The 144,179-nt window shown below is 44.0% G+C and overlaps 1 protein-coding gene and 3 long non-coding RNA genes across 6 annotated transcripts; 1 reads left to right on the top strand and 3 right to left on the bottom strand.

Annotated features, from left to right (window-relative positions):
* Positions 1–7,532: 7,532 nt before the first annotated feature.
* LOC112988529 (uncharacterized) lies at positions 7,533–11,006 on the bottom strand. Its single transcript, XR_003260560.2, has 2 exons — positions 10,666–11,006; positions 7,533–9,624 (listed from the first exon to the last, which is right to left on the bottom strand). It is a non-coding gene; the product is annotated as an uncharacterized LOC112988529 (long non-coding RNA).
* Positions 11,007–17,062: 6,056 nt separating this feature from the next.
* Positions 17,063–20,634, top strand: EN1 (engrailed homeobox 1). The gene is made up of 2 exons (XM_064514645.1): positions 17,063–18,303; positions 19,808–20,634. Exons 1-2 carry the CDS (start codon positions 17,694–17,696, stop codon positions 20,122–20,124), a joined length of 927 nt encoding a protein of 308 aa, XP_064370715.1. The 5' UTR covers positions 17,063–17,693; the 3' UTR covers positions 20,125–20,634.
* Positions 20,635–32,615: 11,981 nt separating this feature from the next.
* Positions 32,616–120,357, bottom strand: LOC112981479 (uncharacterized). Of its 3 annotated transcripts, none has more exons than XR_010389928.1 (3): positions 120,291–120,357; positions 115,199–115,281; positions 32,616–33,083 (listed from the first exon to the last, which is right to left on the bottom strand). It is a non-coding gene; the product is annotated as an uncharacterized LOC112981479 (long non-coding RNA). The 3 variants fall into 3 exon arrangements; XR_010389929.1 differs by lacking the exon at positions 32,616–33,083 and adding an exon at positions 37,464–37,854; XR_003258721.2 differs by lacking the exon at positions 32,616–33,083 and adding an exon at positions 103,203–106,352.
* Positions 40,115–44,367, bottom strand: LOC135328837 (uncharacterized). Its single transcript, XR_010389930.1, has 2 exons — positions 43,891–44,367; positions 40,115–43,301 (listed from the first exon to the last, which is right to left on the bottom strand). It is a non-coding gene; the product is annotated as an uncharacterized LOC135328837 (long non-coding RNA).
* Positions 120,358–144,179: the final 23,822 nt, after the last annotated feature.

The following is a 144,179-nucleotide window of genomic DNA, read 5'->3' as shown; positions in this document are numbered from 1 at the left end:
GGAAATGTCTCCTTATTGCTTATGGTTGCGCTATGCCCTGGAGCATGCGGGTCTGTAACCTGCCTTCCAGTTTGTTGGGAACACTGTCCCGCTGCCTCTGCCCGGGGAGGCTCTCGCTGCCTCCTTGTCTGCCTCCTTGGGAAGCAAGTAAAGCTTCTGCTTCGGCAAGAGCCCCAAGCACTGAGTTTTCTAGCCCAACTGAGCCCTGCAAAGGAAGAGGCTCACTTAATCCCTGGGCCTTGCTGGTCACCTTGGTCCCCAGGTGGCTGGTGGTCTCTGCCCCTGCCATGGGAAAAGCCCTTGTGCTCCCAGCACCGAGCTGCACTCACCCCACTATTCCCAAAAGCCTTTAATGCTGTAGGACTACGCAGGGAGACACGGCGGAGGGTAACTTCCCGGGCAGTGGGCCTGGGCGTACAGGACTAAGTGATTTCTCACGATCAGGAAATCGGTAGCATATAGGGATAAATGAAACCAGCCCTGCGCTCCCCTGGTCAGAGCTGCCATTCAGCATTGTAGCATCCCCACCTTGTGGTACGACGCCGGACTGCCTTCTCCCGGCAGCGATCGCCGCACGCCTGGTGTCTGCTCGCCAGAGGTGTGGGGATGCTCAGACAGCTTGCTTTGATGTGGGCTCGGCTCAGGTCCTGACTAGCTCTTCATTGCAACCAGATACATAGACATGTGCTCCGCCTCGTCTTCACGACAGATGCTAACAGGTAGGAAAAATGCCCTGGTTAGATAAAGGAAGACTTGCTTTCTTTCTGATGAAATTAACACTTTCCTTCTGAAAAGTTGAAATCTGCACTTCTGATACCTGAATGTAAGTTTTCTGAAGATTCAAATTATCATTAAAGGATTCCCAGAGGCATTACATAGCTGACCAGTAAACATTTGCTAAAATGTTCTCCTTTTTTCTTGTTTTTGTGAGAAAGCATCTTGGAGGTGATCTGTGAGGTTTGCTGAAAATGTATTTTGCATACAAAAAAGATATAGCCATTTGTGGCTCCTCTGCTGGTGCTGCAGGTAGTCCCTTCAGAAAAAAACGTATTTCCAAACCCTCAGCTCAGTGAGATAATCCACCATCCCATGATGAAGTGATAGTGTAAGATTCCCTTTGGGGGGAACAGGTCAGAGACAAGCAGATACTCTTCTCAAAGACCTGGACATTGTTCAGCCATCGGAAGCATCTGCTGGAGGACAGCTCAAGGCCGACTTCACTGCTCGAGGGCCCTGCAAGCTCCCAGCGACTCCCCACAGGCAGCCATGGGCCCGGAAAAGGCCCGGTGCCTCCCAGCAGCGGAGGTGGGACCCTGGCAGGGGGGAAACGACATGCGGACAGGACCTGGGTACTTCGTGTCCTTTCCACTGTGCTGAGATGAAATGGCTGCAGCCCTCATTCTTTGAGGAAAGGTGGCTTAATGTTTTTTCTCGTTAAGCAAAAGTGAAAGTGTTGGTGTATTTCTGGATCCGCTGGCTCTAGCAGAGCCAGGCAGATGTCCAGCACACGGATGTGTTGGGGCTCGCAGGGCTGCATTTCCTCCAGTGCTGTCCAGCACCCCCTGAGTAACGGGAACTGCTAGTAGAAACATAAAGCTGCCAGTGAGCTTGGCTAGCCCACAGCCTCTTTCTCTCTTGCTCTTCTTCCTTGCCTAAAACTGTGAAGTTTAACCAAGAACCAAGGCTGTTCTCATCCACTGGATGGAGGAGATCATGGCCAGAAGCTGCAGGAGGCCACCTCCTCCTTGCTGTTTCCTTCCGTGGCCCTGCAGCAGACCCCGTAATGCGATGACGGTCCGCGGGGTCTCTCTTAAAAAGTTTCTCCCTGGCTTTGTAACCTGCTGATTAGCTAATGTGAAACAGAGCCCTGGAAAAGGTGGGGAGTGCGAAGAGCGAAGCAGACGGTGGGTGTGGACCGGCTAAGTCGCTGGCGTGCCAGCCTGGAGGCACCGTGTGTGCCCGCGGGCGGGCAGAGGAGTCGCGGGGCTGCAGATCACGAAGGGTTAGGTCGTCCCACCCGCCTCGGCCGCTCAGCGCGTCCGTCCGGGGCTAGCTGACACAGCGCTGCGTTACGAGCCCGGCCTTCAAAGCATTCCTGTCTTTGCTGTTGAATGCACCAAATGTCTCACACAGCTGTTTAGTAGGTTTGCGAGCCTTGTTAAGTGCCGGGTTTATCACAGCTTTCCCGAGGAATGCGTGCAGCCAACAAGTAGCTGAAAGATACTATCTGCTTCGGCCAGCTGAGGACTTCAGGCTCTTGCGATCGGAGGAGGCCATGTGCAGACTAACCAGGACTATATAAACTAGTTTATTTAGCCAGGCAAACACTGGGCAGTTAGACATTTTTAATTGACCTTGATTGTTTTGGGGGTTATGTTCTGCCGGGAGGAAAGGTGGAGGGAGAAATTCTCAGTGTCACCACCCTCGCGGTGGTGGAAAAGCATGAAGTATCACCTGGGAAGCCATTCAGATGGTCACAGCCTTTCAAACACGAAGCCTTTAATCGGTGTATTTACGCTTGTATCACCATGAAGAAATATCCATCACCTGAGGCCTTGTCCACCAGCTGGCAGAGCCCTCCGTGTAGACGTACCGTTGCAGCTATGTGGATGTAACACCCCTGTCTGACAGGGAGTTTATCTCAGTGCAGCACGCTTCCTTGCCATAACGTAAGCCAGCAAAACTCCTCTTCAGTGGCCGTAGCTGCAGCTGTACTAGGACTTTTTTCCTGTCTGAGCAATACACCATTCCCACCCTCCTGGCATAAGGTGAGAGGTCTGCAGACCTCTGTGCTGCCAACTGGCCAGAGAATCGTACACTAACACAGGCGCCTTCCCTGTGGACTAAACCTCGCCCAAGCCAAGTTTTCTCCATAGCATTAAGGAGCACTAAACCTTCTTGGAAGTTTGCTTTAAACATCTCTCAAAGCCATACTGGATAATGTGAAGGTGAGACACACCATGGCCGCAATAACCTCACAAGGAGTGTGGAGAGACGGCCAAAGTGCTTGAGTACTGCCGAGCACCGAGTTACTAAGTAAACGGGCTTAAGAGCCTGCCTCTCTCGTTTGCTCATTTGGCTGATTGATGTGACCATAAGCTCCTGTCTGCAGGCTCTATGGGCTCTTTCTAACCACGGTTTGTCCATGACACGCTGTTAATAACATTAATTATTGTCTCTCCAGTCTCCAGGGAGAAGAGTGCTCCCGGAGTGATGGCTGGTGGGGCGGAGTGGCCAGCAGGGACCAGCACCTCAGGTGAGCCGCAGCAGGTGGGGAGAAGCAGAGGGCAACAGGGAGGCAAAAAATTCAGGAGAGACATGCCAGGGTGGTTTTGCCCCTCCACGTGCCTCTGGTGGGCTGTGCGTGAAGGCAGGCGAGCAGCAGCTGGACACATCGGAGAGGAGGGAGGCGAGAGCAGAGCCACCTGGGACCTGCTCTCAGGACATGGGTGCCTGGCCGGGACGAGGAGGGTGGGAGCTGCCCCTGGCTCCCCTCCAAGGGGCACGGCCTCCTGGGGCCACTATGCCCACCCCAGACAAGCGGGAAGCCAAGCTGGTGGGGCGTCGAGGTGAGCTGCCGGGAACAGGGCAGCAGCTGTGCTTCTCCAACCGGTTCCCGTCAAACGGTGTTGGGACTGCATCATGGTCTCCCTGCATGGTGGAAATGATGGGGAAACCAAGCCGTGATTTTAAATCTTTCATTGGAGGATGATAAAATTACAATATGATACGGAAGCATGGAAAAGTGAGAACTATAAACTACAAAATTCTACAAAACAGACAAACGCAACAATAAACAAACCAACTCTACTTTGAAAGTGGTACTACATAACATGAAGCTCAGGCTGTACAGCACACTGCCATTTTGAGTGCTGTTGTGAGAGGTTTCAGATTTGAAATTTGTACTCAGTGATACAGATTTGCATAAACTGAAACTAATAGTCTTTAAAATATAATTTGAAGAACTGAGTGGAAATCCAAACTGAGACGATACTGATCATTTGGAGATAGAAGCCAGAGATATTTGGGCCTGTCCTGGTGTGGCATCACAGACATCAAACATTTCTTGTGAGGTCAGAATTCATTTTTTTTTCGTTGGTGTCTGGTGGCTTGAAGTCCTACCTTTGGTCACCTTAAATGAAAGAGTTGGGTTTTTTTTTAATATATGGAGCAAAATAAGAAGAATGACAATAATTAAAGCTGATGGAATAACTCATACTTTTAGCTTGATCCTAAGCCTAGCTATAGGTATAGCAATGTTCAGCCTTTCTTTTGGTGGTTCTCAGAGAGCAATATTCCTGACCAAAAAGGGAAGTATGTTCACAGTCTGCTCTGCCAGTAATGTTCCACCCAGCCCCTGTCTCTGAAGTCCATGGACCAAATTTCTCCTTGGTGTAAAAGCTACAGCAAGAATCAGTTTGATTTGATGAGTCAAAAGTTTACACAACATCAGCCTGGGATGACAGTTTCATTTCAACAAAAACAGATTCCTTTGGACATCTATTAAACTGGGCTGACTGGTATTCCCATTCCCATGTATATACACACATACCAGACAATAATCTCCTTAACAACCCACAGATGAATTCCTTAGCTTATGAATCTGCCAGAAAACACATAATTTTCCCCATCAAGGAATGTTGCTTGGCACATCTTTAGTATATCACTTACTCAGCCCTCAATCAACCTAAATGATTCACCTAGCAAGATCTCCTAGGCGAGGCTTTACGTGATTGAACAGTTCACCCTCGCTGAAAAAGTACACGCCACTGAGTGCCCTTATCTCAACAATAAAAGTTATTAATAAGCAGGAATTACTTCAGTAAGAGCCATGGGGCTGGCTGCAGTCCGTGCAAATTCAGCTGTCCTGCTTGGGGCTCCATCGATAAAAACAGCTCAGCGTAGTGGGAACAGAGCGGAGGCTCACGGGCTCAATCCCAACCCGCACGTCCTGTTTTATGTTGTGTTTTACAGTTTATCGCTCTTCATGTTAAGATTTATTAGTATTGTCTTGCTGTTCAGCGGTCGCGACTCGTAAAGCATGTGCGGTATGGGAGCACTGCTGTTGTCCCATGGCTGTGGTGGGGAGGCCGGTCCCGCCGCCGGCACTTCCCGCGTACCGAGCCTCAGCCCGGGGCGGCAGGCAAGCCGCGGGGCCGCAGTCTCCTGTCGGCACACACGGTCTCCAGGAGGTGGTGGGACAGACCTCCTCACCCGCGGCTGTCATCGTCTCCGCGGCCGCCGTTACAGAAGCTGTGTTATGGGCTTAGCTACTCCTTGCACGGAGATGCCGGCGATTAGCTCGAGGACGTTGAGGGCAGCAAGCTGTCTGATCTGGCACAGCCAGCCATTGTCCTGGCCACCTGGGAAGTCATTTTTCATTGGAAATAGTTGCCCTCATCCAGATCTGGATGAATTATGCAAGATTCTTTGGACCACAGACAGACGAAATGGGGTTATAGCGCCATGTGATCTCAGCTAGATTTCCCATCGCCGCGTCCTGGTTTTGTGCACAGAAATGGTAACTTGCCTCCTTTCCTGCTCCAAAACATTTGTTTGGATGTTCTGAGACTTTCTCAAGTTTGTGGACCCCCGCCATAGGGTGTTGCATGGCTTTAGATAAGAAATCTCCATAAAACTGTAAGCAATGTGTCTTCTGCAGTATATCTTTCTTCTTAGTCAACAGCGAAGCAGTCACATTATGTTGCCTTACATTGCGGCCCACCTGTTGCAAGGAAGATGCCAAGAAAATTATACACCAGTGGGAAAGTGTAGATTACATATATGGCTTGGTCCCAGCAAGAGTCTGTGTGGATACAGGATACACATTAAAAATCACGTCAGTGTAGCTCTCTGTGTGCAATATGAAGGGAATCCCTGGCTAGACGGACAAGAAATCTGCCAGCTTAGCTCACACAGCGGTAGCTGCTGTCTTTCCATCGAAAGGCAAGAGGATTAGGTGGGTGTTGGGCAGATGGATCCTGCCACCCTCAGTGCATAGCGTGGCCCCGCTAACATCCCTGGGGCATCCGAGGCTTGCGATACCACCGTGGTTGCTTTGCCAGCACCTGCAAAGCTCCCTCCTCCGTGGACCGGCCGGGAGCGAGGTGCTGTGTGGCAGGACCGGGGGTGCTCCGTGTGCGGGGTGGTGTGGGCTTGCTGGGGGGAAGGGACCCTTGCAGAAAAGCAATGAAGCTGCCTGCCTAAATACGCAGTTTACAGAGGACTCCAGAAATAATCCACTGCCGCCAAGTGGTTTTAATGCCCTCTCTTTACTACTAATTAACCAATACTGAAAAGATTTGGAAGAACCCAGCAGTGCCTTGTTCTCCGTGGTCAGAGAGGGCTCTGCCTCCGCGACACCACCTGTGCAGCCAGCGTGGGGACGGTGGGACCTTCGCGGTCATGGGCTCCCACCCCTCCTCTTTGCTTCGCGCCATCCCCTTTCTGAAAATCATCGCCTTTCAGACAGTTCGTGGGGTTTGTCCCTCCCATGTCAGCTGACAAGTTGCTGGAGGAACTCTTCACTCCTACCGTACTGGTACTGAGACTCGTACCCCAGCCTGAGATATATCTGAGAGGAGATTCCTATAAAGTTGAAAATCCACATATAAAAATAGCATTAAGGGTGCAAACAGCAAGCATCTTATCAGACAGCTTTCCTATAAAAAAAGCCGGGAGGCGAAGCATGCTCAGACATGGAGCAGCTCAGCTGTGATAGCTGGCAAGAGCCACAAGATGTCTCTGGAAACCAGCATTTGAAAAAAAAAGGCATTAATAACCCGAGGAAAGGGGCTGGGCCATTTACACCACGGTGAGAAGTGACCCTGGCGTGCGCATTCGTGCGAGCCTGGGTTCGCAGCACAGGGCTGCCCCCCTCCCCAAAACCACCTCTCCATCGCCCTTTGCCCCAGGCGAGGGGCGACCATGAGGTCGCACCCATGGTGTTTCCTCACGACACGGAGGAGAACTGTGGATCAGTGAACTGGCGGATTAAAAACACTATGGACTTTTGAAGGTGCTGGAAGAACAGGGAAATGCGCACTCTGAAAAGCAGATTAAAGGATGTGAGTCAAGCCTGAGAGTCCTGAAGGAGACAGGCTGCACCTCCTGGGAGGCTCTTTGCAGGCACGGAGGACCCTGAAGAGAGCAGCGTAGGCCTGGGTTTATACCCTCAAACCGTGCCTGGGTTTACAGGCTCAAAATATGCCAACTCCTACGGGATTTCGCTGGCTGTGCCGTCACCTGCAGGGGTTCACGCGTGCGGAAAGTCCTGACGTGGCACACCCAGACGGACGGCATGGGAATGAGCTCGCTGTCCTGACACAGGGAGAAACCCTGCCGAACGTGACTCAGAGCTCAGCGAGACGCCGGCAGGTCCTGATCTCGCGGCCCTGCCACTCACTCGGGAGCTGCTTTCCGTTTCGCCAGCTCCGCGTGCTCTCCACGTAAACAACCCGGGAATTGCAGGGTGGAAAAGGCCCATGTAAGTCTAACGCTGTTATTAAGAAATAGGCAAAGCACTAATCCGGCACAGTAACTAGTGACTCACAAAGTTTAATGGGAGAAAACAAAGCTATCTTTCAATGGACCACATACAGAGACAGCAGTTACTGTAAATTAGAAAACCTCTTTAACATCCAGCTAAAAACGTGTACCAAATAAAACCCATTGCCCACCAGGCTCAACGATCCTAAGTATCATTTGTTCCAGGATTTGTTTTCCTTCTTACAAATCACAAGGCAGTCATTTAAATTAATAATAACCAAAGTTATGGGGATAATGGGATTTTTAATGAGATGTTTCTGGCTGTGGGGTGCCTTTACAGAAACTCATCCACCTCAATATAAACGCTAGTGTTTAGCAATAAGGCGATACGGTGAAAACCCCATTAGTCTAAATCCACTGGGACAGGAGGACCAAACTTTGTTCTTGCAGTGTGTTTAGGAAAACTCCCCTGGGACTAAACTATTGTTACATCGCCGTGTTTGAGGCACATACAATTTGAACGGCATGAAAAACGATGAAAAAAAAAAGAAAAATAATGTAGTCGGTATCTACTGACGTGATTGCAGGAAGAACGGCTATTGCGGTACAGGCAGACCCGCGGAGTCCGACCTGCTGACGGTCCTCCTTGCAGTTTCCGAAGACCAACAGAAGCCAGCAGATTTCGGCACAGCACAACTGCTTGCAGACAGAGGCAAGAGGGTGCTGGCTCCCCACATTGCACGTGGGTGATGGGGTCAGACCCGCTGTGGCACCCAGGCAGCTCCGCACGGGCATCCGCGAGGCGAGGACGGCTTGGAGGCAGACCCCAGCTGCACGTCAGCCCTCCGGCGCCGACGGCGTCTTCAGCGCCTGCGTCGTGAGGGTGCCGGCAGCTGCAGACCGATGCTGGGGAAGGCGGATAAGACCCCAATATTTTTTCCGTTGGGAATATGAATGTGGTAACTTTTACAGCGCTGCTTTTTAGCGAACCAGACAAAACACAAATGAAGATGATGCAGGGGTAGTTTTGCCCTTGGTTACACACAAGGGGAGCATGGAGAGAAGTTCTTACTAGCACGATTGAGTAGTAATCAGATGATTCGGCACTCTCATTATTACAGAAAGTTGCAAAAGATATCAAGATTTAGTAGGGCATTTCTTGATGACTTTCGACTCTACTTCTACCTCCTGGTTTTCCTAAGATAGTCACTCTTTTTGGTCAGAAAGTACTGATTTCCCTCCAAAATACACTATAATTCAGAAGCAAAGATCTACTCCTGGAACACTACCTATCCAAGGATGTCTTTGCCCCAAAGGGCTGAAATCCCACAGCAAATCTGATTTTCTGCATGAAAAAGGCTGTGGTCCTTCATTCAGGACCTCTGTCTCTCAGGTTGCCTGGGCTGAGGCCTCAGGCAGCCCAGGGATGTTGTGCATCTGGTTAGGAGGAGCCACTCCACACCATAACCACCCTTCCCACCGCCAAGGCTTTCTGCAAAATGACAGAAAACCGCGAATGCAAAATCTCCTGAGTGAAAAGGAATTAGTAAAACCCCATATTCATGAAATATTGAGAGCTAATTATATGTGCTTCGGAAACCTCTGGGGGAAGGGAGATGGAGGCCTTTCATTAGACGGGAACTGGAACTTTTTCATCATCTGTCTAGCTCAGGAATGCGGGGCTGCTGTCTGGAGAGGGCTGTGGGATTTGGCTGCAGGGCTGGGTGTGCAGGTAAAGTGCCATGCTGTAGAATATCCCTGTTGTACTGTGGCATGTCTTGGAAATGGCTCTCAGCCCTGGCAGGTCGCGTTGGGGTGCTGGATGTGAATACGCCTCAGCCTGCCTGTGGGACCTCTTCACTCTGCAAAGCACCAGAAGGAACCATTGCTTCCAAATCATTGCACGTCTTCTTCACCCTGCGCCCCAAAGGGGTCCAAAGCCCTGACCCCTCGCTTCAAAACGGACCGCGGTTTCTCCTGGAAGGGACGGAGCCCAGTCGCTTCCTGGATGTCCGTGGGAAGTGCGGTTTCCTCGCTTTTGTTAGCTCGTTGGAGATCTCCTCTCTCCTCCCGCGACCAGAACGGCTCCATTTCCAGCTGTTGCCACATCGCCCAAATTTAAGCCCAAGATCAGAACTGGAGAGCGAAAAAAAAAGGGGGGGGGGGGAGTTTTCAGGGCGGGCCCAGAGGTGAAGGCACAAAGGGAGCCCTGCCCGCGGCACGGCCACGCGTGCCGGTCCCCCCGCAGCCCGGCAGCAGCAGCCGCCGCCAGCCCCGCTCCGGCTCCGGCTCCGGCTCCGGCGCCGCCTCCCCGGGCGCGACCGCCCCGGCGCAGCGCAGCGCAGCGCGGCGGCGATGCCCGGGCGCTCCGCGGTTCTTCCGCGCGGCGCCGCGCCCGCCCGGCCTCCCGCCGCCCTCCGCGCCCGCGGAGCTGCCGCCGCGCCGCCGCCGGCCCTCGCCACGTAAACCTGCGTTAAACCCGCTTCCCCTCGTGCCACCGCTTCTTACGCCCCCAGCGCGCTTCCTATCACCTTTTGTTAGAATTACGGAGCCGGAAACTTAATTTACGCTGGGCTTTGAAGACGAATAAATACAGGCAGGCCGGTGGCCCCGTGATACGCCTATTTAGTCCCGCGATCCATAGACTATTATGAATTGTTGTGTTTTTCAGGCTGCTTCTGCTGTTTCAAATACCTTCTCAGCTACTCTCCCTGGCTGGGGAAAAAAAACCAAAACACCACCCTTCTTAAGCAAGGGGCGAAGAGCAAGAGACCATAGCAGTTGCGCTTGGCTTTATTTGCTTTTGCTAGTATTATTATTATTATTTTCGAAATTTGGGGAGAGCGAGGTTTTCAATTGCTGAAATAATTGCCTGGGAGAGAGGTTTCTTAATCTGTTCATACATTATTGACTTGGGCTCCAATATTTGGCTTGCTGCTTTTTATCGTACGAAGATCACGTACGAGAGTCTTTTGCATAACAATTTTTAAAGAGGACACATCCTTATATCAAAAGTGGACGTGACTTGAATTTTGCTGGCGTTTGTCCCTAAAATGACCCAATTCCGGTTACTGCCACTGGGCAGCAGTAACATTGCATTATTTCTACAGGCAATAGACTTATTTTGCTTTACTCTCTGCCCCCTTCCCTGTCCCCCCCCCCAAAGCCAACACATACTTTTAAAGCTGATTATTTTGTCTCGCTGCGCTGTAGCCCTGCACACACTGTTTTCTCTCCCTGGGAACGGATGAGCAGAGAGGAGCAGGACCGGCTCGTAGGAGCAACATGGCTAATTAACGCCGAAAGTTCCCACCCGGCGCGGAAATAGCGCCTTCAACGAAATTTCGCTGCGAGCCGCCGCAGAGCGACAGCAGCGCCGTCCCCGCTGCTCCGGGCGCCTCCCCGGGCGCCGCCTGCCCCGACGGGGGCCAGGAGAGCCCCCTCCGCCCCGCTTTCCCAAACCGAAGTCGTGCCGCTTCCCGGCCCCGCGGTCAGGTTAATTCCCGAACAAAGGAGGGCACCAGCACAAAGGGCTGCCCCCCCCCCGCCCCCGGCCCCCGCCCCGGCCCCGGCCCCGCTGCCTGCCGCCCGGCCCGGGCCAGGCCGCGCCGCCCGGCCGCCCCCCCGGGGCCGCCCCCCCGGGGCCGCTCCCCCGGGCCGCTCCGCAGCCAGCTGGGGCGGCCGAGGGCGAAGCTCCGCGGCCCCGGCGGCGACAGCGACGGGTCGCAGCTCTCCCGCTCGCTCCCCCCTGCCGGCACCGCGGCTGCTGCTCGGGCCGCGCGGTGCGGAATAAAGCGCGGATCCTCCCCTGCCTCCCTCCGCCGGCACCTGCCCGGCCAGGCTCCCCCGGCCCCCCCGGGCCAGCAGCCCCCTGCGCGCAGGCGGATGCCCCGCCGCGCACGCGGGCCCACGCGCGCCGGCACACGCGCGGCCACCGCGGAAACCCCGACGAAACCCGCGGGTGCGCAGACGCGCAGCGCGTCCGCCTCCTGCTCGGCGCGCGGATCCGCCCTCGCCCGCGTACGGCGGGGCACGTCGGCGCAGCGCCGGGCACACGCGTGGGCCCGGCCCCACGTCCTGCGTGGGCACGTGGCCCGCAGGGGGGGAGGCTCGGCGGCCACGGCGCACCCCGCACCGCGGCCCTGCGCCCGGCCGTGCGCGCTGCCTGCGCGCCGCGCAGAGCCCCGGCCGTGCGCGCAGGGCCGGGGGAGGCATCGCTTCTGGCGAAATTAGCCGCACTCCTGCCCTTGGCTTCACCCCCCCTTTTTCCCCTCGCAGACACAGAAGCAGAAGGAGACATAGGTAGGGAGAGCGGAGGAAATTGAAAACATATTTAAAAATGTAAATGGGCTCGAGCCAGGCTGACACTGTCTAAAGGGCAAAACGAGGCGCACGCCCGGAGCAGCCTGGCGAAGCCGAGACTGATGCAGTTTGCAGCCAAACTTTCCGCCCGTGCTCGCAGGGCGTTTGGTGGGGGGACAGGAGCAGCTGACCCGAAGTGGGGTGAAGCAGCGCTCGGAAACATCCCCCGTAACCTAAACCAGATTGCCAGGGAGGCAGATGGGGCTGCAAAAAGCCGTTTGGACTGCTCGCCTGTCGAGAGGATGTCGCTGCCCTGCTCGGGTGCAGTCCTTCCCCGGCAGCTGCAGAGACACATCTCCGGGAGCTGGTACTTTTTAAGGCAGCCGATCCAGGTGACTTGTGCTGTTTGCAGCGAGGTAGGGTGGGCTGCAGATGCGGGGGGAGGCGGGGGGGGGGCTTGGGAAAGAGATGGGGAGGGGGGCTGCAGCCAGGCCATTGGAAACCAGCGAGTTCCTTTTCTCGTCTTTCTTTTCTTTTCTTTTCTTTTCTTTTCTTTTCTTTTCTTTTTTTTTCTTTTCTTTTCTTTTCTCTTCTCTTCTCTTCTCTTCTCTTCTCTTCTCTTCTTTTCTTTTCTTTTCTTTTCTTTTCTTTTCTTTTCTTTTCTTTTCTTTTCTTTTCTTTTCTTTTCTCTTCTCTTCTTTTCTCTTCTCTTCTCTTCTCTTCTTTTCTCTTCTTTTCTCTTCTTTTCTCTTCTTTTCTTCTTTTCTTTTCTTTTCTCTTCTTTTCTCTTCTTTTCTTTTCTTTTCTTTTCTTCTTTCTTTTCTCCCCTTTCTTTTCTTCTCTTTTCTCCTTCTTTTTCTTTTCTTTTCTTTTACCTTCTTTACTTTTCTTTTACCTTCTTTACTTTTCTTTTTCTCTTCGTTTATTTTCCTTTAATTTATTTTCTCTTTCCTTTTTCCTTATTTTTCTTTTTCCCATTTTTCTTTTTCCCTATTATTCTTTTTCTTTTTTCTCTTTTCTTGTTCCTTTTCCTTCTCCTTTTTTCTCTTTATCTTTCTACCTTCTTTCTTTCAATTTTTTCGTTTTCTCTTTCCTTTTCCCATTTTGTTTTCCTTTTTCTTTTTGTTTTCCTTTTTCGTTTTCCTTTCCTTCTTTTCCCTCTCCCTTTCTTTTTCTCTTTTTTCCCCCTCTTCTTTTGTTAAAAAAAGAAACGAACCAATAAAACTGCTAAGAATAACAAGGATAGTTTTCGCTCGCCTCCCCAGAAACTTCCACGGGATATTTTCGTCTCCGATCCCTTGTGGGGAGGTTGGGAGGGGGGAGGGAAGAGAAAACGAAATAAATAAAATTAAATCTCCCCCTTTCGCTGAAGTTCCCTGTGACTCGGGCTGTGCTGCCGGGGGGGGTCGGGGGGGGTCCTGGCTGGGGACTGACTCTCAGCCGTGCCCGGGCGCAGCGCGGCGCTTGCGGGGCGCGGGGCGGCCGCGGGTGCGGACTTGCGCGGCGCCGGGCGCGCACCGGCCGCGCAGGCTCTCCCGCAGCCCGGCCTCCCGCTAAATAGCACCGAGCCCTTCCGCCCTGCCCGCTCCCCTCGCTCGGACGCGGAGAGATTTTGCATTCCCGAGACAGAAACCTGTGCCCCGAAAAAGTTTCGAGCCGGGCTGTTTCCGATACCTATTTACCAACGAATTACACCGCTATTATTGCTTTCAATGAAGACTGAATCCCCAAGCGATAATTGAATTAGTCTATTGAAGAGACTGTCAGGTACAATGACGTGGTATATCCCGCGCATTTCCCAGGGTCTATAGGCTTTGGGGACCCGGAATGTATAGTCTGACCTTACAGCTCATAATAATAATGCTGCACTTGTAGCAGAAATCTATTCGCATTCACTTTTAACAAAACCGCTGGTCAGCCAGTCCCTGTAGGAAGGATGAAATCTATTGTATTAGAACAACTCATTTATGTCCTTCAGCAAAGGCCCCAATGAGATCTGATCTAGACCTAGAAATAGGATTACCACAGCGTATATTAACCACGTTTCTATACTTCCTCCTTCCTATAAGGGCGCCGAGAAAAAAAAAATGCAAAGGATTTCTGATCCGATTTCAATTTTAATTTCAGCCTAAAATCCTCCTCCCTTCGGTGGCCTTCTCCAAAAAAGAAAACGGAAAAAGGAGATAAAGCAGAACTGGCAAAGCGGTGCCGGCCGATCCCTCCCGGCATTGTGCGGCGGGACAAAGCGGCCGCGCTGCCCGCGCCCCGACGGCCGGGCGGGTCCGGCCCGTCCTCCCCAGCCCCTCGGCCGCAGGCAGGGCTTTTCTCCCCCCGTGGTTTGATTTCTTCTCCTTCCCCACGGCAGGGTCGCGGACCGCATCCCCAGCACCTCCTGCGCGCAGACCGGCGGAAGACGCGCGCCTGGCAGAGCAGCGACCCAGCCGCCCCGGACCGCGGGCGCGTCCGCGGGGCAGGGAGCCTCGGCGGGTCCCGGCCGGCAGAGCCTCGTCCCGGGGCACCTCGGGGCCTGCGGAAGGCTCCGGCCGCGCCGGCGGGCGCCGGCGGCTCCGCGGGGCTGGCGCGGCCCCGACGGCAGCGGGGCGCGGGGCTCCGCGGGGCCCCGACGGGCGCCTCGACACCTCGCCGGCCTCCAGCGGCACCCGCAAGTTGCGGAGGGAACTTTTTCCTACCACGGGATTTATTGTTTTTTTAAAAGCTTCAGTCCTTAAGACACGATGTAGACATATTACCCCGATTACTGTAACTATCTGCAAGCCGGAGTGTAATATTTATCTATCTATTTAGATAGGGACGGTCGTGGTGGAAAAATATCCAGCCTGAAAATATACTTCGTCTTTTCCTTTAACCCCTCCTCATTCATCCAGCCGATCCCCCACCCCCTCCATACACAAACCTACTCAATTTATAGAGAAGCCTTTAAAATCCAGAACAGTTTCCAGAAGCAGGGAGGACTCCAGACGAAATACCCCCCCCCCCCCGTACACACACACGTACACAACACGCACATACACACACACACTTCGCCCTCCCCCCCGCCGCGCTCAAGAAGGCAAATTAAATAGTTAAAGGCTTCGATTTCTCTCTCTCTCCCTTTTGTTACCCAATTTTGGAACATTTAAGGATGGGTGTGTGTATTGTATTCAATAATAAAAGCTATAGGGCCGCCAGGACATTTATCATCCTATTACTGTAACAAATCCGGGCTCCCAATACATGAAAGGTAAAATGAATTACCGACGTTAAGCCGTCAATAAAGTCATTTCTGTAAATGGTGTCTCCGAAGGACTGCAGCATTATTCAACTAGCTTTATCAGCAGCTGGGAAATTACGTGAAGAAGCTCGCAGCGTGTAATATGGCCCTGCTTACTTTGATTAAGCGTCTTGCCAGGGAATAGTGACAGTGCTTTTGACCAGGTTTTATTCGCCGTCCTGTGATGAACGCCAAGCTGATCAGGCGGAATGAAGAGTAATTAAAACCTATAAATTATCTTTTGCAGCCCTTCTCAAGGCGTCTCTTGCAGGAGAGATAAGGCAGCGAGCCCCCATTTACAGCTCTGAAAGGGACCGCGGCTCACAAAGGCTACGTGGCTAAATGGGATATTGATAGTGTCCTAATTAGAATTTAATTAAGTACCCACGCTCGCTTTTGGGATAAAGATTTCAATTTTGCTAACTTAAATATAAATAAACCCAATTTCGGTGCAAGTAAATGATATGATATTGTGAATGCGGGGAGGGGGGGGGGTTAACATTCATTTAATTGCGGATGAAGCTCTTGATTCCGGGGCTGATTGTGTTACGCCAGCTATTATTTTAGGAGATTATTGTGTGGCTGGAGGTAACAATTTGGTAACGTTTCCCCAGTACAGAAAACAACCGAGTGTGCCTCGGAGGGGTGTGTGTGTGTGTGCGTGCGTGTGTGTGTGCGTGCGTGTGTGTGTGCGTGCGTGTGTGTGTGCACAGCCGGCACCCGCGGTGCAGCCGCCTCCTGCCCGGCACCAGGGCAGGAATAAAACTCCGCCGAGATCCCGGCGAGGACCGGGCTGTTGCAGACGGTCTCTAAATTGCAAGTCCCCCACCAAACGGGTGGATTTTTATTATTGTTGTGGTGGTGGCGGCTCTCGGCGTGCAGGCACGCGTGGGGAGCGAGCAGGGCCGCGCGGGGAAAGGCGCGGTGCCCGGTCACGGCTGCGCGGGGCAGGTGCGGGGCTGCGCGGGGGCCGCGCCGCCTCGTCGGGCGCGGATCGCCCCGGCACGAAGCGAGGGGCAGGCAGCGCCCCTCACCGTGCCCACGGCCCCCCGGCCTCCCCTGCGCTAGTTACGCTCCCCGTTCGCCGAGCGGACCGACCCCAGCGCGCAACGCGTGTAAAAGCGTCCCGGGCCGCGGGGAAAAAGAGGCAGAAAACTTCGCATCGGCTCCTCCGCTGCGGGCCCATCCCCAGGGCGCTTGAGCAAACGCAAAAGCTGAGCTGAAGTTTTTCGTCTATTAATTTTTAGGAAGCTGCAGCGGAGCTGGGAAAGTGCCTCGTTCTCCTCTTCCCTTGAAATATTTAAATTTCACTTCTGCCTCAGCACACGGCCTGCGGTGCTCGCTGTCTGCTGGGAGAAAACAAGGCGGGGGGGGAAACAAGAAAACCCCCAACTGAACCAAAACAAACAAACAAACAGACGATCCGAAAAAAAAAAAAAAGAAGACAAGGAAGCACGATACGAATTCATCTGTAAACTGGCGCCTGATCTGCTTCACACTGCGAAAAAAATAAAACAAACCAGCACAGCAATTGCAGCTCTCAGCCCAACTCACCCTCGCAGTAGCTCCTGCGATACATGTATATATTTTTTTCGTTTTTATTCTTCCACCAAAGTTTCAATTCCGGGCACACCCCCCACGCCTCACACACACCCCCGGCCCGGCCCGGCCCGGCCCGGCCGCAGGACACCGTCTGCGGGCAGAGAGCGCGGCTTGTTCGGCTGCTTTTTGGAGGCGGGGGACGGAAGGAAACCGGCCGGTGGCCCGACCGGGGCCGGCCTGCGCGGGCGCGGGGAGCGGCGCGGTGATTCGCGCGGGGGGAGGGAGCGGGCCGGGGTGCGCGGTGCCGCGCGGTGCTGCGCGGTGCGGGACGCTGCGATGCGGGGCGGTGCGCGGGGGGCGCGGGGGGCGCGGGGCGGCGGCGCGCTCCCACCGCCCGCCCCGGCCCCACGCGTTATTTATCCGCGCAGCTCCGCGGCCGCCCATTGGCCGGCGTCAGGGGTGTCAGCGGCGGCGGCGGCGCGCCATTGGCTGCCCCCACGTGCGGAGCAGCCTCACGTGCTTCCGGTGCGAGTGAAAAAAGTGTGGCTGCGGGATTTTTTAGGGAGAGTTTGTTGCAAAGCGCGGAGCTGTCAGAGATTTGCTTAAAAAAAAAAATTAAAAAAAAAATTGACGCGGGCGCCGGGCGAGCTGGCGAGTCCGGGCTCTGCCGAGCCCGAGCCGGGGGCAGAGCGGAGCATGACACTTGGGGGAGCCCAGACCTGCGGCATCCGCGGGGAGATGGGTAGATTTTAAAGGGGTTTTTTTCGGGGGGAGGGTTTTTGGGGGGCCGCGCTGCTGTTGCATACATTTTTTTTTTCGCGGTGGTGGTGGAAATATAAGCCGATCGGGAGAAGGGGGAAGGAAGCCCTCGAGCGTCTCCCCATTATTTTTTTTTTTTTTTGGATCCATCCGTGCGAGGGGGAAAAAATCTCAGCTCCAACCCAACAAGTGGATTTTATTCTTTTTTTTTGCCTTTTTTTTTCCTCCCCCTTTTCCGCCCCACCACCCACCGGCAAAGTGGGGTGGGCATAAAGCGGGGCGCGGGGCGGGGGGGGGGGGCCGGCAGCGAGCTCCGTGGCGGGGGCCGAGCATGGAAGAGCAGCCGGAGGGGCAGAGCCAGCGCGACTCGGCGAGCAGCAGCGGCAGCGATGGCGAGAGCGTGCCCGTGTCGCCCAGCCCCGCGCCCGCCTCCCCCGCGGCGCCCCGCGCCCTGGCCCTGCCCCGCCACCACCGCCGCCCGCACCCGCCGCCGCCGCCGCCGCCGCACCGCACCACCAACTTCTTCATCGACGACATCCTGAGGCCCGACTTCGGCTGCAAGAAGGAGCCGCCCGCGGCGGCCGGCAGCCGCGACGCCGACCGGGGGCAGAGCTCCGCGAGGGACAACGTCAACCCGCTGCTGGCGCCGCCGCCGCCCGACCCGCCCTCCCTCCTCTGCCCGGACTCGAACTGCGGCCCCGACGGCCCCGACGGCGCCGCCGCGCCGCCCGCCGCCCGCGCCAGCCCCGCCGCCGCCGCCGCCAAGGCCCCCGCCGACGGGGGCGACGCTCACCCGGGCAAGTACGGCGATCACGGCGGCCCCGCCATCCTCCTCATGGGCTCCGCCGCCGGCGGGCCCGGCATCAAGCCCGACTCGCAGCAGCCGCTGGTGTGGCCGGCCTGGGTCTACTGCACTAGGTACTCAGACAGACCCTCCTCGGGTAAGGAAGCGCCGCGCCGCCGCGGCCCCCCCTCGCGCCCGGGGGCTCCCACCCCCCCCCCCCCCCCCGCCCCGGGCCCCTCGCGCGGGCCTCCGGCCGCCCAGCGCCTCGCCGCCGGTGGGAGGGGGGTCCCGGGTCACACGGGGCGAGAGGAGCCCCCCCTCCCGATTTGAATGCCAGGCCGGGCCCCCGTGCGGCCCCCCGACTCCATTCAAACGGGGAGACATGCGGGGGGGACCCTGCCCCTGCCCCCCCCCCCCCGCCTTGCTCCGCGCCGGAGCAGTGCGGGAACGGGCAGCGGGTTTGCTTCCCGCTCGCCCCCCCCTTTTTTTTGCCCTTGCCGGGGGTCGCGCAGGGGCTGGGGGAGCCCCGAGGCCCGTGTCGATGGGCTGCTGGAAGAGCGGGGGGGTTGTCGGAGGGCGAAGCGAAGGGCTGGGCCGGGCAGGCGCCTAGGCCGCGCGGAGCCGCCGCGCCGGGGCCCGCGGCCCGGGGGGGTCTCGCCGCGGCGGCGGCCCCGGACGAGCCGCCCGCCAGCTCCGGGGCCGCCCGCACTGCCGCTGCTCCCCGCGAGTGACCCCGGCTGCCCTTTATTTAGCACCGTTACTATTTTTAATTCCAATTTAAAAAAAAAAAGGGGGGGGGGAGGCGGCTCCCCGGAGCACAGGCCAGCAGCGGGGGACGCGGTCGCGGCCGGGCTCGGGGCCGGGGCCGGTGCCGGTGCCGGGGGGGCCCGGGCGCTGCGGGGCCGCCGGTCAGCGCGGCGCTCGCCGCCTCCCCCGCCGCTATTGACACGTCCGGCTGCTGGAGGCTCGGAAAAGCCGCTTTGATTGACGGAGGGGCTGATTGAGTGATCGAGCTGTCAGCGCGCTGCCCCGCGCCCGCCGCGGCCCTGCGTACCGGGCCGGGGCCGCCGGCGCTTCGCCCTGGCGCCGGGGTCTCTGCTCCTTTTCTCCCTTTATTTTTCCGTGTTTTCCCGCGGCTCCGGGCCGCCCCCAGCCCCCAGCCCCCAGCCCCCAGCCCCCAGCCCCGGGCAGCAGGCAGCGGCCGGGCCGCGCCGCTCTTTGTTGCGCCGCCGCTGCCTCCGCGGCCCTTCCCGGCCCCGGGCCCGGCGCGGTGCGGTGCGGTGCGGTGCGGCGCGGTGCGGTGCGGCGGGCAGGGGCGCGGCAGCCGGGGCCGCCCCCCGCGGGCCCCCGGAGGCGCGGCAGAGGGGCTCCGGGCCTGCTGGCGGCGCGGAGGCCTGGCGGGGCGGCCGCGGGGACGCGGCGCCCGGAGCCCCGCAGGCGCGTTGGCGGCCGCCTTTCCCGGAGGCTGCGGCGCGCTCTGCTCCGCGGCCGCCTGTGCGCGCAGCGGGCGCGGGGGCTGGCGGAGGCCGGCGGGAAGGGCCGGCGCGGAGCCCCGCGGAGGAGCGGCGCGGGGGGCGCAGGCTGCGCGGCCCCGACGGGCCCGGCGGCGGTGCGCGGCGGTGCGCGGCCCTGCCCAGCGGCTGTGTGTGCCCTGCCCGCAGGCCCGCGCACCAGGAAGCTGAAGAAGAAGAAGAGCGAGAAGGAGGACAAGCGGCCGCGCACGGCCTTCACGGCGGAGCAGCTGCAGCGGCTCAAGGCCGAGTTCCAGGCGAACCGGTACATCACGGAGCAGCGGCGGCAGAGCCTGGCGCAGGAGCTCAGCCTCAACGAGTCCCAGATCAAGATCTGGTTCCAGAACAAGCGCGCCAAGATCAAGAAGGCCACGGGCATCAAGAACGGGCTGGCGCTGCACCTCATGGCCCAGGGACTCTACAACCACTCCACCACCACGGTGCAGGACAAAGAGGAGAGCGAGTAGGCGGCGCGGCGCCCCGCGGAGCCCTGCGCGCCGGCGGGGACGCGCACAGGTGCTATTTAACGCCAGATCTATTGTCTATCCATAGTATAAGGACTCCACTTAAAAAAATGATAATAATATGAACACTTACAAAAAAAATTATCTCTATATAGCCAAACAGCATATGACCTTGTATATATTTAATTTCAGGTAAGAAATATGTGTAGCGATCTCTATTTGCTGGACAGTTTCTCCCTTCTCTCTTCCCCTCTCTTTTGTTCGTTCGTTCGTTTTGTTTCCTTTCCTTTCTTTTTCGATGTCCGTTGCTCTTGCTTTACAGTAAATGTCCGACTTTCTTGATCTTTCGTTTGATTTTATTTTTTTTGTGTGAATTTCTGTCTCTTTTTTTTTCCCGAGGAAAAAAAAAAATCTGATCCACAGACTGCGAGACTGAACCCGCCGCTACAAGCCAAAGATTTTATTATGTTCAGAAATCTGTAGTCTGAAATAAAGTGTAGACTGTGTTCAGGATCCGGGCTGACTGTAATTCTTTATTTTAGTGTATACATGTTTGTGTATATATATATAGACAAATATTTTATATATTTTATATATATATATATACACACAATACGCTGTTTATGTGCTGCCATTTCAGTGGCTTGATGAGTCTTTCTTTTCGATGGATCAGTACAGCAATTTTTAAACCGATCGCCCCGTTTTAAATCCGGTCTGATCCCTCTGATTTTTTTTCTTTTTTTTTTCTTTTTTGGCTTTTGTTAAAAAACAAAATTCTCTTTGGCTTTTTCAGTCGCCGTTTCTCGCCTCCCGCGTCTCCCTTTTTTAAGAAGAAATAAAACCCACCTCGTGATAACAGTAATAATATATCCTGCAGGAAAACGCCTGAAACCGTCCGGCCGTTCGGAGCTCCGGGCCGCCTTGAAAAGGGATTTGCGTGACGGCTCCTCGCCTCGCTCCGCCGCCCGCTGCTGCGCGGCATCGCCCCGGCTCGGGCTCGCCGCCCCCGCCGCCGCCCCCGCCGCCGCCCCCGCTGGCGCTTCGCCCCTGCCCCGGCTCGGTTCGGCCCCCCCCGGCCTCCGAGGCGGCTCTGCGGCGGCCGCGGGCCCCGCGCAGCCCCGACGGGACGGGAAGGGGCGCAGGCGCCGCCCGGCCTGGCGGCGGCAGGGGGCGGCGGGGGCCCCCCCGGCTCGGGCAGCCCAGAGGCCGCGGCAGACGGCACGGGGCTTTCCGACGGCTCCGCTTTGCGCTTCTGCTCCTTCCCGACACGGAAACCCCTCCGCGGCCGAGAGCGCAGAAGCGGCCACGGGGGAGACCCGGAGCCGGGGACCCCCCTCCCCTCCCCCCAACCCCCCCCCCCCCGCCCGTGAAACACGGCTCCGAGCAACGGCGAGGCCACGTCCGAGGGCGGCGGGGCCCCTGGGGCAGCCGGGCCCCATCGCGGCGTCTGCGGTTTCGGCTTTTTCGTGGTTGTTCTTTCACTCTTCCCGGCGAGCGCTGCGGCCCGGCCTGAGCTGCCGCCCCCCTGGGGGGCCGGACCCCGCCTGCCCCCCTCCCGGCCCCCTTCCCTGCCCCCCTCCCGGCCCCGCTCCTCTCTGCAGGCCGCGGAGCCGGGAGCGGCTGGCGGGGCTCCGTACGCGTTGCGCAGCGCCATCTAAAGCTCTCCCATTTCTCTTTCTCTCTCCCTTTTTCAACGGACTCATAAACTTAAATCCGGCACCGAGGAAAAGACACCGGCCTCCAGCGTCCGCGCCGCGCGCAGCCGCCGCCCCGTCCCGTCCCGTCCCGTCCGGGCCCCGTCGGGGGGCGGCGCGGCGCTGCCCGGCCCGCGGCTCCGGCCCCGGCGCAGCCAGGTAACGGCGCCGCCACCTGCGGCCGTCGGGGGGGACGTGCAGAGACTGCACCCCCCCGCCCCCCCCCCCCCCCCCGCCAAGCCGCCTCTCCGAGCTAAGATCACTTCTCTGCCCTCCTCGTATACCCCCGCCACGCACTTCCCTGCGGCCGTCTAGGAGAAAATGTGCTTTTTTTCCCCTAAAAACTCGTGTAGTGACGCTGCCCGCAGAGCGCGGCCTGCGGAGGGCACACGGCGGCGGCCGCTCGGGTTCCCCCGACGGCAGAGCCGGCTGCGCCCGCTCCCCTCTGCCGCCTCTGCGGCGGCTCCCTTACTTAAACAGACCATTTTTTTTGCCCCGTGTAATTAGGTTTTTAGGGTTTCCCTCCGAGCTTGGCTGAGCGGGGCATACGGGGGGGCACCAGCACGGGCCACCGCGGCCCCCCGAGGGGGCCGAGCCCGGGGGTGCCCGCACCGGGGGGGGGGGGCGTGAGCCGGCCTCGGGGCCGTCGGCGGGCGGCAGCCCCGGTGCCAACGGGCTCTGCCAGGCCGGTTTGGGGGCCGGGCAGGGGCCGCCGTGTCCTCCCCGTCGGGCAGGGGCGGCGGGGGGAGGCGGGGCCCCCGGCTGCCGAGCAAACTGCCAGGCTCGCCCACCCCCCCCCCGGGCAGGGGGGCGCGCTGGGGGCCGGACGGGGCGGAAGGGGCACCCTGGCCCCGGGCCGGGGGGGCTGCGAGCCCCAGCTTGAAGGCAAGGTGCTCTCCTCCCTCCCTCCCTGCCAGCCCCCCCCCCCCCCTCGGCCCCGGCGGCGGCAGGGCGCCTGTGCGTGTGTGAATTGCAGCTCGCACCCGCCGACGGGCCCCCCCGGGCCTCCTCCTTCCTCCGGCGGCAGGAAGCGCGGCGGCTCCCTGCTCCCTGCTCCCCGCCGCGGAGCCGAGCCCGGCCCGCCCCGACGGCCCCGCGGGGGCGGCGCTGCCGCTCTGCGGGGGGAGCCCGCGCGTGGTGCCCCGCCGCCCCCCCGGGCCGGGCGCGGGTCGCGCTGCCGCCCGTCGGGGAGCTTGTTGCTTTGTGCCGCCCGTCGAGGAATCAAAGCGGACGCGGCTGGGACGCGTAGCCCGGCGGGTCAGAGGTCAGATTTCAGCACCCCGATTACAATGATTTCTAGTGACGGTTCTCCCGAGGGCTCCGACGGCCGGGGGTGCGGGGGGCCTCGGGTCGGCTCTGCCCCGGGTCCCGGCGCAGCGTCCGCCCCGACGGAGCGCACCGACACCCGACTCGCGGCCGCGGCAGCCGCTCCCCGAGGAGGAGGGGGGATGTGCGAGACCCCCCCGACCCCCCCGGGCGAAGTTGAACCCCCCGGGTGCCGAGGCCGCGCCGCAACAAAGCGAATCCCCCGCGTTTCACGGGGAATCCTAGCAAGCACCGCACCTCGCCCGCCCCGTCGGGTAAAGTCCGAGGCAGCGCCAACAAGTGCCCAAGCGGAGGCGGGAGCTCCGCTCGCCCGGCCGGCGCTGCTGGCGGGGTGCTCGGGGTCAGGGGGGGTCTGGGGGGGCTGCCGGGACCCCCGCGCTCGCCCGCCCCGGGTTTCTCCTGCCCGCTGCGGTCGGGAAGGGCTTTCGCCGAGTTTGGGGCTGTTGCACAGCAGATAAACTCAGGGCAACAGGCAGAGCAAAACGCGACTCGGATCATCCGCGAAACGGTTTCCGATTAGATGTGAAACCGTCCCGAAAGAGCTTTGCCAAATGGCAGGGGGCTGAAATTTGGAGAAAAGGTTGTAAATTCCGGGTTTAAAAAATCCGCGGCTCTCCCGCCGCGGGGGAGCCGCGGTGTCGGGCCGGCTGCCGGCAGCAGCGCGCAAGGTGCATCTCCGTGTCCTGCATCCAGCGCCGCGGAGCAGGCTGAGAGCGGGTATGTAAACGGGCTCGCGGAGCTCTTTCTTCCGGCTGAATAAGCCGGCGACCGGGCTTTGCTGGCAGTAGCAGCCATTTGCTCCGAGCTGTGATCTGTACTGCACCGGGTGAGCCACCCTTGCATGGAAAAAAGCAGTTTCGTTTGTTCGTGCTCGGTCGCTTTGCCGGCGCGGCGGGACCGCGGCTGCGGAGCCCAGCTTGGGCGGCGGCGGGAGGCGGTGCGCGGGGCGGCGGGGCCGGCGCCGGGGCAGGGCCAGGCGGAGGGCACGGAGGGTGCTCCGTGTCTTCTGTTTAATTTCATTTATTTTACTTTATTCTACTTTATTCTACTTGGTTTTATTATTTTCTTTTAATTTATTTCTCGTTCTCCGCTGGGCTCTTCGGAGCCGCGGGGCTTCGGTAGGAGCTGGGTGACTCCCCCGGGGAGCGGGCGGCCCTGCAGGGGGGACCCCCGGGTTTCGGGGGGGCGGGCAGCACCCGGGGGTGCGGGGCTCGGGGCAGCCCCGGTGCCGCCCCCCTGCTGCCTGACCCACGCGCGGCGCGGGCACCCGTGGGGCTCCGGCGCGGCCGCCTCCCGGCCCGGGGAAGGGGCTGCGCGGGGGCGGTGCGGGGCTCCCTCACCCTCCAGCCCCGGCGTTTCCCGGCTCGAGGGGGCGAGTTGTTTCCCGAGAAAGCACCGCAGGGCCCCAGTTGTGAAAAGACAAGACAGCATGGAAAATAACTGATAGTAACTTTAAGATCAGCCCTATTTTTTTTTGCCGGAGAACAATGCGTCCCTTATCTCCCTCCGAATAAATAAATCATAATTGCTTGACAGTTACCCATTACAATAAACTTGACCAGATCTTCCAACAATTAGTTACGCGTTCTCTCTGCTCTGGTAGAAGTCTTGTTAAATGTGATTAATGTTAAAATAAGCTACCCTCGGACGTACTTTGAAAGATCTTTATTGGGAAAGAACAAGTATTTAAGCCTCTTAAGGAGACGAATCCATAATGAAAGAGGATGGCTGTTAAAGATAAGACTAGAGATAAAACTGGACTTTTAACGAAAATACTGATGGGATGAAGCCTCTTTAACGGGGCAGTGGTGCTTTTCTGAAGCCCAGGGCAGCTTTTCTTATTTGAACGCGTGCCTTTTTGGCTGCAGGAGCTGGGCACTGACTCCAGCAGCAGTTTCGCCCGCAGGACTGTCAGCCGGGGCCTTGCCCTGTGCAGCTTTAGCTGCCTGAAACGCTGCGTGTGAGCCCCGCACCGCCCCGCACCGCAGCTACCGCGGTGCTGCCTCTGCTCCGGGGCGTCTTTCGGCAGCGCCGGGCGCCCCAGCCGCGGAGGTGGCTCCCACCAGGCCAGGCTGGATACAAGCGTGCTCTTCCCCTCAACTCTTAGGAGACAACAGGCAGCGCTTTGGATAGGAAAGAGAGGCTGGATATGAGGTTGCTCCTGCTTCATTAGCTGAGAGGGAGAACAGGAGACTTGGAGCCTCCTGAATGCAGCTTCCCACCCGTGGGAAGGGGCCGGGGCTGCCCCCAAGGGCACCAGGCAGGGGAATTGCCGAGCGCTGGTCACTGTGGTGGTCACGGGCATCAAAGCAAGCTGGCCCAAGACGTGGTATTGCAAGGTGAAAGCAGAGCAGGAAAAGACTCAGGCACTGGCATGTCAACAGACCCAAGAGCTGACCGCAGGAGCTAGCCGTCTGCCTAGGAACCAGGGCAGTCCTCACCACACTTGGAGACCTTTAATTGGGTTGAAAAAGCGGTCGGTGCTTTTCCTTTTTTTTTTTTTTCTCTTGTCCTCTAGCAGAGGGCTGGATTTTTCCTTGGACGTTCCCCTTCTGCCTGTGTCTAGGTTAATGACCTGGCCGTGCCCATGTGATGCCTCCTGGGTTGGAAGCTCTGGTCCTCTCCCAGGCGACACCACCAGGACCTGCCCCCAGGTGCCTCCCCGCAGGTGCTGTGAACCGGGATCAGCCCCCTGGGGTGGGCAGGACCATTTCTGGCCACGTCCGTGCCGAGCAGGGCACCGAGAGCATCGCCTGAGCAAGGCGATGCTTCTGGGCCCTCTCCAAATCAACACACCGGGAAACTCACCACGTTTCCCAGTTAGTCCCATGCCACGGTGGTGGATATGTTAGTGCAGCCCGGGTGCGGGTGCTGACAGCAGTGGGTGGTCTCCCTGCCCTGTGCTGCCAGGAGCGCTGGTGAGGCTCCGTGGTTGTGGGGAAGGGAGGTTTGGGGCTCTGTAGTGGAGGTTCACAGCTTGGAGCAAGAAGGGAGCTGAATGTTAGAGCGGCAGCCTAGAGATTTAACATGCAGCCTTTTACTTCTGTAGGTTTTTTGACATGAAGAGTCATATATTTAAAGTGGATTTCTGGATTAATTTAAGGTTATTTGGGGCTCTCTCCCTTAAGTGAAAACACACGAGAGCCACGCTTTCTTGTGGAAATGAGCATAAATATGGATCCATTTCTGCAGTGGTTTGACATGCAGCTGAGTTTACCCCAGAACATGTCTATTATAGGATGCATCATATAAATATATAGAGTCACATTTTAGATACTGATCATGTCCTCCATAGATAATAGTATCAGTTTGGGGTTATTACAGGTTGTGTGATGTAGCTGTTTCACATTTCACTTTTTAAAATATGTTCCACTCACTTGCAGACCACACAAGCTCCATCAGGGACACCTGGTATCTATTACATTGTTTCAGCCCGTGGAACAAAGCTAATCTGATATGACTGGAGAAGCTGGGAGTTTTGCCATCGATTTCAGTGGCAGCAGGATAGGACTCCGAGGGCTGAACTGTAAAAACATTGCTGCATGTGATTTTATTCACATAGAGCCTGCCAGGAGTGAAAGCCCAGCACCCAGAGGTCGGGAGCCGCGCTGTGCGGAGGTGCGTGCACGCGAGGTTGCGAGCGGAGACAGAACATACACGCGCGCGGATTTGCCAACTTTCGCCCGAGGTTTAATTTAAAAAAGAGTATCAGCATTGCCTGAGCTACAGTAGATTAATGGGCCGTATATCACTGCAGATAGGATGGAGCAGCCTCTTGGCAAAGGTAGCAGGCACGTACTGGTGCCGGCTGGAGGTAAAGCATTCCCCAGTGCCTGGCGCGCTGTGTCCCTCCGACTGCACAGGTGAGCGTGCAGCTGAAGCCAGCAGTGCCGAGCACGTAACCGCTCCACCTGAGGCTATTTCTGAGCCCGGTGTAAATCCCGGGCTAGTGTAAACTGGCTTAGGTGCAACGCCGTGGCATCGCAGGGGAAGCGCCAGGGCTTGCAGCGGGTGCCAGCTTCCCAGGACTCTTGCATCACAGCTAGAAGCTTTTTCCTCAAAGGAGTGAAAGCCAGGGTGCTGTCGAAAGCTTCAGAAACCTGCTGGTCCCCTTTAGCTCGCCAGCTCTTGACCCAGGGTGCTGCCCTCACACCTCTCACTGAATTGGTTTTGAAACCAGTGGCCTAAATACTTCCAATATGATTGGAAGTGATTTGGCTCTGTTGGTTTGGGTGCTGTGCAACAAGGCAAACACAGGCAGCACAGGCTCCCTTGCACATATGCTGGTGTACACCAGCAAATCCAGATACAGCTCTGCGTGAACAGGCGAACGCAGCACCAGGCCCGTCCTTCTGCCTTTCAGGAAGGCTTATAGTGCTGCCGTGGATTTTGGTATTTAGATACGCATTGCTCAGTCACTGAGTTGCGTTACCCTGAGCTTGAGAAGTTGGGTGAAGGCTTTATTTAAAATTGCTGGAGATTGTCACACTTCAGGCTCTTCTTTACATCCAATAAATAATTAAAGATGATTTATGAAAACATGTACATGACTGAACATGAATGACATCACTGTTGTTATTGCCACATATTAGGGGCCAAATCCTCTTTGTGTTTTTTTTTAAGACTCCTTTATTTAAGGTTCCTCCTACTCCAGCACATCCACCCTTACAGCAGCCGAGCTCCTCAGGATCTGACCTTTCATTTCTGTGCGTCTGGCAACGCCGTCCTTGAAATCAGTAGGAATTTTGTATGTACGGAGCTAAAAGTAAATCAGGGCTTTGGAGTCTGGCTCCAAGCAATTCCAAAGAGCGTTAGACATTTACTCAGTTTGGATGGAGGGCACTTGCAACGAGGGTTCAAGTGCTAAAAATAAACACAGCTAATCCCCATCGAGGAGGATGGAGTCAGAGACAACTCCTAGAGACCGCTGGCCCAACCCTTGGCATCAAGCAGGGTAGAGGTTGCCCTAATCCAGCCATAGACTTCTCTGTCCTTATCTTATCCATCTCCAGTGGCGGTGCTGTAGTCATCTCCGTAGGCGGCTATTGTGCCGCCAGGAAGGCCGTGGTCAACTGCATCACTGCGATTCTTCCTGCAAGGATTCTTCCATTTTGTGCAAGCCCCAAGGAAATGGTCACCTGTGCAATGAGTCTCCTGGTCGCTTAGATTAAAAATTAAAATGATTGCTTTTGAATGTCAGTGGTCGTTTGAACCAGTAAATCTTTATGATCTAGATAAATCACAGAATTCACTTTGTACTAATTTTTGTCAGTGTTAAAGCATGCATTGAATGGCAAGTATTTTTAGAAAGACTTCTGGTAAACCAAGACCAAGAGTGCTGCAATAGACGACTGTACCAAGTCTGTCACAAGCACTTCCTCTGAGCAGTATTTTGGGTAGGGGATTATCCAATTCATCCTGTCTGAGCTTATATAAGAGCAGTGAACTAATTATACATTCACATAATTTATTGTTTGCCACAGAGTTACTGAAATTATGTGGATATTTTAAAAAGCCCTAGAAGGCAGGAGGCTATAATGCCAGAGATCAGAGCTGCACCAGTTTTCACAAATCCACAGGTCCCTGGAGTGCAAAGCCATCGCCGGAGCCAGCCCTAACGCAAAACAACTCGGGCTCCCGCGTTGCTGGCGCTGCGCAACAAAAGGCGACAAAGTGAGTTGGGTTTTGTCCGGTCCAGCCGGCCCTCGCCGCCGCGCTGCCGGGCTCGCACGGGCGCAGGACGGGACCCTGCACGTGCCTGCGTTTTCTTTACCACCCCCCTTCCCTGCCTTCTCATTTTAAATGTGCGCGGAAAGAAAAGTCACCCAGCAGCTTTCAGGATCGGGCCCCAAACTGCGTCTCGCGGTGCCTGCTTGACGTATTGCACACCCGCAGCCGTAAACGTGTCCAGGTCACGTTAGTGTTACTGAGATCAGCGTGTTTGTAACAGCATCGAAAGGAACAGTACGTGATGAAAGCCCAAACCCTCGGGGCCCAATCCTGGCCCCGCTGAGCTCCACAGGAGCTGCTGCATAGGCGCCAGTGGGAGCAAGCTCTTGTACTATACGTGCAGAAGCATTAAACTTAAAAGCAGGCTGTTAAAAAGGCTGCTTTGTTTCTTGCTTGTACCGATAGCTTCTCATGTAAAGTTCTATATATTCTTTTACAATAAATACATGAAACAGTTAATCCAGTGTCACATTGTTTAGTAATATTTTACTTGCAAATGACCATCATTTCTTCTCTGCTCTGTTTGTTCTTCTGAATGTCTGTTTTATATTCTGGAAATGGAAGAGCTATTCTTTTAATGCCCATTTCTTTCTGATGATAATCGCTCTCTCTGGCAAATGCTGTGACTTGTAGCTAGTCTATATTTTCGATCAGTAAATATTGAACCACAATGGCAAGGAGGCTCTGAGCTATGATATGGCTAAAGCAAACAAATAAAAACCAGCCCACTTTTTTTTGTTATATTTCTATTATTTCCTGGATGGGCATACCCTTCTCTGAGGTGGTGCTAAATTACCGGTTATCTGGTCCCAGAGGGGTCAGAAGCCGGGATTTTGTGCTAACAGCCGGAGCGCGGAGGCGAGGGGCCGCGTGGGTTAGCAGAGAGCATCCAGCCCCGGCCGTGCCTTGTCCCGGTCCCGGTGGCTCCCCCGTCCGGCGTCCCCGTCCCCGCGACAGCAGCCCCCGCGTGCGGGTGGCCTTATCCCAACCCAGACGGTGCTGAGCACCCTGCACCTGGGCACCCGCGTGGCTCGCGCTGGGCTGGGCACCAGGGAAAGGGTTTCACCAGGGGTTATGGGGCTAGGAGGAAGGGAGAGGTCTGGGGACCGGATTTGGTCCCCGCTCGGTGCTGCTGCCATCCCTTTCCCTTGGCAATGCCCAGTCCAGCAGCGGCAACCCCCGGGAGGCAAAACGCCGGGGCCCTAAGTGAGCGTTTGCAGGGAGATTTGGGGTAAGTCACCGTGGACTTTTGTCTGCAGGAGGACCGACGGGTTTGGCCTACGGTCTCTTACAGTGCCGAGTTAATCAACATGCGGGAAATTCCCCCACCCCGCAAAGGGCCCTATTGTACCTCCGTGAGGCAGAAATCGCTGCTAAATCACCAGGTGCTCTGCTAAAAAGCCGAGGGCAGGATATGTACCAAGGCAATTGCAAGTGAGTTAGCAGGATCTTCCCAAGGATGTGTCAGAAAACCCCACAAAAAGGCAACCTGGATAATTCGGTGGGCTCCGATGGGGGGAGCGCTGGATCCTTTGGTCGTTGCCGTCAGTAGGAGTTTCACCGTCGAGGGAAGCCGCCCAGCGGGAGGGGAGCTGGGCTCTACAGTAGCGTTTTAAATTATAATGAAAGGTCACTTAAATTATATGGTCACTCAAAAACCGCTCTCCAGAAACCTGAGTAATGCTCAGTTACGCTGGGCACTTGCCTGCGAGTGTCAATTAGGATCTTCAGATGCAGTCACTTTTTAAAAAGCCAGTTGGCCTCAGCGGCTTGCTGTAGTAGCTGCTGCAGCCTAGGTGTTAAAATGAAGCATTTGTTTTTGAAATGACCTATAAAGCCTGTCAGCGTTTGCGATCCAGCTCGAGCGCGGCTGTGCGCAGCCGCCGGTCTGAGGGCCGGGCGGAGAGTTGGCCACCCTGGGAGGCATCCAAGTTTTCAGGGAGCTGAAACCATCACCGTGCGCTATAGGAATACTCGCGTTTGGCACCATGAAGTATTGATAGAGACACCACCCTATAAATAATCCATTCCACCCCCAGTGGTATGCGATCCTGGAAATAATACACTTCATTATGAATGAAAGGTATGGAAGAATCGGGCAGGAAGGCAGCGCAGACCTGGTGCTGAAGCACGAGCGCAGCCGAACGGCTCACCTGCCAGCGCGGGCACAGCTCGCCTCCTAAATGACCTGGCTGTGCTTTCCTCGTCTGTTATAATAGCCACGAGAAGCAACCAACAGTCTAAATAAAGCATTAATTCCCAGCCTTGTAACTTACGGATCCATTATGCCTTTATACCATTTACTAATATTTATCTAGATGAACGAAATGTTACAGAAAATGCGAAGGTGGTAAACACGCTGCCTGCTGAATTATTCTGTGTGTGCTGAGAAAGTAGCTCATGGCAGAATTGAATTATTTAATATTATTTTCCTGTGTCGTGTAGACGAAGTGTAAGCTTCGTTTTTGGATTATGATTTGTATTATGAAATGCTTATCAAGTGTTTTCCAAAGATTAGTTTAGTTTTAATTAAATAAACCTTTCTCAGGAGAAAGCTCCCAACTACTCTTCGTACCCAGAGGCTACCGTACTTGTTGTTTTTAATTATTTTTCACTGTTACCCAAACTGCTTTGGGTACTCCTGCCCAATTAAATCAAAGACATGGGCTTCTTATACACACTATGTTTAATATTTAATTTTAATTAAATTAATTAAATTGTTTATTTAATTTTATATGCATTATTGTGCATAGAACAATACAAAATTTATGATAGGAAGAATTTGTGGAAGCTTTCAAACAAGCTAATTACTGAGGTAAAAAGAGACTTCTCCTCTGTTCCTAGGGAATAGGCATTCGACCCCAAGGAGATAACAAGTAGAGAAGTTGTTTGGAGAAAATAATAAGTGGTTGCACAGCATTAAGAACTATTTGTTTTACCTTACTTTATCTTGTAACCATTCCTCGATCATATTACAATAGATTCAATGGCAGCCCTCTCCCGCAGTCGTCGCGGGCAGGTAATCTAGTATTTATCAGGGTAAATAAACCTAAAGCTGCAATATAGATGTGCTGGGAATGTTAAAAATCGACAACTCACATGCCACAGATGCGCATTTTTGGGGACACCCTGGGTCTTTCTTCTAGCAGCAGATCCCTTTCTTACGCAGGTCACCTCTGCGTGTGCCTGCTGTTTGCTAAAGGGAGTAACAAATAAACCAAAATCTATTTTTTTTTTACTAGATCTGTTTTTTTCCGGCAGATTATTTATTGTGTGATATCTTTCTTTTTTTCTGTATTTTCTTTTTTTTTCCATCCCCAATGCCTGGCACTGTATTTTTGTTCCTGCCGTATTCTGGCGCGTGGTCAGTGCGCTGGCTGGAGCAGGTCTGTGAAGGGGACGCAAGCAGGGGCTGGGGGGGCCGCGCGGCCCCACGCGCAGACCCACGGGGCTTGCTCGGACGGCGAGCGGCGTGGGGCCGCAGGCTGCGTTTTAGGCATGCAAAGAGCTGCATCCCGATGCGCCTTTTCCCTCTCTGCGTTTAAGGGGTAGAAGCTCATAGCGAAAATACAACACGCCACTTTTCCGAGGAGTGTGACAATTAAAACAAATGTAAATAAATGTATTCGCGGGGATTATTCATATAATAATTAACAACTCTTCACCCCCAAGAGCGGAACAGCTGAAAAACAATCTCTCTTGAATGTTAGAGATATTCATAGAGGAATAGTTTTATTTCAGCAGATTAAATAGTATCATAAAAGTAGCTGATGATGCAGTAAATTAAAAATCAGGCTGGGGTCGGCTTTACAGCAGGTTTTCTTAGTCTAATACAATTACCCATTAGTGGCTAAACATTAGTTTTAAATCAGTGGCAGTTGTCACAAAGAATTTGCTCTTAAAATTATTACTAAGAGAATTTAAGAAGAGAGCAGCGTTGCCAGATACACAAAGCCTGGAGAGATCTGAAAGCTGAAACACGCCCCGTAAAGCCTCATCTAGGCGGACGTTTTTCCCTGCGAGACAAATCCACTTGAATTCACGGAGACGCGGCGTCACCCCGGAGCGTTTAGAAATAAGGAAGAGAAATGCATCAGGAACCAGGGCAGGGCGAAGCCTCGTGCGGCGACACGTCGGCCCGGGCGGCTGGTCTGCCCAGGGTGCTCCGCGATCCCCCGGCTTTGCATACGATCAAGCGTCCTCAGCGGCGATCTGGAGGCAACGTTAGCCGATTACTTTCTTAAGCTGCTCTGTGCGATACATGGGAGAGTTTGAAATCTTGGCATGCTGATGGGAAAAGGTCCGGTGCCGGGGATATTGGCGGGGGCGGCTCGGTGGGGTCCCCCTGCCCTTGGCCACGGCGGGAGGCAGCGCGGCGGGTACTGGGGGCACTGGGCAGACTGGGGGTGCTGAAGTCTCTGGGGGCAGAGAAGCTCAGAAACAAGGTTCCCCACATAAATCAGGGCAGGCAATCGCGAGGAAGAAGTAGCTACATGATTTACCGAGTAAATTACTGGCTTCACTAGATTTCATTATCTTCACCAAGCTGTTCTTTATATTATAGTGCATTTATATTTTATTCGGAGATCTTTTGGGGAAGGAGAGCAGGCACGCACAGTTTTACCATTTTCTCCGATACATACAGGGTTCCTTGAGTTATTTATAAGGCAAATGATGACTTTTCCAAGCAGGGCAAGATTATTTTCCCTAGTTAGATATATGTTTTAGTAAATGTGTTAAAGGTGCCTTAACATATGTACGTGCTATCCGATGAGCTTACTGCCACAGCGGCTATTTACCCGTGGTGACATGCTGCTCTAGCATTGATGGGTGCAGGACTCCTATGGGAACAACGTCCCGGGACACCCTGCTCCCGGGCGCCCCAGCTTCCCCAGCTGGCACCAGCCAGCCCGGCGGGTACTTGGGATGTACCTGCTTTTGTAGAAGAATCTATCTTACTCATTTTTTAAAAGCAAATAAACTTTAAAACTGACTTAGAGTAGCACTTTTGGACTTAAAAATACCATCAAGGCTTCCCTTTCTGGCTCTGTACCTATCCATCTAGCAGATCATCTCCATCATAGACATTGCAGAGCATTTCATGGTGTATTTATCATCACAGCTGTTTGATGAGGTAGGGGAATTTAATTGTTCCCATTTTATAACTGTTGAGCCGAGGAATAGAGAGCTAAATGATTTGCCCAAAGTTGTACAAGGAGTCTGTGGCAGAGAAAGGAGCTGCCCTGGGGCTTCCCTGCAAGACATTATTAAGGCTCAACTTCAAAGACGGGACATTTTGATACATAAAACAACCGCGACTGCTCTAAGATGGAGTTTTGCCACTGCCTCAGCTTCAGGCCAGGGTAACGTGTGGTGGGTGAGTGTGAGTTTATTAGTCCTGGGAAAGTGGGAAAGCATCCAGGAAAGAAGTAGGGACTGATGTTAGTCTGAAACCTGGGGAAAGTGGTTGCTGCGAGGCCGTCAGAGCCTCCTGATGAACTCATTTCTGGGCTACGCAAATACTGTGGCTAGGAATATATCACATGGCGATCACTTACACGTGTGTGCACACGCATGCAGACGCGTGTGAACAAGCACACACGCTCTGTGTTTCTACGCGTATGCTGGTTCGTGTATTTAATCTATTTAACCATTTGGGGCACGTTCTTTCTATCCCCTGCAACAGATAACACTTGGCCCTATGGGCAGAAGTCTTGCACGCTGGGTTTAAGTCTAGAAGTAATTTTGTTTTGTTCACAGTGGAGTTACTAAGCTCTTGCAATAGGGGTTCGCAGAGAAGCGCTGCTGACAGCCTGCAGAGCAACGCGAAAGGTAGCGGCTGCGTTAGTGCTCACCTCTATCAGCGGTGACACTGAGCCAGAGCAGGTGGTGTCAGCACAGCTGACCGAGAAAAACCCAAACCTAGCAAAACAAACAAAGCGTCTGCATCAGCAGGCAACTTTTGTTTTTGGAGCCGTGCGCTGGAGGAATCGTGATCCCAAGCAAATTCCAAACTGGCTGAGACTCTCGTCTCCTTTCACTAATATTTATTTTATGACACATTATAACTACTGTGTGTTACTGTTGCTGTGAACCCTTGGGAAATAAAACTGGAAACTGTGCTGTGGTGAAAGCCAAGAGGCCACAACTTTATTAAACACAAACCCAATGTAGAAGGCGTGTGCCTCCGGTTGCAGGGCCTCCCTGTCCGAGGACGGGCTGAAACGCCTGCAGACCCCAAGCAGGGGCAGCGTCCTCCGCCACCGCCTCCTGCTCCTTGCAGGGATCGCCGGGGCCGCTCCGGAGGGTCGGGCTCTGCACCTGCGCTTGGCCGGCGAAAACAGCTAAAATGTCAACGTGCCAATATTAGCTCCTTGCAGGGAACTGCACCCGGACCAGCGAGAGAGCAGGGATTATTGCAGATATTGTTCTGAGGAAAGCTGCAGAGTGCATGAAAAATGAAAGGAAAATAACATTCGCCTTAAAAAAAATCTCTGGCAGTGTTGATCAGCTAAATGTTTCATTCTCAACTATTTGCCTGGCTCTTGTTCCGGGCGGCATTTCTGCTCTGGTATCACAGGGCTGTCGGGGTTCATGACGCTTGGGTGTGTGCCTCTTTGCAGACACAAATTCCCGTAAAGTGGATGCAAACAGAGAATGTTGTCTTTGAAAGAAGTGTGTACAGAGTGGGAAAATAGCCCTCATTTTGGATAAAGTAGTACAACCCAAACCCAATCAGCTCGAATAGTCTGAGTGCCAATCTCATTAAAATACTCTTCTCCTTTCCTTTTGGATCAAAACCTGCTATGATCCTTTCCTGAACAGTACTCGTTAATCTGCTGGGACCATGTTCATTTTCCATCTTGTTCTTCTACCAGCATTTTTAGGGACTGAATAATTGCTCTCTGGAAACAATTATAAACCTGGTTAACCCTTCCCTTTCCCATCTTCTCTTCCAAGTGTGTTGCCATGTCCTGATTTTAAGGGACAAATTAGTTTGGTTCCTCATTGCCTACCTAGCTGAGGGGACTGAGAGCTTTTATGGTAAAAAGAGAGAAGGGCAAGTTAATGCCTCTTTCAACTTTGTTGAAGCCAGTGGGTTTCTATGGGCTAATGACAAATTTTGGCTCCAAGTGTTTTGATAACAAACATATGTTGGTTAATAACATGTCCAATACAAACGCAGATCACACTGAATTACAAGGCATTAAAATGGAAAAATATATCCCTACGTAGGTCATTTAGCACTTTCTCGATGGAAGTGCTTGTTTAAAGCACCCAAATGTTCTTTCTCGTAATGCAGATGTCAAAAGCAAAGTTTTCAATCTGGGACTCACTCAAATCTCACCACTCCTTACGGTGACAAAGCTGTAGGTAGATATTGAGTATTGGAGGTTTTCTGGGCAGTGTTTCCTGGGGTGAAGGAAGAGGGTGGTGTCTAGAGGCTGGGGGCATACACTGAGTGTGGGAGTGATGGACATCAAAGTGACATTGGGATGGGGAAACCGGAGAGAGGAGCATGAGGCAAAACTAAGGAGCCTGCAGGGACTGGGTGGTTGCATAGGTGCGTTTTTACTGGTACTAGTTTCTAGGCTGGGTACTTGACAACTCTGTGCCGATATAGCATTAATCTACTTTTTTTTCAATCTACTTCATAACACAGTAGAGTTATGTAACTTCTCTAACACAATGGATGCTCCCTTCATAACCACTTATGGGGAAGGCTTATCTGTTCAAGAGTCTTGATTAGAAGAGGATGAGTCATAAAATTCCATTTTGAGTAAAATACATGCCCAGAAGCAGAGGATCTAAACTCCATCACTCCTTTCTTTAATTTTAACTTTAATATAGTCATATTTCTTTCATAGTTACGAGAGATCAGTCATGTGAAAGATGATTTGGTACCTGGAATCTTTGCCTGACCCGATGCTAATAATATTTTGCTAAGCGGTAACACCGTTATTCCTTTTCCTTCGCTATGGCAAAGGCATGCATTGTTTTTAAATGTGTGGCGTTAAATGTCCAAAGTGAGGAAGTATTCGCCAAAAAGCACTCTAATGTTTCTGGCTATTCAGGAGCCAGATCTTAGAAGCCAATACCCAGATCCAGTAAAGGGGGTGAGGAGTCTCAATACTAACGGACTACTGCGGGACGCTCTGGGGGTCCTGCTGTCCTAGGGCATCAAAGGGTGTTATAAAGCTGTTACTTTAGTTCTCCAATTAGCAGAATCTTGCATTGACAGTATGTTCTTTTGATACTTCGATTAAAATTTATGAAGTTCAGTAATCATCTGTTCTTGCCGCTCGTTGGAGATCCCTAATCCCTCTTCTGCAATTTTGCCCTTCTCAAAGTTTTCTGTGGTATTCAGATTATCTCTGTCTGACGAAGTGGGAGGACAGAGGGCTTGTGGAGGATGTCCAGCTCCTAATTGGACTGATGGTAGCATTAAGGGCTCTGGGAACAATACGCTGTGTTTAGGAAGGAGGCCAAGAGCGGCTGCCTTGCCCTTCACCGTAGTGTCAGCAAAGCCGTGAATAGCTGAACGGTTCAGAGCAGTTAACAACCTGGCTAATCAAGGCTGTTTGCACACAGTGACAGTTGAGCGTCTCTTACTGTGGTGATTTTTCCAATTACTGTCCTGATAAGATCATTCATGATTTTCACTTTCTTTCTGAAAGTGGAATAAGTTCTTGAGGATCAAATACAATCTTTACTAGAATTTCAGACCATATACCTTGCTAGAGGTCAGGAAATACTTGGGATGCTGAGGCTACTCTATGAATGAGATCCATATTATCCCTACCTTATCTGAGCCCTGTGTAAGCAACCTGATGGACCCACTGCTTGCCAGTGATTTCTTAAGTGAGGGCAAGATGCCATCTTCTTCTTTCAGAGAAGCAGTTCCTAAAGTCTTTGTAGAGAAACCACCTTTTCTCACCTCCTTGAATATTCTCAGCTTGAAGGAAGACTTTTGAGAAGACTGCTGCAAAATAAATTGGATTACTTTTGGTTCTGCTCCTTTTCTTATTTATACTGATATGTTAATGTGGTGGCTAGGCAGTAGGTCAACTTGATCGGTGAAACTGAGCTGTTCTTCTGTGCGGAACCCTTCTTCTGTCAACGTGACGTTTTTGGCCAGAACTGCAGAGGACAGTTCTGAGATCTAAACATCACACTGGCCACCTGACCCTTAGCTACTGCCACAATGAACACGATCAGCTAATGCCAGTGAAACGAGATGTTGGATATACAGATATGGGTTTGAGAAATGCTTGAGGGAGTTGCCAGTGAGGGTAGATCCAGGAGAGGTTGGCCAACTTTGCAGCTCAACTGAGGACTTTTACCTGTTCTCTCTTCTCGCTTAGGTGGGACTCTCCAGGGTGCCCTGACGGGGGCTGTGGTTGGCAGCAGCTGGCTGTTCTTATTATTTGTGCATGGCTAGTAGGTTGCACCCTTTCCTTTTGCCTAGAGAACTTGTCATTAATCAGACCTTGTCTTGACTACTCCTACCTTTGTCCTCTTGAAAACTGGTATTTCGTATGGGGATCAGTCTAAACTATTCAGGGTTTGTGAAGAGTCTGTGCTATGCTGGCCTATGTATTAAACAGTGTTCTCATGCAAAAAATATCTGTGCTGGCTGGTGGTGGCGGAGTTTTAAAAGCTGCAGGATGGTGGTGAGTGCTCCAGATTTTAGCTATGAGAGAGATCAGGTGTTTCAGCTTGTAGCTGAGGTAATCTGATGTACTCGGGCAAACCTCTTTAATGAGGTACAGTTGGGCAACAGGAAATCTTAACAGAACAATTCTTAACCAGGAAATGCTGGCACGAGAATTAATTTTCCCTTAGATCTGTCAGCAGCCGCCTTCAGTTGTCTGAATCTCCCCGTTCACTATGGCTTTATTACGGCTGGTCTGAGCATGGCTCAAAGAACTGTGGGACACCGGGGCGGAAGGTCTGGCCCTGCAGAAAGCGGCTGTTTGAAACCTTTGAGGAGGAGTATGTAGGGTTACGAATATCCGTGGGTACTGCCCTCAGGCTGCCTGTTAAAGGACAAACATTTTCAAAATTGGCTGCCTGAAGTCAGACTTTGAACTATTAATTATAGTTAACTATTTTATGGACTTTGTAATGACTTTTGCCTGTACGTACTGACCTTATAGAAAATGGTCTCCAATGATACATATCTTCAGAGCTGCTGAGAGTTAGTGCTCATCCTTTTTTACTTTCTTGTGTATCATTTAACTGCAACACTGCCTGATGTTATTTTTCCTTAGCCTTTATAAACAGTTATTTCAGTAGCTTTCATTTCACTTGGTCCCATGTTTGCATCATTTTCCACCATTTTTGCTAGAAGAATGAACCATCCTCCCCCCAAACTCTCTAAAGTCAGTGTATCTCGTCTAGCATAGCCTGAATTCTCTTGTACCTGGGAAATAAAGACAAATAGTATCAGTTCTTGTATATTCGTTTATGCCCCATCAAGCTAATGTCAAAGATAGGTTAAGCCTTGACCTTCTTGTTCACTTTCTGTTTTTCAGATTTCGTTTAGATTTCTTGTTTGCATAAATCCAATTATTTTACGCTTGTGAAAGAAAACAGTGGGTAGTGCTGTCAGAGTCTCACCAGTGTATTGTGAAAGAGGTCTGCATGGATCATCTTTTGGACGCAGAGAGTATTTCAGACTGTGACAGTTCAGACTTTGGCTTCTCTGCAAGATTTAGAAGATCCCAGATGTTGGTTCTGGATGCATAATAACTTATTCATAACTGCTTTATATGTCACTATTCTTCCTCATAAATATACTAATAAAACTCATTATAGAAATCAAAGCCAGCTAATACAATATATCTGACAGACAGCTGTCTCTGGTTGCATGAATTGTAATTACGTGAAGCAATATGGTCTTATTGTACCAGGATATCTTTGCTCTGAATAAAATTCTATTACTGGTGTGTAATCTTTTGACCCAGACCAGATAGGAACTTGCCCAAACACGGTCAATAAGGTATTATTATTGAGCTATGTTCACTTTGCAGAATTACAATTAGGTAAGTGGTGCTGGAAGTTGTGTCTTAAAGCAGCAGTGGCCAAAGCGATGTTGAGGGCTGAGGGGAGCCAGAAGCATTTGTCATCCAAACTGGTTTTACCACTCTAGTCTGCTTTCAGGCTATAACTTAATGCCATACACTGATTTAGATGTAGCACTTGTCAGCCAGGAATAAGACTATAAGACACAGACACTCTCGGACTTGACCCATACTTTATTGTGAATACGTGATTGAACTCTGAGCTGACAGACAGACAGAGACAGCCATTAGTATGGGAAAGAGAATTTGTTCTGCCATGTACTATTTCAAAATATCTTAAACTATACTCTGTAGTTAAAGGTTAGGACTCTCTTAGCAAGTTTCTCAAAAGTGTTTAAGGAACTGAATGATTTTTCTAAACTTGTTTTTCCCCTTTGCTTCTGTACTTTGCTAATAAAAATGAAAGCAACTATTTTTGAAACATCTCTTGGGAGTCTCTCTTCTTGACTATCTTTATTTCGAGGGATTTCACTCCTTACATCTCCAATATTCATATTAGTCAGAACAAACTGATACTGAATGCTGAAGCCACAATCCTATCATGGGTCTCCCTTTCCTTTAAATCTGAGACAAGTTAAGGCATTTGCATGACAGAGATGGAATACTGGGTCTCTACTTCGGCTCAACTACAAGGGCAACAACTAGATCAGGGCAAACTATCAGCGGATAGTTGCATTTCTTTCCCTTAAAATGCTGTGAGCCCTCTCCAAGAAGCTGTAGTTACCATTGAGCAGTGCAGACACGAAAGACCTAGAAGAAGAGTTTGTGTCCTGAAGAAATTCGGAAAGCAGCCTACAGAGAGAAAACTTTTTTTGGGAAGAAAATGAGTTTTCTTATCTGTATGCTGATCTACCAGACAAAGTGCAGCATGTCGTGTCAGACAGTCGTTCCTGCTTCTAATCTGGAGCAGATGATAAAATAACTGGGGAAGAGAGCTATTATATGAGAGGACAAGAACAAATGAGCATGCAACATCTATCCCTAGTTTACCCTGCAAGATTGTCATGTATATCAGGCAGAATCAAGAGAATCCAAAGGGCTCGTGAAATATCCAGAAATAAAGCAAAACAGGAGAAGAAAAGCCTTGTTTCTTGACTCTAAGAACAAAAATTAAAAAAAAAGGTCTCCAATCCTTGCTAGTCAAAGATGAACACAGATCAGCATTACATTTAGCAATAATGAAGGCATCATATGCACAGTGAGAAGCCTATCCCTGTATTTATAATATGTAAGGTTTGATTTAAACTATTTCTGCTTCACAAACATACTTAATATCAGCAAGAGCACTATTTACACTGATTTTTTAATTAAAGGAATTTAGTCATCTTTTATGCTTGCAGTTTTTCTGCAAGCAGATTTTTTTTCCCTTCAAATTTATTCTGTCAAAATGGTTAGACAAATTGTTTCTGCAAACATATTTGAATTAGGGATTATTTGTCAGTCGTCCATAGCAAGATATTTGCTGTAGCTAGCTGAGATTTAGGGGTATACCTAAATTATTCTTCTGGGCTCCTTCCATTGTCAGATGGAGGGAAATGGGTATCTCAGAAAGGTGCTTCATCCTATGAGGATGAGGAAGGAGTGAATTCCCTTTGGAAGTACCTCTCTCTTTCTGTTACCTATACCCTTGCAGACCTAGAGCCTAAATTTTAACTGGCTAAAGATATACGAGATATTTTGTGACCAGTAATGTCAATTCAGATACCATTTTTGGTCCTCAACAGGCTGGTTTAGTACTTATGAACTATTGCTGCTTAGGTTCCAAATAAATTTCAGCTCTTGATTAAATTGATTACAATTTTAAGGCCAAATTCACTGTTCATTAACAGTTTTATGAATACATTTTAAGAAGCATGGGTTGTGGGAAGGAAATATAATTAGTAAAACAAGTTCTAGTCTGGTTTCTAGTTTGGTGAAAGGTCTGTGAATACATTCTTATACAAGTCAGCAAGTCTGGGGAAATGTGATGCTGTCCTCGAAGGATGTGGTACACTGATGCAGTGGGAAACATTGGAAATTAAGTCTTGTAATAAGAAACTTAGATAAAGGAGATGAAATAAGCTAGGCAAACCTCAGAAAACTGACTGATGCTGCAAATGTTTATCAATACCCACCAAGCACATCTTTTCTTAAAAAAAAAAAAAAGAAAAAGAAAAAAGAAAAAAACCCCAGAAGAGTCCAGCTGGAAGCCAGTCCTGATGGAAGCAAGAGGCCTTTCAAATGGTATCCACGTTCTGGAGAAATGAGGGAATTGCTTGTCCAGCTATGTCCGACTAGCAGCGGGCTGTCGGCCAGATGTTGACAGAGGACTGAGATGAGACAGAGCACTTGCACCCCAGCGAGGCTCACTCGCCGGTGCCAGACAGCGGCGAGAGTGATCTGCTCCCATGAAAACATGTGTGCTGCCAACGCAGCACAGCGGGACCACGCCGGGGCCCGGGCTGGAGCGCTGCAGGGGTCCTGCACGGGGAGACGGCGAGGAGGAGCTCAGCCTCCTTCAGCAGCTCTGCAGCCCCCCAACACGTCATCATGTCCAAAATCTGGCGCAGGTCTGGCCTCATCCTCTGCATGAAGGATTAGAAGTTGGGCTGACAACGCTGAGACCTCAGACGTCTTTGCCAGCAACCAGAGCTTGTTTGGGCGGAGAACTTAGCTGAGCCAATGTTTCCAGAATCGCAATGGAAAGCACAGAAGAAGAGAAAGTGTTTTACATGCTTTTAAACACAGGGACTACTGATACTGTCACGTACTGCGTTTGCCTACAAACAATGCACCCAGCTGAGTAATTTATTCTCAGTGTATAATCTTTGACGGCTGAAGAGCAGAAAAGCTGTTCAATACATCTGAAAATCTTTGCAGCTACAAGGTGCAAAAGCGGTATTTAATATCTATTTTGAAACTAATAGTGGAGACACCTGATAAACTGCCAGAAGACAGGGTTTCTAACATACAAAGCTAAAATGTGAAGGACTCACAAACACTGAAGAAAGCCACTCATAGGGGAATAGAAAACGCTGTGGAGTTTGGACTCAATTTATTTTGCCCTTGTGAAGTGCAGCTGCCTGTTTGAGTTGCTTAAATATCCTGGGTCAACAGGGGTAGACCGAAAATTTCACAAGAACGGGTAGTTTTGTGCCGCTCCTCCTTCAGGTTGTATTGCAAAACATGGAGCTCCCGTGCTCCGAATTAGCCCACTGCGAGCAGGCAGGCGAAACAGCAGAGGAGCAAAGATAATGGCAAACGAGGAACCAAACTTTTTCAAGCCTCAAAATAAGCTGTGCTTAGTCGTGGTTGAAGCTTACATCAGCACCGCCAAGAGTCCTTATTCTCTTGTTCACTAACCCTGTTTGGAAACAGGGAGAGAAAGGCTTAAACTCACATAATTTAAAGAGAGCATCAATCTACTAAAAAAGTTTAATAAAACCCCACTTTCACAGTCACCTTTGCATTAGTATGATGGGCGTTGCATCAAGCATAAGACCAGGAATTTATAAAGAAATAGCTGAATAGGTTCATATTGAAAAAGACAGCTAAAATGTCTCAAATATTTAGCTACAGTATCTGCACAGACTTACAACTTGACAATACTAAACTACAAGGCCCGTTAATATAATACACAAGGGTAAAGAATGAACTCCGTAACAGGCAACCTTGGGTGACAAAGCAAAGGTCTGTTTGCAAATTAGCTCTGACAGACTGGACTGCTAGGAAAGCCAGAGTTTTGGGACATTTTCCCCCTTCAGGAAGCCAGGCTTGTGATTCTTGGGCTGCATGGGACATCAAGAGGATTGTGTCCCGGATTGAGGCGCTGGGCAGATGCCGGCCTTCCTCCGAGGACAGCGCAGTGTCGCCTCCTCCCATCCCATTCCCTTTAGTCTCACTCTGTCTTGCTTTCCTCCAGCTGTGAAAGGGCCCTGTATACAATTCCTTACCTATCCCCAGGCCGTTTGTGAGCTGAATATATCCCTGTCTGTGAAACACGTCAGGATCTCCAGTGGGAAGACGCTAGGGAATTCAAATCTGCGTTTATCTTAGGGCTATATCCTGCAGCCAGGTGGGTGCCATGGGGGCTGAACGCGGCCCAGAATGATCCTGGGTCAAAATGTCGTTGAAATGGGGGCCACCAGGAACCGTATAGCCATCTCTGAAATGAGAACATGGCAGTTAATATGTTAATAGCCTTGAACAAAAGAAAGGAAACATATAATGAAGAAATTCACCATAAACTAAGGTTAGAGCTTGAGCTCGACCCAAAGTGCCCTGAAGTAAAGAAAGGCCCACGAGAATTCAGGCAGGGGCTTACGGCAAAACAAAAGATGGCAATCATTTTGTCAGGTAAAAAACACAAATGGAGCTTTATCTCAGCAATTAGCTGTACTTCTCAAAAGAGTAAGGAGAGATGGGGTTTAAGAGTGTTGTTCTATAGCTGATAAGAAAGCTCTGAATGTACAGATGGAAATCTATGAGTTGAAGACAATTATTTTACTGCAGCGGAAACGATAAGCGAAACTTCTGTTGTGGCAGCACAGCCCAGGTGATAGACTTGGAAAAAAATATTTATAGCGCTAATGTAGACACGGCAAGCCAAGTCCTTCTGTATATGAAATCAGCTGTACAACAACATTATTAGTGTAGTGCTGGCACACACAAGCAGCAGCAGGACTTCTCTGAGCGAGGGATCATCTAATCGCATAACAGGAGACAATCTCCACCTAGAACTCATGTTAAGAACCAGTCCCACCAACATCTTCACCCACGCGTAAGCTCACGAGATGCTCTCATTGGCTTCTGTAGGAGACTATTTATGGGCAAAAAAAAAAATCAGCATGCATATAAGCACTGGTAACATCAGTTGTTACTACCAATAGATGCAAATTTTAGCTAGAACAAACAAGTGGATGATGGGAAAGAAGAAAGAGGGAATTACTATAGAAAGCAGAGAGCTGCGAAGACTACCAGTGTGCCCAGTTAATGGTATTACAACCGTTACTTTTAAAATGCATAATAAGGTATAAATAAGCTGATAAATAAAAATGACCTCGAAGGGCCACATGGGAAAGATGCACAGTCTTGATTACCTAATTACAGAAGGAATATTACAGAAATGGAAATAGTACAACAAAGTCCCATAATGACTTCGAGATTGGAGGCTCCAAAATGGTTAGTGAAACTAGGTCTGTATCCCTCGAAAAGAGAAAAGATTAAGAGGGGACCTCACTGAGCTGCAGAGAGCTCTGGGGGGAATCGCAGGGAGCAATGCTGCAGTTATTAGAGCTAATGTCAAATATGAGAACGAGGGACATGACTCCAGTGAGGTCTTGCACTGTACAAATGTAATACGTTTTTTTTTTCCAGAGGGTATATGTTATAAGCTACCAGATGCTGCTCTAGAAGCAACCAATCTGACCAGAGTTCAAATAGAGCAAGAAGCATATGGAGAGAGGGGGAGAAAAACACTATATTATGGAGAACAACTGTTAACTCTAGGAAAGGGTAGGCCTAGCTGGGCTTCCTGGCCTCCTGCCATCTAAGATTTTCTTATGTCCCTGTGTAATCTTCTGACTTTTGATTTAGATGTTTCCTAAAAATGTGGCCCAGTGGTTGGTACATACTAGGCATTAGCCCAAGAAAAGAATGAAAAGAAAAAAAGTACTGTATCTCATTAAAGAATTTTTAAACGGAGACTTTGAGGCGCCATTTGCTTCTTGTTACTCATCTTTGCAAATGTCTCTTGTCTTCCCAGGCTCTGCCCTGATGTGTTAGCATTAGCAGCCTGCGCATTTCTGAGACGCGCACAGGCAGAAACTCAGAAAGGCCAACCGAAAGCCGTGCTAGCAGAGACTGCAACATAAAGCAAAGAAGATTTAAGAAGGAGGGAGACAAAAATAGGATCAAAAGAGCTACATGGTACGGAATCTTTTCATGTGCGTAAACTGAATCAGGTGAAAAAATGTGGAAGGGTATAGCTTTTCAGACAGCTATTTGGAATAGCGATCACGCCTACATTTGAAATATTTACAATTCATTTAGCAGCATTCGTTCCTGTAAAATATTTTAAAAGAAAGCAGAATTTATCTGTAATTATTTTCCGTTTTCTTCAACAAAAGATTCCAATATAGATATTGCTGTAGGCGCAGGGAGCACCGAACACCAGGAAGTGGGTTTCGTAAACAATTTCTCAAAGCACTACAAAGTTTAAATATTAATTTGGCCATAATTGGCAGAGAAGCAATTAAGAATGCTACAAAGCTGACTTTCTCCCTCCTTTACTTTCTCCTCCCTTTTCATTTAACCACAGTATAGAAAGTAGATGTAAAACAATAGGACCCTGAGCTGTACGGCGTTCTAAGCCTAGCTTGCCTTAAAGCTACAATATGGATTTAATTTATATGCAAATGTAAGCAATAAAAAGCCAGACACTGTAGAAATTATAGTATTTTTCATAGATGCTTCAGCACCGGCACCCAAGCCAGCATTGATTTCAAACAAGGAGCTAATTATTGCTGGTCACTAAGCTACCTTTTTCTTTTAATATCTCTCTCTTTCTCTCTCGCTCTCCCTCCCTTTTTTAACAATGTGTAAATTATTTTCTTGAGCGAGGGGGAGAGCGCGAGAGAAAGAAACTAGAATATTGGGGATGAGTGAATGCAAACGGCCAGAAATATCTCCTGTGAGATTCAACATCAGGATAATTTCACAGTCTCGCTTTTTGACTGCTGTGTCCTGAAGCTGACCAGCACCATGCAAGGCTGATCAAAGGCCATCGGAAACATCAAGTAAGCCTAAATGGGGCTAAAGTATGCTAATAGAGAAGCTAAATGTACTTTAATCCTGTTATAATACAAGGTAACTTAGCGGCGGTGAAGGGCCTTGTTGCTTTTCCCCACTGGGTCCAGGACCCCTGCAAACCCTGAATAGAAGTTGCTTCCTATTCTTTGCCGGCTGGGGTATGGCTTTCTCAGATGCACACACGGTCCCCTCCTCCTCCGTTTACTAAGTGTCAACAGTCGGCTGAGCAAGACTTCTCCGCTCCTTAGATCAGCACCCTGTGACCTTCCACATTTAAGCACAGACCATTAAGCTAAGCTTTCCAGCTGTTGCCTGAATTATGAGGGTTTTTTTTTTCAGAGGAGGGCAGAGCTTAGGGGAACACTAGGCAACAGTTTTGCACTGTGGACCCGCTGCCACCCAACTCGCTACGCGGAGAAATGCGCTTTCGGCAGCGCTGCACCGGACGCTTGATGTTCAGTCAAAATAGGGGGCTGCTTTGAAGTGATTAAAGTCCGGGGTTGCCCAGTTTCGGTATCATTGTGCTCGCCTGGGGACCCGTAATCGAATTTTAGGAAGAGGAAACCAAGTAAACGTGACCAAATTGTGCTGCACTGTACAGTGGGGCTGAGACCAGGTCTCCAGGAATACGTGTGCTTGTGGGGCAACTTTCTTCTTATTTTTCCTTCCTTCTTTTCAAGCATCAATTTCAGTGCTTCCTACACAGCAGAGGGAAAAAAGGGGTGGCAGTTTTGCCCATAAAACGATACGCTTTGGTGGAATCCCCAAACTACTGCTTGCGAACGTGAGATGAGAAAGAAGACTGATGTAATTTTAAAGCCAGCCAACTGCCTTAGTGACGGTATCAGAAGATTAAAAACAAAGGTTTCATTGAAGCACTACCTCCCACTGTGCAGCTGAAAGTCTTATGGCTGAGGCAAATGGCCCTAAATATCTTTCTGTTAAGTACAAATTACATACTGGATATATTAAGTTGTAATGGTGTATTTTCAAGAGTCACTTTGCTTGTGTGAGAACGTCAGTAAAGCCTCAAGGAATGCTGACTGGATGGCACATGGAAACAAAAAGGAATTTGCCTTTCACAGATAATGTTTTGTTCATATTAAATGCTTTATTCCTCTGTCTTTCCCCATCCCCCAGCTCAGCCTGGAGTTTCAAATGCCAGAACCAGTATGTACAGTAAGTCTCGCTGAAATCCATTGCAGAGAAATAGTATCCTGGCCTAGCAAACTATTATCTACACTTACATTCCTGAGCTTTACCCCTCTGTGTTCATGCTGATAGGAGTCCTTTAGATCAGCGCAAATGTAACTGAATAAAGATGCTCCAGAAAATGTCTTTTTAATGTGGAATTATCTTTCATTTACATAGGCAACATCCCTTAACTCAGCACGTGTTATAGGGCTTCACGTAATAGAAACATCCATATAAAACTTAATGATTAGCATTCATTCTGCTCCCAAATGATCAATAAAATGCTAAGTTAATATAGAATGTGAACAGGAGTCTATGAAACTGCATAAACTGGTATTACTTTGGTGGACGTAGGTAAATAATGTCCGTGAGAGCACGAAAAGCGACTGCGGTCAGCGGTAGTGATGCTGTGTTTGTGCCACGGGCGGGCGTTCCCGTGGCTCTGCCTCCGTGGTGCTCTCCCAGTCGGGCAAACGCTCCCGTGCCTGCAGACACACACACACACAGGAGCACCCCCCCCAAGTCACATTAAAAAAAGGACTGAGCAGAAAAACACAAATAAAAAGCCATCTGCAACCTACTCTTTTTGCATTACGTGTGGTGGACCGCTTCGCAAATCATTAGGGGATAAGTTTTTTTCTACAGAAATCTGCTCCTATTTACCTCCGCTGGGGATAATTTCCTTATTTCTAGTTATCTGTCTACCTATGTATCCACCATCCGCCAGTCGTGCTGTTTGCCTGTCCTTCCCTTACAACTGAACTGCAGTTGTGTTGTAATTATCACCAGATTTTGAAATGAAAAGCATTTGCAAGACTCTCTTCAGTTCAGCTGTAATTTTCTGGATTTGTTTTTAATTAACAGAGATTCTTCCCAACACATTTGAAGCTTAGCTGAAAGCTTTTTGTTCTTACAAGTGCCCATACACTATTTTCATTACACAATACATTTCCAAGTAAATTTCTCCACAGCTTTTTTGAAAATAAAAACTTGAAAAAATTAAATGACCAACTGAGAGTGGGCAATTTCAGTTAATAAAAGAGCTCTAGCAATAGTCTTTGAAATTATTAGGAGGTAATTAATGCAGAGACATTGAATGAAAAGATATAAGAGATTTTTTTCCTCCTAAATTTCAATCTAAATTTAGGCATTAATTTTTTCAGGCACATAATTTGCAAGGTAATGACCATCTGAGGTCAAATCTGACAAGCTCAAATACACTTCAACTGAAACCAGTTCAAATTTTGGCATTTGTTTGGCCTCTAAAACATCAGATTCACTACTGATAGCACAAGAAAACACTACAGCATGAATACAAAAGAATCACAAAAATAAACCCAATGTGAGAGAAAACATTCATAGCAACAGCGGATTGCTGTATGTTTTATTTTGCTTGCTTTTTTTTTGTATTTCTTTATATTCATCAATGTTTTTCATCAAAATCTCATTGTTACTTCATCAAACATTTATATGTTTGTCAAGACACAATTTACATTTCATGTAGTTATTTCAGGACTTGTAATTGGACAGTTAATGTCTCATTCACATTTTGAGAATTAACTGCAGTTCTGGCAAGTGTCAAGCCCATTGGAAGGCAAGGTGCAGTTGTGTACCAGAGCAAGCAGTTATAAATCCTCCTGAGTTACAGTAATTGTTAAAGCACGTAACAGAGCTAATAAAGTGACGCTGTCATTAATATCTATTAAATTATACGCACTTTAATAACAGAGATGAGGTAGATGCACTACACGTGAAATTGAATCTACAGTTAGTGCATGCACAAAACACACTGTATGGGAGATATTATACTTACTGACTACTGAGTTTTCCCTCAGTGAACATTTTGGGGCTTGAAAAACTATTAAAAATGTAAAGGAGAGTTGAAATAAGGTTGTGCCAAAAATCCCCTTTCCTATGTGAATTAGACTGTGTAAGTCTGAGCTTTGCCTTCAAAATTTTTTGTTCCAGTTAAATTTCCTAGGCCAGCCTCAAGCTCACTTGACTTTCCCATCTCTGAGAAGGCTGATTTACACCGTGGAGGGGTTGGCAACATCTCTTCCTGTACTCGTCCTTGAATTCATACAGACTCAACATGGCTGCAGACCATGAAGTCCTGCGAGGTGTAACATGCAGAATTTTATATGCTTTGTTAAAATGGCCCTATGTTAAAATCAAAAAATGGAGAAGAAAACCACCTGGTAATACTAAGCCATTTTGCTTCCCTGTGTTACGAACTGGGAGTTGAGCAGGGATGTTTACAATTTAGTTGGGTGGCAAATTTCAGGAGGAAGTCACAGTAGATTATTTTTCTGAATCACGCTTGGCCCCAAGTCTACAATGGAGAAGGAGTCAATATATATTTAACTGTGGAGTAACTAATTGGAACAATTAATTGGGGAACCAGGACAAGCCGTGAAACCATAACCTGATCCAGGCACACCCTCTACCAACTTAAATTTTGATCAACCTTTAGTATACCATGGAAAGAAATTCAAGTGAGTGAGGTGATGTGGCCCAGCAGTGGTGGGAAGGCGCTGAGGTCCAGCTTCACCATCCAGCAGGCCTGTTTGTGGTGTGACCTTGGGCAAGTCATTTCCCTCCATCTTGACTTCCCTGTCTCTAAAATAGGCCGATGATATTCACTGCCTTGTTGAGCTTTGTGGATGTAAAAAGCATGATGTGAATGAAAAGTTAAGTACGTTTCAAAGCCAGCCAAGACAAGAATTGCATTTTTCTTCCCAATATCTATTAGCTCAGAGCAACAGGAGAATCACATTTGCCACCAGCTCCCTCGTCTTGTTTGGAGATGCGGAGCCAGACTGATCGTATCCAGCAGATATTTGTTTCCAGGGTCACATGAAAGTAGGGCGAAAGAAGGATCTTTTGTGGGGATGACATGCTTGGAAATATAAATAAAGCAAACAGCTCTTGTTCTTTCTTCAGCTAACTCGGTGAAAAGATATTATTTTAGACAAGAAAACGCTATCAATTCCCCTCCTGTTGGGGAGGACAGTGGCAGGTTTCCCATGTTGATCCGCGGAAGGTATAATTCCAACGGGAGCATCTGGCTCCTTTGTGAACTTCACAGGCAATTGTGTGGCGGTGGCGTTAGGTCTGCCGCGGGTTGAGCCACGGGGGCAGCCCTTTGACGGGTCTGGGTTGCTTTTCCTGCTGCACTCGGTTTTGTTTTGACTCTCTTTTGAGCTTCCTCAATACGCAGCCTTGCTCTGTAGAGTCCCTGGGACAGTTTCATTCATAGGTACTGACAAGGACTGCGGTTTTCCAGGGCTAATGGATCCATTCTTACAGTGGTGCTGCGTGTTACATTATCCGACAGCTGCTTTCGTCAAGTTTTTTTTTTTTTGGAAATCCTTTTAGAGAAGGGAGAAGAGCGATCTTTGGGTAGAGGAGCTTTCACTCTTCAAACTAAACCTTGCCAGGTTGTTTTAGAATTTATAACCACTTGTGAGCCTGCCTTGTACAGTAATACGTCGCGCATTGCTTCAGCCCTCTTTGAACAGTCAGTGCCTTGCTTTTATCTTCTAGGTATATTTAGGATAAAAAGAACCTCTTTACTCACTTCCCTCGGTGTTGAAAGATCTGAAAACGATTTTTTAGCTGTATTTGCATGAACACCGTCAAAGCAGATGCTTTGCCATGAAGATGGTGTTCAGCCTGTCTCGTTTGGCACGGGAAGGTGGTACAAGGGTGCAGGCTACTTTGTCTTCTGCTCCCCAAATCCTCCAGGCAGTCTGGGCACCACGCTCCAGAAGCGTGCTCTTGCTCCTGCCGCTACGAACAGCAGTGAAGCTCTCACTTACCTGCTGCTGCCCACAGCACTGAGCTTGCTTGGCCACGGGAGGAGATGGGCAGGTGGGAAAGATGCACCTCCCTGCTTGGGAGGGAATGGTGACGGAGCTGGAGGCAACCGTAAAAGCCCTCTCCTTGGTTTTATAAAGAGATTCAGCTGTGTTGCGTATGTTGAACAGTGACAAGGAGAAGACCCATCTCCTCCTGGTCTACCGTCCCCTGGGGCCAGCAGAGGTGATGCTCACAGTGCCAGTGCTTCCCGCGGCAGGGCTGCAAGGGGTGCGCGTTTAGGGGAAGGCTGCACTGCTCGTTGTGGGTGAGGTCCTTATGGAAGTGTCTGTGTAGCAGCAGCAGCAAAGATGTGTGCTGAACTCTACTGACCTAAACCACCAAAGCGTTTGTTCAGAACAGATCTGTTGGCTAAAAGACTGTGTATTGAGCAGGGAGGATGAAATAATATGGGACTCGTTGTTTGGACAAGTTCAATAACATTTGCAGAATAGTTTACAAATCAGGAAGCTGATCTGTTTTGAAAAGAAGTCGTTTACGTTTACTAAAATTAGGAAGAAGCTTGGCTAAAATCAATGCTTAAAGAGGACACCATGGCTGAACCATATTTAAAAAGAAGATCTTGGGACCATCACATTACAGTGTTTAGTGTGCTGGCTTTCTTTGCCATGCAAATAAATAGAGGCACAGTGCAAATATAGAAAGAAGGGGAGCGCGTGGGATAAGATGGACGGGGGAGCCTATGTATCTAGTAAAATGACAGCAGTATCAGTAACATCAAAAAGCATTACGGTACTATTGAGAAATCCAAAATAATACACTGGGGAAGGTGACTAGCCCAAGTACAGTATATCTGATCTTGTAATGCTAGTAGAAAGGAGGAACGAAACAACTGGTTCATTTGCAGCTAACAAGCTGAAGGAAGAGCTATTACTAGACTGTTTCCATTTGATGATAGATTCCCCAAAGTGCTTTATCAATTTAACATCTCTAAAGCCATCACAGCTGTTTCTTTACAGAGCGGAGTCACTGCTGGTGTGAGACACGTGCACAACAGCGTGTCAGCACACCCAGCAATGGAAATGTTACCAGGCAAATTTAGATGCTCCTCCACTCCTCAGTTGCCTTCCATCAGCACAGAGTATGGTTTCGTATTGCTCTTGCTTCCTAAATTGATCTTACTAATATAATCAGTCTGAAACACCCCATTCCAATGTCACTAATGCTTTCCAAACTAGATGGCCTAATTAAGGACATTAATTTCACTAAGGCAATTTCTTGAGAGATATCTAAGTGGATAGTAGAATAGATGGTATGATTCTGTAAAACAATTAGCAGAGAAATGCAAAAGAAAATATCCAAATCAACTGGACAAAAAAGACTTTGAGTCTTCAAAATTTACAGAGAGTGAAAACGTAATTATGAAGGATGGAGACTAAGATGGGAATGGAGAAACCATGCATAAGAGAAGTGAACCTATTCCCAGACTCAGAGCCTATGGACACTAGTCAAATAGGCTTGTTTGCCCAAAGCCAATATGCAATGATGAAATGGGTGAATGGGATGACGATGCTCATTTTTTTCACTATCCTGGAGGCTACATCTGATTACTGGAAGATAAAGCCGGTCAAAGGAGAAATACTACTGACCTGTATTAATGTTCCTCAAAGGAGGAGGTGTTCAGTCACTCCCTAAGCCTATTCTGTTGGCTCAAGGGGTGTTTCACAAAAGGCAGGGCATGAAACCTATGGCAGGATGCCTGGGGCTGTGGTTAAACCGGCAGAGAGTACTATGGCCCAAATTCACCTGGCACCCTATAGATGGCAAAGCATAAACCAGCTGAAAACATTTTATCTGCTACTGAAGTGTTTTGGTTAGAACCAGCTGAGACTATTATTTTCCCCTCTGCAAATCTCAAATATGAAGCTATCAAAGAATCATGCAGGGCTAAAAAATGTTGAAAATAAATAGAAGTCTCAGCACTAGAAAGAGCACTCCTTAAGAAAACCTTGGGCACATTAACCAAACTTATATGATCTCCTATAGAGAGGTAATACACAGGTGGGCATGCTGAAGTTACAGGTATGTGTGACATCTGACCAAGGGCTGCTTCTTGGACCCCTGCTGCATGCGGATCCTATCTGTCAGGGCATGGCAATGAGGGAGAATTATCTGAAACAAAACCCCATTTAATCACATCCAGCCTGCTTTGGTCACTGGCAGAGCTAGGAGTTGAAGTTCAAAAGATCTCCATGAAGACCTGTTGGCCCAGGGAGAAACAAATGTGTCAGCCATCAGGATGTCCCACAGTAAGCCAGCTGGTACTGACAGTCTGGACAGGCAAAAGATGTATGGGATGATTGTGACTTGAGGTATACTGGTTGAAAACTGTGTACCTTCATTGGGACACATAGGAATAAAGGCTCAGTTCAAGATAAGTAGGATTTTGCCCACCAAAAACTATATACAACTGATTATTTCTGTAACACCTAAGTTGCCTACAATCTCACATCTCAAATACTAAGCATCCAATGAATACATTTGAGTACACATGACTTCTGTCTTGCCACCATTCTCTGTCATGATGAGATTTACCCATGTAAATAAACAGAAGGAACAGCTTGTGAAATGCCTGCTAATGAAAGTCAGGGTGGAGGTGACCCAAGCCACCAGATGACTTCGTTCACCATGAAGATTTCACAGTACCCCTGAACACACTTGAGTTCATTTCCAGAAGGTTTACAGCCATCAAAGCACATTATATTTCAAGCCCTTAACTTATGTAAGTTAGTCATGTTGCAAAACCATCATAAGCTAAACTGGTGGACATTTGTAATGAAATCTATCCTCTCCTTGTACTCAAAAAGCAAGTCTCTGACGTACCATGTTACAGCCAGCTATGAGATGGATACCTACCTGGTACATAATACTGGATATTCAGGGCATCCTAAATTTTTGTTAGCAGTAAACTAGAAAATTTCTTTTTCTTCTGTAGGTGTACAACTCTAGTGATCTTATTAAAGTTTTCACAATTGTACTGGAGTTAGAAATCTAGTATAGATAACCTTTCAGTTCCAATAGCTATGTTCAGATTAATATCAATTAGAATTGCTCAAAATACATCTAATTAAACTAGCAGTGGAAACAGCTTCTAGGGATAGTGAGCTGAACATTGCATGACCCTAAATTTGCTAAGAAAGTTAAAGCCAAACTTGTGCTAGTAATGAGGAGATTTTACAAGAAAAGTAATTGTAAACAATGCCACAACTTCTACTCTAACTGAACACGCAAGCAGTCAGAAATTGGTAGAAATGCTCTTATATCAGTCTTTGTGCAACTGTTTTCCTAAATTTTTTATTCTTTGCATAAATTTCAAAAATTCATGGTCTTTTTTCTATAATAGTTTCAATTTCACCCACACAATCGGAAACAGCACATTACCAGAAACATCACATCCATCTATATAACCATCACCAAAAGTATAGGTAAAAGCATAGGGAAAAGGTAGGAAATATTCTGAACAGATCACAGAAAAAAATAACAAGCTATCCCATCTCCAAATGTCTCAGATCTTACAACTAACCTGAGCTTAAACATTTCAATATAAATTTTTTAAAGCTACTGCAGTCTTAAGTGCCTCTTTGGCTTTCATCAGTTTCCAGTTTACCCCAAATAACGCAGCACTTCATTTCCAACATAAGGCACCCAAAAATCCAAGCTTAGTTTTATCTCACAAAATCCGCAAAGATATTTTGAAGGACTCATTTTGTAACCATGATTGACTCTTCTTTCAATTATGTCCTATGAAAAACTTATGAGAACATTTCAGAAATGTCTTCAGCATTTTAAGGTACTTGTTGTGCCTACCAGACCCCATCAAGAACACGCTCACACTCGCAACGTAGGTCAGGAGCTTTGTTTTGCATTAAGATTTTTATCAGTCAGACTAGTAGGTGAAAATGTGCTGCTTTGCATGCATGAACATAGACATGACTTTTAGCAAATCTGAGATCACCCTTGCCAATAGCCCCGTTAAATTGTTTTTATCAGTCTGGTTGCCTGGAATGTTTGAGTATTTACAATAGACTCAAGAGTATTAGGCTGAAAGTCTTTCTAATGTACTGCCAACTTAGACATGGCTAAGCAGTTGCATAGCAATCTTCAACTGCTCCGTTCGAAATAAAAATTTTAAAACTAAACTCTTTGAATTAAAAAAACTTTAAAAATACATTTTAATTTGGAATCTTCAGGATTTCCCCGTTTTTCAGCTTTCTGTCAGCATTCCAAGAAAACAGAGAGAGAGAGAGAGCGAGTCTTAAGTTATGCAGAGCCCTAGACTCATCTTAAGTCTACCCTTTCTTTGAAGGCTAAGCTACCTTCAGTAATCTAGCATTTACTGTGGAATAAGGGCATGCAGCTGGGCTATTCCTGTGGTCTGCTGCTATGCTGCAGTGGTTGCTTGTTCTTCATATGCCCATCCCCTTTGCGCTGAAGGAACACATCTGGTCCTGCGCTCTGGGTTTGTCATTTATTCTCCCTTAACAGGATGGTTCCCAGCTTCTAAGGCCAGAAGCAGCAAAAGTTAAAAAACTGCAATGAGGAAAAGAAGTAAACAAGCACAGGAATTTGTTTTTATGGAAACAACTTAACAGTACTCATACAGGAAAAAGATAAAGGATGGTTAAATGGCACATTGCAAGTTGCTGAAAGTGGAAGAACAGAGGTGCAACCAGGTGAAATGATTTGTCGAAAGATGTAAAGAAAGTGTCAGGAATAGGGTTCGACTTCTGCATTCTGTTGGTTTATTCTCAGGGCTTGTCTACACAAGACAGTTTGAAATAAGAAAAGGTCTAACTGTAAAGCAGAAGAGTTATTTGGGATTAACTTCACATATATGTGTATGCATATGTGTGTGTGTGTATATGTGTATATATGTGTGTGTGTGTATATATATGTGTGTGTGTGTGATCTTGTTCTAGAATAAGAATTCTCTGTTTTCCCTCACACTGGAGTATTAGCTAGGAAAAAAAGCCCTCTTATTTCATCCCAGGACAACTGGCATGCCACTCTTCCAAAATATTCCCATTTGCAGTCAAGCTTTTAGGTGCATCGTGGTAAATCCGTTCTCAGGCTGGGGCAGCTGCTGCTGGTCGCGCTGCAGGCGGCACAGCTACACTACGGTTTCCATTACCTTGCCTAAGCTGCTGCTGCAATTAGCAGTGTAAATTAGGGTAGCTGTTAATCTACTCATCTGTATTCGTTTTGAGCTGCATCCCCTTCTTACCTCCACGTTGCATCCATGAGTCCTGATTATGCTCAGATAAGAAATATCAACTGTTTGCTTGTCCCCTTATTGAAAGGGAGCATGGAAGAAGGGTAAACCCAGAGGACTGCATGGCCTTACCATGATGATATTAACCTTCTTGATCAAGTAAGTGCACTGGACACTTAATTTGTGGGTAGCTGGAGGAGAGAGGAGGGGGGATCACGTCTACTTTTGAGTATTATCTGGCTGTCAGCCAGTTCCCCAGAACTTGGCAGGAGGAGCCCAGCCTTCCACCGATTTGAATCTTGCATCCATTTTTCACAGCCATCACATTTTGAGCCCAGATTGGCGAGGAAATAGAAAGCCTTGTCGAGGGGCTGCACTTGTTCAGCAGTTGGAGGTTGTGCAGAACGTGGGTGCAGGTGTCTGCAGCAGTCCCTCACGCGGAGAAGCGTTACACCACTCTGCCGCAGCTTGCATCGGCCTGCAGTTAGCTTGCACGTGAAGTTTGACTCATAAAGATGGCTTGAGATCTGGCATTGCTGGATACTGTTTCTTAGCCCTGTTTGCAGAAACTGCTGGGGAGGTACTTGAGCTGGAGCTCCTGTAGTGCAAGGACAGGGGCTTTTCCCTGATTTCTATGGAGTCGGGAATTTTCTCTGCATGACGCCTGAGTGTCAGGACTTGTCAATGGACAGGGCACGCTCCTCTACCATCTTGGCTCCTTATTAACGTGGTGGGTCGGGGAAGATGCGCGTGCGAGTTGCTTGGTATTTTTGTGCGGCAGGTGGTGGCTCGAGTTTGGGCTGCGTTTGCCGCGTGTTTGTTTCCTGGCTTGTTCTTTTGTATCCTGCAAATCACTCACGAAAGGGTGCAGAACTCTCAAATAGAGCAAGCAGAAGAAATATAAACACATATAAAAGTTGAAGGAAATACAGGCTTCTGCTAAGACAAACTGGGGCCCGAAGCCACCAAAGTTTTCATCCTCCTATTTATACTGCCCTGCCATGAGCAGAGCCACCTTCCCAGCATCCAAATCCAAAAGACCTTGCCCTGATCCAGCACCAGAGCTTTTCCTTCATTTTTTACCATTATATTTTTAGCAAGAGCCAAGTGATTCTCCAGGTGACATCACCGCACATATGCTGCTCACTGAGATTGTTGCTAGCCACAATATGATCTAGACTGATTTAGATCTGCTTTGGGTAAATACAAGTCATCAGGCTCAATACAGGAGTGACTGGAGGAAATTTTATGGCCTGAGCTGTGCTAGAGGTTGGACCAGATGATCTAATGGCTCCTTCTGGCTTTAAAATCTACGAATGTAGCAAAAAATGTTTACACTAATCTTAACAATCTTGTGTTTGCCTTTCAGTTGTGCTGTCACTGTGGGTGTCTGTCTTACAGAAATACTGGGAGGTTCTGCCCTGAAGGACATGTGTGCCTATAGAAACTGAGTTTTGGACTCTGCTCGCCTAAGCAGTTTACAGAATTCGATTTTTCTTTCTGTGTGTTGACACAGATATCTGTGGCAAGCGTGCTGAGCTCATCCAGTCCAGGGCTAGAAAGAGCCACACGCAACTAATCTGTCCCATCATACCTGAGCTAATAGCTTCTTTTTCTAACTTGCAGCAGCAAAATCCAGAGGAAAAAAAAAAAAGACCCCCAAAACTGCAGGATAAATCTGAATAATGAATAAATTTGGGGAAATGGTGATCTGTTCGTGGAACAGCCATGAGCAGAAAAACAAGCTAAATTAGTCAGATGATTTATTCATTGTGAATGATTCATTCCATTACTAGCTGCCTCCTCCACAGGCAAGAGAACCTAATATATAAACTTGAAACAGGAAGGGTGGGATCAATAGAGAGAAAAACGTCTCCCTCCTCTCCAAGGAAAATAGGTCACCTGTCCCCGCTATGTTGCTCTCTGGGCACCAGGCACATCTCAATAGACTAAGCATTCATTTCCAGCTAATGAAGTTTGTTTTTTTCAGGGCAAAATTTTCATAAAAATTGTTTCCTGGATTTAGATCAGCTCTAAAACCCAGCGTTCGCAATTTGGCCGGCTCCCTTCCCCCATTTCTGGCAGCTCTCATTGTTACCAGATGATGGCTGTTTGCTGGCCTACGTGAAAAAGATTTTGCGGTCTAAATTCAGTGTCCCCAAGACAGCTGGCACCAGGGAGGAAGGAAATCTCCCTGCAGCCTCCGGAAAGGCTCGGCACGGGATGGGCGGTGGGCTCGTCGGACCGACCAGCCCTGCACATCCATCACCCCCCGTGCCGCCCCTTGGCCCTCCTCACCTCTGTCCCCACGTGGAGCCAGCACGGACCTCCCGCCGGCACAGCCCCGGGCTGCTGCTCTTCCCCATCGTGCCGCCTTGCCCCACGATCCTGTTGTCCTGCTGGGAACGACGCGACGGAGACCCGCGATTCTCCTGCCTGCCGGTGGAAGGTGAAGGTCCGCAGAAAGCTGCCGTGCTGGGAAGTGTTCCCGAGGCCCCCTTTCGTTCATCACAAGCAATGATGTATTTTGTGGCGACGTCGCTCTGCTGAATCTCTTGCACATAGAACAACCCACTGTTTATCGTGGGACTATTTATAGACTGCTGCTAAAGCTTCATAAATAGTTCTTGCTCTTCACACAAATTCAAGTGGAACAGCGGGAAACTGCATTGCAAGTACAGATGGAACGGGGTCTACACGGAAATTACGCCCAAGCTCCTATGGATGGTATCTACTGAGGAGCTGGTGGAGAAGAATCGCCAGCTCTGAACCGTGAACACATCAAAAACGTGGGAGTGTGGGGCTTATTTGCCAGTCCGTCTTTAATTAGTTATGGAGGACAAGCAATTAAGGCGAGAGGCTGTCTGCTGGCCTACCTGACTCACAGGGCAGTTAATCCGGTAATGGAGAAGTTTGTGTCTACGTTGCTGGTTTGAAGCTGTTCCAGGTGCCACGTGTTGTTGATGCTTCCTTGGTGGCCCACGTGAGCTCAGCAACCTGTGTGGCACACTCCAGCCAGTTTTTAGCAGGCAGGTTTCTAAGTTAATTCCCCCCCCCCAAAAAAAAAACCCCTTAGCTGTCCCCAAACCCACCACCCCATTAGGCAATAGCCATTTCAGCCCAGGAACTGAAGAGCGAACGGGACTGGAGGCTGTGCACTCCTCACCGCGATTCCTCCACATGCCCTGAAGGGAGTTTTGTGATGCTCTTACTCGCGTTAAATTTGCTTGTCGGTAAACAGTGCCAGTCCTTATGCGTCTGCTAACCTGATGATTTCTGAGCAATATACTTGCAAAAAAACAAAAAAGAAAGAAGACAGAAATCCAGAGAGGTTAGTATATATTTATAGTCATATAAAGCGGTTAGGATTTAAGAGCTCTTTTTCTGCAGATTTAATAGCTTTTTTGATCTAAAAAGAGAATTTCAAAGATCCTGTTTTGCAAAAAAGTGGGTGGGAACAAATGAGGGGAAGGGAGTGTTACAATCATTTTGTAGATGACCATAGCTTTCCAGTCAGCTCTGTACAGTGCTGTCTTGGTATATACAACCTACAGTCTCACAGGCTCTGGAAAAAACAGACTTCATGCCAAACAGAAGAGGAGACTACATGCTGGGTCAACACACTGGCCATAAACTCAGATTTTCGGTGCTGATATTCTGAAGCAAATATGACACTCAGTTTGGTGGCCACACTTTTGTTACTAGAGGATCTCTATCATTACTACCCTGTAGCTCAGGTTCAGTTTGGTTCAGGAGATCCAGGACAGACATACTAAAGCCCATTGCTGAACTTCAGGAGACAGGAGTGGTCTGTTAAAGGAGCCTGAATCAAGCTCAGCTTGAATGAGTTCTAGACCCAAACCAGCATCCTACCTCCCATGCATTGGGAAAATTTAAATCCAAATCCATGCCTGAATTTGCGGCCAACATCATGTTCACACTTTAAAGATTTCTGCAAATCCCTCCAACATTTACTCCAAAAACCTATCTATTAAAGGATAATCACTTCCCTGAAGTCTGGTTGAAACTGTAAAGAAGCCAACAAACCAAAAGCACTACCCATAATTCACATCAGGATTTTGTTTTCTTCAGGTTAACCAAATTCTTACTATGTAGTTAAATAATGCAGATAGTAGTCACCAGGTGCCCGGAGCCAAAATGTACCACATGTGCAGGTTAGCATAGCTAGTAGCCAGCTCTTGAAGTCCCTACCGCCCCTCTTTGCGGTCTAGCTGTGCCCCATGCTACCATGCAATGACCTGCTCTGAGTTTCCACCATGGGACATAAGCTCTTAGCTCTGGTGGGGAAGAGGACGAAGCAAGAAAAAGGTTAAAACATAAGACTGCTTTCCATCATCTTCTTCTCCTTTCCCCTTGCTTTTTTTATTTTTAAAATCCAAATGTTAGGATAAGTTGCCCCGGCAGAATAGAAAATATACAGTTATAATACATGACAATGCAGCAAAATCCTGGACTATGTCAATTATTGTGGTATCATATATTTTCATTTTATTCCATTGGGAAAATATATCATTCAAGTAACAAATCATTTGGACAATGCAGCTACAAGGAAAATAGCCAATGCATGAAGACACTCTTTTGCAATGAACTGCACATAGAGTGATATGGAAAACAGTATGAAACTGGGGCAAAATTCCTGGCCTAATTGGTGATACAATGCTGCCAAATGATTGTCGCTCTAGAACACACTTGTTGGCATAAGTCACCCTCAGAAATCACCTCTTATATTTAAAGTTACAGGGGATACAGTTGACTCTTTTCATAATAACAACACTCTGAAGCAGTGGCGGAATCCATCACACCAGCCAGATTGCATTGGGCAGCACAATGCCTGGCACAGGGGAGGAGGGGGCTACTTGGGTAAGTACGGGGACTTAAAAAGTCAGACTCAAAAACCTAAACAAATTATTTTGTTCAATATTAGGAGATCTCCCAGAAACACTTACTAGGCAGTCTTAAATAGATCAGAGTGAACTGTTTTTGAAAGTAGGCAATTAACCAAAACCTGCATTTTGATCATCTTGCAATGACTTCAGAATTAAGATAGGATATTTTGAATAGTCTGGTTGGAAATTTTTGAGTGTTGGGAGAGAAAAAAAGAAGAAATAAATGAGGAAGCAAGGGATGGCATGTCAAGTCTGTTTTTTGTTTTGTTTTGTTTTTTTTTTAACTTATTAGCCCCAGTATAGAGTGAGGGAAGGGTGAGTTCAGTTCTCTCCTCTCCCCGGGGGGAATCGGACCTCCGTGTTTTGCTCCTGGAGTGCTCCTGACCCTGAAGGTTGGGACAGGGCCTGCCCGCCCTGACCTCTTCCTACACAGGTCCGTTTTGTGCAAGTAATTAAACATCTCCCGGTGCAGGCATCTGAACCGGGGACTTAGGCAAGACTCCGAGCTGGAGATAGGTTAGTCTAAGGTGGGACTTTCATCTTGCTGTCAAGGGTTGTTTTGCATGGGATACTGAGTCAAGGTTTAACAATGGAAGAAAAAAATCCCCAAACCCTGGGATATTAGGCTTGAGGTTTTCATTTTGGGCAGATGACACTTTTCTTCCTTAGCTGACACTGTCAAGAAAGTATCAGTCTGTTCCCATAATTCCTTTAACAACCTTGGCCTCCTGCTTCCTTTTACCTTCACATCTTTTTATTAAAAAATAGTCACTATAATAACTGTTGTATGTTGAGAGATTTGTATGAATTGCAAATTACTGAGTTAAAATTAGTAATAAAGCGTGATCTTCTAAGTCTGTCCGTATCTGCAGAACTTTGGTATCCAACTTTATATGCAACATGTCAATTATTTTGTCCTTTCAGTGTCTACTTTTTTTGGCTTGTGCAACATATTATTAAAAACTGGAAATAAAATTAATGTATTTTGGGAGCAATAAATTTAGTAGAGATGACTTTGGAGAAAATGTTGTGCATTATTTTAACCACAAAATACATCTTGATGAAAATGATATGTTTTCATGTTGGGGCACGCAGACCAGTAAGTGTATCTAAAAATATATATCCCTTCTTTTAATTATATCTCGGCTTTGCACAGTCATTTCTTTAATAGTAATCAGAATATTTTCACACATAAAAAGAAGAGCTTTCACCTTTAAAAAACATTTTTCTTTGAGAATAGGTGACCAGATAACCGGACTCCCCAGACAACCCCCACAAAACCAGCAGCAGAGGCAGGGACGGCTGGCGGGAGAAGCAGGCTGTGGGTCTGGGGGTCGGGGCTAGGCAGCTCTTTGCAAGGGGAAGACTCAGCGGTAAAGTTTCCCTCCTACCATTTGCATATGCATGTGACGGACCTGGCTCCTGAGCACAGTTTTTCTTTGCTTTCTGAACAGATTTCCCTGGGCTGATTATGTGAAAACTTTGGTAGTAGTTTCTATAGCGTATTTCCAAATTTTTCTCTTGTATTAAATTAAAAACGCCTTTCAAAGTCCCATTATTTTGTCAATTCAAGAAAAGGCTCAAAGGTAAATGTTGATTTTATTACAGTTGTGGTGATACTCCCAAAAGTTTTGCAGATGTAATATGAACGTATCTTTCAATGAATACTTATGAGCTATTGATTAGAAAAAGTAGTTGCAGATTTTTGCGGTGCAAGATATGACTCGCTGTATAGACATCTCTATATTAAATGTATTCACACCATCTCCGAAGATCATGCTGGAGCTGTAAATTGTAACCCTCTAGCAAAAGTTTAATGTTTATTTAAAGGGGGCATCTTTCTATTAGAGTGTTTGAACAGATCTCCTTAGACAATGATCATAACCTCGCTCCTTCGCACATAGGTTATGATATCTATACTCTTCTTCTCGCACGTGACCTCACTTTTATGTGCTGTCTCGGGCGCTCTCACCTGATTTTATGCTCTAAGTCAGTAGGGATAGCGTGAAGCCCGGGTAAAACGACACCCTCGGCTCTCGATGCACGCGGCGGTCCGACGTCTGGGGCCGGGCAGGGATGGGGGCTCCGGGCTCTCCGCCGGGGCGAGGGGGAGCTGGAGGGTGCTGCGGCCGTGCGCTCTGCCCCGCGCCGCGCGGCGGGAGGCTGCGGGTGCCCCGGCACGCGGGGCTGGGGGTCCGGCCGCGGGATCTGGGCTCGCGGGCAGCGGAGGCTTGTGCTGGCTGCTGGACCGCGCCACCCTCTCGTGCTCCGGTCTCCTCCGGTGCCCCGGCTGAGAGCCCGGCCGCGCAGACAGTCCCGGCTAAGCAATCTTTCATTGCTGTTGCTCGGGCAGCCCACGTGCTGCTGAAGTGAATTACACCCGATACAAAGCTGCCTATATAGAGAGACACATTTTCCCATGCAGAAATAGAAGTCCATGCTTATTTTTCATGCACAATTTAGAAGCCTTGCTTTTCAAGATGTGACTTGTAGCTTGCTAATGTAAATACGCATATTTTTCCACCACGGATCTAAAAGCAGACATTTTTCAAAATATGGTTGGGCAGAAAAGGTTCATGCCTGATTTGCAATCTCTGCTTTTTTTTGTTTTTTTGTTTTACTGACACCATCCTTTACGTCTGTAATTGCACATAACTTACACATATTATGGAAGAGAGGCTGAAATCTGCATCTAAACTGTATCTATTATTAAAGATGAACCCAGCAAAATAATTCAGTAAAAACTTCAGGCATTAAGCTGGTCACAGAATAGTTGTCCCAGACCACATAAAACAGCTGCTATCCAACGTATGATCACAAAAAGAAAAAAACCTCTTCAATATCCCGATATATAGATTTTCATACCTAAGCTATTAAAAATTAATAATGCTACTCATTTAAAATATTTAGGAACATATAAGCAGGTTTTTAGAGAAAGCATGTTTGCACGAGAAGCAATGTCTCAGCAAGGAGGTAAAAAAGATCTCAGTCTGTACATCTTTGTGCGTATGGCAAAGGCACGTAGGATCTGGTTCCCAAGCCCAGAAATTCCTCTCGCTCGCTGTGCATTTGGTGAACCTGCAAGGGCAGCAATAACAGCCCTATACTACAGAGATTTCAAATCCTATTCTATCTAGGTTCTCGTGCTGTGCTCTCATCACTGGGGTTTTGCACCTAAGAAGGGCTAATAGGTACTAATTATGATTATAGCAGCAGCTATTTTTGCTATACTTAGTGTGGTCCCATATGCTTAGGATTCTAGAAGACAAAGGGGACAAATTGAATGATTTTGGATGTGAAATTCATTTGCAGTGCTTTAATTCCTTAATCTAAGACTAAAGGGTGTATTGGATATGCTGGCCTAAGAGTGAATATGCACAGAGCCTCCTGGGGATTTTGTCTTACATGATCTGGCCCCCAAAACCTCAGAAAATAGCAGAAGCAAGATTTTTATTTTTTTCTTTTTTCTTTCTTTTTTCTTATTTTTACAGCAGAGTTAAATACAATTTTGCAATCCATGCTGTATACACAAGCAAACGAAGGCTATGCACAATGTTATTACACATTTAAAAAATGCACACAGTAATGAAAAGTCAAATTCTCTAATGAAATAATTCCATTGATTTCAGTGGAGTTAGGCCAGTGGGGAATTTGATGCTTAACAAACTTGTTCAAAGCCTACTGAAGTTTCATGCTGGAACATATTCACAAAGATCTAGCATGCCTTATAAATGAAAAATTCATTAATTTAATTAAAGTGCTTATATACTGTGCCTTTAGTAGATATTTTTCATAATCAAACAAGGAATTTAGTATAAAATTCTTGAAAATTCTATGGAAATTGTCTAAAGATATATAAATAAGAGCATAATACTGCTTCAAGTATGAAAAGAAAGGAATTAAAAAATCTAGAATTAATGTGATGAATTCTAAATTAAGGCATACATTTTTAAAAACATTTTACCAGGATAAAACTAAGCTAACATTTCACACATTTCATACTTCTGCACAGTTACAATTTCTCTCTCTCTCTCTCTCTTTTTTTTTTTCCTGCGGGCTCGAGCATAATCTTAGACTAGTAATAAATGAAAAATATGCGTTGAGGGAATCAATTTACTGATTGTACGATTTTTTGAGTAAGGTTCATTTTGTAGTGGCTGATTAATTTGTGTTTTACTTAACATTAAATTGTCTTTAGATTTAATTATTCTAAATTATTCTTTTAAGATAAATTATTCTTTTAAGTCTTTGGATTTTGTTTTTAAATAATTAACAGAGAAAAAGGAACTTTGAAACAGTTCAATTAATTTGACAACAATGGCCATTTGAGGTATAAATATAATTGCTTGCTCCATTCAAGGAATAAAATTAGTAATAAATGTGCAATGCAAAATAGATTTTAGCATATGTCTCAACTCGGGGATGTACTAGCCTCATCACAAAAGGAAAATGCTTACACTTTTAAGGAATCTTTTATACAAGACTAACTAAATGCTAAGAATATGCAGGTTTCCTCAGAAGCCTGTGTTATTGAATAATAATTTAAATTACAAGTGGCTATTAAAAAACTAGCAAATGAAATGTGGAAAATGCTCCACTTAGGCATAAGGGGGAAAGATTTTAAAGTTTCTTTTCTCAAAGACAGGTTTTGTTTGTTATGTACCTTCCCCTCTTACCCTAGCACTCCTATGGAATATATGCATCACAGCGACTTAAAAGTTAGGCAGTAAGAGCACAAATGTCAACCAAAAGGCACTCTTCAGCACAAAACATCTGCACCAAGTTGTGAAATCACGGTAATACTGTAAGGAATAAGCTGAGCAAAAATTCCTGTGTCTAATATTGTTACACAATTTTATGTGATAAATAGCCAGAACAAATGCTCATCAGAATTACATTTCTGTTCTATCTTACTCTGCAAAACTAATTTGTGAACGACCTTAAAGATAGATGATTTGTTAATTTGCAGATGTCTCTCTACTTTCCTCTCTGACTGTTTCAGGAGATTACACATTTACAAACTGTACGTGCATGTATAAAATATCTCTCTCTCAGGCATTTCTCTATCACTCATCAAACCATGTTTAAGCGCTAAATATATGTATTAGGCACACACATGCCCACCCACAAATGCAAGATACATATACATATCTACTAGCTAGACATTCAATTAAATATGTATTGTAAAAGGCAAAAGTGATTTCGAAGATTTGAAGACAACCGCGATGACAGTATATATTACTGTTAAATTCACCAAGGCACATCTGCAAAACAGACTAGGGACGTATCTGTAAATCTTTTCTAGGAAGCTAAAGGTAAACACTACTTGTTTGCCAGAATAGTGGGGAAAAATATTTATGATTTTTAGAAACAGTTACTGAAACATTTGCTAAGGGAATATTACATTTGCTTTTTAAATGAATTCATCTCAAGTAATCAGCATTAAGTTAAATGCTGTAATACCATCACCATTCATTGAAAACAGTCATTTTGGGTGCGAACATTGGCAGTACAGAGGATACCTTTTAAACACAGTACATTTGTGACCGATTTTTTTTTCCCAAGGATTAAAAAAATAAATTTTAGGCACAGTATCAGTGGCCTTGTATAACAATTTCCTTGCTGCTGCAGTTCCCCTTTAGAAATGATATAGGGTTTAAGCACATATGGTTAAAGTTTTAGCCCTAGGGGTTTTATTATAGCAATATTCCTTTTCAGTGCACTGTCCACCACAACAGGTCTTAACCTTTCATTGCTAGACAGACAAGCAGAGAAGTATAAAAATGAAACAAGCTATGTTTAGCAGAATTTTACATACCATAATCTCTTTACCATGGTCAAACAAGACTGGAATTTTCAAGATGATCTGTTATGGCACAAATCCATTCCAGAACAGAGCTGATTTACAGCTTAGCACCATTCTCCACTCTTCACTGAGAGTAAGTTAAATGACCCAAGAATAACATTAATATGTACTATAACTAGATAGAATGGTGGTCTAAAGGGTGGTCTAAGGCATTAGCTTTCACCCAAGGAAACTCAAGCTCATATATTGCCCAGAAATACTAATAAGGGTCAAGTATCATTACTATTTTAAGAGGTCGACAATGTAATGAATTACAGGCTATGATAGTTAAGCTCTTCTTCTGCCTTCTGTCAGCCTTCTTGTCTTCCCACTGCAATGTTTTGAACAAGTATTGGATAAATTCAGGTTCATATTTTGCATGCTGTTTCATGGTTAACCTGGTTTAAAAATATCTGCTGGACATATTTTTGCTCGCTTGGGTCAATCTGATTAACCTCACCTAAGTCCAACAACGAAGTTTTTCTTCCTATTCTCCCTTTCATTACAGCAATGGCTTCAGGAAAAAAAAAAAAAAAAAAAAAAGGAAAACACACATTGGGAGAAGCTTGAGCCACAAGTTTAAAGTCAAGTTAGCAGAGGCACTGAGATATTTCCACAGTAACAAGAAAGATCTGACAAAACAATAAATAGAAAAGTAAGATGTTGAAATTATTTTAAGACAGATGCCTTTTTAAACTGTATTAAGAACACCTATCATGGAGCCTGATTCCAGCAGTTCCTCACACAGGAGGTATTTTATCTTCACAACATCTGGCACTGTCAAGGAGGTACAGTTGTAGACCTTACCAGATGCAGACACTCCATACATAAAAGTACACTAACAAATCATACCGTTAATAGCAGCACAACACAAGTGTTTCTTATACATCCATGAAGAGAACTATTCCATGGCTATGGGAAAGCTTAAAGAAAAAAAAAACCCACACATGAAAAAAACCCCTAAATGAAATTTCTTGCAATTCCTAAAGCATAAAAATAACTCTGAGAGCTTTATTTTCAGCTTTTTTTATACATGACTGACAAGAAAGCTTCTTTCTTCAGGGTGAAAAACTCCTTGTCCCATAAATCTGTGTGGTTGACATACCTAGGTAAATTTGTATCCTTGCTCAAAGGGATCACTGGTTTTATTCTCTATGGATTTTTCACTCACTCTATTGTGGAAAGTGAGTTGAGGCAGAAAAAAAATTGCTTGATATTTGAAGGAAGGTTTACATTATTTTATATCATCCACGCTGTTATGTTGTCACTTGCCTTCTTTTATGAACTGTTTAAAACATGATACTATACTACATAAACCGTGCCCGTTTTTGAATATGTAGCTTGCTCCATACCCTGAAGGTCTTGAGCCCTATGCTCCTCTAACAGCCTCCTCTGTTAGCTGGACATAGCAACATTCATTCCAACATAAAGCAGGGAGATACCCGGGAGTTATGTATTATATTTATACAAAACACATGCAATGTTTCCCCCTTTAATATTTTATCTTTTTTTAATCAAGGTTTCTCTGGTATTCTCTCCCTAATGCAAATGAACAAACCACCATGTTTCAAATAAGCCTCTCTTAAGGGTAAATCTGAATATCAGTGGCATTATCATAATCTCCACAAACCCAGGATTTTGTTATATGTGTCACTTGATCCTTCGCCTTGATATTTGACCAACTGTAATCAATATGCTACTGATAACAGGGCGCCGGCTGCGTAATACGCAGGTCTAAAAAGAGAGGCACAATTTCTATTTCTGATTTCTTTCTCCTTCTGTGACCAAAAAAATAGCTTTTACTGAAGGATTAAAGTACATTAAATAAGTCTTAGTGGAATATTCTTTTAAGATCAAAAAGCTGCTGGATGTTTTGTGCAAGACTATCATAACAAAACGAAAAGAGCAGCAGCAAGCCACAGTCTCAGAGAAGTCCGTTGCCGTGTTTCATACTGCTCTGCTCAGAGCCGGAGCCACAATGTAGCCTCAAGATGGTCTTCGCTGTTTCTACAACACGCTTTAAAATTTAATTTTCTACAAAATGCGAGGTATCTCTTGGAACGTAAGCAATTTTACTGCATGTGCTCTGTTATGACAGCAGTGATGGTGGTGGTGCACGGTCGGCAGAGGGATTAGATAGGGGTCAAATGCTTAACCATCTGGATTTACCATGAGCTAAACCTTATTTTTTGATACCTCTGTTTAGACTAACTGGAAAGTGATTCCCCCCTCGTTCTTTCAAAAGTTTTTCTTCTTCTTCTTCTCTCGCTGTCCTAGTGTAAATGTGGAGCTGCACTACTTCTACCACCCTGTGGTAATTTCATGCCATGACATACATTCACTTTAGCATGGACTTCTGGCAACGTTCTGGAATATTTTATAAAGTTATTCGTCTTCCTGTGATTAATTCTAAGAACAATGAATCTGTTTTTATTTTGATGCAAATAATATGCATCCAGGTGCAGAATGATTAGATGGGAGTAAATCTTTTGTAAAAGAGATTACTACTGCTAAAATATCTTTGAATGTCAAACTATATTAACATGCCTCTTAAAAGCTTCAAGGAGTAGACTCTGTTTTTATGTCTGAACTATTAATGTATCATAGAGATGGGGACATTATAGAAAATATCTAGGCAGCATATTAGACATTTCTTTCTGCTTTACTTAACATATCAGCAGATGAAGAACACAAAAAGCTATCTTGATCAAAAAAGAAAGGTTAATACAATTAAAATTTTCTCACTGCATGCACATTTCACAAATTCTCTGAATTTTATATGTAGCAGATGGTGTTCAAACAAATCAAGAAGCTGAAGCTAAAAAAAACACACCAATGGAGAAACTCATATATTTCTTCAAACGATAAGATGAACTGCAGATGTTTGTCGAAGAGTACTGCTGACGCAGGCGACCTAAGAAGCAAAGGCTTAAAAAGAAGAGTCCATTTGTGTTTAGCCCTGGCGAACCACATAAGCTGTCACTGCATGATTTATGAAGGTTGTTTGCTAGATTTTATGTAAACAGAGAAATTGTGATTAGGAAAAAAGTATAATTGGTTACCCATGATAATAGGGAACACGGCGAAATGATAGCTGAAACATGCTTTGAACCCCACTCGCGGGTTTAGCTTTTCTGGGCGGACAGAGATATTTAAGCAGCATAACTCAGTTCCATCAATCTTTCAGAGTTTTGACCAACATGCCTTCATGCTTCTGCATTTTGTCCACATGGTTCTCGGTAGTGCTGCTAAAATACTGTTCTTATCTGACACCTGCAGTCAGATTAATCCCAAGTTAAGCCTGACAAAGTCACTAAAAGGAAAACAGTTGTCTGTTTAAAAACATCTGAGTCATACAGAAAAACAGCTGCTTGATAAGTGGTTAAAAATCATTACTGAACGTTTAAAAATTAATTTCAAGATGATACTTGATAACGTTCACAGAAACCTACAATTAACGCAGTGTTTTACTGGGGGGGAGTCGCACCCTTATGTGTCAGTGTTTCCATTTAGAAAATTGCATATTCTTAGAACCTGTTGTAACTTGGCTGTAAATATTTACTCTAGACAGCAGCTTAGTATACAAGGTTACAGCCCAAAACCAAGTGTTTTATACCAAATTTCAAATATATGGATTTTCCCATTTGTAAATGACTTAGGCAGCCTTTCCCCTCCTGCAGAATAGCTAACCCAATCTATAAACATAAATACAGCATTTCAGAGGGGATGCAAATTACACACCAGTACAATAGTCCTCAGGGAATTTATTATGGGGTAATTGGACCAAAGAAGGGCCAACTGCTGGCCTGATTTACAGTCTCAACATGTCTATTGACATCAACAGAGTTATATGAAGTCTAAGTGGAGGAAGAATTTGGCTTTAAGGGCTTGGAAAGAGTTTTGAATTATTCCAGCTTAGCCTCCCTGGGCTAACTTCTGCTCTGAAGTTGCACCCTTATAAATGCGCCTTATAAGCAACTCGACTCTGGCTTCAGATGGGTGTAACTTAAGAGAACAGTTTTGCCTCCTAAATGATGCTTACTCGTCAAATCTGAATTTGGCGCATATAAGCAATTGTAATTCCACGCAGCTATTGAGTAACGTTACCGAGCACGTGTGGGTTTGTTATGTAACCCCTGGTCTGGCTGCAAAGCGAGGCTCCGGGCTAAAGTCCCAATCACACCGCCAGTCTAAGCAGCTTTAGAAATAACTGCTATTCAGGTTTGTTTACAGCGAGGATCTCAAGACGGAAACCATCAACTTAAGAAAAATGAAATAAGTAACGAGTCCATGCGTGGTGTAGTTTTTATAAATCCTTCCTGAGATCGCTGGTGTTTCTGTGCGGTTAGGAGAAAGCCCTGGGGCAGGCTACCGCGGCTTCTGCATTTCGTGGAGGGTGCTCTATACCGAACTGCACGTGTTCCAGATTTGTTCGCGCTCTGAGACATTACCGAGCACGCAGAGAAACGGGAGGCCACGACCGTGATCGTCAGGGGCTCCGCACGCTGTGGGCAGCGTCGCCAAGTGCAGCGCGGTGATGAGAGGCACCTGAGTACCATCGCTTTGCAAAGTCTGCATGTGATCCTTTATTTAATTTAAATTATCATTAAACTACCTTTTAATTATCATTAAACCACATCTATCTTTCAAATCACCATTTTTGTGGTTCCAGAATTGGTCACACAGACTGAAGGGCAACAGTGTTGTCATCCCATGATGAACACAAGGGCATGAGGTCTACCTAGATTTTAAATTATTATGTAGGTCAACGTAAAAAAATTTAACATTTTTTTAAATGTTAAAAAACATTTACATTAATATGTAGGTCAATGCCTTTGAACTTACAGTTAGCATTTTCCTTATTCATATGTGGACCCGAGTTGCCTACGGTGGATCCCTAGATTTCAGCTACCCCCAGCAACTCTGGGGCTCTATGATTTTCACTCAATTTACTGTGGAAACAAACAGAGACAGTTGAGTCCGAGTCAAATTTAGGTTCTACCAGACACAGAGTTTATGAATGTATCTGATTACTCGGTCTTCTGCAGTTCTTGAGCAGCATGCCATCAGAAATATGAGATGTTTACAGTGTAGTTATGGTTATTGTTAAACATGGGGAATATTTGCAAACATGTCTGAAAAACTCCAGGAGGATGTCTGGACCTACCCTCTAGACATGCGCTGTCTCTGTCAATCAGCAGCAATGCTGAGTGAGTGCAAGGTTGTATTTAGCTTCCTTAGATGTTTCATGAAAACAGTGGGACCTGTTCGTTGGATGGACTGGCTGGAGAGAGGCTTTTAATTGCATCTCTTGTGCAAAGGGACCATCTGAGATGCTTTCTCATAAATCTGATAGACAATTAAAAGCCAAAACTCACTTCAAAAAATGCTTCATACTACAGGATTAGAATTTTTGCAGGCTGCACGTATGCCTTTGCCTGCCTGGAAATTTCCCTCTGCTTTAATGCATCCACCTCTGTGCATCCCTTTGCCTTGTCCTATACCACTTCGGGGCAAAAGCTTTCTTTTTGTTCTGTGTTTGTACAGCGCCTAAGAAAAGGGGATAGTGGTCCAGTTTGAAGAACAGCCCTCATTATCCCAAGGGTATGGGTGACATTACTGCTAGTGGATATAGTAATACTGGGGAGGTACAAAACCTTACCTTCAGGGAATGAAAAATATGCAAAAGTCACTTAAGTAAAGCCAGCTATAGCTTCATGTGTACTGGTTCCCCTCTGCTGCTTTCTTTGCTGGCTGGAGAACACGATGCCAAGTTGCTTTGTTGCCCTAGACTGTAGGAGTACGCACCTCTCTACATCTGCGGGACATGTACATAGCAGAATCTGACTCTACAAACCATAATCATTTTCAGTAATGTCATTCCTTTGATAAGTCACTGTATTAGATACCTTGCTTGCATTTCATAAGCCATTAGAACTTTTATTAGGAAAAGTCATAAATATAAATAAAGCGTTATGCTATCCCAGCAAGCTACAATGGCATATGTTTAGTCCCTGATAGCGTTCCCATAATAAACAGCACTGTAGAACTATTGTTGGCGATGCCTGCGGTGCTCCTGCTCCCGATAAATGCACTATTGAAATAAACTAGCTCTCCCAGCATTAATGATCATTTGATTAAAGAAAACTTTCTAGTTAACATTTTGTAACAATGTAATAAGTAACTTCCAATTAAATTTTTCTATATATGGGGAAAATGTGTAATGAATAAAGCAGTAAAGACTACATAATGGAAGCCTATTAGCAGGGTGAATATATTCTTGTAACTCAAATTTCTATACCACTTTAGTATTATCTTCCATCAGAAGAGAATGTACAATTACCAATTTTATCTTATCTTGGACTTACTATTAAAGAGTAGTAAAGGAAACTTCATTCCAGAAGCTATAATGTGATTTTTGATTAATAGTGGGATTTTTATGTGACAAGAATATTTCTCCTAGGCAAAATATGCACATGTATCTTTGCCTGAACTGACTTGTTTCTGGCAGGCTTTTCACTGACAGAAAGTTTTGCTCCTCTATAAATGCATGTATTTGTCTACATGTACATCAGACTTCAAGTGCACAGGTTCTAAAATGTTCTGAACTAAATATGTGCTGCATGAAAGCACTTAAGCCTTTACTTCACATTTTAATCAATTTAGCAAGACTCACTAAACAATAAACACCTTCCACCTTATGAAATGTCAAGGCTGCAAAGAGAAATGTTACAAATACTAACAAAATTAATCTTCACCCGAAGCGTTCTAAGTGGGTGTCTTCTGCCAGGCTTATAGGTATGTGCACCAGTAGCTGTTATTGGGAGTTATCTGCATATAATGATGGCAGGTGGGACCTCTAAGAGATTATTTAAAATACATGTTTAACCTTTAAAACGTTTCTTAAATTCATTTGTAACTGACGGAAAAAGATATCCGTCCAAGTTTTTCTGTTCTTCAACTTGATATGAACAATATTTTTAAATGGGCAAAATTTGAGTGTTTTCAATTAGAGTCAAATCACTAACATCAGATGAAAGAACTGGATCAGATTTTCAGTTTGCTGAGCCTTAGGACATTACTATTTTCTTGCCAAGCCACAGCTGAAATTCACCTCAATGCAAGGGACCACAGAAGGTCTCCGTCTATACAGAGAATATGTGTACATCATATAAGCGCATACAGATTAATACATTATCTGATATAACTATTTAGCCACGCGCAACTGTGTTAAGATATATTCAAAAACTTTTTCAATAAAAGAGAATATCTTTGAGGCAAGACGTGATTGTCTTTAAGTGCTGTACACAGCCAAGGCAGTTTGCAAACTTAGGTTATCTTTTCAGTCCGGCTTTCCAGCACCACGTTGCTCCCCTCGGCAGTGGAAAGGAAACAGCTCTGTGTGCGGCAGCGACAGAGAGTTTTGATCAGTTAAATGTGCTCTGCATTTTACCCGTCCTCGCAAAGAAGGATATTGCTGCCTCCTGACATTGGCACACACTGTACTCTTCACAGGGCAGGACCTTTGGCCAGAACAGGGCTAACTGTAAGGCAGCAGGTCCACTCTGCTGCTTTGCTTTTCAAGGCTAATGAAAACCAAACCTCCTATAGATCCATTCCAATATGTGACTTGATGTTCTAGTAAATTTGCCTCTACCATTTTTTTTCTTTTTCTAAGAGATTGTTTCCATTCCTGGCTTGAACTCCTACTAAGGAATTCAATTTTATTTCTAGCCAAACTTAGGGGAGTTGTTCTCGATTTCAGTAAAAGAACCAAATGAATTGAATTTGGCCTGGCTTCCCCGCCCAAATGATATATTTTATTTTTTATCATTTTAGATGATAAAAAAATGTTGTGTTAGTGAAATGTTTGTTAGTGAAAACATTGAGGCATTCTTTTTATTTCTTACCTGGACATACTGGATTTGTTTTTCTTAGATTGCCCTTAATTCTAAATAAGATACAGGTTACTTTGCTTTCTCTTTCAATAGATCTTGTTTCCACATATGCATCTGCCTTCATATAAACAGCTTTCATATACAGTAAATACAGGCTTATGTATTTATATGCATGTATTCATATATGCATTTATGTATTCATATTAATACTTATACATACACATATATACATATATTTAGATGACAATACTCGACTGGCTCATTTCTAACCAGCAGTCCAATAAACTATCATTGACTGGCATATTCTGCTTTGCTAGACACTTTTTAGTTTCCAGTGCCAATATAAAGTCCATAGGTCACTGAAAACACAAGGTCCTGTTATATGATGCTGTTATTTACACTGTGCTGAATGTAAGGTTTGATTCAAATTCCGCAAACGTTGGTGAATATTCATCCACAAACAGGTGTTTGTGTCGGACAAAAGAAATACAGGGGATTCCTGGAACTCCTTCAACTCTTTAAAACATGAATGTTTTTACTGATCACTTCATATATAAATTGGTTTGCTATGGAGTGAGACTTCCACAATATATCAATGGCCTGAGATTTGTTTCCTTCCTTGAAAATCAAGATAACAGAAGTAATGTCCACACTCTTCTCATTCCATAAAACCCTGGAAAAGTCAATTATGGTACGTCTGCACAACCAAATGGCTCCTTTTGCCAAACTATATGGAAGCTACATCATTTCAGGTTGTACCAAAAATGGCTCAACAAACATGGCCAGCAGTTTTTGAACATTCATACTATTGCATGTAAAACTGACTGTGATTCACTAGCTACTGCTGACTCACTCTCCACGGGATCTTTAAACATGCAGAACATACGAAACATCTTTTTAAAGACTCTTCCAGCTTTGAGACCTTCTCCTGCCACGTAAAAACCCACTGTTGAGTGATTCAGGTGCAACATGGGCTAGCAACAGCACCGTATTTTCCAAGGCAACAGCATGACTTAAGAACTCGGGAAAGTAAAAACTGGCACTCAGGTTTCCAGCAACACTGTGAACCCAATGCGGATCTTCAGGCACCTCTTTTAAAGACAGAAGAAAAATGGACTCTTCAATTAACCTCGCATTTAAGTACAAGTAAGATGATGGCATAATTTTAAATGCCTATTACCTCTCATGAATTAGGATGTCTGCACAGAGCCATCTCCAGTTTCCCCTGCCACTAATCTCTGAACAAATACAAACAAAAAACACTAGCGGGTCACAGTAGCTGTAATTTATTCATTTCCCTCCCACTGAAATACTTTATAGTCCTTCATTTATTTGTAAATTTTGCTTTAAAACAGAAAATCCCTTGAGATCTGGCATCTTGTTTTCAAGAGCGTCTGCAGGGAAACCGATGCTGATGGCAGCCACGAGAACAAAAAGGCTAAAATGAAATGGAAGATGACATCTTCAGTTATTGTATGTGCCCACAAACGGATTTAAAGCGATGCACTAATTTTCTCTTAAAACCTCATGAAGGGTTTTTGGTCACACAGTGTTTGCACCTGTATCCTTGCGATTTTCTCCCCTATGCTCCTGCACCTGCCATGAAACATTCTCCCCATCGGCTTGTACCTCTGCCCCGCGCCACAGCGGTCTGGGCTGTGCTTGTAATCCAGGCTGACGAACTGCGATTCGAGGCAATACACGTACAAGATAGGGATCCCCTAAGTCGACTGTATAAATCACACAAAAGGCAGGCACAGATCAACTCTTCCTGTCTAAGGATTCCACGGGAAAAGGGGTGCAACGATTATGATCTTTTAATTAATGTTGCATTCAACATAGCCTGAAACAAAGGTGTGTGTTTTAAGGTTGGCAGAACAGTCTTTTAAAAGAGAACCTGAATTAATAACAGCATTTCAGATTTACAGCTTGAGAGGAAGAAGGGACATCTAGAGCGGTCACATCCAAGCTCCCTGCACAGTGGTTTGCAGAGAGAGAAGAGTTTAACGCTACTGAGTTTCACCACTCAGCCGGTGGCTCAAGAACTAGACCCCCTCTTTGCCATTTGCAATTTCCCGGAAAGTTTCTGCCTGATGAATCATCTTCAAACAAATGAGAACCAATGACCCCTTACATCCTTTCAATATTTTATCGTGCTGCCCTTAGCTTCATTAGTGTTCAATTTTTCAACAAATTATGGATTTGATACAAACGCTGCAGTTCCCTATGCTCTGTTTTGAAGCATCATTACTGTAAATCAATGAATCCGGTAATGATGGGCCTGGTGTAATCTGCTTATACAGAGTCATTTCCCTGAATCATAACTTGAAACAGCTCCTGTTATACCGAGAAAAAGGCATTTTCTGGGGACACGCCTCACTTCAGTGAGGGAGCTTATACATAAAGTCTCTGGTTCAGAAATAATGTTTACATTTTTTTCCTCTTCTTCCCTCCCATCCCCATCCTGATGCAGTCCAAATTCCACCAGGACTTTTGTTCATGCTTCCTTTAACACCAAGTGTCGTGGCCACAGGCTTAGCTGATCAGCAACACTACGCAAGTGCAAAAATCTTTGCAGGATTTGGGAGTTTCACCACTCCATGGGCAGGAGAGCAGAGCACAGCTCAAAAAGTGAAAATGCTTTTAATGAGGTTAAAAAATAAAAGGCAAAGTGGTTTGCAGTCTCAGAGTTCAGACCTGTACCTTTTCCCCTGCATGCACAGTACCTTGCACAGCTGCGGAGCCATGGAAAGAAACCTACAGTAGTGAAAAAGTCGTAACATGAGATTTTAAAAATAAAATATGAAGGCAGACGTGAAAACAGACCGTAAGGTGCGTGAACTATTGCTCTGGGCATGATCTTCCTCTAACTTACAACTGATGTAGATCAATCTACAACTGATGTAGAACTGATGTAGACCTGACGTGGTGTAGGTTCAGCCCCTGTTGAAATCAATGGAGTTAGGTATAAAACTTGAGGCAAAGGAGTGGCGAATTAAGCTGATTATCTTAGAGTTATGAAAACATCATTTAGTTGCAGACTTGACATACTTTGCGGTTTCTGCTGCTTGACTCTGCAAACATTGCCTTATACTGAAAGTGCACTTGAAAACTTCAAAGATTTATTGCGCAGCCCTCAGTTTGGGTTGGTAATTAATTGTGATGACTATTTATTTTGGAGCTGCTTTTGTATATTTTTGGAGGAAAAAGGAAGTTCGCTGCCAGGCAAGAAGGAAACTTTGTTTTGTTTCTTTATAATTTCTGGCTATGTCGCTGGCTGATGCACAAAGTTAGAGAAATAGCTGCTGTTCCTTTTCCTTTGTGGAAATGCACCGCACATTTTGCAGTTCTGAGTTTTCTGCTATTTTTTTTCCCTCCCAAGACTTTGGCGTCTGTTGTTGTCAGATAATTTGTAACACGGCCCACTTGACCCTTAGTTCATAGGTCATCAGAATCTATATGAAGGGGGTTATTCTCCACTATTGTGGAGCAGAGGATTTACATCCTAACTCCTATTAATGCTTGTAAATCTCTCATGCATCAATGACGAAAGAGGGGCTGAAATTGCAATCATATTTGCTTATGAATACTACCAGAGTGCTGACATAATCCAAAAAGGCATGGAAGTGGAATATCTTAAGAGCGTGAAGCTTCATATTATATATAACAGGATGCTGATCCTGCAACCGCTGCCTTACAGAAGTGCAATTAGTGAGATATTATTAATTATTCTGGGAAAAACTAAAGGGGCTAGGAACAATATTGCAGCCTCATGGCAACCAGGCCATACTCCGCAGGGACACTTGCCTGACCAGCACGTGCTAATGGAGTGACTGCGCGGTGGAGCATTAGGTGCAATGAGGCTGGGAAGTCTGCTATGAGAGTGACTCCTCGTCGAAAGCAGTTAAGTGGTTCACAACACGGTCTAAGAAAATGAGCAAGGTGAAATCAAATGTGCTTATAAATACTATAAACAGGCAGCTGCACTCCAGTTTCTAAGATTCATTTTTTGTAATAACCTTCTCTGATCTAAATTTCAGGCTAAACATTTGAAGTAAAATGGAAATTTGTTCAGTAAATCAGGCCAGCAACTCCCTCCTGCATGACTATCACTTTAAGGGACATCATGGGTAATAGGTACACCTTTGAGGAAAGAGAGGACAAGGGAGCCTCCACGCACCTGTCCCACCAGACGTGGGGGATCAGCAACACATGCCATGGCACCATGGAGGTGCTATCACCCAAACTGTGCTGGGCGTAAAGACAGACACCCATGAGCACCTGCGTCACCTTCCTATGGCTGCTCCTCCTTGCTCCTTACTCGGCTTGTGGTATTTGCCCCATATCTTCTCCAACTTCCAGTTTTCAATAGAGAGATTTACTCATGGTAGTGATCTTAGTGCTATTATGTGCCGAACATCCTACGCTCTCCATGCCAGCTGCTGAATACCAAACCGTCTCCCCAAAATGTGGCATAGTGGAGTGCTACTCTTTATTGCATTGGGAAGACCTGAAGGAAACAAGTTTTCCTTCAGTCAAAAAGGGTAACGTTATAAACATGCTTAAGACTGTCACGATGGAAGGTCAGACACATCCTACTCAGATATCTGCTAATACATTCTGTTTTACTCCTCTGCAAAAATAAATTGGCACTTTGATTTACATGAAATCAGACAACCCTGTATATACATATATATATGTAGCTGCTGTTAAAGGCATTTCTTCATATGGGGACAAACCCTGTGACAAATCTTTTGTACACTGCCTTTATTCAGTTTTCATTAAATCAAAGTTTTCATTAAATCAACTCCTTAAAGAGTCTGGACAGAGGAAGGAGTTCAGAATGTGGACCACAAGAGTCACTCTAAATGCAGAAAAGTTCTTGACAGCCATAGAAAAAATGAACACAAAACAAGCCAGAATTCAACCTCAAGTCTAAATCTTTTTGCTAAATCTGCAGATAAATGTAAACATTTGTCTTCCATTTTTTTAAATGTCAGAGTCAAAGACACTAAAGTCACTTAACCTGCAATTAAAAACAGCATAAACATATATATTCAACTTTTTCCACAGTAATATTAAGATATCTAATGACTGCACAACTCAGAAGAAAATTCCCAATTTTATCTCTGGCTTTATCTTGTCAAAATTATTTACTGCTTTTTTCGTCCTGGAAGAGCACACCTGCACATACTCTGCATTTCCTAGATGGAATATAAAGGACGTCCTCCTCAGGTTACTGAACTCAGGCACTAAGGGCCTGAACAGGCAGTCTTGACTCATGCAAGCAGTCCCTTGAACTCACATGAGTTAGGGTTGCCAGATCAGGCCACATTAGTGTTATGTATCACCACATTCAATGCTACAGAGATTGCAAGTTCAAAAATAGAACAAATTTGAGTAAATGTTCCTTCCTGCAATAGTATTCTACTACTTTTTAAAAGTCTTTCAAAAAGGATGATTTAAAAAGATAAGGTATTATATAAGGAAATCTGTTACTTATTATTATTATTTATTTATGAAGGATTTTATTTCTTAGCTAGAGATTCACAGGTATTTGCTGAGGTATATTTTGACAGTATATCTTCCCTTCATGCTGCACCTATGTGTTTCAGCTTAGATGCTCATTTTCTGGACATTTCAGAGAAAAAAAATTGATGCAGCTACCAACTTGAGTAGCAAAGACTGGATCTGTTCTGGACATCTAGTCTTATTCTTGATATATGATGAATTGTGTGTCATATATATAATGATACATAAACACATATATATTTACATGTGCATTCATACACACACATATATATATCTTCTGTATTATATGATACTCTCTTAGGTCAGAATAATCATAGAGAAACAAATAAGAGGTGTCAAGGAAACACTTATAAATTAAGTACTGCACAAGATGTGTACATAGATTTAAGACTATGTCCAGTTTATGGCAACTATGTCCCATCCTTTAATCTCCAGGTTAAATATGAGACCAAATAGCTCTTTTGCAGGAAATAATAGAAAAACAAGGAAATGTAACTTAAGCACAATTCAATTAGATGCAAGGGAATTGAGCACCTCAATTCTTAATGAAATTAATGATCTTTTATAATCACAAATGGCCAGACCTTAATTTTACTTGCTATTTAAAAGATGACACCTAGAGTAAAGTCATGTCCCATAAACCATTAAGTGTCTCTGGGATTCGAAAAAGACTGTCCCTTCCTGGATTAGTTAGAGCATGTCTTGACAAACCTTTAATGTTTCCAATACCAAGACAGCTCAATTATGACTAAAAGATTTTCATTAAAGGTAAGTGGAACGTCCCAAAGCCAAATGAGATCAAGCCAAGGACACTTACTAGCTTCGGTGGGATGTGGAATCAGCCTAAAAGCCTTGTCAACAGCTGTTGTCAAACATGGCTGCTCTGAATTTTCATAAATTTGTTTCTAAATATACCCAAGCTAACAGAGAAGTGATTTTTAGACTAAGTCAAATTTAGATATATAATATGAAAGCTTTTCCCACTAAGTAAAACCTATGTTTCCCTGCAACCCCCATTACTTTTTGTGTTATCTACTTGAAGAATAGGGTTTTTTTTCCTTTTTGCAGCTATCTTTTATGCATTAGTTTGCTACTGTTTAGCTCACTCAGGGACTTATCATAGAGAGTTTGAAATAAAATTTGCAACAGTCTATTCTGGATGTCCTTAAAACACAAATCTCTCCAGCAACAGCCAATTGAGTTGAGCTGGCTTCAAAAGAGAGACTCTCCATGTGACCAAAGGCTATAACCTTCCATATCTGTTATAATCTGATGAAACCTATTAAGGTGTAGAAGTCACCCAAAATTTGTAGTTACTGTAGTTGGAAAGACAGGGATTTTTACATAGGACTGCACAAAAGGAAGAGATTCTGGGATTATGGTTTGACCCAAACAGCTACAGACTAACTTGTGGCATTGAATTCTGAGCTTGAATGAAAGGTATAAAATGAAAGAGTGAATGAAGCAATATTAGAAATGGCAATGTATCGGAGGCTGAACAATAGCAACATTCAGGGAAAACTTTTACCTTATTTTGTGAGCTGCATAAGCTTACTGAACTGAGGAATAATGACTATTTCTTCATACTCCCTCATTATATCTTTCTTACAAATAGTTCTTGACAGTAGCATCATTTATCAAAACTTCTAGAATAAAAAAATATATATGTTGAGAGACTTTTGTTCTTTCCGTGTGACCCTCACATTACAACCAGATGGTAAATTACTGCATTTTTTTCCTCTTAAAAGGCAGAGAAGATGTAGCCCATACTGACTTAATCTGAGGTTGATGAAGTGGTTTGTATTTGAGACAACAAGATTAGATTATTGCAGTATATTAGTTTAAAGTTTTTCTGACAGTGCCTTGTGTTACCTAGTATTAAACTATGAATCATCTCTGCACGCATACCACGGATCAGATTCTCACCTGGCATAAAATGATACAACTCCATTGATATCCCTGGAGCTGCCCTTGCCAACGTCAGCTGAGGATCTGGCCATTATCATACAATACACTATTGAAATGTCAGTCTTTAGAACAATTCACCAGCTTGATGTACCTCACCAGTCCTGGTTAGTCATGCCCTGGGGGTAGCTGTGATAATCTCCATGCAATCTGTACATCTAGAATGGAATTGTTTGGAAATAATGCTTTCAGCTTTCAGCACACCTTGCATTTGGGAAGTTTGCCAAGAGGCTTCTTGCTCTGTTTTGAAATAAAGGCTCACATGTCTACTGAGATTTTGGCTGTATTCCCTATTGCAGAACTTTCAGTAAATTATTAGGTGCATCATTACCCCATTTCACTTCCTGGCTGTTCTGACTACCAGCCTAGTGGTTATATACCGAAACCGCCAAGATCCTTTGCTCAGCTCCTTCCATGAGTGCCTGATCCAAATCCCACAGAACACCATCTGAAGTTTCCTAGCAAACATAGCTGGATTTCTAGGAGAAAATAATGGAAAATATCTAAAATTTTGATCATTGTGTCTTTTTTGCCATTGGCTGAGATGCTGAAGTGGAGCACTCGGGAGCAACAGGAAGCCTAGATTTTCATTTCCATAATGTCTTCTATAGGTTTTACCTATGTCTTCATACCTGCACGAAGATAATCTTTTGGGGAGGACCTGGACGAGGACTTTTTGTTTTCTTTTGGAGCATACTGCTTGCTGCTGTAAATGAGCTACTGACTTCACTGGAATCTCATTACAGATTCCTCTGTAATGAGGTTTGTGTTTCTCAAGTAGAGGGAAGACTTTGAAGATGTGAAATAGTTATTTGTGGGTCTCTAACTCTACTGTGGGTCTCTGATTTTCCTATAATATCTCAGAGCAGGATATCATGCTGTTTCATATTTCCGCATTCTCTGTGTTCAGTTTCATAGTCATCCCTTATTAGCATCAAGAAAGAGAGAAAATATGAGCACACAGTCAGCCTTCTCTGAGTATTACATGCTGTTCCTCCTTTTGATTCAAGCAGCTGGCTAGAAATTTGAGATTTTTCCAGATAGAAGGAAAAACTGAACATGATGGGGGCATTTCTGATACAAACCTACCTATTTTTTGAAGGATGGATAAAGTCTAATTCTCCTGAAAACAAAGAAATAAGCAGGACAGGATATTTTCTTTGCCCACACCTCCAGCCCTGGCAATTAGTATCAGTCCCTCTTTCTGGACTTTGCGCTTGACTTCTCTTCCTTCTCAGTATGTCTTCTGCTTTCCTCTCCTCAGCTCGTATCTTAACCAACGGTAATACCCTACCAAACCTTTGTACCTACACAATTCAGATCCCTGAATGACCAGGCATTTGACTTTGCTTTTTTGGGTGATGACATGTGCCTTCGGTTTGATTTGGAGACTGCTATAATTTCACAGTGAATGTAACTGCTTCTTTATCGCTATCTGAAATGAAGGACAGCTGTTACACCTCCGGCTTCAATAACGTTTTGTCTAGCCAACAACAACTTCTTCATCACCTCATTCAGCCAGCACTGGTCCTAAATGCATTCTCTCTTGCTTGTTCTCTGGACACCAACATGCTTCCGAGTTTGTTGTTTTCCTCTCCTCCAGCTGCTCTGGTATTTCCTTCACCCCATCCAGATACAAAAGTGCTCACGAACAACGGTCGGAGAAATCCCCTCCAGTGCTTGCCTTTCCTTTGGGTCATAAAATGTGACTGCGTTTGGGATGGAGACTGCTGTTGATTCAGCTGCTTGGTTCCATAAAGGAGCTTTGCGGCTTCCTATATTAACTATTTTAAATATAGGATAGTTATTACTCCTGCCCTAGAAACTTACTTGAATTTGTTTCAATCTCTTTGCTTATACAGCCTGACAGCTTGGATGCCTGCCGGGTGCTGAACAAGAGATTTCACCAAGCTGCCCGGTGTGACACCCAGTTCCTTCTCCTAGGCTAGTCTTCTTAACAGTCTTCAACAGACAAGCCCTAAAACAAATCATGCAAAATGAGAGCCCATCAGCAACCATGTATATTTACTCCATCTCGTTTCATCTTTGTGTACCTGTAACTCTACTTCCCTGCATGTGCCAGCCTTTTAGGAACAGAAGCCCAGTAACAGAGGCTGGTCAAGCTTTTTTTTCCGACTCTGTTGGGAGCTGTAACATGGCATATCAGAGAAAGGTAGAAAGATAGGGAGGGAAGATAATGCTAAAATCCCAGCCTTACAAACTCTTTTATGAGGAGTAGCACTACTCGTAAGAAGAAAGGAATAATGCTCACATTGCTTACAGGTATCTGAGAAGGTTAATTAACCAGTGTTCGCCAACATAGGATGAAGTGAGCTATACAAACAAATATTATAATGGGCTCCCCCTTTTCCCTGAGATGGCTGTGGAGGGTGTGGTTGGAAAGCCAGGAGAGAGCAGGGACAGGGACATGCTACCATGCTCAGTGTCTGCAAACTCGGTGCAAACTGCATTTCGGTAGGAATACTTCTTTAGCTGGCTTAGACAGACTGGGTTGGCAGATGGGACAGCACAGCCTTCAGCGCATGGGAACAACTCGAACACAAGCCTCCCCAAGGACCTTGCACACAGTGTGGCTGCAAGTGGGGACCACTGCTGGTGCCTGTGCTGGAGTACGTCTTTGGGTTTGTAGGGCATCTTAAAACCAGCACATACGTGCACCTAGAGCTTGTAGTAAAATTATAGACTGAAATATGCAACTGTTGGTCAGTGGATTCAATTCTGAAAGTGAAGCCAGAAAGAATGATTCTTAAGGTCTCCTTGTGGTTTTTCAGATTTTAGCTCCTGCCACCAGAGACTCAGCCACAGTAAGTCAGCTGAGAATCTTCCCATTGACCTCAGTGAGATCTAGACCATATCGCAGCAGAGCTTCTAGAATATTTTTCAGTAAAGTATCCAAAACAGTTTTGCTTCAGCACTGGGAAATGAGACACTCGGCACTAACAGATTTAATATTCATCTTGTCACATACCAGGTTTCCCTACCTGTCTTTAAGTTTCTCATAGGAAAAATGCCCCATCAAGTCACTGCTGAAATCTCTCAAATGCTCAGCAGAATGCCCATGCAATGGAATACACAGAAGGGCTTTAAAATTCTTACTTCAGAAAAGAAAATGATTTTTTTCCCAAGATTTTGACTTGATGTTCATAGATAAAATGACAGAACAGAATAAACAGGTTTATACACACATTACTGTATGCATTATGCACATATGAAAATATTTATCTTAGAAACATTGTATTTAAAAATTAAGACTATATTCACCTGTGCACACTTTCACAAATCTATAAAACAACAAAAGATAATACAGTTCTAACATAAACTGTAAAACCTTAAAAATTAAACACTGTTTCTGATCAAAACATATGCCACAGGTAAATGAACTTCTGTTATCTATAAGAATTCGCTTTTGCTTGGAATATTGTGAAAGCTTTAGACTATTTAAACAATGATACTTTGGACTTCTAGAGAGCCTAGGGGACTTCATTAGGGTTTTTTCAAGCTCTTTGTAGACATTAATTAAAGCTGTGAGAAATGATGTGCTGTTGGTATTATTTACACCTATTTAACATTAGCTCACACCCATATCTAAGGTCAAACAGCAAATCTAACAGAATCGGTAGCAGAATTGTGATATGAGAACTCTTGAGACTTGCTTTAGCTGTTGGATATTGTCTCCCACTGGACCGTTGTATCAGTTATAGAAAATAACTTCTGATCGCTCAGAAAATGATCTGGACACAGTAGCTATTATTGCTATATGAACTTCAGTACATGGTTTGAAGAACAGATGAACCCAGACTGAAGGAAAATCTCCAAACTTGTGAAAGTGCTATTGACAGGCAATTTCATTATATCTAGTTTCACTTTATTTGGGTTATATATTTCATTTCATAAAAACCTTATCATAAAGATCTAAACCTGTGAAGAATGACATTAAGCAATCCTTTATTACCTCTGCCGGTCCATTAAAATAAATTACATCTATCCCGTCCCCTATTATTTCAGGGAGCGCAAGGACTTTGATATATTTTGGCATAATTGCTTCAGTATCCAAGGTTTATTCTGTAATTGCTGTTGTGCAAACGAGACATTTAAAGAGTAGTCAGCTTTTTTCTATAGGACCCATCTCTGTAGTATATAAGCATCGTATAGTCTACATATTTTGGAGTGTAAGTAAGTACTTTTCAACAATTTTATTGGCACCTTTTTAATGAAGACAGATGTCAGACAGCACCCAGTTTATCCATATAGTGTAAAGCGTTCCTTGGCTTCATAGTTTATTAACAATGGTGATTCATTACAATGACAACTGAGAAAAACAGATTACTTAGAAGTTATGATGAGGTAATTCTGCTTCTTGGAGCCTCTTTAATGAATCACCATTTTCCCTCCCTCCTTTGACCTAATTTCAAAATCATATACCTGTGTAAAATATTGTGATGAGAATTGTGTCTAATTATCTTCTAAATTTTTCTTTTAATTGCTAGAAGGATGCCCATTCTTGAATGAGGGAGGTATTCATGATGTAATAGTGTTAGAGAGTCCTTGAAATCTAGATTAATTATTAGTTGTGTGGACTTCTGAGAGTTTTTGATGTATTCATTTGCATTCACAAAGATGGCTTTTTAATTAAAGAGAGTTTTTGAACTTATACAAATCAGCCTTTTGCGAATGTCCCTAGAAACATGAAAAGTGTTAAAAGTGAAAAGAATCAGAGTTCTCCTGAAACTTTACCTTCCCTGACAAAACCTAAATGACCAACAGGATTCAAAATATTGGACTGTATTTCAGCATCTCTAGCTGATCTCCAATATAAAGCAGAATTATTATTATATTATTAAAATTGCATTTGTTTACTAGAAATGCTTTGCATTTAAATTCCATAGAAATGCTTCTGTAGAAAAGGGGAAGAATGATATGAGAATATCTGATTTTCATTTGAGCTTCCTTTATGGTGAATGTCTCTACTTTTACCTACGTACTTGTTTTTCCCTCTTTCTAAATTAAAGCTTCTTTTCCGTGGACTCCACTTTTTTTAATGATTCCCCATCATAGCTCTTGTCATCCCTGATTGCCACCTGGGACTTCTGTTTTGTTTTGTTTTTTTTCTTAAGATCAAGAGAACAAACTGATTGCTCTCAGCCTCCAGGTCTGTTTCACAGATTTATACATGGCATCATATTTTCTGTATTATAGCTATCCACTTAATGCAGCCTAACGCCTAGTTTGCAATTTTGACCGCTGCTACATACTGAATTTGAACAGATGTCTTTACTGAGCTGTCCACAGTGATGCCCAAATCATTTCCCTCAGAAGTTCACAACAAATTCAGATCCCAGCAGAGTGTGTAAGTCGTCTAATCTGCACCTTCTGTTATTTTGTAAATCAGTGGAATTTCATCTGACAGAATGCATTCCTTTTTCCTCAATTTGAGAGCTCTATCCAGAGCCCCTCTTACATCTCCCTGCTAGGGCTGACTGCTTAATCTGGATTTTCAGCAACTGAAAAACACCAGCCCTTCTCCACAACTATTGCACAACTGTTCCAGAATTGTGCCATGGTAAGACTGGGTCATTTATACCTCCTCCGTGCTCCTCTCTCTTCAGCGGCTCCCAGTTACCCACAGAACTGTAATCTATAATTACGGGCAAGTTTAATTGGATCTTGTGAAAAACTTTATCAAGAACCTCTTCAAAGACTAAATAGAAGATATCCATCAGTCTTCCTGCATTTCTTACTGCCTAAGTGCTTTCAAAGAGCTTAGTCAGAATACAGTAAATCAATTTCTTTTTAAAGCAGTGATACTTCTATATTATCATAGAGGGAGTAAAACAATTTTTTTGTACATATTTCCTCCTATATTTTTCTTGAATTTAAACTAATTCAGGATTCTGAATTCTCTTAGTAGCTTTTCTGATACGTTCAAACTGGCCATAATTTGCTTAGCTTCCAGCAAAGTACTATGTTCATTTAGTAGCACATCTACTTCACATTTCATCTCCAGAAGACATTCACCTCATTTCTTGGAGAATTAATGTTTGATCCTAACTTTTCCAATGTAAGCTAAAAATTTGAGTGGATCAAGGACATTCTCTATTTGCATTGCCTCTTTTTTCATTTTTTTTGTCTCTGATGACATCTGAACTTCATGACTTGTACAGGTGCCTGGCAAGGTGGGTAATTGTCAGTCTGTCTGATGGAAAATGACCCCAATACCATACTGCTTCTCATCCCTCTTCTACCTTTATTGAAATTTTCATTTTAGAAAGTGATCTTCTATTCCAAAGCACTCATATAATTTATTTGAGCATCTGGATACTTGTTTTTCCTATTTTCTTGCAATTCTCAGAGTCAGCACTGCATGTTCCTGCTTTCCAGAATCCTTGCCTTCTTGGCCTCACTTGGGATAAATTTAATTTTCAAATAATATTTTCTTTAGCTTGAACAGACTTTTGCATCTTGATGCTTGAATGTTTTTTCACTGGTAGCTTTGCTGCTCTGTAATTTTACTTAAAATGCAGTGTGAACACTATTCAAGGTTCTGTCAGGATTTCTTTAAACATACTATGAGCTGATTTCCTTTCTTAACTTTTCCCTTTAGTAAATTTTTAAAGACATCAACATAATTTTTTTTCCCTTTCCTTTTACATGTATACATGGCCAGGTATAAACTGCATAAAAACTGAGTCAAGCTTATTTTTACTATGATCACAGCGTTACTTAGGGTCTCACTTCATGAATCAGCCTGTGTCCCACAGCAGAAAGGAGTAATTTCTTTTCACAATTAGTTGTTCGGAGAAGCAGAGCCTTAAGGCACACACGTATTACTTCTCCTGACCACCCTGGAAGACGATGCTCAAGCCCTCTACGCTGGTGTGCCTGAAGGCTCTTTACCGACCCGCTCTGCGCCCCATGGTCAATATTACCCATAGAGCGTCTACTTCATGTTCTGCGTGACGTGGGCCTGGAGACCTTCTGAAGTTCTTCGTGAAAAACAAGAGGGAGAGAAACACACAGCTGTGTATTTAACGGCCCTGTAGCCAGGGCCCAGGAGATGAGACACGGAGGTGCAAGCTGCAACCGTGTCTGCTGGGGAGGAGCAGCCTGAACCTGCACTTGTGACAGTGCCGGCAAAGCCGCGGTCAACAGGCTCTTGTGCAGGTTGTCAGAGAACGATCCCTGTCTCTCTTTTTTGAAAAATGTCATTATGTAAATATAAAGATTCATTGGTATAAAAGGTAAGCAAGGTAACAGGACCACTTGCTTCTGTTCTACTCTCTCTCTTTCACGAGCGTGGGCTGCCGACGGGATGCAGCAGTGAGGGGCTGCCGGCGCGGGGCGAAGGCTCTGCTGCCAGGGCCGTGCCGGCCGCCAGCCCTGCCGGGAGCCGACCTCTCTCCCCTCCCGCCTGCGCTCCGACATGAAATTCAGCTTGTCTGGAGAAGCCGAATGCTCCCCGTTATCTGTAAATATCTGCGCTCAGCTTCAGAAGACATTTTGTTTCCCTCTTGGATTGCCGGCATTTACCCATCCCTGGTTTTAAATATAGATTTTACCCATATGATTAGATCCACAGTTTCTGCTGAGCTTGATCTAGCACTTTTGCTGTGCATGCAGTTCATCTGGTTTTAACATTTCCCCGAATCTTTGGTTTAAATAAATCTTCCCAAATCTTCCCATCGTCTTCCTCGAAGGCAGTCTGTTTTCACGTTGCTTAAAATGTAAACCATCCGTGCAATGTAAATGTAAACCTCCAGGCAATTCATTTTCTAATTTGTTTTCTCCCGCATTGGAAACTCAAGAACATGTACTTCATTTACATCTATTATTACTGTATTACAGATATTGTTATTATTATTAACATTATTATTATTATTTACTCTGGGGGTGATACATTCCCCGAGGCAGATAAATTGTAAATTGAAACCAGATGTCCAACGAGCTGATGACACATAGATTTTCAGGCAGGACTGAAATCTCTTCCCAAAATTCAAATTGCTACGGACAAATTAACTTGCCTCTGTGTGACAAACAGGGAACCGACTACAGCAATTCATAAACAACATCAAACATCACCTTGTGATTACACACAAAAAATTTCTTGTCACAATTTTAAATTCGGTACTTAAACATAGAGTGAAAATATAACAAAACCAGCAGGGAAGGTAGGAGGCTACAGTAAGATTAGAAGATGGGAAGGGTACATTCGGAAGCCATTAACAGTCCAATCCGACTAACGAAAGCTAGCTTTAAGATAGTCCCTCCAGGGAGGATACTTCAAAGATTCTCAAATAAAAAAGGCAATTTATTGGCTACGCGATCTTTCTAGAGGCCCCCAAATTTCCCATCCAGCCCATTTGTTTTTCATTCGTCTTAAATTTTAAAGTCACCTTTGCAATTGCTGAAGATCTTTAAGGAATTTTTTTTAGAAATTATACTAATTGGCCTATTTTTACTCCCCTCTCTTTGCCCTTAAAGACTATGAAGCTTGGTGCCTAAAAATAAGTCGGAGTGAGCTGAAGTCTGTGATCTCCAGATGGCTATCAGCAAGAGAGTTCGTTTTACCCCCTGTGCTTTATACGCACTTACCTGTGCTTTCACACGCCAGAAAGTTTAACCATTACGGCGTACTTGTCTGAGAAGAGCAATACCAGAATGTAGAACACAAAACGGCCCCGCGCTACTGTTATTTCCAACCATCCTGAGAGACTTAGAAGTCCCAATTCTCACAGGAGCACTTTTCACTTTGCTTTCGTTCAAATTTGCTGCACAATATCAAGTTTTAGCAATTTGAAGAAGAACTGAGCAAATTCCACTGCAAAGCTCTCATTGCAGACCACAGCATTTAGCATCTAAAAACTATTATTTTTACTCCAGTAGAATTGAAAAGACCAAATACGCAGAGTTTAGAAAGACAGACCTATAAACACAAAGAGAGAGAGTCTATCCCAGCAAGCTACTGTTATACGCATTGCTAATGATATTTTAGCTTTGTACAGCATTTTCAAAAATCCCTATGACAAGTACTTAATTCTTAAGTACTTAATTCACCACCGAAGGAATATGACAGATTATATCACATGAAACTAAGGATCTAGCTCCACGACACCGTGCATGGACATCCAGAGGCAGCCAAGCCAGCTCATACACGGGGATGAGGTGAGGTGCATTGCTCGGCCGGTGCCCAGCTCCCCGGCAGCGTGCATGGCCTGTGCTGACGTGACCCTGCTGATTTTCAGCCGTTTCTACATGGCCTTGCACTGTAATATGGAGGAGCCAAATAACATGATTTCTAAGTGCTCCAGCTGGCAAGGTGGTGAGCACCAACCTATATCCAGCAAAGTAATTGTATGCTCAATATTAAATATGTGAATACCACTGAATTTACATATGCTAAATGGTGATATGTTTATGGGACCATAGAGCAGAGTAAGAAGGTGAAAGCCCTCAGCATAAACATGGACTTCTGTTTTTCAGGGAACTGCCTGTTTATTCGTATTTGTTTGAACAGAAAATGGAGATACATGTTAATGGAACTGTTTAAAAGGTACTATTTTACAGCACAAATCTGCCAAAACATACCGACATGCGTAAATCATATGTGCTCTTCTAAGATGAGGATCTATGCAAATCTCTGAAAGCTCTAAATATAAATTGGGAACTTTTAGGACATTAGTAGGCTTTTGAAATCCAGCGTAGAGGCTGGCATTGGCAGGGAATAAAGCATTCACCTACCAGCCTTCGTTGATGTAACACCGTTGTTACTCTCATCAGAGCCTTCCTGTGAGCAGGGAAGGATGGATTTTTAAATATTCAATCAGTATTTTCATTCGGTAGTTATCAAAAGGGGGATTTACACTCGATAAGCTAACATGTTTGTCTAGTTAGAGCAAAGGACAGTTTCTGGCCACAAAGTGTTAAATCTGCCACGGATTAAGCCCAATTTGCTTCCTAGTTATCAAAGATCCTTTCTTACTTCTTCCTGTAATGTCCGTAATCTCCTTTATTTATACATTCATGAATTAATGGGGCCCTCGGCTGCTAATTGCTGGCTCACCCGCCTGCACCGCAAGGCTCTTACAGCCAAGCGCAGCCGCACGCAGCCGCGCACAATAGCACGGGTGGATGCCGAGAGCCCGAAGGTTTAGCCCCAATTGACACCAATTAAATCTAATTTCGACTACCTATCTCCTCTTGCAGATGACTGAGGAGGATAAAGCAGGATCAGGACCAACACGGTGTTTCCTAATATCAATCTACAAGGAAAAAATTAAAATGACATTTCAAATGAAGAAGGAAGAGATCTCCCTCGTCTATCTCAGGCTGAATACTTTTCCCCTATGCTCTTCCTCATGTTTAATTTTCAGTCATTTGCACTCTGATAGAGATCAAAGACTTTGTCAAAATATAGTTTGCACTGAAGTAGGTATTTAGCAAACATATAGGGAGACATGTTTCTTCCTTCTGATGTCTTACATGCTAAAATTAGTCTGAAAAAAAAATAATTTCTGGGCAAAATGACTCCTACAGATTTCTGTGTCTTGGTTGCTCCCATTTTTAATTATACTAAAATTGTCTATTTTCTGCATATATCTTTATAAAATGTGCTTTCTTACAATTCTCTTCTTGCAGAGTATTTTAACAGAAACAAGCAAACTGATACATTAATACATTGTAGTACTAATTAAGAAAATGATACAGCAATAATCAGTGAACAGATTCAAAAGATCTGATCTATCTTCTTGACTAAATCCTAATTTTTTCTCCTCCTAGAAGACTTTTTGTGGGACATATAAGTACATATTTGCTTTTGATACTTTTCTATCAAGTCTATCAAATCAAGATGAAATACAGTAGGTTCAAAACCTATTAAGAGATCAGGCAGAAACTCCAAAACAAACAATTACAAGAGTTGCAGAATAGTCAAAAGCAATTGGGGCAGCCTAGTCCACAGGTATATCTCTGTATTGCTTTATTTGTATTGAAGAAAGATCATTTGCAGGGTGGCAGCAAGGAATTAAAAATCCGAGAGATGGGAGTCTCTTCTCCCTGAGCCAAAGAGAACTACCCTAGGATGTGTTAATACCTTATTTCACTCTGCTTTCTAAACAAGTTAAGATACTTCCTGGTTATTTTTAATAAAGAAAAGGTAAATCCACTCTGAAAATGTCAGGCCCAAATCAACGCTGGCTTTTCAAACTAAGAGGAGGATGCATTTCTCTCATGATAGCTGCCTGTACGTTGACGAAAGCTTGCAGAGATGTTGCATGCCCATTTACCTAAAGCAAACAAACAAAAGAGCTAAAGAGGCTCTGCTCCTTCTTAAAGATTTTTTTTGCCAAAATTAGTGTTCTGCATGCAGTTAAAGTTACCCTCCAGCCTGTTTTTTCTCAGCTTCTGAGAGAGACTGCATTTAATCCACACTATTGGAAAGGTCCACAAGTCAGAAGAGTCCCCCCGCATCATGTCCCTGAACTTAACAACCCGTCGCACTGACAGCGGGCAGGATGCCCCCTCTGCTGTCCCTGACAGCAGCTGGAAATGGTCCCAGCAAGGCCGGCCGCAGCGCCGTGCGCCTTGGCACCGGGCGCGCCGGGAATCCCCTGCAGCCCTCCTCTATCAGAGAGCACCATATCCGCCACCCTTTGTTGCTGCGACTCCCTCTCAAAAGCTCACACTTATCCCTTGCAAGCACATTTGCCACTTCAAATCTGTTTCCCCACGGGACGTTTTGCTTTATCGTAACAACCTGTTTGCATTTCCTGGGCTGCCACATATCATCCAGGCTTTTTGTGCAGCTTGGGGGGGGGAAAAAAATTCCTCCTTTCCCTTTCAGATTCTTATTTCTCTATCTGGCGCTTTCTGCAAAAATTCCCCAGGAGAACTTCTCTTTCACTCCTGCTGTATATTTTTATCTCGCCATTTTACACTCAACGAAATGTAGGTTCCCCCCACCGCACACCACCTGTTCTCACCTCCGGCCAATGCTTCTTTCCATCTTTAATTACCATTTCACTTACCTGTTATGACTCTATGCAGAATCACTGACACTAGGCAAACAGGCTGCACATTGCTCTCCTGTCATTGAGACGCTGGCTAGACTGGTTGTTGTCTTGGCCATGGGGACAGGATTCCACCCAGAGACCCTAAGCAATTATCTTTTTCATTCCTCTTTGAAGTTGGAGGATAGTATTGGTAATTAAATTCCTACTCCTGTTTGTTGTGGGTTTTTTTTTCCTGCATGTTCCCATTTCCCAGAAACCTTAGGTGAAGGGTTTTCTGCTGGGATGAGGAAACAGGATCTGCAGCTAATTTGGTTTAGTTCTGGAATTCAATCTGGATTTAAGAGTTACACCGTGAAGCCTTACGTTATTTTATTTTTTGCAAAAAAAAAAAAAAAAAAAAAAAAAAAGCCCTACATGTTTTGCAGAGCAATCGAGAATTTATTAGGTCACATTCACAGTTTGCTACACAAAAACCTGCTTGGACTGTATCATTTTTGTGGAAAGTTATTCAGAAGACCAAAAATGAACTCCCAGCTAAAAACAGTGGGAAGTGGACAGGGCAGGGGAGGAAAATCCCTTGGGATGGAGCCCCTTGACTGGAATAATTAGCTGTGCTCTGTAGCCAGCCACTCTTTTCCCTCTTGAGTTTCTGGGCCTCGTTTGCTACCACATACTACAAAAACAAAAAACCTCTCGCTCAGCATTTTCAGGTCATTTGCCAAACTCCAGCATTTCTCGCTGCCAACCCCGTTTTAGTTTTCAACTGTCCGAGTCCTCTTCTCCCTGCCAGGTGACTCCTTTCTATTCAGCCATGCCACCTACCTTCGCCGCCTCCCCGTTCGTTTCCCTCCAGAGCTGTTAATTATCTCTCCGCTCGGCTCCACGACATGGGTCTGGTCCAAGCCCCATTGAAACGCTTCCCCCGGCTTCAATGGGCTTCTTGAACGAGGCCCAACGTCGTGGTCTCTCCCAGGCTTCTTTTGCCGCTTTCTTGTCTTCCCGCGAGGTCTCTTTTTCCTCCTGTTTTTATTCGGCAAGGCGGTGTGGCAGGACACCTCCTCTCCCTGCCCTGCGCGCCCGGGGCTGGGAGAGGCAGCGGGCGCAGAGGAGCTGGGCGAAGGCGCCGGCCCTGGTCGGACGCACGGCTTAGCCGAAGGCAGAACCACCTTCCGGAAGGCTGAATATTTTCATCTTTCTTTCAAAGTGATTATCAGAGATGGCTCGCGGGGCTCAGAAAACATATTTGGTAATATTTCTTGGTTCTGCCACAGTTTTACCTAAACGAAGGAGCTACGTAGGAGGTGCTGGGTTCAAAACACACCAGAAAAGCTGAAGGCCTGGTGGTTCATTAAGCTGCTGGAGAAGGACAGGGGTTCACAAGCATGCTGTGTTCGGTGACAGCCAGACCCCCACAAAATGCACACCTCCACTGGTGTCAATGGGCCTTTAGAGGTTTACAACAAATAAATATTTGTCCCTGAAAATACAACATACATATGATCAAGAGTTTGAAAGAAAAATCCAGGTGCAATCATCTAAACGTTTGGGAGCCATTAAAATTTCAGTCCGTACTTTTTTTCTGAATTGGAACAAAGGATTGTTATATCTCTTTTAGCAAAGTAAAACTCCAGATGCAGGGACTGATTTTGGCCTTCCTCCATAAGATATAGCGAAGGATTTTCTCCTCTAGCCAATGTCTTTTTTCCTACCCTATACTTTTATTTTCCCCCTGTGTGGAAGACTCATCTACCTTCAAGTATTCTGATGCTGCAGGTATTTGTTTGCTTGCTTTTAACAAGACCATCTGTTAATTGCCCCAATCCCCCCGGTGCTAAAGCGCAGTGTAACGGCTTCCCCCTCCCTGCCAGGGCAGCTGAGGCAAGCGCCACGTGTGCTCTCATCACGCACAGCAAAATGAAGTGCACCCCAGCAAAGAGCAAACGTCATGCTTTTGTAATGCTTTCTCTGCAGCCCAAGAGGTGGAGTTGGTATCCGAGCATTGCAGAGGCACTGATAATTTGAAGTATTAATTTAATCAGCCTTGCAGATACTTGGATTGTCCACGATCCGGGAAATACCCTCCCAGTTTGCGGCTGCTCCGGACCCCATAGAAGGCAGCAGGAGCCTTTCTGAGCTCTTGAATTACAGGCTTTCCTCGGGCTTGTGTACAGTGCCCCAGACTTAATTACCATGTTCCTGACCGGGATAAATATGCAAATGGACTTTTCAGCTGGAGGGCCCTAAAATATAGGTCGGACACATGGCAACTAATGACTTGATCTGGGCTATATGCAAACATTTGCCAGCCAAAGGCCTGAACCTATTCCCCTGGAAGCAAACGGCACAATTACTGCAAGCTCCAGGGAGAGCCGCACTGCGATGCCTTCTTTAAACGTGGCCGGTGTTTCCAAACAGCTCAAATGTGTCAGCAGCCTTTCCTTGGCCTTTCCTCCTTCTCCTCTCCCTGATCTGCTATGATAAGAAAATGTCCACGACACAGATTTTATCATAAATGCTGGAGATTTATGCACCTGCAGGTTTCACAGCTGCAGGGCAGGCATCTTATTGTGGATGCAGCTCCCGCTAGGTTCAACACAGCGATGTTTTAACAGAGAAATGTCTTTCCCTGGAAGGTGGAAATCAGCATCTTAAATTAACCAACATAAACTGCTTTCCTTTGCATGTCCTGCAAAACACCACAGCCCACTCTCTGTTAGAGCGCTAAGCACAAATTCAGAGTTTCTCTCCAACTATTAAAGCTTACTTATGTGGCTCAGGGTGAAGGATAAAAAAATATTCAGCCCCCAAACCTTGGCTTGCTGATTCAGCTCTGTGGGGCCCCAAGTATCCAAGGCCAGCTGTAAGCAGATTTGTTAAATCAGCTTCTGTTATGGGACAAAAACATCTGTTGGAAACCTGATGTCACTCATAATTCACAGCTCCCATACTATATTTATTGACATTCATAGTCTATCTGTGATTCTTTTTTCCTATCAAAGAGCTGCAATCAGTAAGGCACCAATTCAGTAACATGCTTTTGAGAAGTCATGTCTGGAGATGCAAACGATGAGTGGTTAACAGGCATGCTGCCCAAGCAGCTTAATGCAGCATTTTTCGTTAAGGCAAGAAAACCTGGAGTATATGCAAAAAAAGGCTGTATGCTACCTCCTCTCTGAGGGACACCGCAGTCACGTAGTAAACCACACTGAGCTGGCCGAAACCCAGCTGTCCATCCCTTCACAGCCACCAGCGGGACGGTGTTTGCTGGCCCGTCACTGAGAATCCCACGACGTTCTGCGCCGAGGCAGAGTATTTGAAATAACTCCTGGAATTACTGTATGATGAAGAACTGTATGAGGTATAGGATTGCAGTTTAAAACGCCCAAGGTGCTGTGATTTGGCATCTTAATTTTCTGTGTGTCCACAATCAGACTTTCAGCTTTCCTATGTCAAAAAACCCCAACCTGTAGTTGTTTAACTGAACATGAAAACTAGTGATACCATTTTTAGCATAAAATGAAATACCGTAAGTGCCCCGTGACTAGAAGTTTAAAAATGACGGGAATTTGATGGTTCTGGTCCATTCATTTCTGCAAATCAGCAATTAAGTGAGAATAATAAAATACAGAAAATTACTTATTTGTAAGTTGCCTTTTAATTTACTCCAGTTTGTGGTAGCAAAGACATCTAAAGTGGAGATATTTAAAACACGACAGCAACAATGCTACAGCAACAATGCTACAGCAACAATGCAGCGCGTATTCCAAAGAAACAACAAAACCTTGCTGCAGTTTTTAACAGCACAAAAGCACCCTGGGAAGGGAGAAGGAGAGGTTCAGTGGAAAGAACAACAGGCAGTATGGAAGAAATGGGGAAAACAAACTGACCTGTATTAATTCTGCTTTCTGGGGGTATTTTTTTTTTTTAAACCCCAAACCAGCAGACAGCCAAGATTAATCTGACAAAGAGGAGTACTGATAAGCAAAGGCAGAAAAGAGAAAAGGAAAAAATAACGTATTTGACACATCTAGAGATAATGAACAGTCCAAGAATAAATTAATAATGTGCATGGGTGTGTGTGTTTATGTAAGTGTGTGTTAGCACAAGCACATGCCAAAGTATACAAACATCCACGTGTGTATTTGAGCATGGCTGAAAGCAGTAAGAAAGAAATGTATTGCTGCCATTTTAATTACTATGTAAAAGCAGTTAAATGCAATGATGACAGTACCTTAGTACTTGGGCTGCTAAATCAGAATCTAAAGAACAGATCATCCTTACAACAATTTAATTCTCTCCTTGTTAATACTGTTGAGAATTACTAGACATATACGGGAGGACAGAATTTTAGATCATCACAGGAGAATCAAGTAATTTATACCCAGTCAATCAGAAGACCAGGAGAGGAAATCTCAAGGTGGCTAGCATTGGTGAAAGTTTATCTTATTTTTGTGAAGTTTTTGAGGACCATATACGGTGCCTGCCATGCATTAATCTGTTTGGATGAAGATTCACAGCAGGTTGCTTTAGTATATTGGTGTCCTCTGCAAATCATCTGGACAGCTGGGACCATGAAATTTACCCAGATCCAAAAAAAGTTGACCCTCACCAAACCTCAGTGCCCTCTAAGGCCATATGTGCAGACCACTTCACATTTTGCACTTGTTTTGCCACTGTGGAATGACAAAAATGCTCTTGTCAAGTGGACATGAGATTTTCAGGTCCTTCCACACAGAAAACATGTCAGCGAAACTTGTCAGATGTTTTTAAACTACAGTATTATAGACACTGTTTTCCCTTTGTTTTTAATGTCATCTTCTGTACTTTTAAGTAAATAAATAAATAAAAGCAAAAGGCAGTTTGACTCAATTTTGTGTTTCTGAACCACAAATAACACCATCAGTTTGGTTCCATCATTTGTAGTAAACTATTCACTAATCTAAGACAGGTGCCCCTGGGTGTTAACATTTAGTCTTCTAGTAGGAAAGTGGGTGCAAAGTTAAACCACATGTTCTACTTAAAAATAAGTGAGGTGTGATTAGGCAAGGTCTTTAAAACATGCGCTCAGACACACACACATACACACGCACACACACTTTGCAGCAAAAAGACGCTGACACTTACAGGCTGTACCGTGTTGTTATCATCTGCACTTAACTCTCTGCCAGGTGGATCACTCTGCAGAAATCTAAGGGGCAGGAGGTTATGTTGAGCTCATTAGGGTGGACAGCTTTTAAAACAAAGTGGTAATAGGGACATTCCGAGGACGATGTGTCTCATTAATATTTCCCCACTGCCAGAATGTGCGAAGAACCTTACTCAAGGAAACCTTGCTGCACTTTAGAGTGATATCTGCTAGAAAAGTAGATAAGTAGATGGATGGCTTAACACATCCAGTTAAAAAGTATGTATACGTATATTTTCATTTTTATGAACTATTTCTGATCATTCTGATTTTGGAGTTGAAGTCACTTAGTCACAGAACTAAAAAGCCTAGAACGAGTTCACTGACTCTCTAACAATTATTTTTAATCTCTTTTCAGATTGAAAGGAACACTCATGAATGCCTAAAACATGGAGTGAAGACTGCAGAGATCCAGCAATTCAACATGCATGTTTGGTGTATACTCATATTTGTACAAAATGATTGCCAAAGCTTTGTAGTTCTGAATTCTGCTTTTTTTTTTTTTTTTTTTTTTTTTTTTTTTTGCCAACCAGATGAAGCAATTGTGTTATTGCCTGAGCTGGTTACAAAGCAATGGAGAATCACAGCCAACATGTTGCTGTGCAACAACATCCACGAACCCATTTTCAAAATGCAAAAGGGACAGAACACTCTTGTTGTATTTGAATTAATTACTGAATATTGTACATCATTACTGGGAAAGGCAAAGCACAGGAAACTTAAGCAATTATTTCTGTAAAAATATATTTGGGGCTCAAGTTGCAAGTGTTTTGAAGGAAGGTAGACAAGTAGATTTTTTAAAAATTGAAAACAGTTATTATAGTACTGCTAGTAGCTTTAAAGTCTGAACTATCATAGATCTAAATGTCTTCAAACGCTGGCAAAAGAGCAATGGAAAATTAATGACGCCGTATTTCAACAGAGATGTTCACATCATCCGTTATTTAAGGATCACAGCATTCCAGTGAAATGGATAGCTTATCCCCATTTTACAGACAATAAGACAGGGAATTTCCGTGATTTACCTACAGCCACATACCCTCACAGCGACAAAGCCGTGAACAGAATTGCTTAATATCTGCTTTAATGTCTACCTAAACAAAATCTAGGCATACAACAAACTATCAGCAGCACACTGGAAGCCTTTTGAGTGCTGAATTATTTATGTCTATGCTTGAAGCCTTGTTTCAGAATAAAGCCATTAAAATTTAAATGTTTTCTCTTTCTACAAAAGTGTATACTAGACCTATATTTTATAAGTATGAAGAGAAACTTTACTTATTTGTGAACATACTTTCTCATACTGTTTCATTACAAAACAAGAGTGTGTTTGAGGTAAGAAAGGAGATGAAGGGTTTTTTTTGGTTTTTTGGTTTTTTTTTTCAAAACCAGTAGTGAATAGGAATAACCTGGAATAACTAAAGATATTAAAAATGGAAGATTTCAGTGATATTATACCAGATGCAGCGTGTCAGTAATGTGCTGCTGGAAAGCTTTACTGATGATGTAGGAAGTAAAATCAAAATTGTGAAATGAAAATTGACTAAAACTGATCTTTTTCAGAATTCATTTTCCTGGAAATTGAAAAGATAGTTGCTTTTCTTCCAAATCTGAAAAACACCTATCAGAAAGTCAAACCATCTCATGAAATTCAAATTTAGGCAGCATTACTTATCCATCCTCACTAAGCGCGCTGAAGACCTTGGAGGACAGGCACACCTCTGCTTGCCAAAAGAAATATTTCTCCCTCTGGAAATGATGAGGCTGCAATGTACTGCAGGTCAGCCTATTAGCGGTTCCCTCCATCATGCTGAAATGGAACAGGAGTGGTCCACAGGGCTCTCTAATAGAGAGAAATTTGCTCGGAGGGTGTAAATGAAGCTCTAAACAAGGCCTACGAAATATGAATCTGTTACAGATGTATTTTTTTTTTTCTAACTACAGATTTGGATTTTCATCCCTCTCCTCCTCCTATCATATGTTGCTTGTTTTAGTGGCTGGCAGGAGGGAGGGGGAAAGGAACTAGCAACATGTGTGCCTATCATCACCCTGACCACTGTGCTTGTATGTCTAACTCGTTCCCCTTTGCTTTGTCTGCTTTTTGTCTTTATCTTGCTCCATCCTATGAGCACTTGTGTGTGTGCAACTTCTGCTTACGTTGACTTCAGCTGAACTACTCATGAAAGTAAAACTGCAAACATGATGCTTACGACATGGAGCCCTCAGACTGGCTGTTTCGTGGAAGAAGCTTTGCCTCGCGATTAGGTGGATGCAAGAAAAACAGAGGCAGAAGTAATCTTCACCCTAAGAAGAAATACATCAAAACAATACCTCTTCCTCCTCCTAGCATATCAGTAGGAAAGATGCTTCTCCTAGAACATAGTTTTTGGTTAAACAGGGTAGAAGGGAAGGAGGAGAAAACGTGAAAGTACAAAGAGCTAGAAGATGGGTTCTCCCAGGCTTTGTAGCTTTCAGGCTTGCTATCACCCAAAATTTGGGCAGAGGGAACGTTAAAGTGACTCTCAAAAGGGATGCTGCCTTTCTTGGGGGATCAGGATGCCAGCTGTGCAGGAGACACTCGCATCAAGTCTCCTCTCTCCTAAATTGGTCCCAAGAGTAAATGTGGCTCTAAGTCCTTCTGCAAGGAAAATGCATCTTACTGTAACTGTGCAATATCTAGCACAATGGATTTGTGAGACTGCACGGGAAATGTTGAAATGGAATTAGTATCTATCTCGCTGACACTAAGTTGACGTAATCCTCTGTTACATTCTCATTTAAAAAAATAATCCACATGTGCAGCGTGTAATAACGTGCCCATAGTAAACAGGCTAAGAATCAGTTAACAGACAGGTCTCCTAAAAGTAACTGTAAATGTGCAATTGTCATTTTCTGGGGAGGCTTCCACTGAGGCTGAAGAAACCCTTTCTTCAGCCAATACTATTCATCATCTGGGTTACTAAAAACTTTCCAATTGATCTCATTGGCATGAAAAATTGGGTTTTCAATGTGAAAAGAAATGACTGCTGGAAAAACAGACACACAAAGCCAAAAGTTTTCAGTTTTTATCCAAACAAATCTAACTACTGACTCAGATGACTGTTAACAATCTAATTCCCTACCCGTGTCTACTGCCAGATAATAATAATAATAATTTTCCAGTGTCTACTACCAGAAATTATCAAGGAGCACTCCAGCAGTTGAGGAATTGGGAGATCATTCTTGATGTACTCATTAGGAATTGCGTAGCTGGCAAGATATCTCATTCATAATAGAGAACATTTATAAGGATATTTGCACTATATGGGCTGATCTGGGTTACTTAAATGACACACATTTTAGTAAAATCCAATACAGGCTGTATATATAGGAACAGAAGGCTTAGATCACCTTTACATGATATGTCAAACAATGCAGTGACGCTGAAAAAAATTACAGGAAATGGAAAATAATTAATTGAACCTGAAATTTCAGTGCAGAACTGTAGTTAAGAGGTTAAACATGGTCACTGGTTGGAGAGAGGGAGGATGAAGGGATGTGATAGGTGGCCTGAGCACATCTCCAGTTGTGCCTCTAATATTGTCTGCAGCCAGCTCTGGTGCCCGTACATCAAACAAGGAGCTCGGTGAGCAACAGCTTCCTGGGGTGGCCAGGAGGCTGGATTTTCCAGAGTTTGATATAAAGTATGAGTACTAACTGAAGCTATTACCGTAGCTGGGGCACAGATTTTTTAGCACAAGCCAACAATTCAGCTTAGTAGTTTCTCTCTTCCACTCAGTCCTCCACTTGCAAAATTGTCTAACAGATTAATCTGAGATCCTACTTCTCCGTAATGTTTATTTGAAACTGGCCAATGACTACAGAGTAGACCAGCACCCCTTCCTTTGCTCCCACAACTGCATCCTTGTAGTCTACCCAAAGGAAAGCTGGAGGTGACGAGATCTCAGTGTGCAGAGAGCTATACAAGCTCACACCTGTCTGGAGAAGGTAATTCAGGTTAAGACAGAGCACGACTTTTAAGCCTTTTGACTTCAGGATATTAAGAATTGTTAAACTTCCGGGAGAAGGGAAGGATGTCTTTAAACAGACTATTCAGGCAGACAGGTTATGGGCCTGAATCTGTTCTCTCCAAAGTTAGCAGGACATGATCTAATTTCAATTTGCATGGATCCAAACTTGAATTACTCTACAGGGCAATTAGCTGAGGACCTACATCCACTGGGATCAGTGAAGTAATTGTGGATGTCTACTTGCATGACAAAACAGACTTTGAGCTCCAAGAGTTTTGTCACTGACCCCTTCAGGAGCTGAATCAAGTGCAGGGTGAACACACAGTGCCGTGGAGAAGTTAGGAGAAAAACAGAAGACTCAGGGTCCCAGCTGTTCTTCCAATCAGACCACAAATACTCTATTGCCTGGGAGACAAACTCAAATGTAATACACACAGCTGTCCTACCTGTGCATAAATGCAGACAGAGAAACCACACTGGCTAAAGTATTCAACCATCTAGAGCTAACATTTTTATGTACTGTTTAGCTGTTGGCAGACACTAAGAAGAAACATGCATTTTTCTTTAAAAGGAAAAAAAAAAAGGGCTGTTGGGGGTTGTCAGCATGTTTTTGAGGAACCATCCCTACTGTGCTGTCACTGGTGTCCCCCCGAGCATGCTCAGGCTGAGCTAGTCTAGCATTTTGACTTCCACAAACAGCTCAGCTGTGGAAGCCCACAGCCCAAACCATGGGATTCTGACTCGGTAGCTGTTAAATAAAGACCCTATTCCTATATCACTATAAATGCAAATGATTGTGAAAGGATACTCGGTGAGGTTCAGTAATAATTCAAATCACAAATCCTTTTGCCATGCAACTCATATAATACGATATTTTTTATGGAAGCCCTTCTCCCCCTCCAGAAGGCATTAAATTGTTATTCATATTTCAAATGAAAAAATTCAGGAAGAGTATTAAAAGACAGACAGTGCTAGCAAGATAGATTCAAGGCTTGTGTATGTGCCTCACGCCTACTATACCAAGTGCTCCTGCTCTAGAAATATAAAAAGGGAGTCAAGTGAACAGCATGAAAATGGATGTAAACATGGAATTAAAAAGATGATCGCCAAAAGTACAATAGCATTCTTAAGGGAAGGGTGTGTAATTTGAACAAACACAGCTGAAGGCAAGAATTAGCCCCTTATGCATAATCACATAAATCAAGATAAATAAGGTTGGTTTTTTTAGAATTACCCATGAAGTTTGTTTGCTCTGAAGAACAGTGATAGATAAACAATAATGTCTCAGGCTTAGCAAGAATTGCTACATGGTGTGGCAGTGTTGGCAGACTGTTAGTGCTTTTTCAATACATTACTTAAAAAAAAATAATCAGGGTGCAAGAAGCAATGCTACTGAAATTCCAGCTACAGTGCTCCACTGATAGCCATCAATGTATGCAGGTGCAAGGGGAGAAATATTACTCTTAAACAGCTCATTCATTTTAAGTCTCAGTTCATTTGCTACTGAAAATATGAAAGCAGTACACTGGAGAGAAATGCTCTGTTAATATGTGTATCCCAGCTCTCCAACAAGCAGGCTTCTTTTAAAAGCTTATTCATGTGGTTGGAAAGGCAGCGAAGTTTTAGCTGGGTCCTTCACTAGTATAAAGGAAAGACTTTTTTTTTTTTTTTTTAATGTGCTGGTTCACTTATTCCTCAAAAAGCATATCTCTATGCAATTCTTGGTCCTGAATTTGACCTAATGAGTCCAGAGCATTCAAGAAACCCAAAATGAGATCAGTCATTAACACTAAAACGCAAAGTCCAGCAAATTCAACGAGAAGCTGACATACTTGGAAACAATTTTCTGCCACTGAGGAGAAACGGAGCCTCTCCAATGAAGTATGCTGGGGCTTTGAGCAGCCACAATGCAGGACCACACAGGCCAGCATTACGGTGCAATAGGCGCTGACCTGCAGAGAGAAATGGTTGTCAGCCCACACTGTGCGTCTCCGAGGTTTTGCTTTGGACCACCTCTGTGAACTGAATGCCCACTAGCCGTGCGGTGGGACAGCAGTCAGCGGCTGGAGTGTGTCAGGTATCCTCCTGCATTGCATCCTCTGGCCTAGCTCCAGCCAACAGAAATCCGGTTTGCATCCTCAGGACTGCTGCGTGATATGAACCAAAACACAGTAACTAGGAACAAACAGAAGATTTGCTTCCAAAGCATGCTCTGTAAGAGAACCAAAACGCCAGTGTAGACGCACCTGGAGGGAACTCCAGACACACACTATTCAGGTCAAAGGACTTCAACTGTACAAAGTTCAGACAGCCAGTCTTGGAAAAACCTAAAGTGAAGATCTGTCCTGTGACCATACAGAACTACAAAACAGAAAACAAATTAAGCTTTTTCAAATAAAGTTCTAGATTAATCCTTTCACCTGGAAGTTATGGATAACAGAGTTTGAAAGATCAAGACTATGTACCTGGGAGCATTATAATGATGCCTCTTCCATGCGGTAATGATAAAAGACTTAGGAAAAGATGGGTAAAGTGTAGGAGTTGAGGGCAAAACCCTGATGACACTGATAAATCTCAACTGACTTGACTTGTTTTGGTTAGGTCTCCTCCAATCATCATGGCGCTGTCAAAATGACTGCATTTTCTGCTTTTTTACCAATGCAACACTATGCTCTCCATGGTTTTGGTGATCTCCAAGGTTTTTTTTATTGTTTTAGAAAAGCACAAGTTTCACATTCCTTAACTACAACACTGAGACTTTTTAAGGCCACAAAATGCCTTGTTAGAAAGATCTGCCTATAGCATTATTAACTGCTTTCTTGTATCTTTGTGTCCTCAATAAGAACCTAGATATTGCTCCTCCATGCCTGTGAATCTAAACCATTAAACTTGGTTTATACCACCTCTAACATTTTTCAGCAGTTGCCCACTTAAGACAATAGTGCAGTGACCTCCTTCCAGCCCTCCAGACTGGGGTCAGAGGAGGCTGGGGTTGTTACCCAGAAGTTCCCTCTGGTTCTTGCTTCCCTCCATCGTACAATTGTCAGAAATAAAGAGAGAGGGGAAAAAAAAGGGGGGGGGGGAGAAAAGACACAGGAGCACAGAGATAAGAGGCAGAGCTCAGCTTTTCTTTGATCTCATTCTCTGTTCCAGGCAGAGCAGATCAAAGAAAAGAGGCATAACAGAAAGCACGTGAGAATAGCATGCCTGTAAAAGGTTGTCACAGAAAGAGCCTTGGCTCTATATTTTGGGAATATGCCTACCTGATGAACACTGTGTCTTCCTGAGAGAAGGAGAGCTACAGTAGTTTTGCAGGAAGGCTTATTTTCCTCGAAGAGAATACATGAAGTTGCAATAACCTTCCCTCTGGCAAACCTTCTAGCTAAATGGCATAAAATAAGAGTGAATATGACCTCTGCTGCAAGACTGCAGTGGAATTAGTCTCAATTTTCATGAGTGTAATTCAGTCCAGGCCCACACTTGGAAGGCCTGGCTGGAATAGAAATACCACCCCATTATACAGCAAAAGCAGCACACCTCGTGTCCACGCAACCTGCGGCAACAAAACTGCACTTTCACTGCTGTAACTTTTTTCGGGCCTGCAAACGAAACAAGGCAAAAATGGCAATAGGCTATTTTTAGGCCTGTTTACCTACAATGACATTGAAAGCTTTTGCTTATGCCAGTCACAGATCACACCTCATTCTCCCCTTGAACGACACAATTATGCCAGGAAAGTCTGCTGTGTAGGCTTAAGAGGGAAAACGTGGTTCCATTTTATCACATTGGAGTTTTCTCATTAAACTTATTTGGACTGGGATTAGGCTATTAGAGAAAATTTAACCCCAAATGATTGGAATGGAGAGAAAACCAAATTAAAATATTCTCATATGTTACAAAGGAAACAGCCCCCAAAGAAATTATAGAAAATATAAAAACGTATAGATTTATATGGGGGAAAGAGGTAAAAATCATAGAATAATTCAGTACGCTATCCTAGTCAAAATAGCACGACCTAAAAGCAAAAAGAAGAAAAAAGACACTTTTAAAAATATCTGAAGTACTTCCTGTGCTTAGATAACGCTTCTTTTATTACTAAGAACTATGCTACCGCTATTTAATAAGCTACAAGATAGAGTCAATAGGCTTGTTTTGAGGTAGTGCAACTTAGGTTTTAACAAGACACTGGTACCACATGTAAAAGAGATTCAACGTGAAAATGATATCATTCTACATGAATTGAAAGTACGTATATGGTTTATACTGAATATATGAGTAATCAGTACGGGCTTTCTTTACATCCTTGGCTCTTGAGTGTTTATATGACTTCAGAATTCTTGATTATTTGGTATTTTTCGCTGTTCATTTTTTTTTTAATCTTCTGTTTCCTCAAACTTGTGTGTGACTTGAATTTTATAGATTTTTTTTTTTTAAAAAATAGAAGTTGAGTTCGCATTAGCATGGATCATACACTGTTGGTAGAATTGGGATGAAACAAGCAAAAAACCATGACTATTCTGTAGACATAAACCCAATCTTTCCTAAAGCCTAAATGTATTTACTTTTGTTCTGGCCCACTGGCAGGGTGACCACAAAGCCTGGGAGCAGTAAGATGGCCCCAGAGAATGCCTGCATCATGCATTTATTGTTTTACTAGGATGTTCTCCTTCCTCACTATTTGGAGCTTTCACTGTCCTCCTCACCTCTGCCTTTCTTCTACTCCTTGGTGTTTTCTTTTGATGACTTCTATTTTCCTTCTTTCACATTCTCCACCCCTCCTTAACTCTATCCTTTCTTTCTCTAAGCTTTTTTAAAAACTCATTCTTTCTCTCTGCCTCTTCATAACTTCCCTTATTTCCTCACACTATGGTAATCCTCTCTCAGCTTTACCCTTTCTCCTACCCATCTCAAATTTTTTATTGTCTATTTCCAATTCAGCAGTTCTGTCTTCTCACCTATCCTTGGTGTGAGGAATCTTCGGTTATGTCTATCCATCAATTCCTACATTATTTTTGTTGGTATTCGCCAGTTACCCAGACTAAGCAGAACCAGCTGAAGCTGGGAAGGAATCATAGATTTACCCTCAAGGACTGGAAGAAAAGGAACAAGCCTGCATGTCCAGCACTCTTACACTTCTGGAAGAAAAGCATGCCTGCTTTACCCCTACCCTTTATCTTTATCCTACCCTTTACCTTACTCCCATTTCGCTGTCCTCACACTAACGCAACATAGACACCAACATTTCTCCTCACTCCCATCTACCTTAACATACTGCTAAGCCTCATTTATCTCTACCTAGCAAATGGAAGGTAGTATAAAATGCAATGGTTTATGCCGAACGTACAGAGCTGCTGAGCACTCGCAGCTTGTGCTTAACTTTAAATTGATGTAGAAGACTGGACTGGAACAAGAAAGTAGCCAGTAGTAGAGTCACCTCTCTTGGGTCCTACTCCCAGGCTCAAAACACAGTGGCAGCAAAAGTCGATGACCTGATTCACTTTCTAGTCCTGGATCTGGCAATAACCCACAGACTGGCAAGTGGTTATTAGTGCAAGTGTAATTTTTAGGTGTTCACCAGTGCTGACTTCTTCTACTTGGACACTAGATCTACAGGACATGTATGCTGGATTCCCAGGTATTGTGTACTTCTCTTGGACTTCAGGGTGTTTAACATTGCTGAGAAATCAATCCCATGACTGAATGAACTGGGCATGCAGCTGAAGCGTCTTCTGGGGGACAAGTTAATCCTTACTACTATAGAAATGAAAAATATTGTTAACAGAGATCTGATAGTGGTCAGAAAGAAAAAAAAAAAAGATGGAAAGAAATAAATCCGAGCAGCAAATTTTTGTGTATTATGGAACTATTTAGCCACTTGTGCTGATTTTTCAAAGAGTAGAAACTAGCAGCCCTTTTGGCTTTGAAATGCTTTAAGTAGCTTTTTATATGACAGTACCATGAGATATTCATTTGTCTGCAGCGAACTGAAGGAAGGAATGACTAGATCTCCCAGACAGGAAGATATAAACAGAGCTTGAAGAGGTCAGATGAATTCATGTTTCATAACAGCCTGAAGGGAGCAGTTGTAGAGAGGTTAAAGCTGGTTAAGCATTTTTCCCTATGGATCCGGAAACAGAAGTTTAAGCCTCACTCCAGACCTGTGTCAAAGGTTTCCCTAATCAACCCAGATGTAAATGGCTACTTAGTGCTGTAGACCAGGAAGCCAGAGGCAGGTGGACACGGCACTAGATATATCGCTACTTGTATGTCACTGTCTACAGAAAGCTGACTTACTAGTCTGATGGGCTAAATGGCTTACATTGACATTTGGCCCTTAAATTAAAACAAACAAACAAAAAACCCTCTGAAGCATTAATATTAGTAATCAGGCTTGTATGCTGTTGTTGTATTTACACACAAGGGTGCCCTGCCAACATAAAGGACATATAAAGCTTTAGAGTCTAATCAATAGCTCTCATGGCTGGGTAGTGCTTCTCTGGTGCATATTTTAATCAGTCGAGTTCGATGAGTGATGAAATAATATATTTTTGTATAATTTATTGCAGGTTGGAAGAGAAAGGACAGTCAACAGTCAGACTGCCAATACTCATAACAAATCAAATCCACATTTTGGCTTAACATTTTTAAATATTTACGAATACTAGTTTTCCGCCTCTTAACTCTGTAAGAGGTTTCTAAAGAGCAAGAGAAAAACTGAATTATCTTATAATGCCAGCAAACAATTGTAACAAATCTTGTCTTGCATAAATATGCTTTTTCTGTTTTGCTTCCCAGGACTCTTCCAGAGTTTTCCCAACATAGCAGTTTTAGCCATGAAGCAGAAAATACAGATTATTTTGTGGTGGGAAACATGCTAAAGGCAAGCAGCTGTGGCAATTTTAGAGTATTTTCAAACACAGTCATCTTGCTGCTGTCTGTGCAATTCAACACATTCAACAATTTAAAGTTCTCTGCTCAACTGACTACACAATTTGTTTCCTTCACAGCAGTAGCAATATGTACTGGAAACCACCTATTGCATGGTATCCAAAACAAAGTGATACAAAAGACTTAAACTGGGATAGGAAATGAATTCCTGTATTCATGCAAATATCTCTGAAAGTCACAGGTTGCCTAACCAGGACCAAAATTATCACCAGCATTTGATTTTTCACTTTGATATTGCATATGCAGTTCAAACTACTGCCAAATTCAGTAGCAGTACAGTGGCGGATAAACTCATAAATGTGTGCACCAAATTTTTGGGGAAAAAATTAGATAGTTTCACTGATACTCTCCCTGCATCTGCAGTCCTTATGTTTGTGTTAAAACTGGACTTCAGGCTCAGAGATGAGCATGAAAGGAAATAATTATAAATTATCTGCATAAAATCTGCAACAAATTACCTATAAAACTATAACTATCTAAACAGGATGACATACACTTTATAGGTTCATGACTTCCTTTCTTTAAAGTTAGCTAAGAAGAGAGTAAAGTAATTACAGTTCTCTTTTGATTGATTAAACATGACATATATGCTAATATGAAAGTAACTTCTGTCTTTTGTTACCCAAGCTTCTGGTTTAAAGCAATTTTGAAGATAACAGATATAATCTCATCAGTGCTGCCATTTCTAACGTATATGCCAAGAATGTAATTCCATTGCCTTTTTTCTCCCCAACAGACAAAGCATATTTTATCCTTCATGTTTTAAATTTGGGATACAGAAGTCAGATGATATTACATCCATAAATCCCCCGTTTCTTTGCCGTTATATGTCAGGAAATGTCTGTGCCACCAGTAGAATAAATAGTTTTGCCTTTTCACAAAGGTTGTCCCACTGATTTGAGGGAGATTATTTGACCGAGTAAGGTTGATAGGATATAGCCCAGCAGGGAAAAAAGAAACACCTGCTAAGTTTCACTTGAAAATACTATATAGTGCATAACAGTGTCAGTTAGACTCACCTTTAGTTAGATCTGGCTTCTGTACCAGTAAGCTCTTACTTCAGCTGAAGCTTACGGGACTGAATCTCCTTAAGGTTTTCCTCCTTTTTCTCATCCATACTCTAATTCTTTGTCTTGATGGCTTTAGGTACTCTAAATTGTTCTGCTCCTACTTTAATATCAGCATAACAGTTATATTTATAGAGTGTGCATGTGTCCCTTTTGCCACCTTTCCTGTAAATGATACAGATTCAATTCCCCAAATTCTTTGAGGCTATCCTTACTGGATAGTTCCTCAGCTTTTAAATCATTTTCTTGTGTCCCTTCCTTTTATTTCCTAGCTCCATCATGCCTTTTCTGCAATTGCTGTGACCAAAAAAAGAGCACAACATTCTAGCTGAGGTCACACTAATGTAGACTAAGATGAACTTCAAACTGTCTGAACTTATAAAAGACATCCCAAAAATACATTTACCAAACAGATGTTCTTTTTTCCCAACACTGCATCATATTACGTACTTAAGTTAAACCCAGTGGGCCAAATTCCTTCCTGGATTAAGTTTAGTAATGTCTGTGCAGTCCAGCTAGGGAGAATTTGGACCAACAGCTATTAAAATTTCCAGTTTCCTCCCTGTATTAATGTTTTTTTACTGCATATTAATATTTCCCAGCAGTTTATTAACTGCACGTAGAAACTTGGGAAGAATCCAGTCCCAGTATTCAGTTTTCCAGTTTCTCCAAACAAACAAACACCTCTCCAGCAAAAATCTGTGTCGCTTTTCCATCCCGCCCTCACATTCCCCTCTACCACAAAGATGTCTGTCGTTCAGGTTAACGCTGAATCTGCAGCAGATCAGCATTAGCATGCAAGGAAAATGGATTCTTTAATAATACTGGGTTTGGAGATGATGGCCCTTAAGGAAAAGTATAACAAGATGCCAGAGATTAATTTTTGTCTTGGATCAGATACAGACTATAACATAGGCAAAATGGGCATTTGGGAGGGCATGAAGCTCTGGGGATGGGGAGAGAGAGAAGGTCTACGGTCCTTCCACCTACAGCAGCCTCCTGGATGTGCAGGAGAAGTGAGGGCTTTGGGAGGGCAGCGACCTGGCTTTGCTGCCCGAGAAATTAATGCGCAGCTTCTCTCTTAGGCACTCCAGCAATTAAATCTGTTTATTTTTTTTTTTATCATATCAAAGATCCTAAACAAATGGAGACTAGGTTCATACACCACCCCAGATCAGAAATTCTGTAAGTCTTGTTATGGAGGTACTAGACTAGCTTGCAGTATTTTCACCTAAAGCCTAAAAGCAAGGATTGAAGACAGGGCACAAAGGGGCTGCATTTTGGGTTCTCTCCCTCTGCAGCACCAGTTCCCTTTTCCATATTTCTTTGCTAGCTCTACTAGCATTGCTGTGGGTTTGTGCTTGGTCTATTATACTTGATAGTATGTTATAGTACAGCAAAGGCGCAGGCTAGCTTCATTTGCTTGGAGAATTGCACACTAGTGCTTCCAAGGAAGCAAAACATGTGGCTCAATGTAGAGTCTTGTTATCAGAAAAGGAGAAGAGAGGTTGATTACAAAGTTATAGAAACACAGGTTTATGTTACACCAAGAAAAAGGTGGTTCAGCTTCCTTTTTTTCCCTACCCCCCCCCCCCCCCAATATTTCCTAAGGTATAAATACAAAGCACTTAGATGAAATTAGTGCTAGCTGAATTGCAGAATTTACAGGGCACTGTCTCAGCTCAGTAGACAGATTTGTCAAAGGGAAAAGCTCCCATAAATAAAAGAATTTTAAATTCTTCCTTAGAGATAATCTACTTTATATAACCTTTGAAATCTGTTACACTTATAAATGGCAATCTGCTACAGTGATAGCGCCACAGAAATATAGGGACAGATCCTTGACTTTTGTACAGTATTGTATCACCTCAGTTATTTCTTGGCACAGTGCTAATTTACACTGGTTAAAGATCCAGACCAGAACAGTCTTCAGGAGGAGATGACTGATTCATGAAGTCTAAGTGACTGAATACAGAAGTAATTCATTAGCTCCATGCAATATATGAAAGCTTGACCAGAAATGACTGCAAAGTACTGCATATATAGGCTAAAGAAAAAGTTAAAGACCAGAATAAAACTTAGGAAAGTCCATTGCTAATTTGCCTTGAGTTTAATAGTAGATTTGCAACTTAATTTATTTTGGGCTGACTTTAAATAATATAACAGAAGGAAATGGAACTGCAGTGTTCCAGCACTTGTTCTGCATCTTGGTTTTCTGGAAGAAACAGTTTTGTCCCAAGTTTACTTCTCTTATATGCTGTTCAGCTAAACTGTCTCCATCCAATATACTAGTTTTCAGTTAAGTTCCTCTCTATTCTGATGCAGAAAACAGATGCTTTCTATGTTTCTATTTTGGGCTTAGCTGTAGCTCCTTTCAGCCATTAGTAGCACGGAGAAAGTCTTGCTGTAGGAGAAAATTTACAGGTGAAGAAAGCCCTGATATGCCCCAGGTGAGTCTACGTTGATTCCAATCTGGGAAAGTCTGAATGGTACAAATCAGATCTTCCTCAGTCTACACTTAAAGGTCAGCTAAAAAGTCCACTTAGCCCAGTACTTTGTCCCTGACAGTGCCCAATAGCACAAGCTTGGGAATACGGTGCCAAAGACAGCACAAGTGCAGAACGATTGTTCCCTGCTCTACCTTATTGAGCAGATTGCTTAGTGCATCCCTTCAACAGCTAACTTTGCACTGGCAAAACATGGCTTAACCCATTTTCAAATTGTTCAGTAAGAGCATCCACAGAGGCAGTTAGGAAGTAACCTACCGCGTAGTGCTTACAGACCTTGCGTAGACGAGCCATTGGTGCCTCATCTGTGAGATGCCTCTTCTTCTTTGGCCACTTCTCAATAGTCCTTTTGCAGGGCACTGCCAAAGGTGTTTAAAATTATTTTTTATTTGTGCAAGCAATGTGCCTGAAAAGCTCTAATAGATTAGGGAGGCATGTTTTTCCTTGCTAGATAGATGCTATCTTTATTCTATTATGATTCTCATTTATTTATTTTTGTTTCACAATACCCTTGATATTAAGAAAGAAATTGGTGTGCAATTCCCAGGATCATCTAGAGCTCTTTTATTAAAGATACTCACTGGTGATCAGGCATACTAGCCAATTTTAATGAGCCTGAATTTTAGGGTTTTTAGCAGTTCAGCCATTTCATTCTCAAGTTCCAAAGGAACTCCTGGAAATATACTCTCCTGTTGTAATAACTGGTTGTTCTTTAATTTTTCCCTCCCGTTCCACTATGTCCTCTACAGCCTCTGACAGCACCTCATCTTTATTACCAGAAAAGAGAAGATATGTCACCCAGTATCCTCTGTGGTGAAGACGAAGACAAAGGCAAAGAAATCATTTGATTTCTCTGCAATGTCTGTATCCTCCTTAATTACTCCCATTAATCCCTGGTAGTCCAACAGACGCACAAATTTTTTCAATGACTTTCTGTGCAATCTATCAAATCACACTAAAATATTGCTTTAGGTAAGATACACATTATTATTTGACATATGTTTTCACATTTTTCATAAGTAACTCACTGCAATCTGTGTAAATCATTTTGCATAGACAGTCTATATGTGCTATTTAATTCGGTCTGAAAACAGAATTGTCCAATAGTCTTTTGTCACAATTACTTCTCAATATTCCTGCAATTAATAACACCTAACATTTCTCAATTGGTGATTTCAAAACTTATTACAGAAGTCAGTTGACATTACTATTTCCATTTTTACAGATGGGGGAAATGAAGTTATGTTTGTTTAAGTGATATGGAGAAGACCCTGGAGTCACTTGCAGCTTGGGATGGGAACACTTCCTATATCCCTGTCCTGCTGATATCACCACCGGAGCTCCCACTGTCTTCAGCAGACCTAGGGTTTCATCTTTATCTCCTAGCACTCAGTCCCAGGCCACACTTTCTTAAGTCATTAGCATAATCTGACAACGCAGTCATGTACTTCTCAAAGATAACTCTTTCGGTAAAATGAAAACAAATTACATATTGTTTCTTAATAAGTGCTAAAAAAATTTCCCCCCTAGACAATTATTAAGAATTTGTAGACAGCACGGGAAAAATGGAAAAGAAAGAATTACTCTCTAACTGTGTAGTCATAAATTACACGAAGTACATTTCATTATAAAGCACTACATTTTTTTCTAACCCTTTATGAATTCTCTCCGTTTACCCTAGGGGGTTGTAATGTAAACTGACATCTTATTCTCTTCTCAAAAAAATCACTAGTATTCTCTTAGAACATTTTGCTTTGGAATATAAACAAGCAAATAAAAGCAACACAACATACAAGAGAAAGGAGACTCCTTTTTTTTAAGAAAAGGCAAACTGTAACTTCTGTATGGCATTGACTGAAAAAGTTCAAGCATCATCTGTAGAGAAGTAATGATGACCGTCCACCTATGTATTTAGTTCTATGAAAAGCAGTATCTAGACGTTACATTTGATGTGTAACTCCTTTTAACAACGAGGAATATACTAGAAGCATTAACTAATTACTATTCCTATATAATGTCTAATGTTGTAAATTGTTTACATTGTCTGACAAAGAAATAGCACTTTCATTTTGCTTAGCTCAAATCTTTTCAAGAATTTTCATCTTTTCTTCTTCTTTGAATCAGCTAAACTGCTCAAAGGCAAGTTTCCTCCACTCTCACTTTTGAATAACACAGAAAACTGGCTTTGTACCCTTGGGCTACTTGGATTTAATATCAAATTCTTACCTTGCACAAGGTCAGAAAAAAAATAAAGCTTGTAAAATTGGACTCATATGAAGAATGAGTTTCTATCTTTTAATACTACCAAACAATCTGCAAATTATTTAAATTAAGACAACCAGCACTCCAACATCTGCAAGCAAAATGCTTAAATGCCAAATGCAACTTTACTGGCATAAGAAAATAATAAGTGGAGTTCAATTTGTGTCAGCCTAGCTCAGGAAAATAAGATATCATGTCTTGCTGTCTGCTTGATGTCAGCTTCTCAGATTCAAACCCTAATGCCTCATCTTAGGCTGTCCTTACTGGAGGCTGCCAAATAGCAAGGTTCAGCCAGAGTTCATGCAGCTACTACAAAATAGCTTTTTTTTTTCCTTCTCCTTTTTCAATCATTATGAACCTTCTGCTTTATATTGTACACACTTGATTATATCTATCCTTGAAATGTATACAACTCTATTAGCCTCTTCTCCTATTCTTTTAACATACTGTAAATTCCTTTCTGTGCTTAGTTTGTTTTATAGCTTATAGAATTAGACTTTTAAACTTTCACTGCACAGAGGAGATTAAGTTGTGTGATTGGCTACAAGAAGAAAACAAAGGAAGAGGCACCTATATCAATACAGTGAAGAAACAAAAGTCCAAATACTTTTCCCAATTCATAGACTCTTACCACCTTTCCACTTAAATATTTAGACAGCATTGTAATCAGGTCCTAAAATAGATCGAAGTTGCTTCCTCCCAGAAAGAGAAGAGTAGCACCTCTTTAAAACGCCCGTTCTTTTTCATCCTAAGGAACTGAAATCCCTACCTTGTGCCTAAAATCTAATTTCTCGTTGATACTGATATTCCAACTGAGACATCAGACTAGCTTAAAAATGAGCAGTTTCAAGTGTTTCATTTTCTTAAACTGTTTTAAATTGACTGCATATAAAATTACACTGAATGGAAGGTGGGGGACAGATAAGCCAAGAATTTTATGATTATATATATAAAGTTAAATACTTTCAGAATTTTCAGTCATACTGTAGCATTTTATAGAACTCAAAGCCTGTTGTAATCTGCTTCCAGTAAAAAGAGTAGTACATGCAGGACACAGCATTAAAGTCATGATATACTAACACATATTTTGAAGACAATGTGATCCTTCCCTGAAAGTGATTGATGTTTTCTGAACACTTTAATCACAATGAATACATGCATACACACAGATGCATCTATACACATGCAGAAACACATGGAGAGTGTGAGAAGTTTCAGTTGGCCGCAGTTAAACAGGATAGTTTCAATAATTTTAAATTAATTGATAAGAAGTTAAGAAAAGCAGTTGCCTTAATATCTTCTGAAATATGATCAAGATTTAAAAAAAAATATTTGGTTCATTTATATTTTCTTCCATTTCTGATTTGCTGCCATACATAAAGGGAAACAAGTTTCTTCATTTAGGCTTATTCATTCTATATTTATCTGGTATGAATTACTGAAACAGATTTGCAATATTCAATGCTTGAACAGATGAAACACTTTAATACCTTAGATGGCTCATTTCTGGAATCAGCCAGAACGGCATATTCCCCAAACTTTAAAATATTTTTTACAAAATTCAAAGGCGATCAAGATTAAAATTCCCAAATGTGTATTCTGGATCACCTCCAAAAACATTCAGTCATTATTGGATATTGTCTTGATTAAAATTCCTGTTGGTTTGTTCTATGGTTAAAGAGTAATCTTGTATCTCAGCTTTTGGAATGTATTCCTATCATGTGACATCTATGAAGTCCGAATTAATATAAAGAGATCTCCCTCACTACCCAGCATGGGAAAAGATTTAAAACGTTCAAATTTCAGCAAAGCAGTTCACAAAATTTATTTTGTACTAACCTTACCACATAGCTACTGCAAACTTGCCTTCAGGAATAGCAAAAAGTTTATTCCTAAAGAATTGATAACCTTTTCGAAGAGTATAACTGAAAATAATATGCTGATTATGCAGTAATTAAAATAAAACAGAAGGAATATTTCACTTCTCTTTTGTAGCTATACATTCCACAGAACCCTCATTTTTATAAAAAGACCATGGTCACTCCTGCCTAAACTCAACCAAATTGCTTTGCCTAGTGTTTTAAAACTTCAGAAATAGTGCAGAAATACTCCCACTCTCCGAATTTGTCTCCCATGGACTCCTGGAGTCCAGTGCTAAAACGCTAGAGCTGGGCAATATATGATTTTCCCACCCTGTAAAGCCATGTGAGATTCCATTCTGGATGAAATTTTCTGACATTTTCTATCCACAGTGGAACAAAAGACAAGAGTGCACCCACCCCCCAGCACTTCCAAGAACAGGGGACAGTTGGGAACAGGCCCCTTCTGTGAGGAAAGGGCACATCTGAGTCTCGCTCTGTTATTCTCACATCCAAAACTATGCCATTAAGTACAATTTGACTGTTTTCTAGTGTTTTTCATTCATCCCTGAGACGTACTACTGTGTATACAACTCAGTAGTAACTGGGGTAGAATCTCAAACCTGAGTCTCTGATATTTCAGTACTACCAAGAGATGTGTTTCTCAGGCCTCTAGAAATAAAAAACCTGGAAATTCCAGCCTGAATCCCATTAAGTTGTCTATAGAAAAGTTGCATCTACACACACAGGTTATTAAAATCTACAATAGTGATATTCTGACACTATCTCATTTAGCTGTTTGCTTTTTTGAGTAGCCCCACTGATTTTAATGGAAAAACTTCATGTAGAAGGGAAATACCATGTGAATTAGTCTCAAAACCTGCTTATAGAAAATTTGACTTGATTCACAACGTAAAAGAATTTGTACCTTTTGATCGTAAGTTCTCACATTGCATATTCTTTTCCACAGAGAGGCATATGACAAAAAGAGTAACCTCACCTTTCCACAATGCTTACGGTTGCCCACATTTTCCCACTTTGTGCCCCCACAATATTGCATGTACAGCTTACTGTTAGTGCAGTGAATGACAGGTAGGGGTACTTGATAGGAGTATGTACTTGGTGGGAGTACAATATGGAAAGCTAGGTTTGACATTTGGGAGCTGTGCAACATTTTTTCTTTGCACAGACAGTGACATGGCAATGTGCAGAACACAAAAATCCCAAGCTGAGTAAAGTAACCTTACCTTGCTTCAGCAGTCCTTGAACTTGATGTAGATCCTTTCATCAGTCCAAAGAGTGACTTGCATATGCCAGAAAACCTGAAAGACAGCAAGTATGTCAAATTCAGTGTTTTATAGTCTTCTCCTCCTCCCCCTTTTAGATATGTTTTGAGATTGTCTCCTGTCTTTTTGCAGTCTGTCTGCTTATTTATTTAATTACAGTGCTTTAAGTTTGACCAAGATGTCATGGAAGGCATACTGCCCCAGAGGAGTTTTCCCATTTCTAAAACGTCATGTTCTCAAGGTGAAAACTCAGTGAGTTTGGGTAGATGGGACTCTCATTTGTGAGGAACTCAGGCTGGGTGGAGGAGACAGAATCCTCTTCTTAGCTTTGAAATAAGTCTGACCTGACTGTGGATCTTCTAGAGCTCAGACACTGCAGCCACAGCTTTAATTTACTATAATCTCACGCTGTGGACCAGCATAGGATCCTGCCATTAAAAAACTTACCATTTGCTGGATTGATGTCCCTCAGGCCTGTCCGCCATCCTTTATGCTTTTGGCCTCTGTGCTGCCCTGATTTTTGGCAGCTCTGGATCCTCCGTGGCTCAGAAGGAACAGCCCCTGGAAATCTGTTTCCTTCTCAAAAGGACTCAGCTCTGTGGATAAGAAAAGATTCAAGGTTACCATTTAATACAGTATACCTAAAATCTACCAACAGCCCAGCTCTTACTCTTTTGCTTCCTGAAGTTTAGTCCACCATTTTATGCTATTGCTTTCTTTAGACTTTTTGAATCTTTGGAATTACACTAGTATTTACCTCTTGGCACACTAGAAAGATTCTGATAGTCGTACAATAAAACCTGAGAGTGAAGTCTGGCATCAAATTGCCAAAACAGCCACTGCAGCCAATGCTCCTACTGATTTTGAGGCAGTCAAGCTTTCAACCTGTTTTTAAGTGTGGTCTGGAGGAATGTTTTCGTCAGAGTCTGTGATACTCTGTCAGGGCGCTACCAGGCCTTAACGGTCCTGACCAGCCTCACCTGGGGCCTCGCCAACCCCTACCCCAGCCTGGGGGAGACCGCCCGGCCTGGCCCCACAGAGATGCCCCATGCCCAGGACTGCCCCGCTCCCTCGTGGGGCGCTGGGACGGGCCCCGGCTGCGAGGTCCTGCCACCAGCGGGAGCCCCCACCGCCACCGGCCCCCAGGGAGCTGCCGGCCCCGGCAGACTGCTTGAATACTGCAGCATTAAAGATGCGATAGGCTGCTCTAGACCTACCTCGCTATGTCTCAAATGTTAGCTGGTGCTTTTTATTACCTCTTTTTGGATATCACACTCAAATTCAACAGGGCTAAAACACTGCTCTGATTGCCCTCACCTCCTTTTTTCCTGGTCAGAGGGCAATAACACCACATCGCCTGTTACTCAGGCCCCTAAGCTGTCTACCACCTTTGCCTCGGCTCTCCCTCTGGGTCTCCACGTCCCACAATATCAAAATCTTGTCTGCTTTCCAACTACCACCTTTCTTGTCCACTTGACCTATCAGCTAACATCTCGGTGACTGCAAAAACAGCAGTCTTGTCCCATCACACCCATGCAAGATACAGCCGTGAGGCTGTGCCGGGCTGGAGGTCCGTAGCTGTTTGTGCTGGTTCCTGCCATTTCCTTAAGCTCCAACTCTGGCTCAGGAAATCACCAGGCAACAAGTCACTGGAGACTGGGAGAATAGATCTGGGAGGGTGAGGGTTTGTGGCGGAGGAAGTGTTGCATTCGCTTCCCCTGTCCTTTAGGCATCCATCATTAAACTTACTTTACTGCCTCATCATCATATTCCGCCTAGCTCAGACCTGGCTGACAGCATCTCTGGCTGTCTTCAAAGCTATCTTTAAGTCCTGGCAGCGTTATCATGCAATCTCCCCTGGAGCAAGGGGACGGTGGGCTGAGAAACCACGATCCAGCACACAGGGAACCAGAGACCTCGACACAAACACTGCTCAAACAGTATCTCGGAGGACGCTATGCTGTGATGGACCCAGTATGGATATTTCTATGTCTTTAATTTACAAGGATTTTAGATATTTTTCATCATTGGCAGACATACCCAGTTCACGATGTGGCTAGAATATCACTCCTAAAGTCTCCAGCACATTAGAATGAGAATAACTACGTTATTTAGTTATCTAGTTATTTAGTCCATGGGGCTAAGAAAGGGACAGGAGCAGCCCCCTGTCTGTTTTTTAGCTGAATATATCTGTGGCCAGCAGGACCTACATCAGAGCCTAAATACACACTGGGACAGCTAGAGATCTGTTTTTTTCTAAATGTTGAAATTGGAACAGCAAAGGGTATTTGGCAACTTATAAAGTTATCCTAATATTTTGGGCACCTATGTTCCAAATGCAATCAGGTTACTCATTTCAGTCATGGTTACTCATAAAAGTTAGTTTTATTGACTCCAGTAATAATATTCCTATAAGTAATATTTTTTGCCATACTTCTTTTTTTGGCTGGTATATTTTTCTTGATACTCTAGAGATATTTTTAACACACTCTGGATCTGCCTCTTCATAGTGTGATTAATTATTGCTCATTTCACTGCTACAATTTGTTGCTAAGTACTTTGCGGTTACTGGGTGACACAGCTTTGCAAGACTAAAAGATTTTTAATGTGTCAGTGAAGGGATAGCAACTGACTGTGAGCATTCGCTCCAGCTTTTGTTGCAAGTGTTGTTGCTTTCTTCCCCTTACTAGTTCTTTAATAGCATTGTTTTGATCTTGTTGCTACACCGCTGAGAGCATTCACTCAGAATGTGCAATTAGTTAAGCAGTTAAGCCTTTGTTTTAAATACTACTGCCTTGGGGCCTCCGGGGAGATGAAATGTATGTTCTGAATCCAACCACAGTGTAGAAGCAGTTGGTGCACTAGTAAAGAGAAAGCGAAGACACTACTGAAGTTAGGAAAGAGTGCACTGAATTCGGATCTAAGTCCTGGGTGTCGCCTCAGTGGTACATAGGGCCTCAGAAATGGGTCACAGTGAAAAAAGGCATTGAAGCCTGGTCACTGTCTTCCTTATGACAGTCAACACTAATTGCCAAATATTTAGTATAGTGGATATCTAATACAGTGGGAATGTACCACAAAATGAATAGGAAGCCTTAAGACCTATAGCTGGAACAGGCTCTAATCACATCTTACTTTCAGTAGAGATTGGGTTTTCAATTAAATAGAAACTTTGGTTTTTGATTTTTCATTGAAAATTCAATACTTACGTCAGAAAAGATTTATGAAAGGATTTTGTTCCCCTTTTCTGCTGAAATGGTCATTGGTGATACAAAGAACATGTGTGCACCTACAACCACTTTAAAACAGCACTGATATGTAAGAACACAAGAATGACTGCACTGTGCCAAACTATGTAAACTTTTAGCATCTGTTTTTTTCTGAGGTGAGGTGTTCCCACAGCTTCCTTGTGGATTTTGTGAAGAACCACTTCTGTTTGTTTTGAAGCTGCTACCTGCTGGCTTCCTGAGATGCATTGGCAAAGACAGTGGGCAACTGTCTATTTATCTGCTCCAGGCCTCTATGGCTTTGTAGACTTCGCCAGCCATCTTTGTTTCAGATGAATGATCCCTGCTCTCTGCAGTCATTCCATAATTCTGATCATTGTTACTATCCTCCTCTGAAGCTTCTTCCAGTTCTAGGATAACCTTTTTTTTTTTTTTTTTTTTTTTTTTTTTTTTAAATGAAGACAATGGAATAAGGGACATGAGTTACAGAAGGTATGTGAGAGCACAGTGGATACCCAGAGGTGTAATGATGACCTGTTTTGCATTCTTTTCCTTTCCTAATAATTCCTAGCATTTGATTTGCTTTTTGGCCTGTGAGTGGCAAGCTGATGTTTTCATGGAACTATCTATCATTCCTTTGTTCCTGACCAGTAATGGTCAGTGAAAGTCCACTAGTGATTATGTATAGCCAGGATTATTTCTTCCAAAACATACATTACATCATACTTATTTACAATGAATTTCATCTACTACTGTATCAACCGGTCACTCAATATCTTAAGTTTCTTCTGCAGTTCTTCAGTGTAGGCCTTTGTCTTTACTATGCTGAACAGTCCTTCATGATCACAATTTCATTATCTACCCCCAAATGAACCTTCGTTTCTGTGTTCCATGCAGGTGCGTTGGTCTTTGGCTTAGGTACAAAGTTTCTTCATTGGGTAATTTATTTTAGTGGGAAAAGGATCTCAACAAATTGAAAGAGCCTGCTGTAAAGTTTTACAAAATTGCCTTGATAAGGATAATGACAAGACTGCCTTCTGACTAGTCTAAATCTTTTCCTGGTGAAGCCAATACTCAGACATGGTCTATTGCCACCTTGGTACCACTGCTTGTTGGGGTAACCAGAATATTTACAACACCGAACTTTTTCTAGCAGATGGTGAAAGAGACTGATACATTGTACGCTACATTCAGCCAGAGGAAACTTCACTACAGTTTCACCCGAGATGATTAACCTTAAATCAAAACCTTAGATTTCTGCAGATAGCTCCTACAATCTTCCCTTAATTGACCCTCATGCTGCTTTTTTTGCCTGAGAAGACCTTCATTCTTCAAGCAAACTGCTTTGTCCCTCTTGCTTCTTTAGTCCTGAATCTAAGCACCATTACTTGGAAATGTCCTAAGCTAAAAAGTAGAGGATAAAGCATAGTTAGATGATTGCAAACTATTAATAGAAGAGCTTACCAAAGTTATTTAAGTACAGTCATCACTAGAATAAAGAGAGGGAAATGGAGACAAGATATTAAATAACAAGGCCAGGTAGTACTTAGACTTTATGAAATACAGCACTCGCTTGTCATTGAGCTGTTTTATATCCTGGACCCAAGGTCAGAAATTAGGATGTCATTGCTTTCCTCATAATTCTCTTTTCATTCCCAGGATGAGCACTGCCAGCTACAGAAAGTTTTGTGCCTGTTCTCCAAGCCTCTCCAAGGCCAGAACCACCATAATTGCGGTAGTGGTATGCCTTGCCTACCAGCCACTAGCCAGGAGCCAGCTTAATGCAGCTAATATACAAGCGTTAGCTCCTGGAATGCTATTACCTCACTGTTATTGCAAGCTGGTCTTAATGGGGCTAAATCAGAAGCCATAATTCACTGCTTAGTTTGGGATGGAGCAGTAGGTCAGTATTCTTAGTTATTCTTAGCTGGGGACATGGTGTAACAGACAGTTTGTCTTGTAGATACCCCATCACACTCATGCTTACATAATGGGAGTCAAGATGTTTCTGTAGCTAGGGCATAAACCCAGAAATCAGGACACTTTACTCTTCATTTCTCTATTCACATAATCAATTTGCTCATTCTGAGTTTCTGTTCTGAATTTATTTCTTTCTTCCCTTTTGCCTATGAGGAATAAGTTGATTCAGTTTCTTTTGAAAGAGTCTAAATATTGTGGAGCCTGTTAGTTGTGTTCTCTAGACACTACCATAATGCATAAAATAATGGCAACAATAATATATATTACCCTTATGACAAAACAGTAATTCCTTATAAGTGCTTTGCCACCAATATTACACTTATATTTGTGTACTTTTAGCTGTTGCTAGGGAGAAAAGAGTTTTGATCTTTCCTGGAAAAGAAAAGCTTAAGCATTCTGTCTACATTTGATTTTCATTTCATCTTCTCCATATATTCTGTTTCTTTTTCTGGAAGTCAGCCAGCAACCCAGCTCCATGCGACTATCCTCTTCCTCCCAGGCCTCTAAAGCTGTTCTGTTTGAAAAAGATGTTTATGGTGCTTGGACTGGTCATTCTGCATATGGTTTATGTTCCTCTTTCTACTCCATTGCCTGCTTAGATTGTGAGGGCTTCAGAGCAGTGATGGTTTATTGTCCCGTGTTTATCGAGAGCCCGGTACAACAGAAAACTAGTCTTGTGTAGACTCTTAGGTGCTGCTCTAATAAATGTGATCATTAATTACAATAAATAACATCGTTAATGTTCTTTGCTATAAATGATTTAATTAAAAAAATTGTAAGAGCTATTTTAGGTTTTACATTACAGGTGCTGACATTTATTACATTTGGGTGCAAGGCAGTTTGGGGTTTTTGTTTTTTAAGAACTTATGCCTTCTTGTGGAACAGGACCAAAATTTAGAGATAGATAAACTAGTAAGATTATCCTATTAGTATTCTGGATGTGGTTTTCAGACATTTGCCCAAACTTGTATAATTCAAAGAGATACACACACATAGATTTCAGACCTACAAACTTATTATTGATTTTAATAAAAATGAGCTTGAAAGATTTCTTGCATCATTAAGTTCAGTCCCACACGGGCAGATCATGATTGTAAGTGTACCTCCTTCTGGATGTCACATGCTCTCTCCACGGGCAGTCTTGCACATTGGTTATTTAAAAAATGACCTTTGAAAGGCCTGATTAGGACCCAATATTCTCAGGTGAAATCATTGGTTTTAAATTTTGAACAGCTCAAGATGTTCTACACTGAAAGACAACACAAATTGGCACACAAAGGCTCCCCTATCAAATTTTATGTTTGCAATGTGCCGTACAACTGCTATACAAATTCTCAACTATATATAGGCCCTCAACTATATAAAAGCCCTGTATTGTCCCTTGGTAAGACAAAAGAGGATCAGTTCACTTTCTTTACTTGTATGATTTGAAAACAATATCGGTGATGATCCCAAATTTTATAAGAACTCTGGATATTTTGAATTGATTTTGCAGACTTGGTCTCTGTATGTTTCTGTTGATTTAACCAAAAAATCCCTGTTTTGAAAAGCATGTCTCGTTTGTAAATCTGGCATTTATTACCCTGTTCAGCTAAACTGGACTATGTTTTCAGTTTTGAATCTTGTGTGATCACTTTAAAAATGAATTTAAAAGCAAAATAATTACTTTTTAAAGCATGAATGTTTGGAATTCCTGTTGGCTTCAGACTATTTTTGAAGTCATGTTTCTCACCACAGACATAAAAAATTATGCATTTCTTTTTAGAAGTGCATTCAAGGAATATTATACATGCAGCTTCATTGAACAGTCAGTTTGCCATGCGAATTTTGTGAACAAGAATGATAAAATCCCAAATCCAGAGCACTTACAAGCCTTAAGCACATGCATGAAGTACACATACAGATGGCCCAATACCAGCTGATACTAAACCTGCAAAAAACATTTAAATATAACATCCCTAAAGATTAAAAATTAAGGGTACATTTAGATAAAATGTGTGAACTTCATATATTTAAAATTCTATATCTATAATTAGTGCAAGGAAAAAAGTGAAATGAAAAAAATTAGAAGTTATAGATAAAAATATTTTTCTGTGTTCTTAAGATAAGCTTCAGTCTTTTAAGCACACAGTTTCCACTGTATTTAAAATCTTTGCTAGAAATGTTTGCTTTCACAATTATTTAATCATTCAGTCACTGGAATCCATGGCAAAAAAAAAAAAAAAAAAAAAAAAAAGAAGAAATGTTTAGATCCTGAGATCCTAGGAAGACTATTCCAGAATGTGCAGAAGACACTCTCAAATCATAACCAGTTTACATGGGTGACAAGTGGTGAGAAGTGCAGAGGAATCCCATGCAAAGTCTGACGTGTCTCTAATTCAGTGCTCCATCATCGCTGCATCTGGGAGTTTTTCTAGCATGTTTCTGATGTCAGGTGGGTATGGAAACCTAGGAGCTAGTGCTGTTTCGCTTTGCCTTCTGGGGATACTTCCAGGAGAGAAATTTGCTCCAGTGCAGAGAACCCATTACAAAGCCAGTGCGTTAACCTCCTGAAGGTTAACCTCTTAAAGCCCTGCTAGGTAAATCTCTGCAGCTTACAAGTGATTCTGTCCAGCTGCATGGAGAATCCATGTTCATCTTCCTCTAAAACACTCAAATAAATGCACCATCACATTAGTTTTCATCCTCTGAGATAAAGCCAGTTTTCGAGAGTGGTTCAGCAGCTCCTTTCCAGCCTGTGTAGGACAATTCCTCCTCCACTTGCTGATCTTGCTTCTCCCAAATAGTTGGATACTTCTTGATGCAAGGGTTTAAGTGCAGTTCACATCCTTCTCCAGTATGGTGGAACTCCTAAATATTGGCAACAAACGGCAAAAGTGGGTCCATGAAGAGAACCCTTAGCAACAGACCCAGCTACAGCTGGTGTTTTAAGCACAAATAAGGTAAAGAGGTAAAGAAAACACAGTCTGCAGCTCAGTCCTGAATACACGTTTGGAATTGCTCCTCTTTCTTTGCAAACCTCAAGCCACTTCAATTCCAGCAGGTTACTTGGTGGAGACAAAGAAGCCTGGATTTAAAAGGTTGCCACTTGCAAAACTCAGGCTCAGAATTTAGAAATGCCTCAAGTTGCTTAACAGTTTTCACAAGGATTTTAAAGATCATTACAGTTAAAAAATCTATTTGTGTACACTAACATAACACAGACGCAACGGCTGCTGTTGAAAAACTCAGCATTTTCCAAAGATACTGCACAGCGATCATAGTTCATTTCTCTGCTAAAAGTGTATTGCAGTAAAGAGTGAAACATCAGATTTCTGTTTTAACTTAGCAGATGCTATTTTTTTAGCAATGACTGCACTATAAATAAGTTTCTCATTGTACAATTATACTGCAGTATTCACACAAGTTGGAATGATTCCTAATTTCTGTATAATATTAAACAGCAACAATACAGATCAAAGACAATGCATACAAATTTGAGACTTACAGTGCCTCCATGCCTACAAAGAAGAGAAAAAGTGATACGACTGTATATAAACTAGAGTTATGGCATTTTCAAGAGTCAGCTATCTAAATAGTCAACATGTGCAAAGATATATGTTTAAATAATGGCTTATTAAAAGATGTAGTAAAATATGAGAATGTAGTGCCAGCAAATAGATTAAAGGTCTATTGATCCATCTTCAGAACAAAAATATTTCATATGCAGGCATTATTAGATAGCTGGTTTTAGCACATCTCCACATATCATTTGTTTAGAACTGTATTTGTTAGTTTTAATCATGCAACATGCTTACTCCTATTAACATAGCTATTTTGTGTAAATGAACAGCAGGAAGCAATAAACACCCACTCTAGCTAGTGTTTTGATACCAAAATGTGGATGACTGATATTTGAAAAGCACATTTGTCAGTCTCTGCAAATAAACACCAAAATATAAACTGACAATTGGGAGGCAGAGACATTTGATACCTTTACATGTCAGCAGGATGCCTGATGCCAGAAACTGAAACGAAGCGTTTGCTAGTACTGAAGACAAATATTGTCTCATCCTCAGTGAATCAAGGTAGAGAAATACTCTGAAAGAAGATCAAAAGAAAGCAGTGGGTCGGGGCTATAATCAGAGTACTAAAATTGATGTTGAGGAGAATCAAAGTTGGCTACGTTTCAAGATCATGTTAAGCAGATGGTTATTATTTTCCCTTTCTCTCTTCCTGGTGCTAAGCAGCAGACACAGAAGAAGCATGAGGAACAAACAGAAGAAATACTTGGAGCAGCCACTCTTGCCTCCACTAACACAGAGACAGAAAAACCTTGAAATTTGCCTTGTTACCTATGAGTATGGGGAACAGATGGAGGAGGAATGCAAAGACTTCTGTATCTCCTCCCAAACCACACCCCACTGCAGAGCTAGCAGGCCTAGGAAATGGTCATCAGGTCTGTTCCAATGAGAACAATTTGCATTAAGTAAAGCAGTTCCTTAACAGTCTTGAGAGACGGTTACACATGAAGACGCTGTGGCAGGAAAACAATGTGCATATGGAATGACGAAAGTTTTGTTCAATTCCAGCAATGCCCTTCTAAAAAGTTTTCCCTGAAGATCCCTTAGAAGAACATATCTCGAACATACTGTGACCAATTCAGCTTATACTTTGGGGCTCCTAAATCTTTTTTATATTCGGTTTATTGACTACATAAAGAATTGCTTTCTAGGTGCTAAAATTTCCCTTCACAGTCCCAATCCCATGGAGAACGTACTTGTTTTTATTGACTTTCCATTCTGGTAGTTTTCTCTTCTAGCTTTGAAATTAATCTTCATCATGGGTGTTTTGGGCTAGCAAGGTAAACCCTACTGCGTGTCTGGGAGGGACACCACAGTCTACAAATTTATATGGTGCCATCACAAACCTACATGAATGGTGGCAGCGGTATCTATAGAGACTTGCACATTGCAGAAGAACCTTGTGCAGATGAAACCAATATACAGAATTAATGCCCCAGATTTGCAACACTGATCACTGTGTACTGGCGAAAATTTTGTGCTTGGTGTGATACCCTGAGCCCTGGGGTAATGACCAGAAGCCTGAGTAGGATTTGGCAGATAGCCCCTGGTTAGGCACCTGCTGCAAAACCTTTTGCATGTTCATTCAGTCAAAAAAGTTTCAAAGTTTTGAGCACAGAGAAACACTAGGAGACACCAGACTCCTCCACGCTAAAGTCTACCCTAGTCTGAACTTTGTTGTTTTGTTCAGTTGAATGCCCATGTCTAAATGAATCCAAAATTGGACAGAAAAGATGCTGGGATAAAATATTATAACTAAAAAGATGTTTAATTGTGAAATGGAGGGCTAACTCAAAACAGTTTGCACTTGACTTACACATCCGTTTCTGCATTTTTAATGTTCCGAGTACCCACGGCAGGTACTGCCACCCGTTTTGTGCTGTTGGGAGGAAACTCATCACCGAGCAGCACGTGCAAGTGCTCCTCACAAACACGTTCTTGCTGTTTTCTCTTGTTCTTTAAATCAAAAATATCTGCAGCCTAGCTTTTGTCTGAATGGAAGGACGGAATAAAAAAATATTGTTCCTCACCCTCAGTAAAAGGGGGATCTTATCTACCTTCCCCATCTGCCTTTAAATTAGAGATGGGATATTAAATGCAAGAAATTATAAGCAAGTTAAAACCTACAAGTCTTAGCTGAATTTTAAAACAGCTCTGTGCCTCCTACCTGCCTGAATCTCCGATGTGCCAAGCCTCTTCCAAAACCTTCTCCTGAGAAGGTCATATGCTGCAAAGGGCTGGCCTCCCCTCTGACATACAGCCGGTCCCCGGTTCCCACTGGCCTCAGGCTGTCACTCAGCCCTGGCAGGGTTTGGTCCCAGGTCTCCACCCGCTCTTCTACAGTCTCCCATTATACAGGGAAGTGAGGTTACATACACTGCTGTGCTAATACTGGTTTGACCACTTCACACTCAATATCTAGTTAATTAAAACTCTGAAGCAGTTTTGACAGATATTTTCTTGAATGTATATAATTAAGTTTTAAATTCTTTCATTCCAGTACATGTTTTCACTGGGGTCTCACAAATCATCTGGTCAGTCCTAGGGTTCTGATTAGGATCTTCCAAGGGAGTGGAGTAAAATATAGGGCGGCAAGAAAATGGTACACATTTTTTGCCAACATGTTAAAAGGTAGTTCTTCTTTCTTTCATTTTTTATTCTTAAAAGTTATTTTTAAAGCCTATCATTCTCACCAGAGAAAAACAAATATGAAAAGTCTATCTTCAAATTTAGTGTGAACTAAACTAAAAGTATACCGTATTTGAACTAAACCCAGGAAATCCTTTAGTATCAGAGATACCAGCTGTTCTTTGTATTAGTCCAAACTCGGTGAGGGGACACTAGAAGGTCAGTACATCCATATTGGCCTGCACTATGAGGTTAATATAGAATGGATTACTTTGATTTTAAATGAAAGAAGCAAAGAATAAAATGAAGTCTCAGTTAAACCAAGTGCTGTGCTTGTAACTATTTCTGTAATAAAAGCCATTTTTAGTTCATTTGAAGAGCTCATGGAGTACAACTGCCCCTTTGCTACTGGGAACTGCACTGGGTTCATGAGTCATCTGGCTTCAGCTGAAAGGACATTCCAGTTATCCTATGTTTCATCTCAGGTTTATAATAAAATTCAGTTAAAAAGGACCAAAATATCAAGTTCCTGGCTCACTCCAGCTAAAGGTATGCTGTCAGTCAGAGTTGGTGGAGCTGTGTGTACGATAGGGAGAAAAGAAAGAAAAGAAAACTTGCAATTTTCTGAATGTCAATGCTCTCTTACACGCAGTGGTCACTTTGTCCTATGTTTTTCTTCAGCCTGTTTCTTTTATCCTGGAAAAAAACATTTCAAGAAGCACCAATGTGGCAGGAAGCCAGCAATCCCCCCTTCTATTAAGATGGCAATATATAGAAAAAGCTGCTAGTTAAAAACCTGTCCCTGCCACAGGTTCAAATGAGAAACTTAGCTTTTCAAAGTTTGTAGTCAATGTCCTGCTTTAGCAGGTGTAAATTTTGCCTCCATGTTTCAAGTAAATCCTGCAGAACCGGGGATTGGATTTGGTGTACTAATTCAAGCTCTGCTCTTCTATTTTGTTTTCTTTTCTAACTCTACAGAAAGTATATCTAAACTGGTATGCTGCAAGAAAGATTAAAAATGCTTCACTTCCCATTTGCTTTAAATGTCTGCTGGTAATGCCGGTAAGTAGAGATACAGCCTAAAGCAACATTCAGATGACTAAAGGGTTGCATTATCTCCAGAAGCTCCCACTGTGGGGTCTTAATTTACCTTTTGCAGTAAGAGTTTCCAATGCTACACAGTAATAAATGTGCAGAAGTAAAATTCACAGAAGGGAAGGCAATATTGACATCCAACTTTACAACTTGGACAGTGCAGTGACAAATAAAATCTTGTATTTTCTGCAAATTGAATATTACATAGATTCCCCCACAGTCCCTCCTCATAAATAAATAGTGGAAATAAACACCCTTGGAGTTATTTCTTACTAAAAAAGCATGAGGATTCAGGGCATGTCCACATGTGCTTGACATATTTCACATGTGTAATTTATGTAGCTCCAATAGTCTTGGGGTAGAACACGTGTTTCACACATGGACTGTGCACTCTGTCTTAGCACTGGTCCAAACAGCTTCTAAGGAGCGGGCAGGCTGCAAATGCTGCTTTATTTGCTGAGCTTCTAAATAACGTAACAGTGAGAAATTACATAGCAAACATTATTGCTGCCACTAGGAACTTTTTGAGCAAAACCATGCAAAGGCTTCGGAACAGAGTACCTGCATGTAGCTCTTCTTTGCAGCTGGTGTGCGTGTGCGTGTGCATGTGTGTGTGTGCGTGTGTGTGTGTGTGTAAGACAGTGTCTAAGTAACAGTTACTGTAGCTTCCTCAGGAGTCTTTTTCTGGTAATATGCTAACTTTCACACCATGACTGATTAATCGGTGAGTGAATGTCAGAGGTCATTTGAACAGAAAGAGAAGGGAGAGTCTGCTCTGTGGATCAGTCTCTGATGGCTTTACTCCAAGAAAGAAGAACGTTCCTTTTTCATAGGGCAGAAGCACATTGAGAGCTTTTCTGAATCTTTCCCCACTCCAAGGCAGGATGAGCGACCCCTTTGCAATCCGGGATGATGTTTGTCTAGTCTGTTTTAGGGACGTCCCACAAGGGACAATACGCAGTGTTCCTATGCTTCGCTATCTGTAGTGTTACAAACCTTTCCCTAACATCTAACTATATAACTAAAATATAAGCCCACTGCTTCTTGTCTTGTCCATTATGGACATAGAGAAGAGATTATTCTATTCCTTTGTGCAACAGAAACTTGAAGATCATTATCTTGTTTACTTGTTCAGTCCTCCCTTCAAGCTGAACAACATCAGCCCTTTCCAGTCATTGCTTTTTTGGGGCCTCTAACTACGGATCCTCCTCCGTTGATCCACATCTTTCTTGAAATGGTCATGTCCAAACCTGGATGACAACCAAACAGACCATTTATAGCCCTGACCTGGGGTACAGTTATCCAAGCAGCATGCCATGCACTCTGTAGGAGTTATGTGGATACCACATTTACTTTGCTTATGAGAATTACAGAGGAGTCATGTTCTTCCTAGAACCAAAATATATGACAATAACAGCTTCTTCCCTATCCATAAGGCCTGTTACCCTGTCACAGAAAAAAAGGAGATGCCTTGGATGGATGTAATTTGCTATATGTCTTATGTCATAAGCTACATGCTACGCAGGACCCCATTCATCTTTTTGCTATCTTTCAGGTGCTTACCTGGAAAATCTGTTTGAAGGAACATTTTGTTTGACTCTGTGTTCTAGAGTTTTTCCAGGAATTCATGTTAACTTGGCTGGTCTATAATTTTCCTCCGCCTCTCCCTTCCCTTTCAGGAATAGGTGCTGTCAGCAGGTGCGAGGCTGTTGATATTCTCCTAAGGAAGCCAAGGAACTGGGCTAGCCAGAACGGTGCCCTTGCTCCCATGTCACATCTGAGCAGCCACCTACTTCAGATGTAGCTTGGCATGTGCCTTCTCTCTGTGAGGGACAGCCTAATTAGGACACAATTTTTTCTAAAATCTTAGTTTGCTTCTCACTAGAGATGCAATTTGGATTTTGATTGGCTGAATAGGAAAATATTAAGTAAAGTCTTTATTTTACCTACCCTTTGCCAAACCTGAAATTCCTGTCTTAATTTTCTACTCTACATTTTTTATAGTAATGAATCCTTTCACCTCTGAATCTGCTAGCTGACTGCTGAAACTCTGGGCTGACTGCTGAAACCACCAGGGCTAAAAGTACAAGTATTTGGGTAATGTCACCATGAATGTGCTGGCAGAAATTCAAAGATGCAGAAGTGATAACTGGATATGTGAACAAGATAAACAAACCTGCAGCTGTGTGAATGCCCATGTATACTTACTATTACCCTTAAAGACCATTCCTGCTTTAAAACTTTCTAAGGTGTAACCAACACTTCTGTAAGGAGAAGACATTCTTACTTGGCATACAACTACTAAAGTGCCACTTGGGAGGTTCAAAACATCAGGCAGGCCTGATCCTTTTCAGCATCTGAGACCTAGTTATGAATATTTTCAGATTTGTGTGTCATACGTGTTTCCATAAGAGGCATAAGAAACCACCACAACACAGCTCTCCACATAGGAAAGGATAGGAAACACAAAACTATCGGAAGAGCACAATTCTTGTCAATCAACTGATGCTACATCAGGAATACATTTTAAAGAACAGAAATAAATTACATTTCTTTAATAATATTCAGAATCCAAAGCACTTTATAAACTTCCATCTTCTATTTTTGTCTTTCTCTTGTAAAGCACTAGAAAATCTTTTCAGTCTCCATTCCAAGATAAGCTTTTTGTAATGACTTTTGATGATAATCCACCTAAGGATGTAAAGTATTTGGGAGAATGAGAGAGAAATCTAACTGATTTCAGACTCAGCTGTTTGACAGACTTACTTATGTGGTATGGCTTTGCTATGCACTTCTCCAGCTTTCTTCTAAGCTCACCTAATAATAAAATAATCTGTGATTTAAATGTCATGGCATCATCCTCCAAAACAAGTATGTCCTTTAATAATATAGGTAAGCTGATTACATATTTCACCTGAAGACAAATAAGGAGATGAACTTGTGAATAGACTCAAGGAATGATAGCTCTCTAGCAAAAATACTAAGCACTAGACAACACTAGCTAATAGCTTTGGTAAGATATAGTCTATGTCAACAGGAATGTGTCTTCTGGCAAAACTGACATTTTAATTTCATACTCATCTGTATGATTATGAAATGATAATGATTATCCTGTTTTTTTTTGTTAGTTTGCTTTTTTGTCTTTTACACATTTCAATGTGAACTGTAACAGCTGTTCTGGCAAATTGACCTGTGTGATTTACTTGACACATGTGGCCTGCAATGTAATAGCTGCTTGATTATGTTTGCAAACATCGATGGAGACTCCTTAATAATCACTATGACCTCGGAGGAAAAATACAGTCCCTATGAGTGAAGAAAGAACAGGTTCCAGGCACGGGGTTTTGCTTTAATGAGTTATGAGCAACATTAAAAAAGTTGCTAATGTTGCTAGCTATTCAAGAATAAATTTGGGATGAAATCACCTTCATTGCTTTGCATTGCAGTTGCCATCAACACTGAGATTAAGCATTTCTGTGTGAGTTTGTAACAGATAGGGCTTTGACTGATGTCAGTAACAGAGTCCAGCTGCTACTTTTCTATATTTGTTTTTATATTTAAAAATAAAAATGGAAATAAAAGATCACTTGGCCTATATAACCAATAAAATATATTTTTTGGGTAGCTTAACTCACTTAGACTGCTTAGAAAATCCTACCTTGCAAGTATTGCTGCACTCCCTAAACAGCAAAGACTCCTTATCTTGGTCCAGGAGTTTTAAGGCCAGAAGGCATTGTTCTAACCATTTCCTTTGCCTCCCAGCATAACACCAAACAAGGACTCCCACTCCCTCATTCTACTTTGCAAATGCTTTTCACTGATTATGTGTTTATTTAGGAAGATACTCAGTTTTGATCTAAAGAAGGATAATCTAGCACATGCCTTGCTAAGCTTTTCAGTGCTGGCCATCTATGGTATCAAGAAGCAGTCGTAATTCTAGACTGCGTTTTCTAACCTTACAATCTAGCCATTGCATTTCTACAACATTAAAGAAAACTGTCCAGAATGAAAAAAAAAAGTCTCTTGAAATAAGGTCTCTGAAACCGTTTTCAAGGAAATGTCTCAGTATTCATCACCATACAGGATAGACCTAGTGCATTCATAAACAAAGGCAAAAGTTGGGGTACTGCTGGTTGTGATAGCCAGTAAAAAATGTTCTTCTATTTCTGTTAGCCGATGGAAAGCCTCTGAAAGTTATTAAAAATTCTTGCTCATCATTAATGTCATTGCATGAATTTGGACACACGCATCAGGGCATGTGTGTGAAAGACAGAGGGAGCTGCCAGCAAGAGAAGCGGATGTGAGGGTTGTCTTGGGAAGGAGCAGAGACGCAGGGCTCCTTGGAAAGCAGATTCATTGAAGCATAGGTTTACAGATTTCTGATCAAGCAAATTGCCTACTGCTCATTATTTTTACTGTGTTTAAGAAGACAGGATTTTGATACTAACCCTGTAAGTAAAATGGACTGCATGAAAGATGTTTTTGCTTGTTTGTTTCCAAGGGAAGAATCCTGCTTATTCGTTTCAGTAACAATCCACTGGCAGGAAGATGATGTTACCACCAACCTGTCCTCTAATTTCTCTTAAGCCATCAATTTGTAACTGAATCTATAAAGAAGCAAGGAACCCTGCTATCTGTTTGCATAGATGCCAGGTCATGGAAAGCTAATTTGATAACCACAAAGGCCAAACATGCCCTTCTGAGGAGAGCAGGTACAATATACCAGATAAGAGTGCTGTAAGTATCAAACCATCCTGCCAACCAGCTCCCCTTCAAGGGAATACTGACTCTGCTCGCCCAGGATCACACATTATTTCTAGAAGCCTTATCAAGACCACTTCTAAAGCAAATGTGATGAGCCCGAGAGTCATCTGAAGATTTTCTGCTTTTTGGTTTGTTAGCATTTGGAATGAGGACCTCCTATATGGGCTTTAAAATAGCCCGTTCAGATAAGCCAGAGTCAGCAAACTACTAACAGGCCTTTCCTCTGAGCTTTACAAAAATGTATAAGCTTTATTTCTGCATTCTGCTTGCTGCTGTCAACCTCTCTCCTTTCTCCTCGCTATTGCCTCTTGCTGGTTCATGTGACCCTGGGCAAGTAATAGATTCCTTACTACTTGTTAACAAGAGTTAACAAATGACATATTTTCCAAGTGAAGTCGGTGGAAATCCCCTGTCAGCTGTGAATTGTACTATTAAAATTATACTACTGTGCTGACAGATTCAGATTTGCTACTTAGCATGTTTTTAAGAAAAATCCAGGTATGACAGAAAATTATTTCTTAAATGCAATGCTTTACCTTGGAACAAGTATAGAGAAAGGCTTTTGGCTGACGGAATGAGAGATTTCAGTAGCATTTCACTTAATCTTTACGATTATCCCAGGAGTGGCTTTAAACTTTCCACAGTGCCCATGAAGTAACCAAATGAACTTTTCGTGGCTGGCATTTTGGCTTTCTGTTTTGCTCTGCGTGCTCTCAGGTAACTCTCAGGCTCCAGGTTCTTCTTCATGTGGCCGCTTGTTTCTCCCGAGCCTCTGGTGCAGCGCGGGAGAGGGTGCCGTTTGCCGCCTGCTCCCGGGCGGCAGCAGCGCAGGCTCTGGGAAACTGGTTTGGTGGCTGCAACCAGGCGCGTTGTGGAAAAGTCCTGTCCTCGCAGGAGTTACTAGCTCGAGTGGTTACTGTTTGCCTCATTGCTGGCTTTGGAGCTGCAGACAGACTGCTTCGTGCACCTATGAAAACTGCCAGATGAGATCACAGTCAGGAGATAGGGAGACTGGTGCTAGCAGGCTTTTCTGGGAGACAAACTGAAACCTTGCACCTGCAGATCTCTTCCACATGGACAAAGTTGTGGTTCTTTTTTAAGAAGCCTGGATCCTGCTCTTTCCCAGGGGGTAAATGCAACTGCAGGTGAAAGCTTCATTATCCATAAAGACGCCAAGATACCATTCAGTCCAAACTAGATCTGTGATCATCGCTCACTTACGAGGGGGTGCTGGCCGCAGCGATGACAAAAGGAAGCAGTCGTGGGTTCTGTGCGTCTCAACTGACATGTAATTAGGCAGCTCTACCAATTTGTTAAGCAGCGAGAACACCAAGGAGAGGCTGTGGAAAGGCTCCCCCTCACACCTCCAGCAGTGGCCCGGGGAACCGAGTACGTGTGTTCTGGCGGGGGACTCGTGCCAGGGTATGGCTTCAATTACAGACGGTAGTTCTGCGAGCAGCGGAGTTTATGGAGCCTGGTTTCCTGTGGATCTCTCCCGTGTGCCTTCTCTGGTGTCTAATAATACAGCTGCGTAGATGCTGCAGGCTCTCCCTCTGTGAGGGGCACTATTTTGTATCTCTCTCTTCTGTCTGTCCACTTCTCATTACACTCGTAGGGGCACAGCACCTTTGAGACTCCCCCGTCTTTGTCAGAGGCGGTGAAAACCAGCTAACAAGGCCAGAAGCTGGAGGTGGAGGGGAGGACTGACTAGTGGACAGTGCTGTTACTTAAAGTTTGATCCCGTAAGAACCTGGGTTAAAAACCAGTATGAAACTGGCAGCCTTTTCTGGATGATAACAGCCTGAACCCTCACAGCAGTACAGGCAATTGCAGTTTTCCCACTGATTTTAGTACCCTTTGGAGCAGGATCTGAGGCTCTTGGGACTATATTGGCACTGGCTATGGTGGCAGTATGTGGAGAAAGGAAGCACTAAACAAGCCCAATTACCAGATGTCCAAGCTGACAAATTTTGTTTCTCAATCCAGTGAGAGAGAAGTGGGGTAGGGAGAAATATCCATGGTGTTTAAGTTATGCACATGGAACTGGTGTCACGATACTTCTCACCATCGACAGTGAAGGGAGCCAGGATCCGGCAGCTGTAGACACTAGGTGGTCTGAATTGCTCATTACCCTCTTGAACTTAGGTGCGATAGCAGGCACTTAATCTTAGATGCTGTAGTTGGCAGGCTGAATAGGGCCCTTATATCCTGCAGCTTAAGCAAAGACTGTAAGAATGAAAAGTGGTATAACGTAATCCACAAAGAGGGAATAGGAACAAATATTTAGGAATCAATCTTCTTTATTTCATAAGCGGTATCAAGTAACCAAGAGGAACTCAGCAGAAAGTGACCATGGAAGCACCAGACAAATGCTCAGTGCTCTACTGTAATTTAATTAGCTCTCAATAGCTTCCAGAAAAAGTCTCTAAACCTGCATATATTTAAGATAAGCCTTTTGTTCCATTTGTAACCCACAAACTGACAAGGAATCTAGGCCCCTTCCCCCTTCTCAAACTCCATCCTCTTTCTATTTTGTTCCCCAAGTCACAGAACTTGATGTTTTTTTTTCCCTACAGTACTTTGCTTTGACCTCATTCCCCCCTCCAAGTAACTCTATCCCGTGCTGCTATGTTCATGCCCAGCCAAACCTTTATAGATGGCTTAATTATTTTCTTTTCTCAAAGAAAATTCAATCTGATCCCCAATACGCATAGGATAAAATAAAATGAATCAACTGGGAAGCTGCATTAGAAAGGGGGATGGGTAAGAGAAGTTATGTAAAATTTCATGTCACTGTCAGACTGTTTTCATAGAATTTGTGTTTGAGATTAAATTAAATCCCTAAAACTGCTTTGATAGCTTCATACTTAGGGTGAAACGAAGCAGATGCATTTTACCCCAATACCGTGCTTCTCATCTCCCCTTGCTGAGAGAGAATGAACTGCTTTGTGGAACAGTTCTATATACTTACAGTATTAAGCAATTCTTCTTTTCCCCTGGCATTGGTATTCTTTTATTCAATTTATCTGTACTATAGCTTGGATAATATTTACCAGATGTTAAATAAATAATTTAAGATAACACAGTCCTGCATGACAGTTGTAACATTTTGGGTCACCTTTTTATTCAGTTTTTTTAAAATCACTTCAGTTCAAGATTTCAATATAGTTCAACTCAGTGGTGACACTTAATACTTTTTCCTTTCCTTTAATTTGAAAGTAGTGTTCCCCAAATAGTTCATTTGCCATATTGTTTTTATCTTTAACAAGATAAAATAGACGTAGCGGGTTTACTGTTTCAGCCTGATGCTGACAAATATGAAACCAAAGAATATGAAGAGCCAATGTTTTGTAAAAGCCAGTGTTATATAATGAAACCAAATGCATGGCTTGGAATTTAAAAAGAAATCCTAGTGTGAAGATAAAAGGACATGAAAGATAGTAAATGCTGAAATGATACACCACATAATGGTATACTGTCAAGAAAGAAAGATAACATGATAACTTACAGAGCCATCTCAAAGCCTACATAGGTACTTGACCTATAGTTTGCAAGGAAACAATCTTTTTGTTTCATCTGGCTCATATTAAAAATAGGAAAAACAAAACCCTTATTTTTTTTCCACTCTCACACATATGGTTTAAAATCCATGCAATTTTTAACTGTCTAAAATTCTTTTAAGCAATTTAAGACAGAAAGAATTATTAAATCACTTTTCCATTTCATTTAATGAAAAACTGCACCACCGCCGTTGGTCTATGTACTATCAATTTTAAAGCTAGTAGGGTTCCAATTGGTCCTATGCGCAATCCATCACAAGTGGCATCAGATTTGTATTACCCAAGTTGGGTGCCACTGAACACAGAATGGAAAAAAAGCCAACCCAATATGTAAGTTAATTTTGAGCGGAACTTAAATAGTTCCATTCTCCATTTCTCTCCAGGTTTTGAAATGCGACTGTTTTCCAATCAAATGCCCACTCATAATCAGAACACAAAAATAGGGAAAGGTCTTTGTTGTGCAAGAGTGTAAAAAGCCTTAGAGGTGAACTTGTTTACTTAAACTGGGATTTTCAAAGAGCCGCCTGAGAGTTAAGGCTCCAGCTCCCATAGAAATCTTCCGTGCTTATGCTCAATCCTATCTCAAAGATTTCCCTAAGCTGACAGACCCTCCATGACTTCAGTAGGAGTCCTCCTATGTGTAGGGGACTGCCTGTCCTTCTCTCCTATGTGGCACTGAGGGGCCAAAAAGCTACCTAAGAAATGTGTTTTGTTGCAAGAGGAGAAGAGGAAACCTAGGGACCTAAATATCTGGTTTCCAGAAACAACAGCCTAAAAACATCATTAGATTGAAATCAGCCTTTCATCTATGTCATGTATACGGTTTTAAACAGCTGTGGATTGCCTATTTACCTTCAGAGGTCTGCATTGCAGCTGAGAATGCTTGAAAATCTTCTGTTAATTGTTTTTTTATAGCAAACTGGGGTTTTGACATAGTTGAAGTTCTTCTGTATGTTCTCCTCAATGTTTTAGGATGTGTGCACAAAGCACAACAAGTAGGAACCATCTTGGAAATGTTTCTGCCAGTTCTTCCAAACTTCTCCAGCTCTGGTACCAAGTTTTTGGTTTTAAGCTGAAAAATCTGATTTTCATCATCTGAAAACAATAAAATCTTTGTTTGGAGTTTTCAGTTAAGAACTATAAATCCCCATGATTCCAGTTCTTTAAGAAAACAAGGCCTATCTGTTCTGCAAATAAAGTCTATTAAACAGCACTCTTATAAGATCAACTTGTCCCAGTTTCCCTAGCTATGATGCTCATTTTCACTGTAACTATTCAGGAGGCTGATTCTCAGAGACACTGCATTTTTTATGTTCTAAAGCCTGGACTTGCTAAATTTTATATACTCTTATCTCTCACTCTTCACAATGGCAAAAAGTAGCCACATTATTTTGTAGATGGCCCTCTTGTATGAATAGGTTGCTAGAAGATAAGAAAAATCATGATGCTTTTCTGTTGTTTTCCCACTTTCTACAGTGGGAGCTGAAGGTGCTCAAAGCCTTTCAAAGTCTTCCGAATTTACCAGTGAATCTTGTTTCAGAGTGTTATTAGTTCCCCTACTACTGGAGGATATAAATCTGTACCCTAAATAGATGACTTGCTTTTTAACTGGGATCACTGCCAGGGAATAGATTCAGCGCAACGCATTTCAAGGCCTAAACAATAATGGGTAATTGCTCGCTTAATTGAGAATTATGTGTTTAGCTGGCAAACATGATGTCTGAAGGCCTACTACAGTTGTTCACAGGTGTGCTGTGGTAGTTATGTGTATGCATTTCTTGCTGCGTGTCCCGCTGTTAGCTTCTGGCCGCTGCTTTGCTACTCAGGGTACTTGGGAGGGAGGGAGCGGACGAAGTGTTGCACAGCGCTCATCGTTAAAGCAATTCAGGAAATAAAAGTGAATGTCTCTCAGCACAATATATTCCTGGGAGCCTAATCTGAATGAGCAATTCATTGCCATATTTCTATTTCCAGCAGGGGCTGTGCCAATTAAGAGGACTACATATAAACCCTTTTACTGATGTACAGTGGGAGGTAAAAATAATGATAAAGTATGGATTTATTTTTTTATGCTATTCCTTTAGTAATAGTGGGAATGGAGCAAAGCGAACCTACTGTCATCCCTTCTTTCATAGGCCATTTTCATAAGTATCTGGCCAGCTAAGGGATAGATTCTCATTTGAAAGTGCAAAGAAACCTGTGCGTTACTTATGGATCCAAAAGGGAAAATAAATGTTTCACTGCAGTCAAGATTTATTCTTGTATCTGGAGAATTAAAGAAAACTCTTGCATCTTTAAAGTGAGGGTGTCTGTCTTATTAGCTAAGCATCTCTTGCTGGCTGTGAGAAGGGTAGGGGCTTCTGAATTAATTTTAGCTACAAAGAGTTAAGCCTCCTCTTCTTTTAATGTGACGGTGGGACAGGAGGGGAGGGCACACCTGAAGGAGTCAAGCCTGGGGGATTCTGCTCTGCTGAGCGGGAAGGAAATACAGAAAACGTCCCAAAGAACCCGAGTGACTTTCAGAGATGAACAACTTAGGGATCCTGTCTGTGTCACCTAAGTCAGAGCTGCTGTTTTATACATCCAGTTGTGGTTGTACACTTTCTCCTTTGCTACCTCAGGGCTCTTACAATGTCTTCGCAGGAGCTCTGCCGCTACTCCGCGACCCTTCGTGGGAGGATTTCAGCCACAACCTGGGGAGAAGCCCCTCGTTCCCTGGGAGGAGGTAGAATTTGTCCTTCACCAAGCAAGAGACGGGAGTTTAAAAAACAACATGCTTGCTTAATTTCCCAAAAGCGGGAACAGGGAATTACTGTACCTCGTGCTTTCCAAAGAGCTCATCCTGTGAGGCATCAATCAGGCACAAATCCCAGCGACCTGCTATACCGTGTGCACTGCAGCAGCAGCCCGGAGCTGCAGTCGTGGCCTGGGACTCGTGGTGGTGGGCACTGTACAAACACGGTGTGATCGCTCCCCCACCCGAAGCCTGCCCAGAAAAAAGAAGTGCGTTGCACTTTGCTGAAACGTTTGAAG

This window comes from Dromaius novaehollandiae, chromosome 7 (genome assembly GCF_036370855.1).
Source record: "Dromaius novaehollandiae isolate bDroNov1 chromosome 7, bDroNov1.hap1, whole genome shotgun sequence".
In the NCBI taxonomy this organism is placed as follows: Eukaryota; Metazoa; Chordata; class Aves; order Casuariiformes; family Dromaiidae; genus Dromaius; species Dromaius novaehollandiae.
This window is presented reverse-complemented; position numbering and strand designations above follow the sequence as displayed.

What these genes read in the sequence shown, in the direction of transcription:
- EN1 (XM_064514645.1), top strand. Translation starts at nt 17,694, where the DNA reads ATGGAAGAGCAGCCGGAGGGGCAGAGCCAGCGCGACTCGGCGAGCAGC. An exon ending in CTCAGACAGACCCTCCTCGG is followed by an intron (nt 18,304 to 19,807) that starts GTAAGGAAGCGC and finishes CCCTGCCCGCAG; the next exon opens with GCCCGCGCACCAGGAAGCTG.